At 38.7% G+C, this 144,179-nt stretch overlaps 1 protein-coding gene across 1 annotated transcript; it reads left to right on the top strand.

Moving 5' to 3' along the window:
• The first annotated feature begins 46,364 nt into the window (after positions 1-46,364).
• On the top strand, positions 46,365-114,507 carry EFEMP1 (EGF containing fibulin extracellular matrix protein 1). The gene is made up of 11 exons (XM_075203847.1): positions 46,365-46,573; positions 58,173-58,251; positions 72,561-72,609; positions 74,434-74,721; positions 93,160-93,282; positions 95,135-95,254; positions 96,045-96,164; positions 104,228-104,347; positions 108,480-108,606; positions 110,409-110,604; positions 112,311-114,507. The coding sequence occupies exons 2-11, from the start codon at positions 58,174-58,176 to the stop codon at positions 112,470-112,472; spliced, it is 1,383 nt and encodes a 460-aa protein (XP_075059948.1). The 5' UTR covers positions 46,365-46,573; position 58,173; the 3' UTR covers positions 112,473-114,507.
• The last annotated feature ends 29,672 nt before the right edge of the window (positions 114,508-144,179 follow it).

The raw sequence follows: 144,179 nt of genomic DNA, 5'->3' as shown, positions 1-144,179 counted from the left end.
TGACATCAAGGACAACAGAGAGTGCAAAGACATTAGGATGAGGATTTGCATTCTAGAGGAAGGGGGTAGAGAGACAATATGAGAAAGGGGGACATTGAGTTTAGTTGTCCATGCAGGTAGCAGAGATGATGGAGTCTAAACAGTCGATGTGGTAAGAAGGTGGGTTAAAGTGGTGATAGCGTAGGTTGAAAGGAGTAAGGATTTTAGATAGGGGGTATAGGGAAGAAGGGGGACAGGGGAGGCATGGTAGGATAAGAGAGAGGAGAGGATAATGGGGCCTTGTGGAGAGACATTGAAAGCAGTCAGTGTAATGCAGGTTTAAGTACATGATAAAACAGATTAATAACAAAGGAACATACTGCAAGATGATATAGAACTGTAGGCACAATACAATATACGGTATTAAGCAACAATGGGTACAGTTAATAGACGGGCAGGGGATATGGATGATGCTTACCATAAAAATGCAGATGCTGGAGCATGAACAAGAACCAGGGTAGAGGGTGGGGGAACAGAGATTGAAAGACAGTCCAAAGTGAAGAGCATCAAAGGGTGAATCCAGCAGGTGCGGGAGGGTGGCATAAGCAGTGGCATAAGCAGTAAACACCGCCTAATTGGTAGGCCTCAGGGTGTAGGCCTAAAGTCAGAAGGCCGGTGAATCCAGCAGGTGCGGGAGGGTGGCATAAGCAGTAAACACCGCCTGATTGGTAGGCCTCAGGGTGTAGGCCTAAAGTCAGAAGGCCGGTGAATCCAGCAGGTGCGGGAGGGTGGCATAAGCAGTAAACACCGCCTGATTGGTAGGCCTCAGGGTGTAGGCCTAAAGTCAGAAGGCCACTGATCACAGTTCTTGGAGGAGGGCTGCCACAATCTGCACGTCAATTAAAATAGAATATATACTAATGCTTTTTTTTATATCCTAGATATGTATATTGATAGAGCTGACGAAATCCATTTGAGTTTAATTGATTTGGTCTTTTTTTTTATTTGATTTGCTTGTTTCTTAAAAGGTTAAATATAGTAAATAATCATAACTCACGATGTCATTTTGAGCTAAGTATCCTAATAACATTACTTCATAATTTATAATTTTCTGTTCCATGTTATAGAAAGCAGCCAATTTCCTTATCAGTTAAATAAAAGATAATATTTAGTTTGTTGACAATTATTCATATATTACATATAGGGACATATTAATATAAAAAGTCCCATTTGATAAACCAGTTTACTTAAATTTACACATAAATATGAAGGATTGGAATAAAATTGCTTTAGGTAGAAGTAAAGTAAAACCTAATTGCTGTTATTAATTAGTCATTTGTCTTATAAATATCAATATATTCTATGTTATAGAATTTGTGCAAAATAAGTTAAGATCTCTTTTAACATTTATTTTTTGTTTGTTTAGATACTGTTTGTTTAATATTCAGAGATATTATGGCTAATTTCTGTATATGTCAATGCATCTCAGGTTTGCCAGTCTGGTGAGTTTTGCATGTCTTAATTGGATTTTTCAGTCTGATTCATTTATAATTAAATGATGAGATTTTATAACATAGGTTTTGTGTTTTATTACATGCTTGTTTTATAAAGTGTACTTCAGACTTGTTGTAGCAAGCCATAAAACTTTCATCACAGTTTTCTAAAGAATTTAAAGTATGGTCTTAAACAATTTTATCGTTAACACAACAAGTTCTAAAACATAATTTACAAAACAACTCAGTCACCATGCATGAATTCCTTTGCTATTTAAGTAATGATTAAGATAAATTCAGTTCTACTTCAATATCAGACATGAATAAAGTTTTCAGGGTTATTTCAAGTACTCAGCTGTAAAAGAACATTGACTTTATGGGTGTATGGGTCAATGAGGTCTGTGATTTGTAGCACCGCGCCAGAAAGGGGCGTGAAGACAACCTGCAGGACCGCAATAACATGGATTTTCGTTCGCACCCCATAGGGTTGCGAACAGAAATCTGCGATGTTGCGGTACCGTATTAATATACTTACCTGTGGTGCCGCGAATCCCGGACCTAATTGAATACCCCCCTATAAATCTGTTAGCCCCAGTTTTGTACCCAAAGGGACTTCTTAAATTAATGCCTATAGTATTTAAAGTATAGTCATATTCAATATTCCAAATCCAATATTGTTTTGGTTTGAAATTAAATGATTGCATTGTAAATATCATCACACTATATATAAAATGCTTCTTATTTATAAATGTGAGATATTCCTGTAGGTATGTACCTAAAATTAATGTGCTGCAATTAATCCTCAAGTTATCGAAAATACCCTTGAACATTGAGGAGCTATCAGCAAAAACATTATTTTTCATTACCTTTTCACCATGAATTTCTGTTGAAAATATGTTTTATGTCACAACAGCTAAGCAACTTGACCCATGAATTAAGGCATTGCTTTCTCTACCCCAAAAAAATGTAAGACAACCCCATAAGATGTGCCAGAAATTTTAGGGGGCTGGAAGAGATTAGATAGTATATCAAAGTAATAAGTAACTTTCATTTGCATGCGCACGGTTTAATTTTTCTTGTACTTAGAGTAGAAAGGTTGTGGAATTGGTCCTAAACTGCCTGTCTCACAAAGTCAATGGTTCATTTATTATATTTTTAATATTATCCACAAGCATAATTTGAATATTCTATATTTATGCAAATATTTTGCTGCACATGATGATCTCCAATTGTAACAATGTACAACACCAATCATTAATGCTGTGCATATATATATAAATATATATATATATATATATATATATATATATATATTACACAATATTATTACACATATATATATATATATATATATATATATACACAATATTAATGATTGGTGTGGTACATTGTTACATTGCAGTATATAGTAGTTCATTAACAGTTGTAGCCCTACAGGTTGTGTAGGTATATCCTACACACTTTTTGTGCCACCAAAGTTGTACACTTTCATAATACAACTTTAAAATAATGCTAATTAATACTTTTCTGCTTGCTTTCCTTATATAACTCTTTGCAGTCTAAATATGAATTAATTTAGAAATCTGTGCTGTAGCAAAGTGTTTGAATCTCGATAATATCATGATTAATCTACTCTATTATTTAGAGATGGACACAAACGCACTCAGAATGCTTCTCCATGCGAAGACGCAAGTCATCAATATGCAAAAAGTTATATTTCGATATGTACGCACACGCATTTTTGGTGCACAATCGCAGTATTGAAATGCATATCCAAAAAACAGATATATGTCCAATTTATGTAGAAGCAGTGGGTCCACTGATGTTCATTTTATCTGGCTGAAACAAATATTTTACTTGCTTACATTTTCAGAAATGAGACACATAAATAATGAGGATTTAAAAGGCTTGCATATCATTTCAGTTACCAGGTGTTTTCCGTGTGTGGAATGGAGCCATCCCCAGTAAAGAAGGAATTTAGAAGAGGAACGCATCTGACAAGAACTCACTTGCAGGGCTAACCTACTGTAAATGGCTGTGACTTGGCTTAATCTCAGCTGGCAACTGTGAGCAGTTAATAAATTATCTCACAGTGGTCTCTGGGATTATGCTAAACACTGCAATTTCCTTACTTTTATGGATCAATAGGTCGAAACGGCCACCTCAATCAAAGATTGTGGAGCTGTAAAAGGCTTAATGGCATGCATATTAACAACCGTCTGTAGTAATTGATCAGGTTTATTCACCCACGCGGTTGTTTAGTAAGATTAACACATGCACATTTCTTTTATAGTCATGTTTTTGCTATAACTGAATTACGATGTAAGGTTGTTGTTTTTTAAATATACGGTCAAGAATTTCAATTTTGATGTCGTAGATACTGCATCAGGAACTGATTGGATGATAATCAATTACCATCAGTTCCTAATGCATTGCCTCCAGCATCTAATCAAGCTACACCTTGTTCGATATGTAGCAGCTTTCTCTATGTTTGAAAAATGGCTTAAAAGATGCTTGTTTTGTGTCACACAATAAATAAAAAGGTGGAAATAAGTTTGTGTAATAAGTTTGTGCAGTAAACATTGATGCTACCTGAGCAGTTTATTAAAGTAAAGCAAGGTTACAGCAATATGACAGCATACAACAAGCAACTTTAGAATTATTTTCAATAGAAACAAAGTTCTTCTGACGTTTCTGTAAAAGAGGGATCTAAAGAATTGTCTGTTGCGGTGAGGCAAGTATACAAGATACAAATACACATTCATATTAAAATATAATTCCATACATTTAAAATCAGAAAAAACTTTGAATGCCAATGTTCTAAATCAGTTTGGGTCAAGATTTCATTCTGAATATATATTACATCTGACACAAACCTCCAGAATTATATAAATGCCCAACACTAAGGGCTAGATTTACTAAGCTGCGGGTTTGAAAAATTGGGGATGTTGCCTATAGCAACCAATCAGATTCTAGGTGTCATTTTGTAGTATGTACTAAATAAATGAAAGCTAGAATCTGATTGGTTGCTATAGGCAACATCCCCACTTTTTCAAACCCGCAGCTTAGTAAATCTAACCCTAAGTATGCAACGTCACATATATAACGGCTATGATTTACAATATGCTGTAAGTTTGGATTTAAGGATTTAAGGTTGATGAAATAGTGAAGATGTTTATTGTACAGCACACATGTGACAATAAGATGGTGAACCCTTCAAGGGAGGAGGATGGACACAGCAATGATGGTGCACAACAAAAGCATGGAAGCAATTGATGGCATAGTGTCATGTTCCAGAATGCAGGTGAACATACACTTATAGGAGGAAGTAAAAACCAGTAAGGTATCTGGTATGTAGACGGTGGAAGCTGAAAACTAGGAAAATGTCCAGGCAGCAGGATATCAGGAAATACAGCAGGGGTATATCGCAGGATTGCAGGAATATAGACTGTGATAAATTTAGGCTAGGTCAATGTCCAGATAGCAGTATTGCAGGAATACAGACTGTGGTAACTATAGGCTAGGCAAATGTCCAAATAGCAGACTATGGTCAGGTAACAATGGAATGATCTCCATCTGGCAGAGTGAGATCTATTTATGTAAAATCTGAAAACAGGTGCTGCAATCGTGGTAGGGGGAGGAGATTAACTCCTTACAGGTGTAATACCCCTTTTTCCAGCTTTGGTGTGTATACAGATGTGTGTGCCTTTTCCATACCAACCTGCTCGTTTAGAAGCCACATCGGCACATTTATTATTGAAGACATGGTCTACCAAAGCTTTTGTTAGGTATACTATCATAAATATATTTCTTATATAAACTGACATTTTAGAGGTAGGGGTAGGATAAGAGTAACTCTTCAAACATTAACAAACACTGAACACAATTTGCATATTTACCACTTGGCAAACTACGTACATAGATGCTTCCTATAACATTGTAATGTTATTGCAATCAAACATATCTCAAATAACTAGCATATGTCGTACAATGGCATTTGCACAATAAACAAGTAAATTCACTTATTTAGTTCCAGAGAATAGCACAAATACAGATTTCCACTCTTTGTCCACAGGGCTGATATGCATGAATATAGCAGAATAACTTGACTTAACACACAGGATTCCAAGTAATAGCATTTCTGTTTATCTTGTCGCAACAACACAGGTAATCTCTCCTTAAGACTTTGCAAAAGATGCTTCTTTTCTTGTTTAGACTGATGGATGCCTAAGCACATGTAACACTCGCTGCTCCCTCTGCTTCTCTCTGATGAAACAACTATCAGTTTCTTTTACAATCACTGGTGTCACAGCTGTAATACACCAATCTGGTCTTTGGAAAGCACACCGGCACATTTATTAGTAAAGGCATGGTCTACTAAAGCTTTATTAGTTTTACTATCATAAATATATTTCAACCAATATTTTACAGAGAGGTAGAGGTAGGAAAAGAGTAACAATCTAAACATTAACACTGTACACAATTATCACATTTACCACCTGCTAATCTACGATGTATTTAGAGGTACCCCTCTCACCCACTTAACCTCGTTTGTACAGGCCCATCAAAATCCCTCTAGTACATGTTAATGCATGCAAACTTGTCTCAAATATCTAGCATATATTATACAATGGCTTTTGCACAGTATACATATATATATATATATATATATTCACTTATTTAGTTCCAGTTAATAGCACAGATGCAGATTTCCACTCTTTGTCCATAGGGTTGATATGCATGAATATAGCAGAATGCATAAAACAATAACACAGTCCCCTGTATCTTTTAACTTGACTTAATACACAGGATTCCAAGTAATAGCATGTCTGTTTATCCTTTATCCAAAACACAAGTAATCTCTTATTAAGACTTTATAAAATATGCTCCTTTCCTTATTTAGACTCCAATCCAATTTGGATGTTTAAGCACACGTAACACACTCTGTTCCCTCTTTTCCTCTCTGATGAAACAGCTCTCGGCTCCTTTTAACTCATACTTATAATGCTTTTCACTCAGTAAAGGATTATCTCCCAGAGTTTTGTTTGCACACTTCTTTTCTGGTTTTATCTCAGTTCCAATGTCCTATCTGCCTTTCCCTACACTATACCCTTGTCACTATGACACAGTCCTGCAAAAGGATTTTACAAATCATCTTCAGGCCTCCCAACCTGTTCCCTGACTAATTGATAGCAAATACTCGGTTCATATAAACCAACAATAAAGTAAATATGTGCTACTTATCCATCTGGTCTCCAGCTTCCATTTGCAGGATGACTTCTATCAGGTATGGAGTCTGGTAGCTGCTTCCACTACTCTACTGTAAAGTCTTCTCCACTCTTTCAGGGTGTCTCTCTCTCTCCTCAATCCCTCTGTCTCGCAGACCTCTCAGACTCCTGTTACTCTCTCTCTCTCGAACAGGCTGCAGGGGACTCCTTCAAGATGTTTGCCTCCCAGAGTACCTCCCAGATTCTCTAACTTGGGTATCTTAAGAGGGATATAAGATAGTTCCGTGCTAGTTAAATAGGAAGAGAAAAGTTCAATCTTGTTCATTATTTGAGGGAATGGGGTTATTGCTGTTACTTATATCTTGTCATGGCCATTAGCATATAGTTAGCATGTCTGCATGTCATACCCTCAAGAAAGTAGTATGGGGAGACCCAGAGGTGGAACTAGCCAGCTGTGCGTCCCAGTGCAGGAAAGCGGTAAGGAGGGAACCGGGGCCTACAGCTTGCTAGTTCCGACACTCTGCACCTGTCATGCAGAGGGCCCCATTATCTCCATGGGCCCCGATGCATCGCACCTGCCGCGCCAATGGTAATTCCACCACTGGGAAGATTTTTCAGATGTTAGGCAGCCAGAAAGTTGTAGAGGTGGAGACAGGACCATTCTCCATGCTTTTTTGTATAAGGGAGATGATTTTGCAGATTGTCCTGGAATTCCATCTTTCAAGTTTGTATCAGGTGGTCACAGTTTGGCTTTTGGTGCTTACAACAAAAGATAGAAAGTACACCACAAACTTGCACACTTAAACATCAGAGCCTTCTCCACTGATAACGCGTAAACCATGCACAGTTTTGGTCAAACGAAACCCAGAAGTTTATCAGCCTTTTCTCCACACTTGGAGAGGGTGGCAAATACATTGCACTGGGAAGACACTGGTATTTAGTTATTCACGTTATCCATAGTTCTGTCAGACACCAAACAGCAGGACCTTGCGTGGGCGAACTACTAACTGGAGCATTCTATCAGAGAACAGATCAGCCGCAATAAGCAGTGATACGAAATCTTACAAATTGCACAACCTTTTTAGATGCCTAAATCTTTAAACAATACCATTGCATCAAATAATATTTTCATTGTTATTTTTTATGTCCATTCCCCCTTTATATGACTTATATTGGGGTAACAATCCACTTAATTGCTGTTTATTTTGTGAGGACCCCACTAAAGCTTTAAACCTCAGACCAAAACACAAAAAAAAAGAGAAGTTTTTCTATGCAATGCATCAAAATATAATGTTCATTACATTAAAACGCTCATCTTTTTTTCAATTTGATTAAAATCCATTAATTTCATACTACAATGTTCAATTAAAACCAAAATATAATTAAAAATAAAGTAGTGTATAGCTAAGTAAATATGTGATTTAAAACTTCCAAGTGAATATATTATCTTTATCCTTAATTATCAAATGCACCTTGTTTTAGTGGGTCAAGGTAAGAGAGTTTTATGCACAATTCTTTGTCGTACTGTTATAATAGTCTTGAAGCCAGTGGTGGAACTACTGTGGACAAGCACTTTCCCTGAGTACTCACAGTACTCCCTTAGACACCATCTCTGCTCTGAAAAAAGCAAGTGGAGTTCCCTACTAAGCCCCCTCTCTGCTCTTTTCATAGCAGAAGCAAGGGTCTAGGGGGCTAGGCAAGTGCCTTGGGCAAGTGCCCAAGTTTAGTCATGAGGCATGGCAATGCACTGTTAGACCCCAGATTGTATCACATCTCAGAAGCTATATTGCATAGAGAAATTTCTTTGTTCTTTTGTGTTTTATTCTGTGTTCTCTACCATATAAACATGGGGAGAACACACAAACTTCATAATACCCTGTTCTTGATAGAACCCATGGCTCAGTAACTTGGAGAAAGCTATGCTTAAAACTATGTCACCACACCACCCAGCATTCAGTGGTCGAATTGGGGGTGTATGTAGTGGCATGCAATACTGCCACTTCTCCTACCGCCTTCATTGTAAAGCTATCAAATTCCATTCACTTACATTCCCATTACATTTTTCATACCGCCACTTCTAAATTTCCACTTCGACCACTACCATATTATGGATATGGTAATGTTGATACAGTATGAGAGTGTCTTGTTTTCTTTACTAATTTATCTATGTGTTTTATTTACCTATGTTCAATTTGTGTTCTTTTCTTGAAAAACTAAGGGTAGGTCTCACTACATGGAAATCAACAATTCTAGAGAAACGGGCAAAGTGTAGTTGACATCTAACTGGAATTGTGCTAGTCAAACCTAGCCTCAGTTGGCATTTCCAGCCATTAGAGTGATGCTGATAATTAAACAGTTTCCATCTTCTTTAATGTCAAGATGCTATAGAAAATTCAGGGCTGGCACACTTTAAGTTTAGTCAGTCATAAAAAAAACAAAGCAAACTAAAATGGAATCAGAATTTAGACATCCCCTGGGTGGCTTGAACTAAGTACAATTTGGTTGAGGCCCAAGTTCTGTTGCAGTGTGTTCTATTTAGATGATGGACCATAGATACAGCACACACAATTTAGCTTGGTCAACTGTCTATCATGTGTTGTATAATAATGTATAGGTTGCCCATAGAAACTACAGATTTCTAATAAATTGTGTTTATGCTACGATTTAATTGTCCCCTTACATTTTCTACAAATGCTACAGAGGGGATAGTTCATTGCAGGGAACACTAGATAACGGCTAAGAATTAAGTGGAGAATCTGTGATATTTTGTGACAGAGCTCTAATTAGTTGAGCTGTGAATATCTTGTGATATCCCAGATAATTTAAAAAAAACAACATGTGCCACATTGTGTGATTCAATGCACTAAACTCTGCTCCATCTGTATAGGGTAACCGGGTGCTTAGCTGCTAAGCAAAGCAAACACAGATAATGCATTTGGGTTTCAATACACATATGGCAGAATTTTATCTAAACTTATAGCCACAAATCTACAAACACATGTCAACTTGTTTAAATGACCTAAAACATAATGTTACTTCGTTTGGAAGTTGCTTGCTTACTCATTCTGATTTCTATCCAAAAAACGAATCATTTGGTTTCCAGGGAATTTAGCATAATGCTCTTAGTCCCCATGGCTCAAATGTGTATTATTTCATGTTATGTTGGGAAATTACCACACAGCATCAAATCCTTATTTTTTAAGATTCCAATCTGTGATAAAATTCAGCAGTCGTTTAACACAATTTACAGTTAAAAGCAAAAAAGACAGCCAGAACTATGCTTGACTGGAATATTTTACTAAAGACAAAGATAATCATGTCTTAATGCTTAAAGTGTGTATTTTGGTCAGCTTGTGAATGAAATGGGAGTAAATGTTGCATTCCAGATAGCAGAATAATACAATCCGGAGTTAGAAACAGTATTTAAACATTTTAAGGAAAACACACAGAAAGGGGTTTAATTTCTTCACATTTTAACACAACTGTATTATGAAACAGATATAGCTAATTTAGTATACTTTCCATCAACTATGGAGAACAAAGAGTATAATCTTTAAACATGTCTTCAAAAGACATTGCAATCTATATATTCATAAACGAAGGTATGGAATACCAGTTAATTAGCTCTTCATGCAGCATTCATGCTCCCATTCCACCACATCCCAAAGGTACTCTCTTGTATTGAGATCTGGTTGCTGAGGAGGCCATAAAAGTACACTAAACTCAATGACATGTTTGTTGAACAAGCTTGAGATGACGTGTGCTTTGTGACATGGTGCATTATACAGCTGGAAGTAGCCATTAGAAGATAGGTAGACTGTGGTCATAAAGGGAGGCATATAATCTGCAACAAAACCAGTGCCACTAGCCTGCACCATTTACACAAGACATGGTAGAAACATGGATTCATGTTGTTTAAGCCAAATTCTGACCCTACTATCTGCATGTCGCAGCAGAAATCAAGATTCATCTGACCAGGCAATGTTTTTCAACTGTTTTGGTGATCCTGTCTCCACTGTAGTCTCAAATTCCTGTTCTCAGTTTAGAGCAGTTTATGCTCATATATGTCAGGCTTACAAATTAATGAGTGAGATCCTGCTGTCTCAACTGGTATTGGCTAGACTTCCCTAGTCGCGCGGAGTCTAACAAGGTGGAAGGTATTCACCAGGGATTCCCGTAAGGGAATTTGGGCTTCAGCGGCCTCCACCCTGCAGGTTGCGGACCTCAAGGGAAGTTCCCAGTGAGACAGGTGGAGAACAGATCTAGGCAGTATAAGTAATACTCAATTCAGATGTCAAAAGGTGATAATAGGAATTACCACTTCATTGTGGAGCATAAATACAAGGTTCAATGAAGGTTGAGTATACTGCAGGTGATGGGTCACGGCTGTATACAAGAGAGTAGGAACCATCAGCAAAGTTCAGTAGTGCAGACAGAAAACATAATGAGTGTTGGTCCCAGCAAGTACCACTAAGGAGTGGAACATAGATACAAAGTTCAAATGAAGTGTTGAATATACTACAGCTGATGGGTCACGGCTGCATACAGGAGAGTAGGAACCATCAATCAAGTTCAGTAGTGTAGACAGAATACATAGTGAACATTGGTCACAGCAAGTACCACTAAGGAGTGGAACATAATACTAAGTTCAAATGAAGTGTACTGAAGATGAACAGATCAGTGGAATCCAGATATACAGCAACGATGAGCTACAGCTTACCACAGGAATGTGGAACGAGACAGCAGTAGTCAGCGGTCCAGCCCCGGCAGATACCGGGCATTAATCATAGCGATTACCATTGGTAAGCGGAACAGATGAGCAGAGATTAGTGGAGTCCAGATATACAGCAACGATGAGCCACAACTTACCACAGGGATGTGGAACGAGTCAGCAGTAGTCAGCGGTGCAGACAGAGTAGATAGCGGGAGTTGATCATAACGGAAGAGGCATCTGAATCAAGCCAGGTGTAGACTTGAAGACCCAGCAATGAATAGGTGAAAGGAGAGACCTTATAAAGGAGGGATGACCAATGGCAAAACTGACTAAAACACAGGTGAAGTAATCACAGGTGCAAAGCGTGGCTGACAGTCTGTACTAAGAAGAGAGATTTAAAGTGATAGTCAGTGTTTTGAGGCTCGGGTAGATATACCCGAAGAGCGGAGTGTGACAGTACCCCCCCCCCCCTTTAAAGGTGGTTACCAAACACCTAGGACCAGGCCTCTTGGGAAATTTGGTATGAAATTTCTTCAATGGAAGAGGTGCATTGACATCAGATGCTCGTACCCAAGATCTCTCCTCGGGGACCAAAACCTTTCCAGTCAACAAGGTACTCAATACCCCTCTAGAATACTTGGAATCCAATAACTGCTTGATCTCAAAATCTTCAGTTTGCTGGATCTCCGGATGAACATGAGAGGTAATGGGAGAAGAAAACCAATTTATGACCACAGGTTTTAAAAGAGAGATATGGAAGGTGTTGGTAATCTGAAGAGCTGAAGGAAGCTGAAGTTTAAAAACACACTAGAGAAATAACTCGAGAGATCCTATAGGGGCCAATATAACGAGGAGTGAACTTCATACAGGGTTTTGTGAGACACACAGACAGCATTAATGAAAAGGTGATAACCTGTATGCTGATTCTTGAGCTTAAAACTATCAATGCTTGAATAACTCACTTATACACCCTATTGTGTTTATTTTTTACTAACAAAAGGAGAGTAAAAGTATTATCTCATATGCATGCAATTATTGGAACAGAGCAAATTGTTTCTGAGGAATTGGATTAATCCCTGCTTCACGGGCTGAAGCTCAAAGAGACTGTGATTTAGAAACCAGCTCTGAGATGTTAGATCTTTCCAAAGTGCAAATGTGATTACTGTGGAATCTATTTTCATCAATTAGAGCTGCCTATATTGAGACATCATTTATCTATTGAATATTCATGTTGGCATTTGTGCTTTTACCAGTACGGTAAATATTCCTCTTGCAATACTATATGCAGTTTGGATTTCCGATGTACTGCTTGTTTTAATCTGTAATGTCAAAGGTATTCTTAAACTTATATATGTTATTTTTATTTATGTTTTTATTTGTGTTTAATAAATGTGTTAATGTTATATCAACACCCACTATCTGTTTATTTAGATATGGAAGGTGTTGGTAATCCGAAGAGCTGAAGGAAGCTGAAGTTTAAAACACACTGGAGAAATAACTCGAGAGATCCTATAGGGGCCAATATAACGAGGAGCAAACTTCATACAGGGTACCCTGAGACGAATATTCTTAGTCGACAGCCAGACTTTGTCACCAACCTTCAAAGGAGGCACAGCTCAACGTTTCTTATCTGCAAATAATTTGTACCGAGAGGAAGATTTCTTCAAAACTCTTCGAACTTGTGCCCATGTAGAGAGGAAGTCCTGTCTTAAGGAATTAACTGCTGGAACCTGGGTAGATGGTAAGGCTGAAAACCCACAAATTCAAGGATGTGTACCGTAGACTATGGAAAATGGAGTAGCAGAAGTAGATTTGTAAAAGGCATTGTTATGCATGAATTCGGCCCATGGTAACATATTGACCCAATCTTCTTGATTAGTAGATGAAAAAATCCTAAGGAAGGTTTCCAAGACTTGGCTAACCCTCTCTGTTTGGGAGGTATGAAGAAGAAAATTTTAGCCGGATGTCCAAAAGGTGACATGGAGATCTCCAAAACTTGGATACAAATTGGACCCCTCTATCCGAGACAATTTCTGAAGGGCAACCATGAAGGCGAAAAATCTCTTTCACAAAATGTTGGGCCAAAACAGCAGAAGAAGGCAAACCAACCAGAGGGACAGTCAACTATAACCCAAATGGTATTATAATTTTTTGCTAGCAGGTACATCAGTAATCCATGGTTTAGAATTCACAGGAAGAGGTTGAAGAAGACCCAACGGAAGTTTGGCACAAACTGCACAAACTACAAACTACTTAACTTCAGATTGAAATTTAGGCCACCAGTATTGTCGGAAAATTAACTCAAAGGTCTTTCGAGCTCCTAGATGTCCAGCAAAGCGTGAGGCATGAAACCAAATCAGTAGTTTCTTCCGTAAATTGAGAGAAACAAAAGTTTTCTCTGGAGGAGGAGTAGGATTCTTGGAGATATTGACGGCATTAACACATTTCGGATCCAGAAAATCCTCGGGTTTAATATTGTCAAAAGCTCAAGACAATGCGTCAGCTTTCTTTTTCTTTGGCCCAGGTTTAAATGTAACATGTAAGTTAAAATGTTAGAAGAAAAGCGACCAAAGGGCTTGACAAGGATTTAGGCATTGGGCAGATTGGAGATAAAGGAGATTTTTGTGGTCTGTAAACACTGTAACAATATGTCGGGCCCCTTCCAACAAATAGCGCCATTCGCTCAATGCTAATTTAATGGATAGTAACTCTTTATCGCTTATGGAATAATTCCTTTCTGCTGGTAGAAATTTACAGGAAAAGAATGCACAAGGATGGAGTTTCCCTTGAATGGACTTCTGTGAAAGAACGGCTCCAACAACTTCGAGAAAAAATGGGAGGGAGAGGTAAGGTTGCTTTAGAACAGGAGCAGTAGAAAATGCTACTTTGAGAAAAGAAAATGCCTCAAGTGCTTCTGGAAACCAATGTTGAGTGTCAGCACCTTTTTTGGTGAGAGCCACTAATGGAGCCACATGAATATACAAATCAGAGAAGAGGCAAATTCTGACACTTACAGTGCATCATTGCTGTGGAGGCAATCCACAAGCTGTCATTACCAAGAATCTTCTACTTGGCTAGATGAAAAAAATCCTTGTAATCCTTTTATCAAGTAACAAATTTATTCACTATGTGTCGCACACCTTGGAATGTATTGGATTGTAAATATATTCTACAGCTCTATAAAGTATATATAGAGTAAGTGTCTATAAGTCTGTCATTTCTACAAACTCGTTGCATATAGAAGACTTTTTTCTACTATTGCAGCTTACATCAATATCCTTGGCAGATATTTTTCACAATAGCTTTAAAAGGCTTTACACTGACTAAAGAAGAGACTCATATGTGCCCAGTGCAGGACCTGAATATAGCACTCACCTTGTTGTCTTTTAAGTTATGGTCTGTATGTACCACATTCAATCACACCCAGCAAATACCAGACTTAATCATGTCTATCTAATCAGTGATCTCTTAGGTAAGTAACAAATTAACAAATAAAGTAGCCTAGATATTCTTTTGCATATCATGCTGGCTTGCTGACCTAGACAATGTGGAATAAATATAAATCATAGAAACAAATGGAATACAGCCTTATGCTTCTATAGTATATATAAGGACCTTATCTTTTTTTAAATGCTATGTTTCTATGCTCATGTCACATAAACACTATATTTACTTAAGTGGCTAGCAAACATTTAGCTTGTCCTTTTCAACTTTCTTGTCATATTTTCTACACCCCCATTAACTCCTCATCTTTCTCAATGTTGATTAGCCTCCCTGGTATGCAATGACCTTCTTACATCATCGCTTCAGTGTCATTTACAGGCTCCTTGTGATTCATTGCACTTCAGTGGGTGATCTTAAGGGCTGGTTTGAATAACCTCATACCTTCATAATATTTTCCATTTTCTATTTATCAGCATTTTTAACATGATGAGTTAAATCTGTCACTGGCTGCTTTATTATAAAATAAATACATTGAGAAACAAGGCTTTTTGTCAGAATTTTATTGTTACAAATTACCAGGAAACAAGTATAATCCTATTGTATACTGACTGAATTAGCTCATCTTTGCTGAGAGAGGTAACACTATAAAAGATCTATCCTGAACTAAGCCACTATAAGATATTAGTGGTGCCCCAAATGGTATGGTATACAAGGGGTAGTTTGTAACTGAATCCAAAAACTAAACTATATCAGGTTTTCTCAACAGACAAGTATGAGACAAATAAAAATTGAAGTAAGTTGGATGTGTGAAATTTGTTTGATATAGGTGTGCCCAACAATCTTCCCATATCGATCTTCCTACATCAACTTGACAGGTGCCTCACATCATTAACTCCTTCCCCCTCACTTCATGATGCTGCCCCTGCCCTTTTTAATATATTCATTATATTTAATACAATCATTGATGTGGATAGGTCCTGACTTCCCACAAGATCCACACACTCTTCTCCGGAAACAGTTTGTGCTGCTTTGAACAATCCAATGATTTAATTGGCTACAGGTTATTCTATCAACATTCACTTTAAACACAGATGAACATGAGAAGAAGATTCATAAATGAAAAGTGTTCAGATTGCAGTCAAATGCACTTTTAACATCTATATATTCGTATACTTCTAGTATTTGGAAATGTAAGTTGGGAATTAGGATTGTTTTAGAGAATGAGCTAGGATTACTCATGACTTGGATGGGCAATTTGATACTTTTTTGGCTCCAAATTGCTCTGTGTATTGGCCTACAGCAATCAGCAATCTGATCAATGACTGGTAAGCAGATAACAGCTTTGTGCAAGTGGTATTCCACTGACTACTATATGGGTGCCGTGTAATCCAGCTACTTGGTCTGATTGGCAAGCAACCAAATATGTGTGGCACAGTCAGATTTGCCTAGATATGACTTGTGTTAAGGTTTATGATAAATAGGAACGCCATGTCCAAGCAATGTACTTTGAGGAAGAGATCAAGATCTGGAGGCTTCTATTAAGTGAGAATTGCCAGAGTGGTGTTTATTAGAAACCAGCTACACACCTAGGGGTGTATTTACTAAACTGCAGGTTTTAAAAAGTGGAGATGTTGCCTATAGCAACCAATCAGACTCTAGCTATAATTTTGTATAACATACTAAATAAATATACAACCAGAATCTGATTGTTTGCCATATGCAACATCTCCAGTTTTTCAAACTAGCAGTATGGTAAATCTTGCTTCTAGAGACTATTCAATTTGATATTTCTAGGATGCAACAGTTAATATATATATATATATATATATATATATATATATGGATAGTTCTTTTTTGGTAAGAAAAAAGGTGCCAGAACTCACATCACGTAGTAATCAATCACTGTACACACGCCCACACAAAGTTCATAGTTTCAACTTGTTTTAATCTCTAATTATTTTACTATTATACATGATAAGTAAGACAGTAATTGATAAACCTAATAAGAAACTACACAAGAAACTACACAAGGAAACAAACACAAACAAATCTTAAGAGGCTATAAATATTTGTGTCTCAAGACTTCCAAACCAGCCAAATAAATTCCAGGTTTGAAGCAATTTTCTACTTCTTTTCTAGTGTGTTCAACATGATCAAATATCATGATCTGCACATTAAAGCTAGGTAGGAATTGAAAGATGACAATGGTAATAATGGGTTACAATGTCCTAAGAGACACACAATGGGCAACAATTTTATTATATTGATAAATTTTCTTAACAAATTGTTGCAGATCCTCTTCCAGATTTTAGACGTTAATGTGTTCCCTGTGATATGTGAGGCTGTCTGCATAAATCACTATCTTTTCCTCTTTACCAGCTGCTCATATGTGCTGGTTACAGGTAATGTTTTCCAATTGTTTGACAATGTCCTACATGTCCACAGTGGTGACTGTATTAGAGTCTCTCTGAGGCTGAAATCATCACTCATACCCTTTACATTTGCCTTCATACCACCCCCTAAACTGTGCTCCTCCTCCATTGCCTCCATAAAGATTTTTTAATTGTAATACCATTAATTTATTTTCTGAATAAGCGTATTTTATGAGAGGCCAAACATTGATAAGCTATACTAATTCTGCAAGTGGTTGTGATTGTCTACCAATTGCAATTATGAACAACTGCTGATAGGTAGGAGTCCTTGTAAAGAGGCATTTGTAATTGTTTCTGTGGTGCACGAATCTCTGGTAAAGCATTCAGCAGTTTTTGTGCATTAGACCATCTGATTTTTTTATACAATATTTTTCATGCAATCATAGCTTTTCCAGGTAATACTGCCCTTACGAGTTGAGTAATGTCACCTAATTTTCAGTTTTAATAAGTGATAATGGTCTTTAATTCTTCCCTACGTTTATGAGAGCTCTCTGTAATGTCAGGGATCCTTATTCATTGGGTTAGTAGGAGTCCAGGGGACATGCATAGACTTGAGGACCATCTTTCTCTCTCAGAAACTGATGTAATTGATGCTTCTTTTTTACTTTTTAATGTGCAATGAACTAAAAGAATCAGCATTCTCTGAATGAGAGGGTTCTGATATTCCAGCGTCTCTTGGATCTACAATTGAGGCCAGACAAGAGTGGATAATCCACTTGTTGAGTTATGAGGAATTACTTGCCAGTGCCATTAATCACAGCACCAATGGGCTTTTGTAACACTGGTGAGTTTTGGTTGTAAGGAGGAGGCAGTACCAAATCTAAAAGGTCCTCATTCAGAGTATCCTTGTGGGTTGTGGAGTAGTCAAAAATAATAACACTAGGGTACAGCTGTGAAGGGGGGAATCCATGTATCTTTCTTTGCCATATGAAACGACTCTAGACTGTTTAGTTTTGACCATTTCTTTCTTCTGGTAGCTTGATGTCGCCAATCAAAATAAGCTTTCAATGGACAAACAAAAATTTGGAACCTCTTTTCCTCTGTGGCTCTTCAGATCATTTTTATATATACCCAAAAATGCACATTCCAGAGGAAACTTTAATATTGATTCTCCTTTTGTTAATTTGTTACAGTCTTCTAAATAGTTGCAAGTAACTAAACTATATTGTAAAACCCCTGTGGGAGGCTGGTGTGCCAGATAGCAAACATTTACTATTAATTGTCTTCAAATTATAAATTCTCAGTTCACACATTTGGTCAAATAAAAAATTGCAATTACTGCAATAATCACTGAAAAAAAACCTTTTACTGAAGTTAAGTTCCAGACCTGGTCAGCGCGAGCACTTCTTTCACTCAGCACGTTCAAGGACGTTTCTCAATTCACATAATGACTCATTGCCATCCATCTTCTATAACTATGTAGTACTACACTGCCATGTATTACAACAAAACCAGAATCACAATTACCAGTAAAGTACTAGAATCCATAAATTCTTATCTAAACTGGAATCTGGATAGTCAGGACAAGCAAACATTAGATATAGTTAACTCTGGCTACTAAAAAGAATTGCAGACCAGCCCATAGGTGTTAAACCACAATTACCAATTTCAACTACACCCAGAAATTGTCTAGCTCTACCAATCACTCTTTCTCCAGGCAAATATATCTTGTTCTTGACAATTTGTAATTGTGGAAGAAATCAAGATCTGAAGGCTAGTATAAAGTAAGAATCACAGCATGGAACAGTGAAAATAAAATAAAAAAATTAATACATAGTACATGTACAGAACACAAGAAAGGTCTAAAAGGTCCTCAAAGGTCTAAAAGGTCCTCACTTTTTTCTGAGAAAACAGTTTTATCAGTATACATTCCTTTCTTTCTAATTATACATGTTTCGTATTTCAGGAATCAGAAAAGGAACTTTAACATTTTAAATATTGAGCCCTGTTCTCTTTTTCTACACATGAAATCACAATTCTATTTAAGCACATTAGGCAACAACATAATTTGTTACAGAAATAGGTACTGATGTTGTCAACAGACTTGCCAAATCCTGTTTCTTATCTAAATCTATATATGTAAAAGAACAAGATTGTTTTTTGTTTGTTGGTGAATATCTTCCACAGCTCTCAAGGTAAAGGTGCCAATTTTTACATAGTTATTTAGTATAGAAAAAGTAACCTTTTAGAGTACATAGCAACAACACAACAAAGAGACAGAGTGACAAATTCTGAAAACATAATTTTTGGGTTGTAAACAATTGTTTGACTGCTGGAAGGAAACGACATAACAACAACATGACAAAGCAACAAGCCCTTTTTTTTTAAATAGCATTTTTACCAAATAATTTGCTTATATATAAAAACTGCTACTCATTACAAATCGGACCCATGCAACGGCAGGTGACCCTGTTGGTATGTAATACTTCCATTGCAAAAAACAAATGTGAATTGGAAATAGTTATAATATTATGTTTCAGATATCACTAAGTAATTAATTTTAGCTGGACAAGTCTAAAAAAAATAGTAAAGCATAAGCTGGATAAACCAACCAGAGATGGGCAAATCTTCCAAAAAGTGATTTGGGGCCTGATTCATTAAGGATCTTAACTTGAGAATCTTCTTATTTCAGTCTCCTGGACAAAACCATGTTACAATGCAAGGGGTGCAAATTAGTATCCTGTTTTGCACATAAGTTAAATACTGACTGTTTTTTCAGGTAGCACACAAATATCAACTTTTAATTTCAGTGTCCAAATAAGCTATCAAGTATTTGTGTGCTACATGAAAAAACAAGCAGTATTTAACTTATGTGCAAAACAGAATACTAATTTGCACCCCTTGCATTGTAACCTGGTTTTGTCCAGGAGACTGAAATAAGAAGTTTCTCAAGTTAAGATCCTTAATGAATCAGGCCCCTGCTCATTTTGTTCATCCTATTCGTAAATCCAAGAACCAATTAATTTATCTGTCGGGTAAAATCTTTTTTACAAGTTCTTGACCATCTAGATTCCTCCATCCTCAGGGCCATCTTTCCTTCTGTGTGGTCAGAGCAAGGTAAATGATTGAATAATTTGCTCGGGAGGGACTTTGCAAGCATTGGTTTTCAGTATCCTATTTATATTACTTCTTACACTTGCACTCCATTTGCTCTTTACAATTCACAGATTAGCTTTATTAATTGGATAACTCATTTATAAGTCAACTTGTATTATATTGATTATATTGTTTATAGCAAAAGAAATTCAACCACATCTACTGTGGTATTTAATTGAGTGAAAAATGCATTTGTAAGACAGACAATTATTGGGCGCAGTTGGTAAAAAATTGCTAAACTATATTAAAATAATTTCACCCACATCTACTGTGCCATTAATTTAAGGGGAAAACAGGTGTCTATAATACTAGTAATACTCCGTCACAAATGGAATAAATTAATGTAAAAATATTTAAAACCACACATACTGAAAAATTTGTTTTAGCAAAAAGGGGCGTTTATAAAACAGACAATTTTGTGTCGGATTTAGAATAAATTCTATTAACATAATTTAAGCACATTATGCATGATACATTGATTTATTTAGTGAAATAAATGTGTTTATAAGGTAGACAATTATCTGTCACAGTTGTTATAAGGGCTATTCCAAGTATCTGAACTACAAAAACAAAACAAAAAAAGAGCCATTTATAAAGACTATTTTATGTCTGAAATAGAATATAGTATATTAAGATAATTGAAAACCACACCTATTATAGTATTTGAGTGTAAAAGAAGCATTTATCAGAGACACGTTTTTGCTGCAATGAAAATAGGGGGCCTATAAAATAATTTGAACCACACCATCCTTGGTACTTATATTACTGAAAAAAGTGCATTTAATAGACGTGCAATTTTCTGTCTGTACAAATAAAGTATATTCCCATAATGTGAGCCACACCTACTTTAGTTTTTATTTCAGTGACAACCAAGGTAAGTTGAAAACATGGTTTTGCCCAGGTGCAAAGCTACTCCTTTGCTCTCCTTAATGACTCCGGCCCATCAAGTTACATAAAACATATCTGCAAGGTGTACAGTAGATGACAGGCAAGAGGCCCATCAGTACACAAATCTAACGGCGTCCTGATGGCAAGTTTACCCTGACCAGAGCATCACTTTCGAGGTCAGTCTTTCACAAAATGAACACTCCTCTGGTCTCTCGGCGCACCTTTTTATCCCCCAGACTGGTCCTGAGTTATTCTCTGGCAGTATAAAACATGACTCTGGCCACCTTCTTAGGTGATGGGCCAGCCCCCCTCCCCCAAAACACACACACTGATAGAATTTACATACAGGCTGTTTTGTCATGTAGCACACAAATACTTTATTGTTTATATGCTTTCTTTTTACACTGAAATATACAGTTGATCTCAGACAGACCCTACCTCAACTTTAATTCTGCCATCACATTTAAATTTACATCCCCCTCCAATGCAACGTGGTTTTGTCAAGGTGCAAAGACACACCTTTTATTTTCTTTACTTTTCTTAATGAATCAAGCCCATTATGTTTAATTGTCAAGCCACAATCAAGGACAACATCAAGAGTTTGGCAACTCAGACCCCCATACTTAAAAACAGTTGGTTGTCATTTGGCACTCATCAATTCCTAGAGCTCAGCTAGATAGCCACTGAAGTGATATTGAGTACCCGCAGTAAAGGACAGGTACAGTTGGGAACCATCCAGACCTTCACGTCTGATTATTTCACCAAATTAATGTAGCATGTATACTGTAAATAGCAATGGAGATAGGATAGAGCCCTATGGAAGGAATGTAGTTGATGGCAATAATGAAAATGTCAACAATCAGAATGTCGACATGTTCATTATGTCGCCACAGTTGAAATGCTGAGATTGTGACTGTTGACAGGCTGTAATGTCAACAGTCACAATACTGACAGAAAGTATTCAATTTAAAGTGAAAATGCTGCCGCCACCAGCATTGTCCCCGGTTGTCACTGCCTTAAAAGTAAATTAATAGAGCTGCAGTAAATAACCGCTGCGGCACAACATTAAAAATAAATAAATAGAACCCGCCGACACTATATTACCAATAAAAAAATAAATCAAACCCGCCAGCACTTCATTAAAAATAAATACTTTTTTTTAAAAAAAAAAAAAACAATGTGGCCCCTCCACAAACAGATTCAACAACACTAGTGTTGGCAGCCTAGGCAGGTACTAGCAAAATCAGAGTGTGGGGGGGGAAACATGGGGTTCCCCCGATTTTACCAGCCGGTACTTACCTTCTACTCCGGGGATATAAGCTAAACCCAAATACCAGGACTTACCAAGGAAACTGTCTCCTCACTAGGGGCACTCACACAGTACCAAGGACCGGTTGCAATTGCTGGACCAGAGCCCACTGGAGTAACGCGCCACCTGGCAAGACGCCTCCACCTAGAACCGTCAGTGGCCACTGCCGAAACTCAGACCGGGCACGCCCAACCCTGTGGTAACACCGCCTTCACTGGAACTGCAAGGCGGACCTGCCGGAACTCAGAGTCAGGCACCCAAGTGGAACCAAAAGAACCCCCGGAACTCAAATGAGCCATGCTGCACTGCCAATGGGGTACCCTATCACTGCCTTGGTAACTCTACTTGACCCAGGGAACTACAGGTCAGGAAAACACCTACCGTATGGGATGTCATTTAACTCTCTATTCCTCCAAAGGAATGTATAAACACAAGGGAGAGGACAGTAAACAAGAGCCTACCTTTAGTAGGGCCCTGACGTCTTGTACCTGGAAGAGACTTCTAAACACAATCCAAACACAATACACAATGCTATATCACCACACAAGTTCAATAACACGTTACTACTGTCTAGGATGTCTGAGCATGACAAGCACTTGCCGTGCGCCGGCTAGCTGATAAGCCTAGTGTACAACACCACAACAGGAGCCTTCTGCTAAAACTGATGTCCCAGGCCTAAGGGCTTAGTGCCTTGCCTCAACTTCTCAGCCAAGGGCTCTTATGCCCACTTTACCTATAAGGGCCTTGTGCACTGCCTCTGGCTACTGGGTCCTTGTGTCCCCTCACACTAACTATAGGGCCTTGTGCCCTTTATCTAACTATAGGGCCTTGTGCCCTTCATCTAACTATGGGCTTAAAGCCCAGCTATTTACGGGGCCTAGTGCCCAGATAATCCCTACCTATACCTAACTGCGCCAGGACCTTGTGCCCACTACCTATTGCCATGGGCCTAGAGCCCGAAGTGCCCACGGGCCTTTTGCCTGACCTAACAATCTATTTTAAACTCACCGGCTCTGCGCAGAATTCTCAACTTGCACCTACGTGTTCGTATTCGGGTCTTCCAGACGCTCCAGCCAGCGGCGCCTCTTCTTCTCTTCGGCGCACAGCTCCCTGCTGTCTTCTGGGTGGGGGCGCTCCTAGCCCCTACAAGAGCTTCCCACCATTGACTTTCAAACCATCTTTGCGTGGCAGGGTATCTCCTAGCCTTTACCAGAGTTCCCTGACACTTCTGTCAGCGTCTTTTTCTTCGTTTGCGCTGGACGCCCCACAATGTCCTCTTCCTTCTGCTCCGTCGGCATACTGACTGAAAAATGTCGACGCCCCAGAGACTTAAATAGCCGCCGGCACGTTGATGTCACTCAGCGCTGCCGTAAGCATTGATTGGCTTGCCACGGCGCCAACAATTCAAATGGCCTGAGGTGAGCCAGGATTGGCTCACCTATGTGGCCGCCGATTGGCCAGCAGAGGAAAGTGAGCCGGGGAAGAAAAGAAGTACTCACTGCTGGAATGCAGGACTGGTGAGTAAGTTCCAATCTCGTCTCTCTCTTCGCCCTCTTCACGGGCACCGCAGTCGCAGGGCAGATCTCCACATCTCCACATTAGCAACATCTCCACTTTTTCAAACCCGCAGTTTAGTAAATATACCCCATGTGTGATACAAAAATAATAGTGTGATGTGCAGAATGTGATTTATATAGGTTTTTCCTGTGCCCAGTCTTTTTTTCCCTAAGAATGTATTTTAATCCAGAGAGTATTCAACAAACCAGAGTGAGTTTGAGTGCTGTTATTGACTGAACTATTACATAAAATAATCCACAAGAAAGCAGACTAGGGGAGAGGTGTTAAAGTCCTTCCTCAGAGATGTGTAAGAGGTGTAAATCATTTGGTGGGAAATTGCTGGAGTCCTATGTTTTTAAATGTACAATATTCTTCTATCAAAGATGTTGTATATTGATTAAGATACAAGAAATGGCAGTTATTTGCTGGATAAAGAGCAGAGCTGAATGGTGTATTTAGGGATGTGTTGGATAGAACCAGACAATTTCCTTGTCACAGTATCTTGCAGACAACATGCAAATGTGGAGGAATCTTCAGTGGAGGTAGAGGTAGAATATAATTAAATTTGTGTCTAAATGCTGGAGGGCAATAAGTTAATTTTGGAAAGATGACAGCTTGAAGTAGTAAAATTCAGGAGCATGTAGAAAGTGTGGCTGCCAACTTGGCCATGCACAGTGATTGAAACAGCAATGACAGTTGAATGTTCTGGGTCCAGCAGCTGAACTGAGATGGTTTTCCAGTAGATCTTCAAAACAATCGAGTCCTTGGTGTGCTGGCACTCCTTGCCACCACTGTGTAATTTCTCAGTGCCATCACAAGTCTCCAACTGCTTTACATATGTGGAAAGTTGAGTATGTGGCAGGTTGGACAGAGAACAGATCTAAAGTTCAGCCCTCTCTAACTCCTATCTGCATGCCACCATCACTACTATCATTATCAATACAAGTTTTTCCACCAATTGCCCTCCTATTATCCCAACCTCCAGAAAAAGCCAAAGCACATTTCTCACCATTAGCACTATGCACCAATCAGTGTGCTACTGTGTATGACACTGTCATACCCAATATCTGTGCAGACACACATTTCTTGGCTACACCTGGTGACTGAGAAGAAAGCAGAGGATTGTTAGGACTCTGTGTTAAGTCTCTGCCCTTGTTTGTGTCTGGCTGCAATACTTCTATGCCACCAGAGGTGCTGCTGTTCTACCTTTGAACATATTCCCCTCACTGGCAGGAGATAATATTCTGTTCCTTGTTAATTGCCACACCTGTGTCACTGATTACTTATGCCTGCTTCCCACAAGGCACCTTGCTGGTCATTGTTTGTTTTTCCCTTGGACTACCTGCGTTGTTACATTCTGTGGAATCCTTGCTCTTGCCTGTACCTGCTATTCAGTAACCACTTACTACTCACCAGTATCCAGTCACCAGGGTGTTAACCTGATATCTGTCTTATGCCTGGACATACTGCAAATTCCAGGCTCTCGTTGTTAATCTTAGTTAAGTTAAGTTACCTGTACCTCCTATGTTGTTTTCATTAACATTTACTTGTTCTACTGCAACACCCAGATGTTTGTTTATTTACCAAGCTTTATCTGGTCTGTGTTTACCTTGCATTACCTGGACTGTGTTCGCGCTGCAATAAATAGTTTTTATGTTTTAATCATACTTCTGGCTTCATGGAAGTCATTGATTCTAGTAAACCATTTTGTGGTAATATTTTCTGAATGTATGCCAAGTTGCAAAATCTGAACTATTTTATTGAGCCTAAGATAAATCAGTATAAATTTGCAAGAGATTAGCCTAGCACAGGAAATGATTATTTACAAAAGGAAATAATGTAACCAAGGATCTTTAAATATAGTAACCTGTTCACTTTTCTTCTAAACAAACCAACACAAGTATTGAAATCATATGTGGATCTAATCACAGCAAGTGAAATGTTCCAGAAAATTACAAGTGTAAATGAACTTAAGTGTTTTACGAATAACTGAGTTCAATTAGCTAAACTTTTCAAATGTTACTTATGAACAACACATTCTAAAAAAAAAGCAACATATTGAACAAAGATTCATTATAAGCAACATTTTATAACACTACAATTTTGTGCATGAACCAACAATAAAATATTTGTGAATTGTTTCAACATAAGCAAAACTTTGTCTGAAATTAAAGATATATGTGTCATGTTTAGATAGAGAATTTGGACCCGAGTTGGGTACGATTACCCGGTACTTATAGCAACGACACTTAGTTTACCGACATAAAATGTCCGATGGTGACATGCCTGACAGTAAATAAATTTAGACTCACCTCAATAATGACAAATCAAGTATCCGACACTGTTCTGCTAAATTCCTAAGACAAGTGATCATGGTGTTTTTATGTCATTTAAAATGGCGAAGCCCATATGAGTGTTTTTAAAGTGGCAATGGCGGTTCCCGATCCCTAACCCTAAACCGATCCCTAACCCTAATCCTGACCCTAACCCGATCCCTAACCCTACACCTAACACTTAGCTTAGATAAGACCTGGCAAGCGGTAATATGACGGTCGCTATATTAAATGACGTAAAAATGGCGTGCCGTGATTACTTGTCTTCAGAATTTAGCAGAACAGAGTCGGATACTACACTTATCATTATTAAGGTCAGTATGGATTTATTTAGTGTCGGGCATGTAGCCATCGGACATTTTATGTTATTAAAGTAAGTGTTGGTGTAATAAGGACTGAGAATATGACTACCACCAATGGACCCAAGGTCCCTGAATTGTGGAGGCTGTGCAAGATTACATTACACTAAACTCAGCTCTCTCTCCACTGCAGTATAATGGCAGTGCAGCATGTTTAAAGGTGCAATTGGCATGGCATGTTAAAGGTACTCCATTACGATGTTCTGTAAAAGAATTATGCTCCATATGTATATTAGCAAATATAACAATGAATTTCCTAGTATTTCACTATATCCTGCTAATCACTTATATACGCTTGTAAAAAATGGTCATAAATATGAACTATGTGGATAATAGGCAACAAATAAGTGTATGCTTCCATGCAGAGTCTATGGGACTTGTTAATTTTTGGACATACATGAATATCTTCTCTGAAATAGCTCTATGCATGCCCATAAACAAATGACACTTATGACTGTCTACTACTTAAAGGTGGAACTGTGTAAGGAACTGCTGGACTAATGTAGGTCATGTACAGTATTGGCTTTCTGACCCAAATGCGAATAATTCAAGTCCTGTGTTTCTCACAGGTACGCCTGGTTTCACCCATATCATTTGCACACAAAACAGGGCAGGTGTCACTGCCGACTGATAGTGATAACTGACACAACATAGTCTTTGAATTAAGAAATACATTGTGGGCCTGATTCATTAAGGAACGTAAATGCCGATAAATGCGTATGCACGTAGTCAATGTACAGTAAGGGTGTGCCAAGCTGGAGCGCTCTGAGCAGCGTTAGAGTCAAGCCTTGGACATCTCTCTGGTACTTGTTTTTTAGTTGTATCTCTTGCACCAGAAACAGGGCAAGTGTAAGGGCCAAGTATTAATGATGATGAATGTATATACATGCTATAACATGTGTTTGCAATTAGGAGCAACTGTAAACATGCATTTTATGTACAGTAGACATTAATAACATAATTTAAATGTATTTAATTGTTTAAAAAAAACTTTTATTTTGTACTTTTTTTCATTAATGACTATATTATTAACAGGTGAGAATAATTATTTTTTTTATCTATGCGTTCTACTGAGACTTTCTATTCCACAGATGTATTGGATATATCCTGCAGTGTATTGTGCCTGTCAGAGCAGAGTGTACCTAAACCGGTACTAAACAAGAGACGTCTCTTCAGATCCACCTGTAGTTGAATAGGAACATGCATATGCACAGATTACGTTAGTTTTGCGTACCTTAAAGAATCAGGACCTATAGGTACAATATGCATTGAAGTAATCTTTTTTTATGTAAATAATGTATACAAATTTTTATACAGTCAAATATGAGATTTTTTTGTACTTATGCTTGTGCATATACTGCAGTCTGTTCTGTGTGTCTATGTACGGCAGGTAGTCTTTGGTGCACTTACATTTAGATTCTATTCGAAACATACCTTGAAATATGCTTGGATTTGAATGCAGTCGGAACTATGCACAAGTTTCACACTCTTTTTTTAAAGCGCAACTTACGTGCATATTGTTTTCAGACTTGAATCAAGCTCTATGTGTGTTCCGTAAAGTGCTCAACACAACTAAAACAGGCATAATATACTAAAAGAGCCCTTAATATACTTAAATACCTATTTTAAAATATTTTATAATATGTTTGGTTGCTCTAGTAATATATATGTATACATGTATAAAATAAAGCTTGGATTTTTCCATTAACACATGTGTTTTCACTAACACCACATCACATAGTTTAGACCACTAACAAGATGTGATTAGAACCAGCAATGGACACTTACAGCCCACCTTCATGCATCAAGAGACATCAGGAACACTAGGCACACCCAAGGATTAAAAGTCATGTTTGCATTACATAATAACAATGGGTTATTAATAAAATGAATATATATCTTTAATAGCTGACTAATGACTAATCTACAGTGAGCCCAATCTTCTCTGCACGCCAAAAATAACTCTATTTTGAGATGTGAATAATATGCTGTTGAAAGATCTAAAGTTTATGGTGAGATTTGTAATGGCAACAAAATAACATTAATCTTCACAGAAGAGTGTGTAGGAGGGATACAATGTTGAAGTACCTACCCATTACTGCTGCCTGCCACAAAAGAGCTATCAATAGGCCAAAATTCACATATAATATTATAACAATAAATACTGATTTTAAATGTGACACACTTATAACAGAACCAGTCATCTGAAAGATTCAGTTGGTGGGATTTAGCCTCACTTATGGGTACTTTTTATTACATAGTTTTAAAGAACCACCTAAGCAAAACACTATGTAAGTAGTAGTTAGATACATATCTTTTGTACAATCTATGTAGTATATTGAACCTGTAGACATTTGCTTTTATTCCTTAACTTAAGGTTTTAAATGTTTTCTGATAGCAAAGTGTATTTTTGGTTAATGTACTTTTGAAAGAATGAATGAATACAATGTTGCAAAAAATCCCCCAAACCTTTACAAGCTTCTACAACATCTAAATATACTTGTAATTATCATCATTATTTATTTATATAGCACCACGAATGCCGAAGCACCATACAGCGAATATATGTCATAACTGTTTTTGTACAGAGAGTAATGAATCCTGAATTTAGGCAAATTTATCTCTTGTGTTCAGGAAACATGAAATGCTTTGATGCAATCATCATCAGCTATTTATATAGCGCCACTAATTCCGCAGCGCTGTACAGAGAACTCACTCACATCAGTCCCTGCCCCATTGGAGCTTACAGTCTAAATTCCCTAACATACACACACACAGACTAGGGTCAATTTGACAGCAGCCAATTAACCTACTAGTATGTTTTTGGAGTGTGGGAGGAAACCGGAGAACCCGGGAAAAAACAGGTGCTCCGGTTTTGTGGGAGGAAACCCACACAAACACAGGAAGAACATACAAACTCCACACAGATAAGGCCACGGTCAGTGAATGCTTTGTCATTAATGACTATATTATTAGCAGGTGACAATAATTGATTATTTTTTTGTGGATTGATATTCCACATATGTATTGGACGTATCCTGCAGCTTGTCTGAATAGAGTGCACTAGACCTTTATTCAACAGACATATTCTCCTTAAAAAAAAGGCAAGGTTTACCATGGTAAGAGGTCAAATTAGTATGAAATTCTAAAGTCATATGTTCATTTACCATAGTACATTTTTGGAAATAGGTTGAAGTCGATTTACTCAATTCCCAACATCACAATTGATTACCCATTTGTACTTACATTAAGGCACAGATTTGAGGATGGGATGGCCGCAATTTGTTTGTGTAGATAATCTTTTTTTATGCTTTTTCACACCACTCATAAAATCATAAAATCCATAGCATCTTTATTGTACTCGTTTTCCTTCTAGGTAGAAGACATAACAATGAGCAGATGAATTGTAGCTCCATTTAATATTTTTTTCATAGTGTAATAAACATTTAATACCCATTTCCTGAGTAATGAAAGAATGTTTCATTTCACAATGTCAAAATTTTCATTTGTGCATCGGTGTTGAAGTCATTGGGCCTGATTCATTAAAGATCTTAACTTAAGAAACTTCTTATTTCAGTCTCCTGGACAAAACCATGTTACAATGCAAGGGGTGCAAATTAGTATTCTGTTTTGCACATAAGTTAAATACTGACTGTTTTTTCGTATAGCACACAAATACTTGATAGCTTATTTGTACACTGAAATTTAACGTTGATATTTGTGTGCTACATGAAAAAACAGGCAGTATTTAACTTATGTGCAAAACAGAATACTAATTTGCACCCCTTGCATTGTAACATGGTTGTGTCCAGGAGACTGAAATAAGCAGTTTCTTCAGTTAAGATCCTTAATGAATCAGGCCCTAAGATATTAAATACTTACATTGCACATCTAGCTAGAGGACAAAGTGTCATTTTGTGCAGGTGTTTTTGAAACATGACCAGCCTTAGCACCATGTTGAAAGTTGTTCCTGTTCTCCAAAAAAAACATTTTCTTCATAAATCTCATCCTAGTATTTAACACCCCATCTAAGTGCTATACAGTACATTGGTGGCTGGCAAGGGAGATAGTGGGATGGATCTCCTGCTGACAGAATCAGATTGTGTGACACAGCATATTAAACTTCCCTGATTGCCAGTGTTTGTTTACCAGCGCTTCCACACCTCAGACATACATGACTTATTGCTAGGCATTCCCCATCAAGCTTATTGTCTATCTACAGGGAACTGCAGCAATCATATCATGCCCTTTTAGTATTGCAATTAAAAATTGGCAATTTGTGAGACATGTATATGAATATATAAATGTGCCATTAATCTCATTCTCCCAAGACTAGAACCATTTATTTTTCAAGAGAATTGTTTAAACATCCACTATTCTACCTTCCTTATAATCAGTCACCCATATTGGCATACAAATATGTGCAAATTGGGAATAACATAATAGGAAAAAACAGTTCCTAGCATTCTGGGTTACTGTAAAACTTACGTAGAGCAGACTTGTAACATTTAAAAACTAATCAACATATTCTATCATCCTGCAGTCTGATGGTCATTACCAGGTAGGTTGTTGCATTGTATTAGTATTCAGGTATATGTTGTCATTGTTCTCTTTAACTAAGTTGTTATCATAAAGCAGGTTGTCAATGAATAGTAACCTCATATCAACCTACTGCAAAAAAACCGTATGAAGATTTATGTTCAGTAATTGGAGGCACTTCATTAAACATCAAGAACTTTAAACAAATGTTTACGATACTGGTTGATGACTCAAACACTTGTGCTTAGAGACTTGTTATTCATTTACTCATTACGGAACTGTTTCGCCTCATTGATATTTTAGGAACAACTTTTTTTTTTTAGAATAACATTTTTCTTTGGGGAAAATCATGGCTTTGAACTGGTCATTTCAAAACAGACTTATATTTTAGCTATTCTGAGGTGGGCTTATAATGTGTTTAGGATTATTGTCAATGATGATGATTGTCAAGCTGCTTGACTCAATTTTGTGTGTGTTAGCTCTTGACAACGTACAGGTTTCTACCATAGCATTGCTCTGTAGAATTCGCAAAGATTTCAGTGAGAGATTTCAAACCAGATTTAATTGTTCTACAATACTACCAGGGCCTGATCAACCACTAGGCTGACCAGGCTGCAGCCTGGGGCACTGGGTCCCGGGGGGCGCTGCACTGTGGGTATTTTTTTTTAAAAAAAATTATTTTATTTTTTTTAAAAAAATTTTATTTTTTATTTTATTTATTTATTTTTTTCTTCATTCATTCATTCATCGCCGCTGGGGATCGCCGCAGGGGGGGTGGAGGGCTCGACGATCAAAAGCATTGGTGGTCAGTGGTTAGCAACACACAGCCAATCGCCAGGCTGCCTGTTGCTGTGCAGCAGACAGGAAGCAGGACGTCTTCACTTCCTATCTGCTGATCTGAGGAGAGGAGCGACGCTGGCACAACTACAGGTAAGTGAAGGGGGAACTGCCCTGCATATCTATAGGGAGGGGGGAGAACTGCCCTGCATATCTATAGGGAGGGGGGGGAAACTGCCCTGCATATCTATAGGGAGGGGGGGGGAACTGCCCTGCATATCTATAGGGAGGGGGAACTGCCCTGCATATCTATAGGGAGGGGGGGGGAACTGCCCTGCATATCTATAGGGGGGGGAACTGCCCTGCATATCTATAGGGAGAAGGGGGGAACTGCCCTGCATATCTATAGGGAGGGGGGAACTGCCCTGCATATCTATAGGGAGGGGGGGGAACTGCCCTGCATATCTATAGGGAGGGGGGGGGAACTGCCCTGCATATCTATAGGGAGGGGGGGAACTGCCCTGCATATCTATAGGGAGGGGGGGGGGAACTGCCCTGCATATCTATAGGGAGGGGGGGGGAACTGCCCTGCATATCTATAAGGAGGGGGGGAACTGCCCTGCATATCTATAGGGAGGGGGAGAACTGCCCTGCATATCTATAGGGAGGGGGAACTGCCCTGCATATCTATAGGAAGGGGGGGGAACTACCCTGCATATCTATAGGGAGGGGGGGAACTACCCTGCATATCTATAGGGAGGGGGGGGGACTACCCTGCATATCTATAGGGAGGGAGAGGGGGGACTGTCATGCATATGTATAGGGAGGGAGAGGGGGACTGTCATACAAATCTATAGGGTGGGAGGGGGGGGCTGCCATGAAAATCTATAGGGAGGTAGAGAGGTTGATATGTATGAAGGAGGGCAGAGGAGGGGGGCTGATATATGTGACTGGGGGAGTTTTGATGTGACGGGGGGGATAGCTAGCTAGCAGAGTGGAGGTAAGGAAAATAGCTGCAAGGGGGATGGATGCAGGGTGGGAGGTAAAGAAAATGGCTGCAGCAGGGGTTAAGGAAAATGGCTGTGCGGGGGGGGTTGTGGTTAAGGAAAATGGCTGCAGGGGGTATTTAAAAAATAGAGCAGCTTTGGGGGGCAGAATCTCATGATTGTGTGGTGGTCACATGGGTGGTCTCAGCAATCACTAGAATACTAAATATTAGTGAGATGGGGCTGGTAGAGGTTTGTATTTGATTGACAACAAATCAGATATTGCTTATATATGCCTGTCCAATGGGGTACTTTTAGCTGGCCATAATGGAGTGTTTTGTTTTAACTAAAGGGCCTAATCATTCAGGGTTTGCATTATAATACATTTTTGCATTTTCAAAAAAGGACGCCAACTTTCCAGAAGCCAGCGTTAGGATAACAAAGTTCCAAGAGAGAAGAGCAAGGACAGGTAAGAGACAATGGCACAATCTGTCTAAATTTGAATGCTGGAGAATACACCTGAACATTCATATTCAGGAGTGTTCCTATACACCTATATATTCGGAGGAGGGGGGGGGGGGGGCGCTGCGGCCGTATTAGCCTAGGGCGACCAGAACCCTTAATCAGGCCCTGAATACTACTTAACCTTGATACAGGGGTGTAACAATAGCCATAGCAGGTCATGCCGCTGCTACAGGGCTCTGAGGTACAGGGGCCCGGTGAGATTCAGGCCTCTAAAGCTACCTGCATATAGATGCTTCACATGCCCTTGTATATTTGCCTATAGAACTATGCCTCTTTAGGCTGTGCTTTCCTGCACATAGCATGCAGTATAATTGCCAGGTACCTGACACACAATAAATGATTTGCTCTGTGAATGCAGCTATCAGCATTTATAGAATAAATCAATGTTAGTGTGTTAGGAACTTAGAACATATGCTGTCTACTATGTGCAAGAAAACGACATATAAGAGCAGAGTTGCCTAGGCGAATAAACGTAGGTTCGCAAAGCACCCATGTGCCATTAGCTTACTCACTGAGTGGTGTTTTGTGGGGAGGTTAACAGGATATGATGCAGCCTCAAAATGTTACCATGGGACCCCTTTATACCTAGTTCCGCTTCTGCCGAGATATCTCTATTATATCTCTGCCATACTTAAAACTTTGAAATCATTTCGTAACATCTCCTTTCATTGACTAGGGGGTGTGTACTAGTTTTTGTGTGTCCTTTCTGTCAATTCATTCTTTACCTCATATTCCGTGGCGCACAGTGCCTCCACTTTGGTCTGGGTATCACAGCATCTTCGTTGGGAAGTGTTTTGGCTGTACCAACACCACAGGGAGACAAAGGAACCCTCCGCCCCCCTACTCTGGACCACAGACACACACAAATAATATATTACCACACCAGATTGGTCTTTAGAAGCCACACCGGCACATTTACTGATGAGGCATGAGCATCTAAACGGGTTTTTCTGAACTTTATATCAAAAATAGACTTTTCTAGTTCATACAAAACACTCAAATAAAACTGTCGAACAGTACTATCTAGTGTCTATTCTATTATATATAAACAAGTCTCTCAGGTAAACAATAATACCTCTTTACCCACTAACACAGTTCTACAAAATCTATCTAGCAAAAAAAACTAACCACAACAATATGTATTCGGTTTTATCACAGTCACTTTAATGTAAGCAAACACAAGGCATAGGAAACAATTGAAGTTAAACCAACATAAGTAAAAATGTAATGGGGCAGATGGTTGGCACCCCAAAAGTAGTATAAAGAAGGATTCTACAGGCCTGCTGGTATGGTAGAGAGGCGAAGGTCCCCCCCCAGTAGTGTTGGAATGAAACAAGGAACACGGGGCTAAAACTGCATTAACTTGTGGGTTTATTCTCTTTGCTTGTGGAAAATAAGTAGCAGCAGCAGATAAGGAGCTGCAGTATAGAGAAGTAGTAGCACTATACCATCAACATGCAATGTTATTTAACATGTCACAAAATAAACATTTTAGAAATCTTGGTTCAACAGTATGCAAACATAAATTCACACAATACATAGGTCACTGAATAAATATATCCCACTTTAAACTTAGGCACTGTGCATCAATGAAATGGATTTCATTGGATAGATACTTTAGGCGACAACCGTTTGCTACAAGTTAATTAGACCATCACACTAAATGCTGCGGCAGCAGATAATATAGACCAATCAATCACAATACTTTTAGTGCGATTATACAAATCATACTTATCACACAAAAATCAGTAGAGATGCAACAAGGAGTAATCCAGCTGGTTCAGATTAGATGCTTTCTAGTTCACTTTATGATATACAGAACCCAAGGGGGTAAATTATAATCCACAGGTTTAAGTGAAGTTTCAGCTGACACATGAAGCTTATTTACTTGTGCAAAGTGAAATCAGTAGTCCACTTAGCAATCCATCTAATGGAATAAGCAACTGTCTCCCAGCAACTGTAGGGATAAGCAACTTGCAATTCTCTCATCAGCGACCATTTAAGACAGTTTCACAATAGAATCAAACTTCTGATGCACTATAGACAAACTCTTGTGATAAATTATTGCTCTCTATGTCCCAGTCAGCTTTCAGATAACTGTAAATACAGCAAATTTGGCTGGAATAAACTCTTCCTATAGCCAGTGCTATATTACCTCTCAACAGCAATATTACAGTCCCGGTCAGAGGTTTTCATAAAATAGTTTAATGTCTCACTTAAATAACTTGAACATAGCAAAGCAAAAGAAACTTATCTGTCTTCATATGAGTCCTACTGACATCCCATGAGCAGTGGCAAGTTAGGTTTTTTCCTATACTGCAAAGGTGCTTCTTTCTGGGCTGGCAGCAAACATCCATAAGGACAACAATTCAGCCATAGCATTCAGTGGCTTTTGGTGGGAAGATCCTAGATTAGCTCAGCCAGCAGTCACACATCACTTCTCTCACTAGCCAATCCATTTTGGCTCCTCCCCTTTTCACCAAGAATTACTTGAAGCTTTGTAGTACATTCTTGGGCTCTAGAGAGGGCTGTAGTTTGTAGTCTTTCCACCCAAATATGGCCAACACAATTTGCATTCAACTTCCCAGAGGCATTCTGTGGAACTAGTTTTCTGAATGAGTGCATACAGTAATATACCTGTGATTTGCAGGGTATTACAAATATTTATTTATTTTCTGCCATAAGGCAGTATCCACTCAATCCACTGCACTCCTTCCAATGTTTCCTCAATTGGATTAAACATTTACTAGCTAGTAGTACAAAGCAATGTCCTGGATTTTTCGGCTCCTCATTATGAGCATGTCGCATTCAACACTACTTTAGTATAGTATTCTCTTTAAATAACATGGGATTCATTAGGCTTTCCTTGCTCCACAATAAGGATGGCATACACATTCCCCTTTTGTTAAATCCTTTCTCCCCTTGACATAACCATGTAGTTGCTTCAATAGCAGACTCCTCTCCCAGCAGGTTCATGAACTTCTCTTACATGTGAAAAATAATAGTAAGGCAATTGGTGCAGTTTCTCACAATTAAACTGTCTCTGTCCACTAATTAACTTCCCCCTACACTTAACCCTAGTTATCATATCTCAGTTCAGCAAAAGGGTATAAAACAATATTCTTCGGGCCTCCCCACCTCTTCCTTACCTGACTAACACAATGCACAGTCCAAGTAAATCAGCAGCAAAGAAACTTATCTCCACTAAACGATCAGCATCTGTGTTCAAGATGGTTCCTCTCAGTTCAGGTATCTAACTCTCCACTGTGAAGTCTTATACAATCTCTAAGGGTGTCTCTCTCTCTCTCTTTAATCCTTCTGTCTCTCAGATCTATTAGACTCACGTTTTTTGTCTCTGACTGCAGGGGACTCTCCTAGGATGTCTGTCCCTCTGAGTGCCTCTCAGAATCCAAACTGTCATTTTTAACTGCTGTTTCACAAGCTCCTCTTCCCCACTGCATGCTGGGAAATGTAGTTCTCAGCCTGCAGGGGAGGCATCCAAAACGCATGTGCAGCCCACTTGAGTCGCCGGTGCCACAATTGTTTCTTTTACAATATGGTCTTACTTTTTCGCCAAATAGACCAGGATACATGATTAATTGTTCTGTTTTCTTCATAGATAAGATTAACTAAAGCATCACCTCTCCACAGATCATCACTTCAACAGCCTGTTGTATCATCCTGATAGTCTTTGGAAAACTAGAAACATGCAGTAGTGTTATTTCATGAGATCAGTTATTTCTTCCTTGTTATATTGTAGAGGCATACTATAACTATTGAGTCTATTTAAAAGCATGTTTTCACCGGATTTAAGATCTCTCCCTATTTAACAAAGACTCAGGGCCGGTAAAGCCTTTACCAGGGAACACAGGCAGAGCCTCCCAATGCAAGACATGGGGAAGCCTATTTAACAAGAACAGGGATGGTACTGTACTCCTCTCTTAAGATGTCAGTAGCCGGAGTCTGCAGAGGAAAAAATGCTTTAGTAGTCAATTACATTTTTTAGATTAAAGTTATTTTTCTTTTTATGCTTTACAATTTGTTAACTCAATTCCAGGCTTCCAGTTCCAGTGTTATAAGGCACCTCACAAATTGATTCTGGCAAAGCGTTTAAAGTAATCTTACTGCTGTCAGCCAGTATCATTAGGCAGCAGAGCATTGCTCAGTTGCCCCCGCAATACTTTATTCTTAAATTGGGCGAATGAAGATGCAGTGACAAGCTGCAGGAGAGAGGATGCTGGGTGCCGGCTGCCGCCAAATTGGTAAGAAGACAGGAGAAATAGAAGAAAGAAGGTCAAGTATGGTAAATAAAGAAACGGAGAGGAATGGTGATGGGAAACAGAAATGGAGGGGCAAAAGAATGAAGGAGGGGGCAGAGTGAGGATGCAGAGGGGGCACAGTGAGTGGATGCAGAGGGGCAGAGTGAGTGGATGCAGGGGCACAGAGTGTGTGGATATGAAGGAGGGCACAGAGTGCATGGATATGAAGGGGGGCACAGAGTGTGTGCAGGGCCATCTTAACAACATTATGGGCCTCCGGGCAAAGCAGTGCACTGGGGCCCCTACATATATATATATAGATATATATATAGATATAGATGTATAGAGATACAGACATAGATATAGATATATAGAGATGGAGATAGATAGATGTACTTGCTCAGTGACCCTTGAAGGTTTTTTTTTTTGCAGGTTTTTTCTTTTGCAGGGTTATTTATTCTAATTAAGAGCCCTGCATATGGGGCCCCCTTGCCCGTGGCGCCCCCGGGCACCTGCCCATCGTGCCTAATGGAAAAGATGTCCCTGAGTGTGTGGATATGAAGGAGGGTACAGAGTGTGTGAATATGAAGGAGGGCACAGAGTGTGTGGATATGAAGGAGGGCACAGAGTGTGTGGATGAAGGGAGCACAATGTGTGGATGAAGGAGCAAAGTGTGAGTTAACTGTAAATTATACTATACAACTGTTTCACCCTCTATCAAATACTTTTAAAAAAAATTGCAGTATGCCATGGAGGCCAGGCAATGCAAGTTATGCCAATTTTTACAAGGAATATTGCAGAGTAAGCATAGGAAGCATTCTTCACTCTAAGGGGTTAAGCTGTAGAATTCCTTCCACCGGGATGATAAGTCAAATTTGTTAACTACATTTAAAACTGCTTTCTTAATCAAAATGGTATCAGTAGCTATAATAATAACAGGTCAAAACAGGGATAATTGATCCAGGGAATTAATTCAATTGACATTTATATGATGAATTATTCTTTCTTTTCTTGCTAGGTTAAATTAACAACAGCTTAACTTCCGTTTACCTTCCTCTGGATCAATAGAAAAAGAGGTTATAAAATGTTGAACTTGATGGACCTGTGTCTTTTTACAACTTTCATTTTCAACCAATCGCTGTTACCTAGACCAGTGTTGGCTAACCTGTGACACTCCAGCTGTTGTGAAACTACAAGTCCCAGCATACCCTTCCAGCAATAAGCTGCTATATATTGGCAAAGCATGCTGGGGCTTGTAGTTTCACAACACCTGGAGTGTTACAGGTTAGCCAACACTGACCTAGACAGTAGGGCAAATCTAAAAAGTGATGTCACACAGATACTTTACGCAAATGCACACAGTTTTACAGGTTAGTGTATGGATGTGTAGGCTGAGATGGAAGTATCTGTGGGTATGCAAAATGTTGCATCTTCTGATGTAAATATTTGGGTGGATAAGGGGAGTTTCTTGCTAAGTGTAGATTAGGTTCCAGGATGTGACTAGTTTTTCACTTAAAGGAAAAAATGAGAGGAAGGACGTGATTATATGATTAGTTCTCCATTTAACAGGTAGACACACAACCTTTTACTCCCAATAAAAGGACATACTAGTTAGGGGTGCTGGCAGCCCAACCTTCTCCATACCTAATGGGACACATTTTGCTTCTTCCAATGGGACTTTAGCAGGAAAACACATTTAAGGTGCATTTTAGCAAATGCACCTTAATACATTTCTTAACAATTAGTATACTACCTATAGAAGACAATGTATATTACTCCAACAATAGGAATATGTTGCTGATAAAATACAATATATATGAATCAATTAATATCACCTTAACTAGACAAATAAAAAAACAGTAGCTTCCAGCATGTTTTCTTTGTAATTACTATAAAACCTGAGATATCGCTGATACTTTCAGTTACTGTATACGTCAGTTGTTTCTGTATGAAATTGTGGATCGAGTCCTCCTTTGTACGAGAGAAGTCTGTCACTTTAGGATTAAGAGCACTTAGGTAGCAGTCTGGACTGACCTGTAGTGGGACGAAGTTTGTAGAGTTGACTAGTACACTAGTCACTAGTGGTGACTAATGTACTAGAATTCTTCTGTATGTAATATTCACTTGTTGGCCTCAGTCTTTAGGCTGCATAAGACTACCTGAGTACATCAGCTGGCCAACACTTTTTTGGCATGCAGTAGTGACTGTATGTTATGTAATTTTTTTACAAAATTACTTATATATTCCTGGTTTGGGAGCCCTTGGTAGTGTCTATACAAATAAAGTCCTGGCTGGTCCTTCTTTGATGCTTGTGTGGTTCCAGGTGAGGGTCCCCACTGGGTAGATAGGCTGGCAAATGTCCCAGTTGCTCTGATTTATATCCTCTACTCTACTCTATCTCTCCACTATCTCTAGTTTTCTATAACCACTGTCCTTTAAAACACTTTCTTTACTTCTCTCTACTTCCAATGCTAATCCAAATTAACTCACTATCTGACTGAAATGTCTTTTATTTTATTTATTTTTTCATTGCTGTTGCTTGCAGCTAGTTACTTCCCCCTATACTACTTCTTGTCCCTACTTTATCCTACTCTTATTTACTTCTCCCTCTTACTCATTTTACTGCTTCATTAAAGTCTCTTCTCTGTTCTTTATCCCTCTTTCTTCACCTGAGTCCTATACCCCAGCCTCTCTTGACAGGCCCCTCAAATAATTATAACATTTCTGGATCTGCCACTAATAGCCAAAGGTGAAGGCCTCATTCTCTCTTTGCCACTGCGTGTGTAGAATGGCATGTTGGCAATTTTTTTTTTATCGGCACTTAACTTGTGCTCAGTCACACTTCTTTTTCGCTTCAACAAAGTAAATTTTTTTGGGGTTTTGGTTTTTTGGACTGATTTCGAAACACTGTGTAGTTTGACATCGCCTTGCCCAGATGACGCACTGGGAACACTAATATCAGGACTGGTGACAGAACCTGGTTGCTCATTCTGATCATATGTGGACTGCTTTAAATCCATTCTGAGCGCAAAGCACTTGTAGTGGTAAAAATTATTTGGTAAGATACTGCTGACAGATATGACTTTTGACAGCCAGAAATATTTATGCACAATTATGGGGGACACCCCAAAAGCACTGGGGAGTGCTAAAAATTAGTTGGTAGATACTGCTGACAGATAGTAATTTTGACAGCCAGAAATATTTATGCACAATTATGCGGGACACCCCAAAAGCACTGGGGAGTGCTAAAAATTATTTGGTAGATACTGCTGACAGATATGACTTTTAACAGCCAGAAATATTTATGCACAATTAAGGGGGACACCCTAAAAGCACTGAGGAGTGCTAAAAATTATTTGGTAGATACTGCTGACAGATATGACTTTTGACAGCCAGAAATATTTATGCACAATTATGGGGGACACCCCAAAAGAACTGGGGAGTGCTAAAAATTAGTTGGTAGATACTGCTGACAGATAGTAATTTTGACAGCCAGAAATATTTATGCACAATTATGCGGGACACCCCAAAAGCACTGGGGAGTGCTAAAAATTATTTGGTAGATACTGCTGACAGATATGACTTTTAACAGCCAGAAATATTTATGCACAATTAAGGGGGACACCCTAAAAGCACTGAGGAGTGCTAAAAATTATTTGGTAGATACTGCTGACAGATATGACTTTTGACAGCCAGAAATATTTATGCACAATTATGGGGGACACCCCAAAAGAACTGGGGAGTGCTAAAAATTAGTTGGTAGATACTGCTGACAGATATGACTTTTGACAGCCAAAAATATTTATGCACAATTATGGGGGACACCCCAAAAGCACTGAGTGCCAAATATTACAAAAATAAAATAAACCTCTATCCTCTTCTCTCCTCTAGCGATTTTTGTTACAGCAATTGGAATAAGAATATTGTATTCTCTGTCCCTGCTCTAATCAGCCTGTGACTACACCCTGCTCTCTCCCTCTGTCAAACGGCGATGGATTGCTGGGGAGGCAGGTATTTATAATCTTGAAGTATTGCGAGAACCGAGCCACGAGATCCGACGACGTCACGATGAAGTTCGGCCTCGATTTGGATTTGGAGCGGGCGGGAGAGTACCGAGCTACTCAGCTCGGTACTCGGATACCCAAAGTTCGGGTGGGTTCGGTTCTCGGGGAACCGGACCCGCCCATCTCTACTAAACACTGCAAGCAAGATCTATTGGTTAAAACAGCTGATTCTGTCTGAGCTTGATCAATCTTAGGCTCCAGTACTCTGCTCTTTGGCTGCTGCAGTTGGAGTGGCAGGAAACTCACTCAGGTCAGCTGATTGGCAACCCGGGTCTTAGATGCAAACACTTACTTGTTCTCCAGGAAGCTCAGTGGACTTCTTAGGTGAACCACCCCCTTGGGAGCTGCAAACACAAACTCCCAACTTCTGCTTCTTACCTCTTAGCAGATGGGAGTTCTGGATCAGAATCTTCTGCTCCTCAGGTTGGGAGTATGGCTCTGGTGAGAAATATTAGCACATCTCCAGGCTCCCAGACCATCACTGACATTGAGTAGAAGCACCCGGTTGCTTCACAATTTAAGAAGACTGCTCTCTCTCCATGCTAGTGGCCCACTGCTATGGGCCATGGCTGTTTGATAAGCTTCTAGTAGCAGACTAGTAGAAATCTTCACCTATAACAGCCACGTTTCCTGTAGAACTTGTATGTTCGGAGGTACTTGGATGCCCCCAGAACTTAGCTCTATAGTAGTAGAAACTTATCAGAATAAACCGTAATGCCAGGTAGAGATAACCTGGAATACTGGAGGTGGATACCAGAGACAGTCCAAAGGTCATAGGTCAGATGAGAGCAGGATAGCCGATGGCCAGGCAAAAGGTCAGGGCAAGTAGCAAGCACGGGTAATCCAGAAACATGTCAAGGTCAAAGGTCACAGGAGTTCAAGCAGAGTCCAGGGTCAAGCCAAATGGTCACAACAGAGAATCGATAAATGGTAGAAGAACAGGGGAGCTGGTCCGCAGTGTGTGCAGGCACAGAGAATGCTATAACCAGCAGGGAGGCTAAGCCCTCCCTGCCTTATATACTGACATGCACCAATCAAAAGGTGTGCAATTCCTGTGATCCAAATCAGCCTTAGCAGGCTATTAATAAATTAAGCACTACACCCACACACCCGGCTGTCAAGCTGGATGGGGCGTGGCAGTGAAAACAGTGCTTCCCGGCTGTTGCCATGGTAATGGCCAGGACATGAAGAAGGAAGTAACGCCCTGGCTGTTGCCATACCATACGGGACGCGAACAGAAGAAGTAAGCCACGGAACACCCATGCTCAGTGTAAGGGCACAGTGGGGACATTACAAACACTATTTGAGTAACAGTCACTCATTCATCATTTTAGGTGCCCCCTAAATATTTGCACCCTAAGCGACCACCTAATGGTAGCTCCATCAAAAGCTATATTACAGAAGATCATATTTAATCTCAATGGGACAGATTTAATTAGCTGCAATATTCCCAGGAACATCGTGCCTGTGCATTCTTAGCGTTTATTCAGTAAAAAGTAACACTCACTTTTGCTTGTGTCTCTATAGGGTGAGAGGAAAAGTGAATGGATATTTCACTAAAAAAATCACCACATAGTGTCTCACGGTCATTCTGGGACACTACATGGCAAATTATTTTTTACAATTGAATCTGTCCCAATATGTTCTATTTCTAATGCATATAATCCTTTAAACTCTTATTTATGTACAATCAAGCACTGCATTACAGAAAATCATATTAACTTTCAAACCATACTATTTTTAATCAGGGGCTACCATTATTAAATACAGGCTTAACCTGTAGTGCACTACATATGTATTTCTAGATCCCACAGACATTCCTTTCTTTCTCATCAACATTCCGTTTAAGGGGTTGGACAACCTGCCTTCATTTTAATGCCTTTGCTCCGCTGGAACTTATTGGCTGTAATTTCTGCACTAGTGAAGAGGACTGTAAGGACTCAGTCCTTCTATGATATGAAAATACAGCACAAATCAGCTTCAGTTAACAGGTGGGTCCCCACCTGTTTGGAATGGCAGGTCATAATGATGGGTTGGGGTGGGAGGAATAGTTGTACAAAAGTGGACAATAATAATTTTCTCCCCTTCCAAGTTTGTTACTGACTCAGAAAATCATAATACAGTGTAACTTCAGTATAAATATCAAACATATCAAACATAGAGCAAAATAACTTTCCTTGGGCATGTGACCTTTAAAATATAGATGATGCACAAAAACGTTCACATCCTAGCCAAAAACTGAATATTATTAATAATATTGATGAAAATATAACTTAAGTATATTAAAACTCATCATTCACATTATCTATATATTTTACTTCTTTATGAATATGGATAAAAAGAAACATATTTAAAAGTTATGCTTTCTCCTTTTCTTCTACAATTATGTCCTCTGCATTATCATTTAGTGGACCTGCACTAGCATTTGTTACTGTATATTTTATATTTTTACTGCCAATTTTGCACACATCCATATTGACACATGGCTTCTATCTTGCCCCCCCCCCCCTCCCCTAGCTTCTAGTTTAAAATCTCCTTCAGAATACTGCTCAACTTCTCCCCAGCAAAACTGCATCTGCCCCATTAAGATGCAGCCCATCACCACTGTAAAACCATAAGAGAAATCAACCCATGTCACCAAAAAGCCAAAAGCCTACATCAAACACCAACTTCCCAGCCATTTATTAATCTACTTAAGCTTTCAGATAATACAACCCTGGAGGTAATATTACCTTTAAGCTTACTGCCTAAGTTTAAGTTTACAGCCTAATTCCCTGAAGGTGTTTTTGAGGATTGTGTAACTACCTTTAACTTTGCCATAGATATTGATATGTACCATGACCACTGGGTCCTCTTCAGTCCCTAGCAATAATCTACATACCCAATCCACATATGCCAAACCCAAGCACCCAGGAGACTGCAAACTGTTGCATTCAATGTCCTGGCAACAGATTACCATGTCCTCCTCATTATTCAAGCCCCTATCACCAACAACTTTCTAGCCTTAGAAGCATTTCTGTTGCCATCTCACTGGAGCAGTCATTCCCTTAGTTGTTATGGAACTACACATTTGCAGAATTGCTACTCCTGAACTGACATGCCCATTATAAAAAATTGGCATATTTTTGGTGAGTTAGATCAGTCTTAGGGGCCTATTTATGATCCTGTATTTTCATTTAATATAAGTTTAGTCCAAGTGTATAAACAGAGCATTGCAAGTGTATAAACAGAGATATCGTTGATATCTGCTGCTTTGCATTTCTTATCGAAATCCATAACAGCAGGGCCGGATTTACCATTAGCCAAACTAGGCAATTGCCTAGGGCCCAGTGGTTCTCAGAGGGCCCTCCCAGGGCTAGTGGTGAGACCAACCTTTAAAAATGGGCCGCTACTTATGGGCCAGTGCTATATGCTTGCACCCCCGGGCTAAAGTCTTCCAGCCAGCCCCTGAATAGGGGTATATGTTATGCTAAAAAACTATAGTGCTATGGATTTTTTCAGGGAGGGGGCCCCAAACCAGTATCTTGCATAGGGCCCCATGTGGTCTAAATCCGGCTCTGCATAGCAGTCCCCATAAATGTCAATGGGGCATGCTATTTACAGCAATGTAACAAGTAATGATAAGGCATTTATACATATGGTAATGTACGCCAGCTCAGGCCGGCATACATTACCCTATGTGTGATTTTTCAGGTCTTCTGTATGGGGAGAGAATTGCAGTAGAGGGATCTCCAGATCCCTCACCACATCTCACTGCTCTCCCCTCCAGTCACTATCATAAAGGTGGTCACTTTGCCATAGTGACCATAGTAAAGATAGGAGAGGGGACTTTGCAGGAACAGCAGTTTTTCGTGACTGCTGTTCCTGTTGAAGTTTTTTAATAAATACACACGATCATTCAATCCGTGTCTTTGCGATAAGGTTTGAAAGGGGTCGTGCTAAAAATGTGGTCATTCTTAAATATGCCTCTTAACCTCTCTGACACTCTTTCCTCTACCGCTTCTTATAATTGTGGCCAAGCCAATAACCATTAAATTACTGCTATTTTCAGGTGTTGTACAGTGTGGGGAATGTTTCTTCTACACTGCTGTATGTTTATAGCTAAACTAAAATAAAGAGCTTTGGAAATAAGCTAACGTAAAAAGCTTGATATGTGGCTTATGACTAAGAGCAATAAAAATGCTACATTCTATGGCACGTGAAATGTCAAATAATAAAAATATACACATTTTCTTATAAATGTGGGTCATAATGTTTTCATTGGAAGATTTGGTTTGCATGTGAGCTGGCAGGGTCAGTTAACACATCACATATGCTTAAATAATGGGAGGATATGTGCGAGAGAGAGAAAAGAGGAGTGTCCTTGGAGCAAGGCTGAAATGAATACCTCCTTTCAACACAGTATCCACATGCCTGAAGCAGCAGAGCGTTGATCTGTTCCCTCGCTTCTCAACTCCCTGAGATTTCCTAAATAGTTGCACACCCTCCTGTGCACTGCATGCTTTTATCTCATTCCTGCTTTCATCTTCTCACCTGCAAAAGAAATCACGTTTATGACTTTCAACTGGATCATACACTGACCTATTTTAAAGTAAGAGAACTGTTTACTTTTGTTATGCACAAAGTTTATTTTTGATGTTACATGTAAAAGACTTATGGAGAAATTTACTCTTTATTGTTTTTTAGATGTGCAATATTTTTTTTTCTTAATATCAAGCTTTTTGTTGCAGAGCAGTACATTCCCAGCTGTTCATTATCATATTGTATATACTATGTTTTATTTCTGCATCAAACGGCGATTGTTTCCATAGAAATTTAGCAAAATATAATTTTGTGAGTCATTTTTATTTATTGTTGTGCCAGCAATATACCCAGGCATGCCAAGGTTGTGTTACATACTAAGTAAGGTCAAATATGGGTGACTCTGAGTTATTAGTAAGCCAAGGAGCTGGCAATCTACTAATATGTGATATCTGGGAACAACTTGTGTATTATTAATTTGTTGGTTAAAATGTTAATTATGTTCAAATATTATATATGCATTGGAGATGACTTTTAGATCATTAAATTTTTAGAAATGATTACCTATTATGCTTTAATATATTGTTTGTATAAGTACAGAAGTACTTTAAATTAATGCAACATAGTTGCTGGGAGCTATAGATCATTGTTAATTTATTGAAAGCTACTTTTTACTGAATCTATGACCAATAACATACATATATCTAAAACTTATAAACATACAAATAAAGTTAATGTAACTCTAGCAATATTAGTAACTAAATCTAATCTGAGGTCATTTCATTTAAAATATTCACTGTTTTGGTGGCTTTAATAAGGAAATGCATATAATGACAAGCATTTTATACAAAACCAAATCCATGGGGACTATCACTCCCAAACAACTACATAACTCAGTGATGTGGGAAGAAAATGGCCAATATTTTAAGGGTAAGGTATACCAATCAATCTGCACATTGCAACAGCCATAGATGCCATGCTCAAACCAAATGCCACCTGCCATTAAATCTAGTGGTCAATAAAGGTGTCACATCATATTAAAAGAGATCCCTTCAGGACCACCAAAAAGCCTCCTCCTGCAGATCCACTCCCCTTTCATAGGGTGGCTGCCTTCTATATAAATCTGTTTTCTGTCAGGTATTATATCACTTGGGAAGGTGCTATGTAGAATGTTCCCAAATAGGAGAATATGATATTAACTTAGTGTTCAACTCTTAAATAGATGTATACCCTTGTACCAATAATTAGACAGAAAAAACTTACCTGTTTTTTAATAAAAATTGTTTTATGGTTTTACACTATATATTATTAAACATCTCATGTTGTATTTTGTGGTTTCAAGGATCCATTCCTAGAGGTTTGCACTTCTTGGGAACAAGTTTGAGATTACCAGTTAAAGTGATAAATATCATCATCAGCAGCAGTTATTTATATAGCGCCATTAATTCCACAGCGCTGTACAGAGAACTTACTCACATCGGTCACTGCCCCATTGGAGCTTAAAGTCTACATCCCCTAACATACACACAGACCGAGAGAGAGTAGTGTCAATTTGATAGCAGTCAATTAACTTACTAGTATGTTTTTGCAATGTGGGAGGAAACTGGAGCACCCAATGGAAACCCACACAAACATAGGGAGAACATCCAAACTATATATATAGTTGTTCCTAGCCCTACCCAAGTACAGCTCATAACAGAAAAATCGGTAAGGTGCGAATACCTTCACATCAATGTCAATTAAGAGGAAAGGGAGCTTATATATCTCTAGCAGCAGGAAGTGACACTCCTCCCTGCACTTCACCTGCTATGTACCAACTATCTCTTAGTCATTCCCAAATTTCCTATGCTAATAATCGGAAATGACCGAAAATTCACCTGTCAGACCTGCAAGACTTTCCTAGCAGATATCCGAGGTGAAGTTCTCTACTGTAGTCATGTTGCTATAAAATACAAAATCAGTATAGAATAAACAAAGAAGAACCAACATGTTTTGGTTAGGAGGAAGCTATGATAATTATGCAACTTATTTTAGAAGCTCACCTATCAACAGTAACTATTTTGGCAGGAATGTCCCGATTCATGGATCATGGATCCCGATAAGATCATGGTGGTAATTTATTTGTTTGTGTTCTAGGAGTGGTTTTGGTGGATCTTGGGAGTTGGTTAATTTGTGTCCTGATTTTGTATTTTAGAAATATTGGGAGATATGTAGAAGATGGTAGAAAACTGATCAAAAGTGAACATCACAAATGATGTAATCAATATTTTACTTTTGCTCACATATATAATATGAATATATTTGCACATACAAAAATATTTGGTTATATAACATTTTATCATATACATTGACATGCTGATGATAACTTTCATTATATAAAGAAGTTATTGCTATAGGTAAGTTGTTTAGGATGCATTATGGTATTAATAATTATAAAGTCAGTTAGTTTATGTAAAATGTTCAACACTTTCTCAACACTGTGGATAAATAGATAACATGCTAGAGCTAGACCAAAATGGCAACAGAAAATAATCTTACTGCAATGTCAGGGGTGTGGTTCACTTAGCGGTTATCCATTAAAAATACTTTTTTTGTAATTACATATTATGTACAGTATAACCACTGACATTTTAAGTTGTTTTAAGTTTTGCCTTTACATCTCATAGAATAACGTACCACATGGAAACATTTTTGTTTTTTGGTTTTTATCTTTCAAACTTTTAATTATTAATTGAATATTTTCCCATGGGTTCATCATCATTCAGAACAGACCAGCAGTAAGTAGGTGAGATCCGTTCAGAAGTACCGCTTTGCATGATTTGATTAATAACAGGTTACTGCAATATCACATACAGTTCATTTGTGTAGTGTTACACTCACTTCTTGGCCAGGATCACAAGGTAATTAACATACTAGTAGCATTCTCTTCATCTTAAAGGGACATTGCGCAGAAAAAGCACTAATTTAAAATATAATAATAATAATAATTTGTTTTCGAATGCTTGTTGTTGACTAAAACATGGATACTTTGATCTTTCCGACACTCTAATGATGGAGACACCCCAACAACTTTTTCATGTGATATGACTTTCTAAGGGTTAATCATACAATTATTGCAACATCTGTGAGCAGCCAACGAACCAAAAGGAAATATTGTTTTTCTTAAATCAATTTTTTTTTCTGAATCATTTGAAAACATGTACCAGCATGTTTGTAATTTTCTGTAAATATCTTTCAGGGGTGAGCAAATCTGTGCATGTATATGGTAATTGTTCGTTTTTTTTCTCAGTGCAGCTGTTTACAAATTAGGAAGAAGTGGCCACATGTAGCAAATTATATCCAAATCACCATCATGTATTGACAAATATATATTTTATATGTGTATTATTATAAGTAATTGATCAATAATTTTTGAGTGTAATGTCCTTGTTACTCTTATACAGTCATATGTACAATGGTGGCTCTTTTTATAAATAGTTTGGGGTGTACTCAGCACCAGGCTATGAACCCCTTATGTATCAATTGGTATAATTGTTACCCAATATAGTTCGGGGAGGTGCTCCAGTACTGTTTAGGAACATTAATACATAGAAAAGAAAAGGAGGAATAGTACTGAGAGGAGCACTCTTTTAATCAGATAATAGAGTTTTTTATCATTTGTATATATTAAAATGAACAACCTTTATTGGTAAATTTAAAATTAATCATTAATAATTATAAGCGAAATATTAAAATACGAAATATGGTACAAATTGACCTGAATATTACATCAGTTAAAAAAGGTAGAAAACTACCACGTTGGCCTGTTGCTATGTATATCCCTCTTATTACTTAGTAGAGTGTATTCATGATATATAGTAACTCGGGGTAATTATAAGAAGGGCTGTGGTAAACCTTATTATTCTAAATCCACCAGGAGGCAGGCTTGTGTCCGCCTACTGAATAGACTTAGCTAGTCCACATATATCCTTATTACCACTCTCTAATCGTTATTATTATTATAAGGAGTGAGGTAATAACAAATCTAATGATTCATGAGTGAGGAAAGTGATCCCTATCAGGGTATCACTACTCACTGATTATGAGGGTAAAGACTGATGTACTGTATACATAGTCTAAGGAAGGTCCACTGGTTAAAATGTTCACCAGCTTATAGAGCCCCTTGGTTCTAGACTGCCTGTATAGATTGTTGTAATTCACCCTGATATCTTCTGTTTGGTGTATTATAGCGCTAAATTATCTGGCTAAGTACATCGCTACCTGTTGGCAGTGATTCTTGGACTGCTAAACCCTAAGTTTCATTTCATGAATATAAGAGATTATATTATTATAAAACACAACTACTCTTAATTATTAACTAGTGAGGACATATCACACAGGCTCAGCGTGAACGCCGACGCCTCGGTTGCCTCGTTAAAGCTCATAAGCGAAACGCGCGTCGGCGTTCACGCTGAGCCTGTGTGCTATGTCCTCACTAGTTAATAATTAAGAGTAGTTGTGTTTTATAATAATATAATCTCTTATATTCATGAAATGAAACTTAGGGTTTAGCAGTCCAAGAATCACTGCCAACAGGTAGCGATGTACTTAGCCAGATAATTTAGCGCTATAATACACCAAACAGAAGATATCAGGGTGAATTACAACAATCTATACAGGCAGTCTAGAACCAAGGGGCTCTATAAGCTGGTGAACATTTTAACCAGTGGACCTTCCTTAGACTATGTATACAGTACATCAGTCTTTACCCTCATAATCAGTGAGTAGTGATACCCTGATAGGGATCACTTTCCTCACTCATGAATCATTAGATTTGTTATTACCTCACTCCTTATAATAATAATAACGATTAGAGAGTGGTAATAAGGATATATGTGGACTAGCTAAGTCTATTCAGTAGGCAGACACAAGCCTGCCTCCTGGTGGATTTAGAATAATAAGGTTTACCACAGCCCTTCTTATAATTACCCCGAGTTACTACATATCATGAATACACTCTACTAAGTAATAAGAGGGATATACATAGCAACAGGCCAACGTGGTAGTTTTCTACCTTTTTTAACTGATGTAATATTCAGGTCAATTTGTACCATATTTCGTATTTTAATATTTCGCTTATTAATTTTAAATTTACAAATAAAGGTTGTTCATTTTAATATATACAAATGATAAAAAACTCTATTATCTGATTAAAAGAGTGCTCCTCTCAGTACTATTCCTCCTTTTCTTTTCTTTTTATAAATACTTGATAACAAAAATAATAATATTATACACAGCTTTCAATATGAATGCTCAGGGGCAATTGCAGGATATCTAGAATGGCGTTTCCGCATCACGTCACAGAGTGGAGGGTGGTGTAGCCACTATGGGGCCTAGAGGGGGAGATCAGCAATTCAGTCTCTTCACCTAGGCAGAGCAGAGCAAGGGGCCTCTTCTGAGAGGTACAGCAATTAAAGTGAATGATGATTTTGCCCAGTCCCAGAGGCTGCACGAGAAAGCCATGGTTGGGACAATTTTCATCAAACATGGTCTAATGGATGTTAGAACCCAAAAGCAGGCAGTATTCATAATCATATGCAACAGATCCACTTCACAGTCAACCCATAATGTGGCCTTGGGGAGGAGGGGGGAGCCCATTTGAATGCATTGTTAAATGTGAGCCGTCATATAGTATTTTTTGAAGTCGAAGAGGTCCGTGGCATACAAATGAAGTGTCCTCCTTCTCACCCATAGAAGTTTCCCAGCCCAAATAAATTAAGATGGCATTTTTGTGTAAGGAGGAGTGATAAGTATATAGGAGTGGTAGGGTCTGAAATAATTATAATGTGGAGGACATTCACTTTTATGGATTCTACTCTACCAAACTATGCTGTAAAGAGTGGGTACCGTCTTGATAGATCCTTTAGAATTTTCTTGAGCAGCAGAAAGTTGGTCATATTGTTTAGTCAAATATTTACCTAAATATTTTATCTAAGAGGATTGCCATTTGATTTAAATTTTGATTTTAGCATTTAATTTCCTGGTGGAGTTATGTTTATATATAGAACTTCTGTTGTAGAATAGTTTCCTTTATAGCCAAAAAGAAAGCTATATGTCAGAATATCCTTGCACAAATTTGGATGAGAGCTTTTTGTACAGGTGAGGGTGTATCATCTGCATAAAGCACAATTTTACATTAATTTCTACTGACACGAATACCCGAAATGTCCAGATTTTCTCTCATTTTTGCAGCAAGAGGTTCCAGTACAAGGACAAAGATCAAAGGTGAAAGCTGACACCTCTGTCTTGTGTCATTCGATATCTGAACGGAGTTTAACAGGAAACCATTGATAGAAAGAAATGAGGGATTTTGATTCAATGATAAGATGCCATCAAGGAAGTTGTCTCTAAATCCCATATGGGATAACGTCAATCTCATCAAGCTCCAACTAACTTTATCAAATGCTTTCTCTTCATCTAAGGTCAAATTTAAAGAGGTGGTCTTAGTAACTTGATGGTTATTTAAGCCTAGTAGTTTTCTTATGTTGTCCAAGGCCTGATGACCTGGAACAAAGTCTACCTGGTGTGGATGAACTAGAGAAGAGATAATGCTACTTAATCTGTCTGCTACAATTTTTGCAAATAATTTTAAATCAACATTAAGTAAAGAGACTGGCTGATATCTGGCACAAGAAATTAAAATAGGAGGTACGATGTCTTGTAGTAAGTAGAAGTAAAGCAACCCGGACCATGGGTAGGAGAGAGTTTGAGAGCCTTTATTGTTTCTAAGGATTTCAATTTACTAAGTATGGTTGCTTGAAAAGATGATATTTTTTTTATTCAGAAGGCCAGAGTCTAAGTAGTTCTTAATGGAATTGGCTAAAAACAATACAGTCAGAGAAGTTCAGGCGAATTGCAGAGTGTGGAGAATTCATTAGCTATCTTATCTTGGTTTGGTATATTAAGATAAGTATAAGTATGATGTGTATTTAAACACAGCTTTAACAGATTATATAACTATTATCTGTTTTGGAGAGATATTTTAGCATTCAATTTACGCAGAACTAAAGTTGCATTATTTATCATTGGAATAAATGGTCCTGCATTGTGGAGCTACATTTTTCTTTTGCTTCAATGGCTTCAGTGATCTGCAAAACACCAGTTCATGTATCTCATAAAGTTTTATATCCTGAGGGTAACACATACAGATGATTTCTCTGAACCTGCATCTCGATTCTCTGAAGTATGTTGATCCACCCCAGCCTGTGACTAGAATACAACTCAGAATAGGAAACGTTCCATCACAACAGAGGAATATGGAACCAATAGGTGAGAAGGCCGTCAACACACTCATTGAGGGAAACATAACACAGCAGGAAGTCTATAGTGGAGCTACACACAAAACTTATACCTATAAATATAACAAAAAGAAAACATACTTGAAATGTTCTTTTTGAAACATTAAATATAAAACAAAAGCCTTTTTTTAATAGCATAGAACAGTTTGTGATAAAACAAGTTCACGTCGTGTATGCTGATCATGTGGCTTTGATTGTGAATCTCTCCTGTGTTATAAATATAACAGATTCCTGAGTTATGCAATGAATATTGCCAGCGAGCAGAAACATCACATAGGGGGGAAATTAAATCAATGTGACTGTCGGTATGACCCATTTTTGATGTTTAGATGTCAGAGTGCATTTATTACTAGGGACGATTTCTTTCTTTAGTTTGGCTCATTTTACAAAACGTCATGAATACAAATATAAAGGAACGTTTGGCTTTCAAATGCTATGAAAAACTGTATTTCTATTAAAACAAAGTTATACCTTGATTTGTTCTGAGTTGCTGAAATAATAGCACCAATTTTTATCCAATTTTTTACATTAGTTCTTTCCTGACATTTTCTTATCCAAAAACATACTATGCATTTTTCTGTTACTTTGAAATATGTTTGCTGGAAACATACCATCCTAGATATTATAAAAAGAAAGGTACAGCTGTGGAACAGATTCCAACGTCTTCCATCCCATCTCCGATGCTCAGCAGCTGTAAACCTGTTTTTCAGGCTGTTTTGGAACACAAGGATTAATGCCTATTTTATCATTTGCTCAGTCTACCAATTGTTAATGAGCACTGATATAATATTGGTAAGGGATAAAAAGTGACAGAAATATAATAAATAAATAAGAAAAATGGAATGAAAAGCCAAGCTGCCAGTCAGATGAATAACTAATTGTTGTTCTCATTTGAGTGAAAATAAATCCAAAAATGTAAAGATTTATTCCACACAAAGCAAATAAAATATATTTGGGTGGGATTAACTACGGTCAAAATCATAATTCTATTGACTCCAATAATCCTCCCAATGGGTCCCCTGCACCCCCACAGTCCTCCGAACTTGGTGGGTCCCCTCACTCCCACAGTCTTCCCAACTTGGTGGGTTCCATGCACTCCCACAGTCTTCCCAACTTGGTGGGTCCCCTCACTCCCACAGTCCTCCCAACTTGGTGGGTGCTCTGCACTCCCACAGTCCTCCCAACTTTGGTGGGTCCCCTGCACTCCCACAGTCCTCCGAACTTGGTGGGTCCCCTCACTCCCACAGTCTTCCCAACTTGGTGGGTTCCATGCACTCCCACAGTCTTCCCAACTTTGGTGGGTCCCCTGCACTCCCACAGTCTTCCCAACTTGGTGGGTCCCCTGCACTCCCACAGTCCTCCCAACTTTGGTGGGTCCCCTGCACTCCCACAGTCCTCCCAACTTGGTGGGTCCCCTGCACTCCCACAGTCCTCCCAACTTGGTGGGTCCCCTGCACTCCCACAGTCCTCCCAACTTGGTGGGTCCCCTGCACTCCCACAGTCCTCCCAACTTGGTGGGTCCCCTGTACTCCCACAGTCCTCCCAACTTGGTGGGTTCCCTGCACTCCCAAAGTCCTCCCAACTTGGTGGGTTCCCTGCACTCCCAAAGTCCTCCCAACTTGGTGGGTGCCCTGCACTCCCACAGTCCTCCCAACTTGGTGGGTGCCCTGCACTTCCACAGTCCTCCCAACTTGGTGGGTCCCCTGCACTCCCAAAGTCCTCCCAACTTGGTGGGCCCCCTGCACTCCCAAAGTCCTCCCAACTTGGTGGGTCCCCATGCACTCCCACAGTCCTCCCAACTTGGTGGGTCCCCTGCACTCCCACAGTCCTCCCAACTTGGTGGGTGCCCTGTATTGCTCCAGCTAAGGAGATCCTCTTTTCATCTTGTGCAGGTCTTAAACACGCATTAGACTGCTTTATCCAAGCCCCATTCACAAAAGTGAGGCAGTCAAATCCAAGCTTAAACTAAACAGGAAGCCATCTGATTAGGCACAGACATTTCATCAGATTACATGGGGGTAAAGGATAAAATAAGACTACTTCCCTATATATTTCCCACAAGCAGCAGGTAGTTCATTTTTGTATACCTCTCAGCACCAGCACCATTGAATTTACCCCGGTGGCCACATCCAGAGGGCCTCAGGCATACTGTAGATTCTGAGTCCCTGCAGCTTTTTCCACCCATGCTCCTAATCACAGTCAGGGTCTACCGAATCGTATCCTGGGCACAAAGACATCATATCTTTGAGATTGCTTTGTCTTACACAACTGTAATCTCGCTCAGGAACTGATTAAAGTCCCGGTGATGACCTTGAGGACCAAGAGCAGCTCTCTTACAGTGGTCCAGCATTCAGATGACAGTAGCAATCACAATTTGAGTTCAGTGGGCAGCTGAAAAGATGTTGAAACAGTAATGACAGTTGACATGGTAGTCAAGTAGATCCTAAAACAACTTTGTTTTGGTATGAAGTCGGTCCTGTTATTTCCCAACAGTATTCAGAAATACCCAATGCCTTATTGAATCAAATAGGCTTATGTAGTTTTTAAATTGACAGTTTAACGGCTTAAACAAAAAAAAACAGTAAATATTTAATGCCATTAAATGAAACATTTCTTTGCAATAATAACAAAATAACGTCCTACCTATAAAAATTTCACTTGGATGAAAACTGTTTACAGAGAAAATTAGGATTTCGGTAGCGTAAAAATGTGGAAAATGGTGTGGCCATCTGAGGAGCAAAATGGACATAAATCTTTTGCATTGTTTGGGCTTAAACAAAGACAAGACAGTTTACTTACACTTTGAATTAAATTTCTGCTTTACTTTCAGTGCTACTGTCACAAGAGTTCATATGTGAAATACACACAATGCACTCTGCAAAATGCAGTATATCCCAGCGCACTTGAAGATGCATGCGCACTCTGTGCTCTTGGCAGAGTGCATTGATGTGCATTGGTGTGTCAGAAGACTTAAGAAAAAGTATAAAAATCACATCAAAGGCCAGTCTCCTGCCACTTCACTACCACCTATAGCGCAATGAAAGTCTACCTTATGTGAAGAAGGTATTCTCCAGAAGATCTGGATAGCTTTCCTCACACTGGGGGATCGTATGCTCTTTTAAAAGCCCAACAGGCCAAAATTGAATACATTGCTAAAAAGAGTGTAGTAAGTTGGCTCACTCTGATGGTGTAAATACTATATTTACTGTATATAGTTCCTTCACTCTCATTGTTCTCCTTCCTCATTTATGTTCAGGTGTTTGGTGTTTCTGCACATGGATAAAATAAGACCAATGTTGAACTGGACAAGCTTTCTCTTGAAGGGACTGTGATGAGTCCTAACAGTCAGGACTTAAGTCGATCCCACTTGTTAAATCAACTATGGAATGCAGGGGCAAAGTTGTTATTCTAGAGATAAACATACGGTCCAAGTGTGAAGCAGAGCACAATGAAGCTAAGACAATGTATATGCACTATGCACAGTGCATGAGTGGTGGTATACATATATATGGATAGATAAACATACAGTCCAAGAGTGCAGAAGAGCACAATGAAGCTAAGACAATGTATATGCACTATGCACAGTGCATGAGTGGTGGTATACATATATATGGATAGATAAACATACAGTCCAAGAGTGCAGAAGAGCACAATGAAGCTAAGACAATGTATATGCACTATACACAGTGCATGAGTGGTGGTATACATATATATGGATAGATAAACATACAGTCCAAGAGTGCAGAAGAGCACAATGAAGCTAGGACAATGTATATGCACTATACACAGTGCATGAGTGGTGGTATATATGGATTGATAAACATACTACCATTTATTTTTTCTGTGTATATCTTCATGTGCTGCTTGACCTAACTTTAGTTTGCTGTACTACATCATCTTGCTATATGTTTTTGTTATTTAGCAAAGAATGCCACTATGTTTATTGTACTCATAAGTTGCACTCATATATCTTGAATGCCTGCAAATTCCTGCCCACTATGTATTATAACTCTATGCAGAATCAGGTGGAAACAAGCGTTTTATCCATAATCCAGTTTCCCACTAGGGTATAGCATGGGCATTTATAGAATGTATTGTTGGTTTTATGTAGTGCATTTAAAATAAATATATTGGTAGGCATAGTATTCCTGCTGAATCGATATTTGATAAATGAATACTCAGCTATATTCCTTCTTTAGAAGTCAGCGAGGAAGGCTAGGGTACAAACTCTTTTGGGACTCTATAGTTCAGCAGTCATCAGGGTTGTTGCAGTCTCTGAAATAAGTTTGTTGAAAAATATAAAATACTAATTTGTTTCTCTTAAAATTTCAGCATGTTGGGCATTTTGTTTTTTGCTACGTTGATCCAGTCAATATCAACACAGGAGACTGACGAGACCATAACCTATACGGTAAGAACTTTAGTACAATACTTCTATCATTATTTGCAGAATGAGTATAATGACTTAGATCATCAGTGTCTATCTTGTGCATTAAAGCATGTATACTTCAAACTAAGGGCTAGATTTACTAAGCTGCGGGTTTGAAAAAGTGGGGATGTTGCCTATAGCAACCAATCAGATTCTAGCTTTCATTTATTTAGTACCTTCTACAAAATGACAGCTAGAATCTGATTGGTTGCTATAGGCAACATCCCCACTTTTTCAAACCCGCAGCTTAGTAAATCTAGCCCTAAGACTCTGAAATACTGCTATGTATATGATGGTAGAATGGTTAGTCTAATCTAGTTTTTTATTGACATTATAACAGCTTAAACAAAAAATATATATTTTAGCTTGAATATTAAGAAGCATAGTATATAATGAATGTAAAGTATGCTTGACTCAAAGACTTTTTTTATGTTTACTAGAGAATGGCTTAAAATTTGCTGTAATCGTTTTCATTATTTCAATGAAGCTGTCTCCATAGTATGTCTACTATTGAAAAGAAAATCTACACATTGATGCACAGAAAATAGTAGATATATTGTTTCCAAATCCAAAAAGTAGTCTCTATACCCCTGGGTTTGATATCTCACAGAATGTTTCCAGTTTGATTTGAGCAGGATGCAACTTAGATTGACGCGTTTCTCAGCTGTAAATGCTGTCTCATCAGAGGCATCTCTTTATGGATTTGGAAATCGATATATCCACTATTTTCTGTGCACTCCAGTTTCCTATTGTGAAGGACCACAAGACTCCATTGGATAAGTACCACAAGCTAACTGACACTAATTGCAATTCTCCGGTGCTGTGGAATGTTCCCACACTCTTGAGGGTTCTGTTTTATAACAGCTTATTACACCATCTGGCTGAATTAACAACTATTATTATCAATAAGGAGTCATTATACTTCGCAATCTCATTTGGAAATATTTATTGTAAGAGCACTACATCTATGACCATTGTGCTATATTGTTATTTATAGTACTGTTCAAAATTATATTCATTCTTTTGAGCATTTCTCTATACACTACTCTTTATGAACCTACTGCTGTAGATATTACGGGACATATACTCCACTACTATATGTCTAGATCCCAGATTATTTATATTTCCACTTGAGCCAATGCAACAGAATTAAAGATTTTAATTCTTTTTAAGTGCATTTTATGATAGTAAAATGTGATATTTTGTATGCCAATAGCATTAAATTGCTTTGAATTTTTACATCTGGTTCCAGCGCTTTCCTGGTTATATTCTTTTGTGTCTCAGAAACAGCCTGTATCATGACCTGAATGATTAGTGGAAATGGCATTTCTGAGATCCGGCAGGAGCACTCAAATGTCTTTGCCTCGGCCAGGGCAAGTGCAAAAGTGCCCCATAGAATTAAAAGGTCTAGGTTTTTCAAGTCCGTGTGTGGGAGAAACAGTCTCCATGGACATCCTCTAACCCAGGAACACCCCCTTAAATGCATTTCCTCGAACCCTTCAATCATCATCATCATCATCACCAGTTATTTATATAGCGCCACTAATTCCGCAGAGCTGTACAGGGAACTCATTCACATCGGTCTCTGCCTCATTGGAGCTTACAGTCTAAATTCCTTAACATACACACACAGAGAGAGAGAGACTAGAGTCAATTTTTGCTAGCAACCAATTAACCTACTAGTATGTTTTTGGAGTGTGGGAGGGAACGGAGCACCCGGAGGAAACCCACGCAAACACGGGGAGAACATATAAACGTCTCACAGATAAGGCCATGGATGGGAATTGAACTCATGACCCCAGCGCTGTGTGGCACAAGTGCTAACCACTAAGTCACTGTGCTACCTTAATATCTTGAAACACAAAGCAAAATATAGTTTCTGCATGAGGGCCCAATACAAGACACATTAGTGTTCCTAGTCTCTATTCAGCAAGGAACACCAAGCTTCTAATATCAAAACATGCAAAAAATGTTTTCAGCACAACATTCACCTCTGCCCTGAGCTGCTCGGTCATGTTCTTCCCCATATAAACAAATACAATTGAGTACAAATAAATATATGACATCGCTAAACATCAGCTGCACATTGAGACCGCATTATTTCTGCTCCATAAATTAGCTACATTTAGTAGTGTAAAAATCTATTCTCTCTACAAATAACTTTAATCCGTGAAGCTTTCATTACAAAAAAGAGCAAAACAATCTAGAAAATGAGATTCTACCCATCTATCCCCAGTAATCTCTTAAAGTGCAGAAAACAAAGCTAATACTCTATTTGATAAAGTATGATTTTGGAAACAGTACATGTGGACAGTAACATGAGTCAAACAATTTCATATCACGTACTCTTATAATATACATTAATTCCTGTGAGTGAACTGTAAAAGTTACTGTTGACTCTCTTTCTCAAAAGTAGGAAACACTGGAAATTATATTCACACTGATTCACCTTGTCAAATCATCCAAGCGTATTTGACTGTGCGCCCTTACTCAAAGCAGGGAACGCCCATAAACGTGTACACTGCCTCCCCCCTTTACCTCCTTTTAATAATCTTGCTCTGCAAAACAAAAATATAAATTTTTGCATAAGTCCACAAAACAATGTGCTCTGTGTGCCTAGTCTGCGCTTAGTAAAGAATGTCCTCGGTCCTCTCAACTCCTCCCCAATTGGTTTGTGCAAAAGTCACATTTTGCCCCATAAGCCCAGGCACTTTGACTGGACCACTAGGCACACAGTACAAAAACAAAAACATGACATTAGCAGTTTGCCCATTGTAAATGATCTCTAAAGTATTCAAGCAACATGTCTCAAGAGGGTTCTGATGAAAAATTAAACTAAGGGGACAAAAAATGGAATCTACTTTCTACTTGGTGTGTAATATCTATTTGTTCCAAATAAATGTACTGTTATCTATCGTGGTACAGTACACTTTTTAAATAGTGCACTTGTTGTTCTTGTAACTCTTGAACAGGGGTAATGAATGTAGAGGTTATTCATTATTGACTAATTTTTGGTTACAATTGCTCACTATAAAATGAGCATGAAAGTGTTTAATTGGTAAATATTTATAAATCTGGACTTTGCTCAAGTTTCTTCTGACAATATTCCAGCAGATTATAATCAGGAGGAAGTGCTATAGGGCAATTCAGGTACATGTCCACGATTTGCTGTCAATAATTAGGTGGTTCTTTATTCTCTTTTTCTTTAAAAAAAAATGTATGCATCGTTACCATTCAAATACATTTTTAAATTGTAAATTGTTAATGGTTATTTTTTTTTCCATGGAGGGAGATTTAGTGGTATTGCTGAATTTCATGTTGACATTACCACTGACATGAGATTGTTGTGAACACGCTGACGCATTTTACTCTTGATAATGCACAAGCATTGGTTCCCTTTCAACTGTGGCAAAAAAATGGTTCTTTTCCCCCAATCATTGAATTTCAAACACAAGTGTTGATATATTTATGTATCGCCCGGGAATTTGTACAGGCAGTGGCGCTAATGACAAGTACAGGAATTAGTAAAATAAAGAAAAAAAGGGTTAGTAAATCAGACAATACAACAGCATATTGCATAGCTATGTAGAAAATACATATAGTATATAGTAGTCTGGGCTACTAATAGAGTCAAAGAGAGGATGCGACAGATGTTTTCCCCTAACACAGTCTAGAAATAATGAGGGTCCTTGAACTCTCTTTAAAAGGTTGTAAACATGTGACATTTGTTGATGCTTGGCTGCAAATGTCGATGCACTGAGATTAGCTTTATTTTTCCGTGGGTGCTATTTATTCAACAAGTTTTAGGGGATCAGGATTTATACGCAAAGAATCACTGCCATATCTCTGAAATTCTAGTGAATTGTCATGGTTCAGGAAAATACAAAGCGCTACGAAATTTGTTGGCGCTATATAAATAAATGATGATGATGATGACTATCATAATTATTTCACAGTGAGATATATTACCATTTTACATGGTAAAATTGTAAAGGTACTTTACTTTCAAAAGGAACAATTTTTGATCAGTATACTCACTGTGTTAGTTATTATTGTGAAATTATTAAATGTCATGGTAGAGTATCAAATAAACTTGTAGGAGTTTTCTTGTTCACTGCTATTGTTTTACTCAGATACCTTTGAATTACACAATGATCATGAGGAAAAAGCAGAGGAAAGTTAGATAATATAGAATCGCTATGACCATAAACAGAATCCTGTGACTGGACTCATCCCTCCCAGGGGTCTTGTAGTAAGAAAACATGTTTTCATTTAGAGAGGCTAATTTAACATTCAGCTAAACTTGCCAAAACAGTCCACACATGACTTTTTCTGTGTTTTTTTCCCAAGGGCTTAATCATACTGCATTGAAAGAGTGATTCATTTTCTATAGCTTTCTTTTCGTATTATTGCAGAATAAACACGGTTTGCGAGTTCAGGGAAAATCTAAGAAAACGTAAAACATTTACACTTTGTATGCAGAGCCTAAACTTTATGTATAGTATAGTAATACTGTAGTATAGTATTACATTTCCTGTGCTACGCTGTTTATGTTGAAAAGTTCAGCCTTGTAGCGGCTGCCTCTCCTGTACCCATGGTTATTCCACCGCTGCCAAGAGGGGAAAAAAACATAATAAGTATCATTTGCTAATATTACATTTAGGTGCAAAATTTGCACTAAAACTTAGAAACTAGACATTAGTTTCCATTGCTAAACTTTCACTAGAAGGGTAACACTGTGAGCTGTACTCAATCTTGTGGTTTAATTAGCATACACAACAAGTCATCGACGTCACAACACTGACATCAGTGATGTTGCAACAAAACAATTGGTGTATGCTGTAGGGATGCGCAAATTAGGATCAGGAATCCATACTGACAAGTACGGAAGGCATTCAAAACAAATATACTGTCACTGTAGCATAATCAGTGCTGTGCCCGGAGTTATTCAATAATGTTTAACCACAGAATTAAATAGATTTTTATCCAGCTGAGCCATTAAATGCTGTTATACTTTTAAACAGATTGTTATTATAATGAAAACTGTTGAATCAATTAACAGAGTTTTAAAACACAGATTTGATTCCTGTTTTCTCTATACGATATCAAGGGCAGGGCTGGCAAATTTTGGTCAACAACACAAGCAGAATTAAGTGGTCAATGGTAAGGTAGGCTACATGTTTACATTACTAGACTTTTAAGAGAAGAACTGCAGAAGTAGCTAGCCATGTTGTTTCAAATGCTGCATCCTCTGTCAAGATAGTCATGATCATGATAAACCCTTACTTATTTACATTCATATAGTGCCAGCATGTTCAAATCATTTTACTATTGGGAGCAAACACAGTAATAAAACAAGTCAGGCAAATGCACCAATCAGTCACAGTTTGTGTATTCCCCCCCCCCCCCCCCCCGTACCACCTAAACAGCTCTGACCCGTGAGGCATGACCTCCACAAGACCTCTGAAGGTGTCCTGTGGTATCTGGCACCAAGACACTAGCAGCCAGGGCCCGATTAAGGGTCACAGCCGCCCTAGGCTACTACACTGGTTACCGCCCCCCCCCAGCAATGTGTGGGTAAAAAAATAAAAAAAATATATATATATATATATATATATATAGAGATATATGTAGACAAAATTGTAAAACATTAATTAATACATAAAACACACTTCATTATGCACTTCCTCTCTTACCTGATCTTGCAGCGTAGACTACCTGGTGTTCTCTTTTGCTTGTTCTTGGAGCGTTGTCCGTTGCCTGGCTTCTGAAAACTTGGGAGTCCTGTATTTAAAATGTGCAAAAATTGTATTATAGTGCCAAATTTTAACAAACCCTGAATGATACAAAACAACCCCCTAGTACAGACATAGACAATAAAATATATGAAATTTATTTACACTTATACATATAGTAACATTTACCAGCCCTGTCTATCTAGTATTTAGTATTCTAGTGACCGCTGAAACCACAGTCAGCATCCACATCACCGCCACACAATACAGAGATCCTCCCCCCACAAGCTATTTCATCACCTCCGCCACCAGCTAATTCATCCCCCCTATCTACCCGCAACAGACAGTGTATGACCCCCTATCCAATTCATTAACCCCCCTCTAGCCAGTTCATTACCTCCCTATTGCCATTTCATTAATCCCCTCCCCTAGCCATTTCATTAACCCGTTCCATCCAATTCATAAGCCCCTCCTATCCAATTCATAAGCACCCCCTCTAGCCAGTTCATTAATCCCCATTTGCACTTCATTAATCCCCCCTAGCCATTCCATTAATCCCCCCATCCAATTCATAAGCCCCCCCCTATCCAATTCCTAAGCACCCCCTCTAACCAGTTCATTACCTCCCCATTTTCACTCCATTAATCCCCCCTATCCAATCCATACTAGCCAGTTCATTAATCCCCCCATATCCAATTTATAAGACCCCCCTCGTTAGCCACATTAGCCAGTTCATTAGTCCCCCCAGTAATCTCCCCCCCTCCACATCCGATGTGTCTCCCCCCCTGATATTTAACAAGCTGCACTTACCTTGCTGTCTTCTGTTCCTCCTCTCACCAGCCGGCGCTTCTGTCATCTTCACACGCAGCTAACAGCCTCTGACGTTGTTAGCTGCACTGTCACTGCGGGCGCGCTCTCTGTGATTAGTGTGGTCACGTGAGATGTGAGATCTCACGTGACCACACTAAGCAATACACTGACTAACAGCCGAAGCTAACAGCTAACAGCATGAGATGCTGTTAGCTGCGTGATTGGGTATAGGAATATGCGGGACCGCCCCCTTGTGGACAGGGGCGGCCCCATCAGAGGAGAAAGAAGCCGATCGCCGGCATTTGAAGAAAAAAACAAAAAATAAAAAAAAACAGCTTGCTAGTGTGCCGCGCTGCGCCCCCCAGGACTCAGCGCCCCAGGCTGCAGCCTGGTCAGCCTAGTGGTTGATCAGGCCCTGCTAGCAGCAGATCCTTTAAGTCCTGTAAGTTGTGAGGTGGGACCTCCATGGCTCAGACTTGTATTTCCAGCCCATCCCACAGATCTTCAATCTGACTGAGATCTGGGGATTTTGGACGCTAAGTCAACACCATGAACGATTCCTGAACAATTTTTGCAGTGTGTCAGGAGCGCATTGTCCTGCTAAGAGAGGCCACTGCCATCAGGGAACACTGTTGCCATGAAGGGTTGTTCATGGTCTGCAGCAAAGTTTAGGTAGGTGGTACATGTCAAAGTAACATCCACATGAATGCCAAGACCCAAGATTTCCCAGCAGAACATTGCTCAGGGCATCACACTGCCTCTGCCAGCTTACCTTCTTCCTATATTGCATCCTGGTGCCATCTCTTTCCCAGGCAAACGAGGCACATGCACCCGGCTGTCTACATGATGTAAAAGGAAACGTGATTCTTCAGACCAGGCCACCTTCTTCCATTGCTACAGCAGCTCATCTGTGGGATTGGACCAGACTGGCAAGCCTTCATTCCTCACATGCATAAATGTACCCTCGGACACTGTTGGCAGGTACTAATCACTGCATGCCTGGAACACCCCACAAGACGTGCCATTTTGTAGATGCCCTGACCCAGTCTTCTAGCCATCAGAATTTGGCACTTGTCATAGTCGCTCAGATCCTTACGCTTGACCATTTTTCCTGCTTCCAACACATCAACTTCAACAACTGGCCCAATACAGGTGCCATTGCAATGCGATAATCAAGTTTTAATGCTGTGGCTGATCAGTGTAAGTAAGAGGGCTCTGCTTGCAAGCTTGCAATTTATAGGAAGATAGGACTTTGGTACATGAAATTAGGTGTCACATACTGCATATTGGTCCAGCCCAATTGCAATGGGAAAAGCTTTGTAAGGCTATGTGATACAGTCCCATAGCAATGTTAGTTTGAGAGTCTAAGGGGTATATTTACTAATCTGTGGGTTTGAAAAAGTGGAGATGTTGCCTATAGCAACCAATCAGATTCTAGCTATCATTTTGTAGAATACACTAAATAAATGAAACCTAGAATCTGATTGGTTGCTATAGGCAACATCTCCACTTTTTCAAACCCGCAGTTTAGTAAATCTAGCCCTAAGTGTTGTTTGAGAATAGAATGGGAGTAAATGTAAGTTTAATTGAGACTGTGTATAGGTGTGATAACTGCTTAGAATAGCCTAGGGAGGTTAGTGTGGTTGAAGGGTTTTATAAGTTTGCCTCAGAGTTGAGTTAGAAGATGTTTTTAAACATGTGAATAGATCTATATTGGTGCAGTTTTGGCCTAACTATATGTTAGTAGAATCAGAATATAATGGATTCAGTAAAATAAGGGCAACCAATGTAGGGACTAACAGAGTGGAGCAGCAGTAAAGTAATGTTTTATGATCAAACTTTGTCTAGCTGCTACATTCAAAAAAATATTGTAGGTACAATAGTCCGGTTAGGGGAAGATCATAAGTAGGGAATTGCAGTGGTCAATGCGGGAGACATTGAGTGCACTGAGTAAAGTTTTTGCAGTGTCTTATGTGAGATACATGCATATAACTGACATGTTTCTTAGGACAGTTTCCTGAGGATTTGGAGGGGCATGGGAGTTAAATGATGGGATAATAGAAGAGATTTGGGGTCATAATTATTTTTTTTCAAAATAGGGGTATTCCCTGCATGCATGAATAATGATGGAAAAATACTAGTGGAGAGATATTACAGATATTATTTAAGGACGTGCTGCACACGGGAAACAGGCACTGAATTGTTTGTGACGGTATAGGATCAAGTGGACAGTTAGTAAAGTACGAAGACAAGAAGATCACTACATGATTTCTACCTTGTATCAAACTCTCCACCTGTAGCTTACCACTTGCCTTTATTCCCATCCTAACATCTTCATACTCCCCCTGTCACATTCACTTTTCAAGTGAAATAGCCAAAAATCATCATGCTGTGCATAGCGTCCACAATGAAGGCAGTGTACAGCTCAATGGTGAACCCTTGATTGATTAAAGATGTTTTGTGATGTCAAGCTGGTGATATCGTCAGGGAGCTCCCCCATTGTAGGGAAGCCCATGCTGCTGCAAAGAAGATCTGTCTCAGATCTCTCTTGCCTGATAACACTTATAGATACAGCATAGTCTGCACCCAACTGTGACTAACATGTTTAGGTCACACTAAATACATCAACATTCACAATAGGCTAGACCCAACTAGGCTCCTTGCGTATAAATAACAATAAACTATTAAATAAACTTTAAAAGAGTTAAGCAAAAGTTTGAAATATAAAAAAATAAATGTAACTTTATTTCTAGGACCTATATCTCCATCATTATTATAATTATTGTTATTATTATTATTATTTATTTCTAAAGCGCCACAAGATTTCCGCAGCTCCGCACAGATTGCAAACAAAAAGTAGACCATACAAAGCATAACAGCACAGAACAATAAACAAGTACTGCTAGGGCTTCAAAAGCTCCAATCAAGGCCAGTACCAGTGTAACTGGAGCAGAAGAAATAAGTATTGAGACAGGAGGGAAGAGGGCCCTGCTTGTAAGAGCTTACATCCTAAAGGGAGGGAAACCAGACAACAGGCACAAGGGGGTGTCAGTGGATGGGATCAAGGGCAGGGGGAGCACCTAGGAGGGACTGGGGATGAGTAAGGGAGAGGTGAGAAAGCATAGAGCGATGGTTAGGCAGATGGTTGGTAGGTGTTTAAGAACAGGTGAGTTTTCAGCAGGGGCAGGCTGGGCTTGGGAGCAGGGGGACATCTGCCCCTCGGACCGGTCTCAAAATGGGCTACCTCGGGCTCGTTCACTGGGTCACCTGCATTTTTTTCCTTTAAAATAGGCTGCTGAGTCGAGTCTTGCCCCCCGGGCTGAAAGTTGCCAGTCCTGCCCTGGTTTTCAGTGCCTGTTTAGGTGCACAGACTAAGGGAGAGTCGGATATATGACTCGGGAGGTCATTCCAGTGCATAATATAATGTACCCATATTTGTTATCGATACACTTAGAATATAGCACTATTGCTAGTACAATACTATATTTGTAATTTGGATAATAGTATCCATAGATAAGCACTTTGTTTTGCAAATGTTCCCTGTTTTCTCTCATATAAAGCACTTAAAGTAATTAAGTTGTTTATGTCACCAAGCTTCCAAAGCAAAGCACTTTCTATCATGAATAAAACAATAGAAAGTTTACACAAAGTAGTTTAAAGTTTTGTTCTTTCACTAACACATAGCAAAACTATGAAATGTGGTCTGATCACAAAATATGAAATCCATCTGGTCACAAAGCAGTTACAGAAGCTGCTATTTATAGAGTTAATGGAGGAGAAGCTTTCTGAGTGGACAGGCGTAAGGGTCAAAGGAGAAGTCAAAGCTCCTATCAAAGATGAAAGGTAACAGACAGCAATTACATATATTATATAATGAGTCATACATAATAAGACAAACATATTAATGATGTGAACAAATGATCATAGTAATAAATTAGTATATGAGTTTGGGGTAATTAAGTAATCAATCAAAAGATAGTGGGGTGATTTCATTATCTGTTCTCAGTTTTATGCTCTAGTGTGCATCTATAAACCTATTTTAAACTGGTGTTTCCTCAGACCTCACCCATCTATCCCATAAGAGAGATGAGTAATAGCGAACAGAAATATCATTACCAGATTCTGGAGAACTCCCAAGTGATGGCAAATAGGCTGATTCAGCTGCTTTGCAGATGAACTTATAGAGTGTTCAAAAATTCTATGAACATGTATCATGCAAATCAGTCAGCTGGATGTCAGCATTTTACTTGTATGTTTAAGTCATAAGAACATAAATTCATTAATATTTAAAACAAAACATAAAAACGTTTTAAAGAGATTTGCCCACCTGCAGATCATTTTAAGATTTTCACTTGTACATGCCAGGTGGAGATCTTTATTGAATACATAACTTTTGTTCAAGCTTTCAGCTATACGTTTAGGCCATGTCTTCTAGCATATTATATTATAAGTATATTAGCTGGCAGAGTTGTTCATTTTTCTCTGGCCTATCGCATACCTCTGCTAAGGTTTCTGCATTATACACAATTGTAATCAGAAAGCATCTTTGCTTCATATCCTAGTGCAATGAAAAACATTGCTACCTGTTCATATAAACACATGGCTGAAAAGCACTGTAAGAAGCTAGAGAGAGAGAGAGAGCAATGCCTATAGTTAAATGTTACTTAAAGTTGCATGATGTCATGCACAAACCTATAAAGTAATATGATGATGGAAACCGCTCGCAACGCCTATTCTGTAAAATAACCCATGCCTGGATGAACATTGGGTACTGATGTTTTCATGGTGTAAAGAGAATGGAAACCCCCAGTTACATTGTAATATTTATTACAATTAGCCAATATAACCAGCAGCAGTTGGGTGTACGTGGCAGAAAACGGGGTCCCAGGGTATGATATGAACCTGAGCCAATTAAGTGACATATCCAATCCTGAGTTACCCTCTTTGTCCAGATATATTTAGCTGCTGCCAACTTCACGCAGCCAGTTGAGATAAATATTGCAATACGCCCGGGGTTTCCAGTCTCCTTTAGTGTAGGGATAGTACTCACAGTTCTAGGCACCTCCAGTGTGTATTTTTACTATAAGGTGAATTTAAGGAAACATCATGTGAGACTCATGGGACACAAAAATATAATGTATGCCGCAATAGTGAGTCAGCAAGTAGAGTGTGGTACTATATATATACTGTGTGTATATATATATAAATATATATATATATATATATATATATATATATATATATATCATCATCATCATTTATTTATATAGCGCCACTAATTCCGCAGCGCTGTACAGAGAACTCATTCATATCAGTCCCTGCCCCATTGGAGCTTACAGTCTAAACTCCCTAACACACACACACACACACACACACAGACACAGACACAAAGACTAGGGTCAATTTGTTAGCAGACAACTAACCTACCAGTATGTTTCTGGAGTGTGGGAGGAAATTTTATATCTAATATATAAAAGCCTAGCGGCGTGTGTTAGTGTGTGTGTGTGTGTGTGTGTGTGTGTGTGTGTGTAGAAAAAACTACCGGGTGACAGAGTGCTCAAGCTGTAGTGCCACCTGCTGGGCGGAGTTATATACTACACTGACCTACTAAATTCTTAGCATTATCTAATATATAAAAGCCTAGCGGCGTGTGTTAGTGTGTGTGTGGAAAAAACTATTTTCTCAGAAAGGGCTCATCCAATTGACCTGAAATTTGGCATACTGACATTATTTGACAAAAAAATTATAATAGTGAAGTCAGTTAACTTCCATCATCCCCCTTTTCCCCCGTGGGAGGGGTAGTAAAGGCTAAATTTACGAGTTGAGGGCTCAAACTTATTTTCGTGAGGTAATTTCACCTCATGAACACACATGCTGTGTTAGTGTGTGTGTGTGTGTGTGTGTGTGTGTGTGTGTGTGTAAAAAACTACCGGGTGACAGAGTGCTCAAGCTGCAGCGCCACCTGCTGGGCGGAGTTATATACTACACTGACCTACTAAATTCTTAGCATTATCTAATATATAAAAGCCTAGCGGCGTGTCTGTGTGGCGATGAAGATGACAAGAACCTTTTTAACACCTTAAGTAGCTTGATTTGACTAGAATGCATGAGTATCATGCACTGGTTAACTTGTATGAATATATATATATATATATATATATATATATATATATATATATATCATATAAAAGCCTAGTTAGTCTGTGTGTGGAAAAAAAAACAACAAGCTGCAGCGCCACCTGCTGGGCAGAGTAATTTTACCTCATGAACACACATGTGTAGCGGCGTGTGTTAGTGTGTGTGTGTGTGTGTGTGTGTGTGTGTGTGTGTGGAAAAAACTATTTTCTCAGAAAGGACTCATCCAATTGACCTTAAATTTGGTATACTGACATTATTTGACAAAAAAATTATAATAGTGAAGTCAGTTAACTTCCATCATCCCCCCTTCCCCCCGTGGGAGGGGTGGTAAAGGCTAAATTTACGAGTTGAAGGCTCAAACTCATTTTCGTGAGGTAATTTTACCTCATAAACACACATTAAAAAGGGCGCTTGCGTCGGGAAGTAATGCTCTTCCCCTGAGGAGGCCTGGGCTAGGCCCAAATGCATGACAAGAACCTTTTTAAGACCTTAAGTAGCTTGATTTGACTAGAATGCATGAGTATCATGCACGGGTTAACTTGTGTATATATATATATATATATATATATATATATATATATATATATATATATATATTACACACACACACACAGTGTATCCTTTACTGGATATCATCATGATGAATGATGTCCTTTTTAGATTAGGTTGACTGATACTATTGTCACTAAGGTAGTACCCTTTAGACCTATTTAATTAAAATACACACTACAGCAACTGGGCAATAGTTTTTATATTTTCATTGTCAAATGCGCATTTTGTAAATGTAGTATTTCATGGTATTTTAATGTTTTTCATTGGTTTACCAGAAAAACTATTTTGTATTTAAATAGTAAAGTGTGTGACATATGCAGCAAACATAAGATATAAGGGGCTAGATTTACTAAGCTGCGGGTTTGAAAAAGTGGAGATGTTGCCTATAGCAACCAATCAGATTCTCGCTTTCATTTATTTAGTACCTTCTACAAAATGACAGCTAGAATCTGTTTGGTTGCTATAGGCAACATCTCCACTTTTTCAAACCCGCAGCTTAGTAAATCTAGCCCAAGTTCTTTATTCGGGTTTTAACAATAGGAAACAATTATAAGACAAATCACTCAAAATATATACTTTTTCCAGCTAAAATGTGATTCAAACCGCTCAATGTGTAGAATATACAAGTGAACGTACAGTAATAAAACTGCTGATCTAGTAAACTTTGTTTTACTCCCTTAAGTGCAATGAACCTTTAAACTGATCACTGACCAACATCTGTGTGCCAGATTTGGTGGATATTACTTTTCAACAAGAAAACAATGCAGCTCTACAGAAGTATAAACTTGGACTAAAAATGTGCATGTAGTTTTGAAAATGAAAGCTTGGAAAATAGTTTTAAAAAAATGGAGCAGTAACATAAATCATTGCGCAGCAGAAATATCTACTCTAATAATACTCTAACTTCATAGTGCAGAGAAATGAATTATATTATAGGATCACTTTGATTCAAAAGATTTATATCATAAGATCTATTTTTGACAGTCAATTTTAATGGTTGAAATTGATGACTATAATGCCAGAAAATAATAACTACTTTAATGTGTTCTCATACAGCAATGCACTGACGGTTATGAGTGGGACCCGCTAAGACAGCAATGCAAAGGTAACATTTCCAGTGTTCTATCAATTTTTTGGTTGTCGCTACGATAGATACATTGCAGACATATATATATGTGTGTGTGTGTGTGTGTGTCTGTCTGTGTGTGTGTGTGTGTGTGTGTGTGTGTGTGTGTGTGTGTGTGTCTGTGTCTGTGTGTGTGTGTGTGTGTGTGTGAAAAAAATAAACAGTGAGTAGGGACATCAAAGCTTATGGTTGGTGGGCTGCAAGGGCGTTTTCAGAAATTAGTGGGCCTGAGTGCAAGATTAGTGTACACAAACCCCCCCTGGCCTGCCATCCAACCTCCTGCCTGCTCCGGTTCCCTGTCCCCCACGTAAACAAATATTATTCACAATCAATGCTGGTAGCTGGTGCTTTCCCATTTGATTGCTCCATTCCTTTCTTCCTGGCAGGACTTAATGGGCCTGATTCATTAAGGAGAGCAAAGCAAAAAAAAGAGTATATTTGATACTGGACAAATCTATGTTACAAAGCAAGGGGTGCAAATTAGTTTATTATGTTGCACATAAGGAAAATATTGGCTGTTTTTCCATGTAGCACACAAATATTCAAATATTTGATAGCTTTATTTTTACACTGAAATTTAAAGGTGATCTACCCCAACTGTAAATGTGTCCCCACATTTTAAATTTACCTCCCCCTCCAATGCAACATGGTTTTGCCAAATTCAAAGTTACTCCTTTTTTTTTTTCTTTACTTTCCTTAATGAATCAGGCCCAGTATGTCACCTTGCATATCATCTTGTGCAAATGTGGTGATTGGTTGACATATGGAGCGCCTCATCTGGGAGCAGAAAAATTAATTGTGGTTTTGCAGTACATAGCTCTGAGGGGTTGAGTACGATTTAATTATGACCACTATTCCGACAACTTTAAAGCCTACAAATAAAATCCGAAATGATGAAAAAACGATGTGAAAATAAACAAGCTGACGCTGGACATCTCCGATGAAAGCATCATGATGACAGCAGGTGATTCCGATTCAACAAGTGCTCGGCAGCGCTGGCTGACGTCAGCGCGACATCTGTCAGTAGAAATTTAAAATGGCAATGTGGGGACCCTTAAGGTTTAGTGTTTAAACACTTAAGCCGACATTGCCACTTTAAATTTCTACTGACAGATGTTGCGCTGACGTCAGCTTGCACTGCCGAGCACTAGTTGAATCAGAATCACCTGCTATCATCATGGTGCTTTCATCGGAGGAGTGCAGCGTCGGCTTGAAGGTAAGTTTGTTTATTTTCACATCATTTTTATTTGTAGGCTTTAAGGTTGTCGGAATAGTTTTAATCGTAAAAACGATTTCCACTGGCTCTGGGTGCATACTGGGCATTGCAGGGCCCCCTTCCTTCTTGCACCTGTGTACACTGCACACCCAGCACCTATTATAGATACACCACTTCAGTGTTTAGTATTAGCATTACTGCTTTAAAATAGGTCTCTGCTTTTATTAAATACTTTGCTTTTCTTTCTAGCTATCTTCTGCACCTTTTAGCCATGTCAAAGTTGGTTATTTTTGTTGCTCTGGGATACATTTGAGTTGTTAACTCAACAACTCTGCCTAATGATATAAATACAAGTCTGACAAGCACAAAGGTGCAGAAGGGCACCCATGCCATACAAGCCAATACATTAATGGGATCCAAAGGGGAAACCCCCTTTAACCCATAAATGCCCTAATTTTAATAAGAAGAGTTTCAGATTTCCACATTCTGGGTAAAAGCCTGCAGTGTTGTGCTTACATAAAGAAACAGAACTCCTTTGTGACTTCTGATACCTTCATTTACAATAAAATCACTGTTTCTTATTACAGATATTGATGAATGTGGAATAATGCAAGAACCTTGCAAAGGAGGAATGAAATGTGTTAACCATTATGGAGGATACTTATGTCTACCAAGAACAGCACAAATATTGGTAAATAATGGACAAGAAGACACCGTAGTCTCACAGCCATCTGGATCACAACAAACCAACGGCCAAAATTTGCATGTAGAAAGACCCGTTAGCGCTCCAGATTTGCCACGAAATGTACCTAGCTCAGCTCAGCTCTTGCAGTGTACCGCTGGCTATGAACTAAACGCGCAAAATTTGTGCCAAGGTAAGTAGTAGCCAAAGTAGTTGTTTACATTTTCAAAGTTAAAGTGAATGTTAGACCCCCATCAAATCATGTTGGTTTGTCAAGTTGCCCATGCATTAAAAACAATAAGGCATTTTTGCATGTCTAATTCCTGAGGTAAAAGCTACCAAGAGAGCAGCTAACTTTCTTTGTAAACTAATAAAATACATGATAACTCTTTCTCCCACTTCCTGTGTAGAATGGCCGGAGCGTTATGGAGTTCCCATGTAAGCACAAAAGGACTCACTTACAAATGCAACCACTATGTATATAATGTACAATTATTTATTTATTTTGTTATGTTTCTCCATTAATAAGTAATGTTTCATGCTCAGAGAAAGCAACATTGATTAGCTTGGTTTCTAAGTTACTGCCATCTCGCTGCATCTTGCCTCAAAACTCAATTATCTGCCTTGTTATTCCATCTACTATCAATATTTATCACGCAGTGCAGTAAACATCACACAGAAGATTGAACTGTGCAAAAACTACCTATTAATATTTGGGGTTGTTACGTTAAAACAAAGCAAAGTAGTCTGTCCTTTATATATACCGCTTAGATATTTTTAAGATGTTAAACACTTAATATATCTATAAGTATAATGTAAATAATTGTTAAAATGCATGTAAAGTTATAAGAATGCAAACAGATCTTCCTTAAACCTAATCTGTAAATATAAATGAAAGTTCTGAAACTGAAATCCCAAATGTTTAATATCATTGCATATTCATTTTGTTTCACTCATTTTAATCATTGCATATTATATTTGTTTATTTGTGTTGCTTGTTGGATACAACACAAACTGATCTATGGATACAGTGCACTTAGCTGATCAGATCTGGCCTATATCTAGAAATGAGAGAATTTGTGCAGATTGAGTTCCGCTGCTGAACAGGCCATTTCACAGAGGTGCAAAGTTCTAGTTATACAATGAGCTTTGCCATTCTTCACTGTATTTGTAATTTTGTGGAATTAGTCTATGAACTGAGCTGGGACAATGGCAGTACATTTCACTGTGCGGTTGGGGAAAGACTGCGAAGCGTCTCATTGAGGAAACGTGCAATATTTTCTTGCAATATGAGGAACGAGGATGATACTTCATGGAGCAGTGCTAAAAAGTCTCTGACCTCTAGTTATATCCTAAGGCAAGTAAGCAACCAATTGTATCAAGGCTTTGAATAACTGTTGCAGACAGGCATGTACAAACCAATGAACAACAATGACAGCGCTAGAGTAATGGAGCACTAGTAACCAATAACCGAATCCGTGAAACTGTTGCAATATTCAACACATATTTATTCAAAAACTAAAACATGTAATAAATCTTAAATCAGTGAACTGATGTATACACCACATTAAAAAGAAACTTAAAATAGATAAATTAAAAAAGTTAAAAAAATGAATACAGTTAAATTCTTCTATTGCTAAAAGTATGAATACTCATCAATAATCTCCTCCTCTTGATCGTATCTAAAATACTTTGGATAGAATCTTCAATAGAAATATCACTCAATATTCACCAATACCATAGGTATTCAATCTGATATCATCGGCAGCTTAAAAAATGGCCTTCTTATTAGAAAGTCCCATGACATCAATATTAGTAACGTATGATCTAAAATACAAAGTCTCGCTCTGATAAAAGCAACAATGTATATTAATGTGAACTTCACATTTCCTCTAATGAGATCACCTGTGAGTGAAGAAACGCGTCAAGAAGAAGATTCGGATTCGGTTATTGGTTACTAGTGCTCCATTACTCTAGCGCTGTCATTATGGTCCATTGAATATTTTTTCTTGAGTACAGCTGCAGGTATCAAGGCACCTGTTTAACTGATATTTGGGAATATAGTGTTTCAGCGCCAGGAAACGTTTTGTGGATGTACAAACCAATAACTGGAAAACGTGGAAAACCTATTTAAGGAATTACTCTAGAAGAAAGGATTTAATTTCAGTGCCAACATCAGAGTCTTGGGAAGGGAGGATCATGCGGCTATCTTTGCATTTAACAAAGTGTCATGTGATCGACAGTGTGTTTAAACTCTGCAGTTTAGTGCAATAAGTGGTACACAGTAAAGCTGGGTACACATCTATGCAATTATCGTGCATATCACCTAATTCACGACTGTTTGTTCAGATATTGCATGAATGTGTACGCTTCCACGGTCATGTTTATCCTACCACACATCGCATCTGTTGATTTGGTTTTCTAAGCTTCTTAAAAATCACGATCAACGGCGGAAAGATGTCAGGCACATGTGGAAGTGTGTCTGCACTCATGACCAGCAGTGTAAGCAGAGATCTGTAGAGTGCGTACGGAGTCTCAATCTTTTCAGCAGATGGTTATGAGAGATGTAGATCACAGATCTGAAGGTAAATTGTGTAGGGGTGTACGCATGAATAGGCCCGCTTATTAAGGCTTTCAATCATTGGTGAAATCATTACAAAAATGTCATCTGAAGTAAGATTGCATAGGTGTGTACCCAGCTTTAGTCAGACAGAATACACAAAACAATGCACAAATAACAATTAGTGAGTTACTCAGGCACAATAAGACAGAGCACGATTAAATAGCTAGGGTGTATCATCATTGGCATACTCTAGAATGTCCACTCTCATGTCACAACATGCACCTAAGTAGGGGCAACTATAAGTGAGTATCCAAGTATCACAGAGATGCTTCTAGATGAGTGCAGAAGGAGAGTTCTGCACATTTTTGCACCAATAGCAGCATAACCAGAGAGACAGGTTTGTTGCAAACACCTTGGTTTCATGATGCTGAGATAACAATGAAACCAGCTTCTAGCTTCTGCAGGTACTTTAGGTGATAGAAAATAAAACAGGCCAATTACAGGCAGGGGGTGCAACTGCTATGGGACCCACAGTTGGGAGGGGCTACCTTCTCTGCCAAAGCCCACGTCTATATGTGTTTTTTTTCACCCTTGAGTGGTTCATGGCTGCCATTATAAAATCTAATGTCTATTTATGTCACAGCCTCTTATATCAGGTGTTGGTCAGCTGGACAGTTTATTCACAAGCAACCACCCTCCTCCTGCTGCATCAGGACCATAATTTAATTATTCCTCATTCCCGACTAAAAAGTTATCTGTGAACAGGAAAAGTGCACATACCAGGGACTCATTTATATTGGTCTTGTAGCTTGTGTATACCTTCAGTATTCATGCTGAGTCTAATAGACTCAGACACAAATCATAATTATCGAACTGTACTGGAACTAAAGACTAACATTAATAAATGATCACTGTGCATTTACCATCCTCTCATCTAATGATCTGTGTATCCGGCACTTATGTTATAAACAAGGTTATGCAGAATACTGGTTGAATTAAACGTTGTATTTTAATGTGATATAGGGATGCTTGACGTACATGTGCTGGTACCACGTAGTTTAGGACACTAGCAGAGTCTTTAAAACATCAAGATTATCGTTCCACCCCATTGAAGTGTTACTGTTCCTTATTGCATTTGATAAAGGAATAAACCATGTGGGAAAATAAACAGCACGCATGCATACAGCCAGCGTCACACTTCAAGTTGATTTTATTATAGAGTTAATGAAAACATGATGTGCACCCTCATGTAATTACCCACAGATGTATGACCTTTTTCTTCCACTACAGCGGCACTAAATTATATTTTACGAGCAACGTGATGTTGTGGGACCCATTTTAAAAATAATAGTTGACTCAGGGGAGCTGTAATACTCTTAGTGACATCATGCTGAACACTGAAGGACCTTCTGTTTAGATAGGGTTGTCCACTCCCTTCCGAGCATTACACAGTTTAAATCTGATAATGTAAGCAGTACACTTTTCCTCTGATTTTTGGCACAAAATAAATGGATACTTATACATGAGTCACGCATAAAATGACTTTGAACTTTCTATTTAGGTTTTTTATTTGGAATAGAATATGTCAGTAGCTTTTTTATTGCAGACTGAGCTGAAAAAGTGTATGTTTGTTTAATGGCGTCCAGAGAAGGTCAAGAGTGAATGAACGACGTAGGCTAAAGTTAGTCAGAAAATGAATAAGTATTTCTCTTGTAACTTTAATCATGTTAGTTAAATGTGTAAGTACTGAATGCTCACTTTCTCTGCATATTCATTCTGCATATGGAATGATAGTGATAGTTATTAGCTAAATGACATAATGATTACAACAGTTTTAAGCATTCTGGCTTGTAACTGTCCTACTGCAGATTTTACTGAACGTGTGATAACCTCCTACGCTGGATACACTTTGGAGTATCCTTAATGCATTGCCGATAATGACACCTGTACAAATGAATCAGGGCTGCAACATCTGACAGCTTAAGAGCTGCTCTAGAATGTTGTGTCAGTCAGTGTGAGTAAGGTTCTAGTGAGAGGGTGGAACAGTTGGTCAGTGAGGGAAGTGACAGGTGGAGCTGTGAGGAGAGTGATGGTGGTCAGTTGAGAGGAGGCAGGAGGACAATGAGAGGTCAGTTAGATGGGGGAAGCAAGAAGATCGGTGAGAGAGACATATAACTGGTGACAAAGAAAGAGACCTTGCTCTTATGAAGAAAACAACAGCTTAGGAGGGAAGAGCTGATGAGTAATTGCTGAGGGGAATAATTGCTGATGACAAGGGAGCACATTGGTGACAGATAAGTAAATTCAGTTGCAAAGACAGGTCTTCTATATAGGAATGTGTGACATACTTACATGAAGATTTGAGGAGATAAACTTCCCCCAGGTTAGGTGGAGTCAGGAGTAGGCTGGGCTGGTGGGGCAGAGGGGATCAACCCTCTGGGCCGGTCCCATAGTGGGCTACTTTGGGCTGGGTCTCTGGGCTATCTGCATTTTTTCACCTTGAATGGACTGCAGTAAAACCAAAGAGAGGAACTTTGGAAGATAACCTTATATTTTGTTTCTCGATTTCAGACACTATGCTTGAACATATTTAACTAAGTGAAAGATTAGTGTAAGTTGGAAAGTATTCAGATATAATAGACTGTGTTGGATCGTAGGTACAGAATTGAACACAGTTCATGATAGCTGCAGACGTTTCTTTGAGAAGGATACTGTAATTTATTGACTCCTCAGTAACTACAACAGTCCACTGGGATTGAATTCTAGCAAGTGCAACAATGTGTTAAACTCACATAATATGATCCATAGAAATCATAAAAATCATAATTAATTGTTTGGCGAACATTTGATATCCATCCTCTAACAGTCACCGAAGAGGTACACAGTGGCGCGCATAGGGGCAGATTCAATTAGCTGCAATGTTCTGTTTATACGGTAAAAAGTAACGCTAATTTTTGCTCGCGTATCTTTATTGCGTGAGCAAAAGTGAACTGAAAATAATATAATTATAAATATATATTTATCGTTGGGAAAAAATGTTCTTAGACCTAAATGATAGCTACATTAGTAGATAATCAAGGAACTGAATGAACAGACTCAATGGCTGTTTTAATATTTCTAATGATCTTTAAATGTCTTGTAATATTTATATGTTAAGTAACACAGTAACCCTGAGTAAGTGTTTGATTATTTGATCGCCAGTAAATTGGAAAAAAAGGGAGAGAGCAAACTTATTACTGTATTAGCTTGTAGAAAGAAGTATCCCTACACTGGTACAAACAGAACACCCTCCTGCTCCTTCGGGTGAGCTGAGCTAATTAACAAAGAGCTGTTATTCATTATGTTAAATTCCATTTTGGTCTTCTGTTTTTACCCTGCCTGGGGAAACCTTGCTGTGGGGGAGTACTTCATTTCTGATCCAGAGAAAGAGAGGTCTCCCTTCAGACGAAATGTGATTTTAGTCTTAAGATACTTAACTGTAAGCCAAAAAATTAAGTTTCATTTTAACTTTTAATAAAAACTAATCTAAATCACCTGCATTTACATGATAATGTTTAAATCAAGGTACTCACTTCGCCTCATGGCAAAAAACCTTTCCTCTCCCTCATATGCATTTAATGCACTGTGCAGGCAATACATAGACAATATTCCTATATTACTAGAAACTGTTCTTCATTAAGTGAGCAGAGATGTTCATTGTTGAAAGCATTGACTTATATGATCCGTTTACTCAGTGTGGTGCCATGTTAGCAGCTGGAGCACAAGCTTGATCAACTATGTAGTAGGAAATATTATACATGGAATTACAAGTAATGCTCAATTAGACATTAAAGGGTCACTAAACCTAAAACACAAATTGGTTCAATTATGAAAATGTTTCTTGTAACATTTATATGTAGATGTAAGCTGAAGTGAAAGTACTGAAGATATTCAGCATTTCACGTAATGGATGGAATATGATTATTTTAGATATACACCATCTCAGTAACAGCATGTGTGACTGGTGCTCAGTCACTCCATTAAGCTAAAATAATCATGACTCATCAGTATCTTTAATGACCATTTTAGGCTCTGATTGGTTTTCTTAAATTCAAGTAATACAATTAATACATGTACATAGGGAAATTCTGCAGTATAGAAAAACGTATTTCTCTTCTGATTTCCATGATCACACTGGGTCTGATTCATTAAAAAAAGTTAAGCAAAATATTGAGTAAGTTTTCTTACTCAAGTTTTCTGGACAAAACCATATTGCAATGCAAAGGGTACAAATGAGTTTACTATTTTGCACATAAGATAAATACTGGCGTTTTTTTCATGTAGCACACAAAAACTTGATAGCTTATTTGCACACTGAAATTTAAAGTTGATTTAGGACATGCCCTACCCCAACTATAAATCTGCCATTAAATGTTAAGTTTATCTCCCCTCCAATGCAGCATGGTTTTGCCTTACTTACTTACTTTTGCTTAACTTTCCTTAATGAATCAGGCCCACTATGCTTAAGTCCATTCTTCATTTACTTATTTGTTTGCTAATCTGTGTAGGTTATGTTCAAAAATACTTTGTGAACTGATTTATACAGGGAAAAAAGTATGGAAAAGAAAGAAAGTACGAACATGTACAATGCTACCTTTGTGAGCTCAACTTTCATTAAAGGTGCACAGTCATGTCTCAGCTCTTTCTGTACTCCTTAAGCCGAGGGCTGTTAAGAGTAAGAGAACCCCAGTGCTTCTGCTTCTTTGGCCCCTCGTAGGCTGGACCCTTTTTCCAATGGTTACTACACCACTTAATATATTCCTTAGAATTTGGCATATATTTAAAATGGAATATAACAGGACTATATTCCATTGGTTGTTATTCCGTTCAACCCATATAGTATTCATATCATAGTGCTCTAGAGCTTTACATTTTTATACTCTCTTTGTTTTTTTCGATTCAGGGTAATTCAAGTCATCCATCGTATTAGCTGTCCATGTGTTAGTTTGTTGCAGGCAGAATATATGGGGCAGTTGTGTGCTAAACAGTAGATTTATTTTAATGTTCAATATGTACAATCAATACAGATATCACGGAAGCAGGACAGGAACTTAACAGGTATCAAAACAGACAATGCAATATGATATAATCTGGCACAATGATGTAGGTTACTGATAGGATATTAAACAGCGGAATGTCACTGGCACAAATAATAAATGATACGGTAGATAAATCTATGACACAGATAGTGAATGTTGTAGTATGGCAGAAAACACTTGACACAGTATGAATGACACAGTAAACTGGTATGTGAGTAAGACAGTGATCATACAGAGCCCAACCAACAGGGTCCAGTATGCACAGTATTATACAAGGTAGAAGTCACTCCTGAGATGGGCCCCAAATCCCTGAGTTTGAAGTAGGTGGATCCAGGCACCAATAGTAAGCACACGGTATAGTGAAGGTAAGAGTACTTTTGCGTGCTTCAGAAAAGGAGAAGTCTATACACAAGCCAAGTAATTTGAGCCAGAAATTGTCAATGTCCCATGTCAGTAGTCAGAGCCAGAAGTTATTGATGCCCAAAGCCAGTAGTTAAAGCCAGAAGTCACTGATATTCAAAAGCAGTAAGAAGAGCCAGAAGTCACAGGAATGAAGGAAAGCAGGTCACAGAACCAAGAAGCTAGCATAGGAAACATTATCACCGGCAATCAATGGCTGAAAAATTGTTAATGGCAATAAGGTATGTTATCCTCAACTACCAGACCAACTTCACGAGATAGTCACCTATAGCAGCCCCCTTTCCAAGGAATTAGATGTGTTCCACGATACTCAGTTGCCTCCAGAACTTATGCTCGAGTAATAGTAGCTGTTGACCACACTGTTGAAAATGGGGTGGACAGAACACGGAAGGAGGTAATAAGCAACCTAGATGGTAACAGAAGAATCAATAACAGAGAGCCAGACTCACAAGGGTTAATGCTGATTCATAAAACAAGCCAAGGTCAGGAGCAGGAGAAGACAGCAATTCAGTTTAACAAGCCAGAGGTCAGGGCAGGTATAAATAAATGCAGATCCGTTTAACAAGCTAAGTTCTGGAGTAAGAGAAGAAAGCAAATTCATTTCTGTCTCAAACACTGAGGGACAGAATCAAGTTAGGATACAAAGGCACACTAGGTCAAGGAGGAAATATCACCAACATTGGTGAACAACAAGAAGGGGTTTATAAATCCAGAGTAACTAATGAGTGTTTGCAAGATGATTACCTGCACAAGTGCAGCAAGTGAATAGAAGTAAGTAGACAGCTGACACTGCCTAGCAACTAGCTGAGAGCTGAGAAGACGCTGGTTGTTATTGACATAGCAACCTGCTGGATATTTCCGCAAGGCAAGCAGTCCAGTGTGTAGCAGTGAACATCCTGCAACCATATATGGAACCCGGCTGACAGCAGGGAGCATTCCGCTACCAGTTGACAGGGAGTGGATGCTGGCAAATGATCCAGCGTGCGGCAGTGATCGCCATATCTCTTAACACAGCAGGGAGCAATTGGCTACCGTCTGATAGGGAGAGGACACCAGCTACTGCCGATAAGCAACTGATCCGGCATGCTGTGGTAGTAACCATGAATCTTAACAACAGCTGGGACGTTTAGCGGAGAAATCACTAATCGGTAAGGAAGACAAAATATAGGGTACAGATATAAATAGTGTCTGAACTAATCCACTACAGTTCTTGCTATATGTTCTGTAACATCCAGGAAGACCTGTGTATTAGTTGCCAACAATGTGATGTCTTGACATAGTTATTTTTAAGAGTCTCTTTATTGAGCATTCATACTGACATACAGTACATATATCAACAATATGGTAGTTTCAAGAATAAATACATGCATAGTGAGAACAATCAATGGTATCATCAAATCATATTGTACATAAGAGACAGCTCAAATTAATGTATTTTTAAAGTGGAAGAGTGGTAATATTATATGGGAGGAGGATTATGGTATAGCAGGGGGATGTGAGGCCACCGCTGCCTAACTTTCAAATATGGGTAGTGAAAGCTGCATATGGTCTAAACATAATGAGCCCCCAAAAAATGAGGTTATCTGAGAAAGCCTGCCACATTTGTTTTTAAAGTATGGGGGTAGCATTATAGTGAGCACACAGGAGTCAACTTTTTGTAATGGACTTTGCTATATTGTGAAGATGACTGGTTATATTTTCCATTCTGCAATTTCAAGTTTTATTGATGACTGAGGGAAGCATAGGAGGGCAAGGCTCTCTCCCGGAGGCTACGATCTAGCATAGTTAATTTTTGCAAATAGACATTGTCAGCCTAATCTTATATGAGTTTTTTTGCAATATCATTTGGAGGGTTTATTTCTTCTATGTAATGACTCTACAATTAACATTACAATATTGTACATTGAAGGCAGTACAAATACTGCTTTTTGCAACAAAAAAATAAAATAATAGTAATAATAAAATACGCTTGCATTATTCCATAAAGCAATTACCTAGCATAGACAGAAAATGAATGTAATGGAAATTATGTCATTTCATATATATCTTGCAATAAAAAGTAGATCAATTAGGAACAATCCCAGTGACTGCATAGAATAAGGAACACAGATGCTCTAAACATTTTATTGCAACATTGACCGTGTTATTTTTAGTAGCCTTGTGTCTTAACCTGAATAAAAATGTTGTTTCTAGAGAATAGTAGCAAGTCCATTGCAATTCTGTGAGAGTGCAGAGTTTGAACTTGAATCTTAGAGTAGCAAAGCAATTTTCATATCTACCCAGTACCGGTAACTTGAATTTTCTAGCACACTAGTAGATATGTTAAGCAGTTTCATTATGTGTTTTATATCTATTGAAAGGCTGACGAGTATATAAAAGCAATCATTTGTAAATCACCCTAAATATTAATTGGGGATAAGATTTGTTTACAAGTACCTTTTAATTTTTAATTAAAGCATGGCCCTCATGTGACAATATAAATACATAAAATAAAATTGCTTGTTAATCAGAGATTGCTATTGTCTATATAGGAACATTATTTTTTCAGATATTGCTATAAAATATTTTTTTTATATCCTAAAAGATAACATCTATTTGCTGTTGTTGGCATTCAACAACCACCCCAGCAGCAAACTGCTGCCTCATTTGCATGTTAAATATTTCAATGTTCCATTATATTAGCCAAATGTTTCATCCAACTGTTTATATTTGTATTACTAAGCTGTCCACTATTATGCCAAAGAATAAGGATGGCTAAAAAACCCACAAACAATTGTAATTCTTGTCCTAAGTTATTTATATTTTTCATACAAATATAATTAATTCATTCAATACTCAACACTGCTTTATATCTATAACAAGCACAATTGCATTTAGTCTCCTTTGATCACTGCATTTAATAGAAATAATAAATACATGTCAATAACATGACATAGTGATATAATGGCATAGTGAAAACAATGTTTGTTAGCCAAGGGATGAAAAACATAATTGGAAAACACAAAGACGGTGAGGACAGACAGTCATGGGGGTATATTTACTAAACTGCAGGTTTGCAAAAATGGAGAGGTTGCCTATAGCAACCAATCAGATTCCAGTTATTATTTATTTAGTGCAGTCTACAAAATGACAGCTAGAATCTGATTGGTTGATATAGGCAACATCTCCACTTTTCAAACCCGCAGTTTAGTAAATATACCCCATGGCGTCTGGGTTTGCATATAATAAAAAACATGCACATTTCAAAGAAATATACATTTCAAGTATAGGTATAGAATATATATATACAGGGTGATTCAAAAGTCGAAGTACACCCTTTTATTTCAAAAACTCTAAAGGAATTGGGCCGATTGGCCGATTTCAAGATGGCGCCCATGTTTGGTACATACCGTAAAAGATAGACCACGTCACCCATACCTTACTGGAGTATTCAGGTTTCCCAATTTCCTGTAGAGTTTTTGAAATAAAAGGGTGTACTGCGACTTTTGAATCACCCTGTATATATATATATATATATATATATATATATATATATAATCTCCCTTTTAAAAAATTAAAAATTATAGTAATGACTAATGTATTATAAAAAAAATGCTGGGCACTTGTGCAAGCTGGGGCAAATATAGGAATGTGGGTGGTGTCAATTGTAGCAAAGGCTCCCTAGTTGGCAGTGAGCTGCTTTGTGGTTTTAGAGCTTATCTAAAGATGATATTGCTAATGAGGTGACTGAAATTTTATTTCACAAAATGTTTTTAAATCCAATCAATGGTTTTGTTCACATACAACATAGCAACTGTTACCTAGACAATATTACTATCATAGACACAAACCTGTTTACACCCTAGACACCAGCAACTGAAAAACAGGTGGGCTCAGGTGTGCCTTTACTTTGGCTGGTAGAGTAAAGTGCTTATATTTGTTAATTAGAAATATATAAACACAGCAGCAGGTGTGAAATACCCATGTACTTAAAACCTGATACAAATGTGCACAGACATGAAATAAAAAAAAAACAAGGTCAACAGGATAATGCTGAAAGAATTTTCATTTTTGGAAGTAGCTCAAGAATCTGCTTATTTATATAGGGGGTTGTAGACGATTCAGAACGTTGATGCAGCAAGTGGACAGGGTGATTCTTGCTAAGTTACAAATCATCTTTCAAAAGAAAACACATACCATCTATTTACATCTATTTATATTTTATATCAGGTCTAAATGAGACTTCTACTGTATATTTCATTTTCAGATTAATTTAGTTGCATACTAATGTGAAAGTCATATGTTAGCACCAATAATTGTATACTTCCCCTAAATAAGGGCATTACATTTAAGTTATATACTAAACATTTAAATGGTAGAAATGTACCAAGAATTCAGTTTTTTTTCCCAGTGACAAATGCTGTTTATAAAAAAGGCAATTTCTAAAAATTGCAGTGCCACCAGAATCCCTTTATTTGTACCACTGCTCATAAACATATCTGCAAGAATTCTAAACTGAAAAAGCTTAATATGTAATATTGATGGCAGACAAAAAACAATTGATTTAAGCCGTGTATTAAGTGTTTGTTCTTATTAGGGACTCATGTTTAATTTGGGCATGTATACTTTCTTTGTTGTAGATTTTTACTTACTATATTTGCTGGGAATTTGCTCTAAGCATCTTCTACTGAATCAGTAAAATATTATTACCTCTTGAGCTTTACACCCATCAAACTAAGACTTTGTCCCTTTGTATTAGAATTCAGCTTATTTTCAAAAATACTCCCCCCATAACAGTTATAGTAGCAATGGTTATTCAATCTTACTAAACTTGTCTAAATCATGCATTAAAATTCTGCCTGGTTGTGACACAAAGCACTAATGCTGTAGTCTATGGCTTCTCAATGTTATATATTATCTAAATATAAAAGCAGTCTGACATTTACACTCTTGACAGTGTATTTCCCAGGCTTGTTTCGCAGTATTGCATAACTACCTCTTTTTGCATTCCATGTCCACAAGACCGAACATGCGATTAAAATGATTTTTTTTCTTTTAGTAATTGGAATGCAGTTATTATGAATGGGTCATCTACAGGGAAGATATAAAGTGCCCTTTTTATAGAAAAATAAATAAAAACAACATAACAAATCTACCATAAACTATTACTCTCAAATCAGTCTCCATTTCAATGTTACACAGTAGAGATAACAAAATAAGTGTGGAGGGCCCAACAATAAAGTACCTATTTGATTTATAAAACAATCCCCACAATTGTAACAGTTGTTATAGAGCTTTTCTTTAATACACTTTTGTAAATTGATACAAAGATCACTAAAATACCAGATATGTGCTTAAGGCCATAGACACTGATGGCCAATTTGATCAGAGTTTGTCACTTGGATATATCTCATCATCAGGTTTGTTGTGCTCCACAAAATTAATAATATTGCAAAGAAACCTTGTGACATGTTTTATATAGAAATAATAGAAGTACATAAATGGTGTAAGACTTGTAAATAGACTATGTAGGACATAAATATATGTATACATAGTAAACATAGAAGGAAACTCACATGTCATGTCCAACTAAGAGACATGCAGCCCCCCTTGTGATTGAAGGGAGCATACCACCACACCTCCACAGCCAGACAATCAGAGAGGGCTAGTGATCTAGAAAATGAATGTAAATAATAAAGTTAGAAGGGCAGTTGAGAGAGGAGAATAGAGCAGGAAGATCAAAAGTGGAGGCAGATCCAGTGAGCCATCGGGAAGGGCTCCGACTAGATAAGCCAACCAAGAGACAGCGGGCAACAAACTCAACCATTAATTTTGGACTCGGCAGGAGCAGATGACTGCTACCACTTAATGAATCACTAAGTATATCTACAAAAAGTTGTAGCAAAGTCCTGGTCAGGTGAATGAACTCAATTTTTTTTTAACCATATTAAGCACATAGGTAACTGAGGAGAGAAAGACTAAACTACAACGGTTATAGATAAACCTAATATTGAGGGATATTACCCATTCAGGGCTATAGTGACACTAAATTTGTTTCTCCACTAAGAGCAATAGACATTTATATCCGATCCAAAATCATAATAGTTATAGACAACTTATTAACTCAAGAAGACCTATTACTTTGTATAATATTGAGTATAACATAACTAAATGTATTTATGATTTTGTAATGTAATTTATAGAGCTGATTATAGTTTATCCATATAGATATTCATTCCTTATAGATGGCAACTAAAGTAAGTTAACCATATATAAAATCAATTCCTGATACATTGTCCTGTTTCTTTGGGGTCTTATTATGGATGGGTGTTTCGCTTCTTCCTGCATCATGGTTAATGACACTCCCTCTTCTGAAATAGAAGTGGAACAATTGCCTGGCCAAAAAAAACAAACAGCGCTCCATAGGTTGTACGTGGTATTAAATCTCTTATATATCCCAGTAAATCTACCAATCTTAGTGATCAGGACCTGCATGCCCTGAATTATTTAAAAAGTAGGTGAGATATAGTGATAAAGCCCTACGATTAGTGAATCAATGTTATTATAATTACAGATAACATATTTTGTGAAGCATTGTTGAAAACTTAGTGATAAAGATATTTTAGACCATTAAGATGGGTTTTACCATCCACTATTTAACCAGGGTTCTGAGCTCAGTTATAGGATAGAGGTTTCTATGTATAAGAGAAACAGTTTGTTTCTGAAGTTAAATGTTGCCTCCTTGATTCATAAAGAGCCGGGCCTTATCCAAACACCTGGATACAAGTTTGCACTCTTAACCAATTAGGATGATCTAATACCTCCCAGACATTCCACATGTCCTTATGAATCTGGAAAATGTTGAGTGGTAGTAACAGTTAGGTATACATTAATGTGATGAATTGATATAGCAGGAATCAACATGCGGATGGGTCGTTAGCTGTAGAAATTTTAATATTGAGAGAGAACAAGGATCTGGGGTAAAATTAATTTCCTTATGTAGCGCCTACAATTTCTGCTATAAAAAAAATTGTTTTGTTTTGATGGCTACCATCATTTGCTGGGGACAGCAATAGAAACACTAGGTAACATAAGGTAACACTAATGCAAATTTGTTTCTGTCCAGGTCAAAGAAATACATTTCCAATGTTCATGAATAATTTGTTGCCAGTGTTAAAATCTTGAGCAGATTTTAATACAATATACTCCTGGTGGTATATTTACTAAACTGCGGGTTGAAAAAGTGGAGATGTTGCCTATAGCAACCAATCAGATTCTAGATTTCGTTTACTTAGTGCAATCTACAAAATGACAGCTATATTCTGATTGGTTGCTTTAGGCAACATCTCCATTTTTTCAAAACCGCGGTTTAGTAAATATACCCCCTGATGTGGCATCCAGAAGGAGTTCTGAATTATGAATTTTATAATTGTGGCTATTGTAAATAGATATTTAACTAATAATTTTAAGAAACCCAGAGTGACTTATTCATTGTCGCAGTCAAAAATGTCCCTACACCTCAAGAGCTATAGCATATGGCCAGATTGAGTAAGACCAAGCTAAGTGACTAAAAGGAACTCCTGGAAAGGAACAATTCAGTAGGTCTAGTGGATGAAGTTCTTCAGAAGGCATCTGGGAGAGAATGCTTATCCATTAGGCGTTGATAAGGAATAGAGAATAAATATTTAAACTTTAGGTTTCAATATTCCCATTTCAGAGATCACTAGACGATACTAAAATATTTAAACATTGTCATGTCTAATTTTATTTTAAAAGAGATAGATGAGGAGAAGCTGACTGTGAGATTTAGGAGGTGAAAGTAAACATTTAAGATATGATCTTGAATTATGTGATATTCTCAATGTAATGTTTCACTTATATGTTAAAATATATGACATGGTCGTTAAAAACATTTTTCAACTACTTCCTTCAATGAATGCTTACATTCTTTTGGATTATGCAACATTATTTTTTTCTAACAATGTCAAATCCATTTCCAATGAACCCAAGTATCCAGCTGCCTCTTAAATGTTTCACCCCTAGTAATATAAATGCGTCTCCCACACACATACCTGTTAAAATCAACAAGTCACAGCTGATATTATCTTCACGAGTCATCTTTAATCACATAGCCTGTGGTTGTTTTATGCTAGCAATGCATAGGCAGATAAAATAAATATATATATATATATATATATATATATATATATATATATCAGACAGATCCTTTTTACTTCGATTGGTATTAAGCAGCCTCTGACCAGTAAAAATAGATATTTAAAACAAATGCTGGATTAAACGACCATCCTTTGAACATGATGGTTCATCATTAGTCATTATTGAAATCCTCTCTGGAGGCAGTACCACCTCTGCTTCTACCTCAGATATCTAAGCACTGCATCTTGATCCATCTGCATCCACATCCACATCCATAACTGGAATTTTATTAAACTAACAAGTTCCAATTCTTTACTTCATTGATTGTTATAGAATTTTGTTTTGTTCCTAACTACCCTTTAGATTGTGATTCTGTACATTGTTGAAAAGTTGTTACTGATCATGACTTTTATATATTTACTAAACTGCGGGTTTGAAAATGTGGAGATGTTTCCTATAGCAACTAATCAGATTCTAGCTGTCATTTTGTAGAATGTAATAAATAAATGATAACTAGAATCTGATTGGTTGCTATAGACAACATCTCCACTTTTTTAAACCCGCAGTTTAGTAAATATATACTTTGGTCACTATAAATTGTCAGTATATTGTTTGGATAGTTTCTGTTTTCAGATAAAATGTGAGGAGCATGTGCAACAGCTCCATCTCAGCCATCTTATATGTATTGCGGTCTCTTGAGACTTGCAGCTGCAGATCTTCTTTTTTGCAATCAACACTGCGCCCTTTTAACGGCCCACCTGTGACCCCTCCTTCACCTGGGTGTGTGCACGTCTATTATCAAGTGAACTTTACATTATGGGTGTTGCACCAATCTTTCCAAACTGTAACTGCTAGCTGCAACTGAACTGAGTGCAATTGGATTCCCATAGTGTCAATAAGTTTACCACCACCAAGAAGAACATTAACAATGCACAGTTTGCCACAACCAAGTAGAAAACTAGCAATGCATATATATAGGATATATCATACTTGCCCACTCTCCCGTTTTTTGTGGGAAACTCTCTAATTCTGGTTGGTCTTCTGGACTCCAGGGAGAGTGGGCCATTCTTCTGCATCCTGCCCACTTCCTAGAAAATGTGGATAGGAGCCTTTGTGATGCTCTTCGCTGTAAAATGCGTCATTTTGACCCAGGCCCAGCGGCAAAACGATGATTTCACACGCTTGCATCATGGGAGTTGGGTCAAAATGATGCAATTTGCCGCGCCCCACCCCTCTCTGTCCTCATACTTCACCACCCATCCAGGAGATCTCAGAGGGCAAGAGTAAAAAGGATAGTAGTAATCTGATAGATCTTTTATAGGACAGAGTACTTAATTTGTGATATTATTCAGAAAAATCTTGGAGATGCTAATTAAGGATGTTGTGCTGAGCAATCATATATTGAAAATGTGCCCAGTACTTGGCCAATGGAATTAAAGGTGAACTCTACTTTCAGTAATTTTTATCTTCCAGGTAGTTGTTATGTTGTCTTTAGATACAGCAACAGATAAACTTAGGTCTTTTATGTACTTTGTAAGTTCTGATACATACCAAATATTTTCCCCTTTATATATAGTATGTTCATATTTACATTTGCTTGCATATGTAAAACACAATAAAAAGTTAGTAATAAAAATAAAAAATGTTAATAAAAAAAATCCACTGTATATTTCATATGTAGGCGTGACATAATTTTGAAACTGGTCAAGGGGCCACTCATGTGACCTGAGACTGATTCATTGAAAATCATTGTAAGATTTTGTAAGGGTTTCTGATACTTGGAAAAATGAAATAAGAAACTACTCCCACAAATTCTGTTGCATATTAAATAAAATAATTGTTCAGAGCTACAGATATCCATCAAGGACAGCAGTAACGTCCTGGCGTGAATGGTACATATCGGAGCCCTTTGTATATCTTGAAATTGCTAATTGATAAAGATTTCGGTGAAGGTTCATTAACGTTTATAAACATATAAATATAACAATGTGTGAACCATTTAGCTTTCTTAATATAAAGCAGCATAATCAGTTGCCTTTTGTTCTAGCCATCCACTACAAATGGCTTCTTTGTTACTCTGTAATGACAATAGCAAGCAACACTACCAATAGGAAAATGTGTCTACTGTAGACACTATTAGATTGCCATGGTCTGTAGACCTTCAGAACCTACAGCTTAAATTTTGTATTTTTCAATGTATGCCTAAAGGACAGTTTTGTAATTAGTTTATGGATTTAGATCTTTTATTTAACTTTTATCCATTTTCTTATTTTCTTTGTTGGTGTATGACCAACATGTACTTCTCTTTTATAGGCTTCTAATGGAGGTCTAGCATTTCAATGACAAAATAGCATAATAAGTATAGTTCAGGTCTATCACCTCTCTCACATATTATGGTACCAAATACTTATTTAAGTTTTGATTTATTTGGCAGACATAGATGAGTGTCTCACTGGAGCACACAATTGTAGACAAGATCAAGCGTGTGTCAATGTGAGAGGATCATTCACTTGCACGTGTCCAAGAGGATATCAGAAAAGAGGGGAACAATGTATTGGTGAGTACTACTGTTGTATTATTTCATAACTATTCCTTACTAATATACCAATATTTAGCACTGATAATGGATTTTCTAGGAAAATTAAAAGGTTTAAATTTGTGAACAGTCTGTAAGATGATTGTATGCTCTACTAAAACAGCACTAGTTACAATCCTTGTGTCATAGAAAAGTTTTAATAAAACACTTTTTGACTTGTCTAATAGGAATGTGCCTATAGGTTTCCAGTTTTTCTGAAGCAGAAAATTGGGAATCTAATGTGACATGTTTTTATCAGTCTATAAATCCCAAACACTTTTTGCTTTTAAGTACAAAGTGAAGTAAATCAGATGGATTTGTCTAATCCTGATAATGTAGTTAATCCAAATGCATTAGCAGTCTGGATTCCAACAATTCTGGGTTAAAAATGTCCAACTGTGATTGTTTTGGAAAATCATGAGAGCAGTAACCTACCACTATATACTTGTAAAACACATTTTCTGAGCCAAAATGGCCATACCCACCATATATCTCACTCTCCCAATTTACAGCTAGATTTGTTCATTTCAACTATATTTCCTTTACTAATAATCACTTTTTATACCTCAATATGCATTTTATACGTGTTCTGGTGGTGTTTTATTGAATGTATGCTTATGGAAATGTATAGAGGAATTTATCACAATTCAATGCATTGTAAACGCCCCTCCATGTACAATATCATAGTCATCATTATCAGCTATTTATTTAGCGCCACTAATTCCGCAGCGCTGTACAGAAAACTCACTCACATCAGTCCCTGCCCCTTTGGAGATTACAGTCTATATTCCCTAACATACACCCCCACACACACCCACACACACAGACTAGGGTCAATTTGATAGCAGCCAATTAACCTACCACAATGTTTCTGGAGTGTCTGGAAGTGTCATTTGCACTTGGATATGAATTGCATGCAATTGCGTTCACTGGTGTAATGTCCATTTCTGGCCATGCACAGAGCAATTTCACGCAAGATACAGCATGCAAAGGGACTTACGTCCGAAGATGAATCGGGCCCTCCATGTGCTTCTTGAATGCATGTTCATTTCTTGGTCCTTAGGATTCCAATGTGTATAGCTGTGTAATTGTGTAACTATTTCTCTTCTTTTGCCTGATGATGAATAATTTATAAAACGTCCATGCACTGTACCCACAGCTTTTGCATATCCCATCTTTCCTATTCCCATTCCATTTTACAGGTCTCTCCAGTTCCTTTCTTCTCCATCTTCTCCTCTATGTGTTTTAATGTGTTTTTATGTGTTGTAAACTCTCCTTGCCCTGACCCGCATGTCTTCGAATCCCATGCATGTTCTCTTCTCTACACCATCTCCCCGTGTTTCCCCTCCTCCCAGTTTACAGTGCACACATACATCATCTCCAGTCCACCCGAATATCAGGGGACTGTGCTGGCTTACTCATCTAAAGCACAAAGACCAAATTCTGGACTGTAATGTTTACATTTTAAAAGTCAAATGATCAATTTAAACATCTTATTTTGCCAAACCTTTTCCATGGTAATTTTATCAAAACATTATACTTTTCTCCATATTAACCTAATTAACATATACACATATATCTATCCACATCACAGTAACTCAAATATCAATCACAACCTATTTATTTAAATCACAATACCTTATTATTTCAATTATTAAACCCAAACTAGGAAACACTGTATCAATTGTTACGTATTTATGGACAGAAATGTCTCTTCTTCTTGGAAACCATATTGTTTGCACATGACAGAGATCATTCGATGTACAGCTAATGATTTTATTTTCATGCACAAATAATACTTGTATTCTCTTTACTTCTTTATCCTACAATACAGACATAGATGAATGTTCAGTATCTTCATTTTGTCACCATCACTGTGTCAATACACTGGGTTCGTACTATTGTCAATGCAATCCTGGCTTTCAGCTTGCACCAAATAACTACAGCTGTGTAGGTAAGTTTCACTATATGCTTTAGAGGGACCCTTTCATAAAAAGAAATAACGTAGATATGAATTAATAAATTGCTTCATGTATGCATATTAATTTACCCATCCCCGCAAAGCACAAAGGCTGCACATTCACTTCACTGGGCAGACTGGGGTCTCCTTACTCTAAGTTTTTGTCTAATAAACCACTTCAGTTAGTAAATTAAACGGGTTGCCCACGTTTAGTCAATATCTATGTATGTCCTACCCACGTAGCAAATAGATCCACAATGCTTCACCTGGTTACTTGCACCTGGAAAGAGACCTTGTTGTGTATGTGAGGACAGCCATTATACAAGGGAATTCAATCTTCCCTGTATCATTCAGCAGAGCAGAATATACATGTTCTATTCAGCTGTATTGGATAGAACTGGATAAATTGAGACCTCCTATGCAGAGGTTGCCTTCACATCCATAGCACAGTCCGGATCCCAACAGCATGAAACAGGGTCCCAGTGAAAGGGACTCCCTTATTTACATGGGTGCCAGGTTATACAGTAGAGGTAGAGGGTAACCGTATAGTGGAATCCCCTTTAATGCATCTCTTTTTAAGTTATCAGTAGCAAGTTTCCAATAGTATAGGAATGATGGCATATATTCTAAAATGTATTTGTTTACATTTGAAAGTGTCTATGGTAAAGAATTTCATTCTCATATATATATATATATATATATATATATATATATATATATATATATATGTGTGTGTGTGTGTGTTATTTTTAGAAATACTCATAAAATGTTTGTTTGACTGCAGATATTGACGAATGTAATACCAACAGTCCTTGTGCACAAGAATGCTACAATATGATTGGTTCATATGTCTGTCAGTGTAATCCAGGGTATGAACTGAGCAGGGACAGAATCAATTGTGAAGGTAAATAAATTCACATAAACACTTTATTTTTGTTTTTACTATAAACACGTGTTTTATTTTTTTCATTACATTCATTTTAAGTACAAAAAAACTCCATAAAATGAACATTTCTATTTATATATGTACAAAAAAATAAACAAAACTCATGTTTACCAGATGCTTTTTAAAACTCTGAAACATTTAATAAACAATCTCTCACTAGTTGTATGACTACAATCATGCATGAATATGTTCATTCTGTTTAATGATTTACATATATTAGCGTAAAAGTTGAGGCTGGTAGTTTCTTTATCTCTAGACTAGATATGTGCTAAGTTGCAATGGAGTTCTTCCTGAATCCAGTTTCGAAGTTCTTGTGATACAATGGAGTTACACCTTTGGTTTACCATTCTGCTCAAAGGCAATTCCACAATCTATGTGTAAATTCCTCATTCTACATTTTGCTGAGTTTATAGTCTATAAAAAGATCTGGGTTGACGGTGTTGACAATTCATTCTGCTCTGTGGTGTGGTTAGGGTATAATATGAGAGAAGTCCAAAAGGAACAAAAATGATAGAGGGAATTTCACACAGGATACTTACTTCCAATATCTGGTGGAGAAACGCGTGAAACTCCACTCCCAGATTCAGAATGAGAATTTTTATGTAATTTTTTGTTTTGATAATTTTGTTCATCTCTCCTCTTGAGAATCAACTACAGCTTTTTTATGTTCTTGTAATAGTTTCCCTACCCAAGCTTTTCTTAGTATGTAGTCCAACATGCATGTTCTACTTGAAATTAGCCTTCATACATTTGAACAATACAGTAAAGAGTTAAACTTTCCCTTACGAAAAAATACTGTTGAATTGCTATGATGAAAAATAAATTAGCCTGAAACTACATGGTAATATCATGCCATTTTATCATTAGGGTTTCCTCCAAGTCGCATATGACCCACACATGATCAGAAGAGCAAAATGGCTGCCCCTTCTGAATTTGCACAGGTCAGAGCCAAGGCCTAAAAGGGTAGAGTGGCATTGATATCTGGCCTGGAGATGCCGTGTTTTGCCCATGGATGTAACGGACACAATTATAACAGTATTAGATCTGATACCAAGACAAAAGCTCCTTATACACTTAAATTTACTGCCACTAAAATTGTGCTGTCTCAGGCTGCCTTATAATAGGATCAACCCTATCCGGTGTCCAAACCCCAAATTATGGCCTCCACCCACACTTTCAAAGCTAATTTGCAAAGGTAGAGGTTCCATGCTTTAGAAAACAAGTCAAAATTGATAAATGCATTTATAACTGATATTTTATTTCTCAAAATATGACTATAGACGCTCCATCTTAAACATCTTTAAATATGAAATTTAAAAGCTTTAATATGGGTATTGGAAGACGCAGAGATGTAGAAGCTTATCATCTGTTGAAGGTCTGCCAGTTACTATGATGTTGCAATAAAATATTCTTTTTATAAGCATAAAACACAGTCAATTGGCAAGCTCAAAATCATTTTCTTGATGTGTAAATATTTCCACATTTAAAACAAACTGTGTTGAATCATGCTCATCAAATGTTGAACTGCCGAGGCGTTTCAGCTAATGTTGCATCTGTTTAGGGAATAAACAAAAAATTATTTAGAGATAAACAAATTTGTATTCCCAGTTTATTTTATTTCAACAGATAACACATGTGGCATTTAAAAAACATGCATAGTGACAATAAAAGAAAATAATAATTTCTCTGGAATAAATGTCAGGTTTTGGGAAACATTTTTACAGTGAACTTCATGTCAGGCATATTCACAGGTAGGGATGTTATAATTTATGAATATTTTCAGAAAATTTGGAGCTGTTTCTAGCCCACACCAAGTATGTCCTGAATGTGGGAGTGGGGAGTTTTATTTGTGGCAGACATTGTCTCCGTAGAAGTAGCTCTTTCTGGGTGTAATTACATTTGGACCTCTCCTTTCTCAGTTCTTTGCTGGCTTCCCAACCTACGTGCTCTCTATGGTTTATGTCATGTGCCCTAGGTGGGAACCAGTTTTGCAAAAAATAAAAAAAAAACAATACATGGTTAATTAAAGAGAAGAGAGCTTCTGCTCTGCCTAGTTCTCCAAGGGCTCCCTTGCCAAAGTAGAGGATATCAATAGCCTGTCTGAAGGGGAACCAAATAGTGTCTGGGGCCTTCAAGCAAGACATATAACTATACCATGGACTTCAAACTGGGGGCTAGGGTGGTGCGGTCAGAGTGAACTTTGCCCAGGGCTTACCAGTAGTGGAAACTCTGTTACCCAGTACAGTAGGTCATGGGGTACCACCTGTGCTATGAAGATCCTTGGCTGTTGGTCCCTCTTTGCGTCAGTAAAGACAATAAGTATCATTGATTGAGTCACTTCCTTGCTAGGTAACTTTGGGCAGCACAGTGGCCTAGTGGTTAGCACTTCTGCCTCACAGCACTGGGGTGAGTTCAATTCCCGACCATTGCCTTATTTGTGTGGAGCTTGTATGTTGTTCCCGTGTTTGCTTGGGTTTCCTCCGGGTGCTCCGGTTTCCTCCCACACTCCAAAAACATACTGGTAGGTTAATTGGCTGCTATAAAAATTGACCCTAGTGTCTGTCTGTGTGTGAGTGTGTGTCTATATTAGTAAATTTAGACTCTAAGCTCCAATGGGGCAGGGACTGATGTGAATGAGTTCTCTGTACAGCGCTGCGGAATTAGCGGCGCTATATAAATAAGTGATGATGATGATGGTATGAAATCAAATGAAACAGTTCTGCAACAGATTTGTTATGTGAACATCCTTCCTTCTATCTGCTCAAAAAATAATATATATTGACCCCTACTAGGGCGGCAACCATGGCCTTATTGAGTCCCAGTGTCTAGCACATTAATGCCAGAAGGTGACATTTGCAGGCCCTTGGAGATGCCAATGCTGCAAAAGTATGATCTACCTTATACAGAAGCAAATGATTCAACTAAAATTTTGTGGCATTCAAGAGTCATGAACTTACGGATTTTTTTAGATCCCATGCAATTCTGATATTTTCATTCATGGCACACAGAAAGCATGAATAATTCTCCTTATATTACAAGTTCAACCCATGAGAATTATCCCATTTTTCTGAAAACTCCCCATGGAATTGCAATATTTATTGCAAATGTCTGATGACTCTGCAGCAGAGGAGCGAACATGGGCAAAGAGGGCGTCCCAGGATAGGACATGCTTAAGCCAATTCTTATAAAAATGGCAACACACCATGTCACATTTTCAGTTTACTTTAAGAAACTACCTATCCAGGTCAATGGAATGAGACCACATAACACCTGCAAATTACCTAATAAACATTTTAACATGCTTTTGGTACAAAATGAACACGTAAGAAGTGTGCATATCAGAGTGCACTAGTACCCCTAAAATGGTCTCAGACTAATTGAAAATTGAATATATATATATATATATATATATATATATATATATATATATATATATATATATATAAACAGTGAATAGACCAAATGCCGCTTAGTGAAACAAAGTGTCAAAAAACATGCATAATATAAAATAAACATAAGATAAACATCACATACAGTAAGCAGCTTCAAGTCTTATAGCACCTATTTGCAGATGCAAAACCTAAGAACAAAAACAAAAGACAAAAGTGCCAAACATAGTGTGAATCAATAAACAACCAATGTAAATAAAGATGGTGAGTGAATAGCCGCGTACCGAAGTACAATAAATGTAGAGCTTATCTGGTGTGGAAGGGGATAAATGTCACCGTCTTCCTCAACACTGATCCATCATAGGATATGACCGTACATCAAATAAGAAACAGCTTATATGGAAACAAAGTCTCATAGACTGTAGAATTCCAAAGTGAAGTTTACTGGCCACGGAAGAAGTCTCCACCTCCAGCTAGTAAGAACAAGGATTCCAGTCCCCATGACAAGGATTCCTATCTGAAATCCTTGTCAATGTGTCAATGGGACTATCTGGAATTTCCTTACTAGTTTGAGGTGGAGACTACTTTCCTGGCTCCGTACTCACGTACCTAACATCTGAATGGAGAAAATAATCAGATTGGAATGCTGCTCCTTCAATGATTACTATGGATCAAAAAAAAAGTAGACTAATATACTTTAACGAAGAAGCGTATAAAGTCCCATTATATTTTCCACCTCATACTGATCCAAATACCACCAAGATCATTTATATAAAATCCTTATGATTTATTTTATTCACCATTAAAATATTGCATAGCATACATTCCACATAAAAAGCCTATACAGTCTTATAGAAAAAAACACAGCGAATTACTGATATAATATCACATGTATACATAGTAATAATAACTTTTTTTTACTTGAGCAAAGGAAGGACTATATAATCAGTCAGGCAGTCAAGGATCACAATCTTAAGGGACAATATCTTTATCAAACACAGACCCTCTAAATAGCAGTATCCTATCTCAAACTATGATCTGATCTTATACTCAGAGGTTCATTTCTCGAGGAGTTAGTGGCATATTCATGAAGAAGCTCTACTGCCACTGGACATATTCCTTCCTGGCACCCCCTTATATGGACTCTTTGTAAGCCATATGCTTCATTAATGAAGGCTGACACAGATTACCTTCCAGTTGACATCTGCACAAATGCTCTTCCTCAATATCAAGAGAAAGAAAAAGCCGTTGGATTTATATTGGTGCACTCAAAGTCTCCACATTATTCCACAGGTTTTCTCAGAGATCCAAGAAATAGGATTTAAAACATAACTTTTATTATAGATTTGAGTTAAAAATATCAATTTGTTTATATTTTGTTTTTTGTTTTTTTTTTATTATAAATATAAAAAAATATTTGTGAATATGTGCAATAAAAAAGTGATTATTAAAAGAAACGCTGTGTGTGATTAATCTCTCTGAGTAGTATATATGAGTTTGGTTTACCAGTGGCTATATGGGGATATTATTATATATTGTTATATCCTTATAAATCAGTATTCCCCCAATGTCTATATATAAGGCATAACCTTCCTAAAAACTGAATATTCAATCCTCCTTTTGTTGCTGCTGCAGCTACAATCGTTACAAATATTGACCCTAAAGAGAGTACTATGTCATTAATTCTTATTGGGGTATGTATATGTCGTAAATGCTTTGATTCCATATGCTAATAGTATCGGATATTCTAATTATAGTGCTTTAACTATAGCGACTGATCGTAAGCTCAAAGCTTACAAGCTGATTTTATTATTCACTAAACGTGTTATTTGCCAGTTCTATAGAAATATATCTTGAATCATGTTGCTTAGGTTATCTATATTTCCAATAATATTCAGCTTGGCTCTAAGCAGTGTAACGTACATCTGCCCCGCTGTATCGATCGGTTCTCTGTTGATGTCGTATCAAAATAGGTGACGGGAGTGTATTGCTCTCTTCCTATTATAAATCTAACTCGGACTTGGGTCAATATGAGGATTGGTATTACAGGTTATTTATAAATGAACAGACTGAATCACATACAGTATGAACACCGACCACGTTTCGCTGTAAAGGCTTTTTCTGTGGAATAATCTGGAGACTTTGGGCTAGATTTACTAAGCTGCGGGTTTGAAAAAGTGGGGATGTTGCCTATAGCAACCAATCAGATTCTAGCTTTCATTTATTTAGTACATTCTACAAAATGACAGCTAGAATCTGATTGGTTGCTATAGGCAACATCCCCACTTTTTCAAACCCGCAGCTTAGTAAATCTAGCCCTTTGAGTGCAGCAGTATAAATCCAGCGTCCTTTTTCTTGTTCTTGTATTGGTTGCAATAGACGACATCTTCACTTTTCAAACTCGTCCGGAAACTCGCAGCTTGATACATTTACCCTCTGGAATAATGAGCATAAGATCGGACTATTTTATGGAGTAGGATACCTACAAGTAGAGGGAGTGTGTTTGTTATGGATTCTATCAGCCAGGAGGTTGTGTTTTAAGATTGTGAGCTTTGACTAATTGACTGATTATATAATCCTTCCTTTGTTAAAGTTCAAAATAAAAAAACAGAAAAGTTATTATTACCATATATTCATGTGATATTATATCAGTGATTTCCTGCATTTTGTTCTACAGTATAAGACTGTATAAGTTTATTATGTGGATTGTATGCTGTGCAATATTTTGATGGCAAATTAAATAAATCATAAGGTTTTTCTTTAAACTATCCTGGTGGTATTTGAATCAGTACGAGGTGGAAATTTTTATGGAAATGTATGCATTTCTTCTTTATAGTGTATTACTCCAAATTCTTATAAGTAGCAAGCCCTGCTAAAGCTACTTTAATTAGTAGGGATACATAGTGGCTGGTTGGGGATTATCAATTCATGGGATTTTGCTGACATTGGTCCTTCCTACTGGTGCCACTTTGCCAAACTAGCCACTCACTGGCTGAAAGTGTGCTCTGTGCACCGATATGATGCCCCCAGTTGTAGGAGGATATAATTGCCACCACCTGTCTCTTTCACCGGTACTTGGAAATGCTGGACTCTGGGTAGTCTGTAAAACTACCGGAGCACATCTGGTTACTTTGGATAATTGTTCAGGACTGCTGGATAGCAGGCAAAATGCTGAGGAATGATGTCAGTCTCAATGCAGAGCAGCTGGGAGATGATGATGTTGGTCACATGAGCACAGCAAGATCTTTGCAGTGAATACATATTTATTGCTCAAATAGCTCTTACAGGAGCTGTTACACACACACTGAAAGGTAGTGATGATATACACTTTACAAGGCTTCTAGCCCCTTTATATATAATTTCTACACACATGCTAAAGGGTACATCAGCCACCCCTGTCCCTTTCAATGAACCAAGGTGATCCTTTTATATATTGCAAAAGATCAGCCTGGAATATGATTTTTCTTTTTACATTAAACTCTATTGTGAGGGATGTTCTTCTCCTGGTTCACACTCTGCCAGAGCCAGGGACGCTCAGACCCTCTCAGTCTTTGTGCCATTATTTCTGGGCTGGAAGATTAAATCTTTAAATCTACTGCCCAAAATAACTTCAGGGCTTCTGCCCCGGGGTCTTGTGCCACCTCCAATTCAGCTCCAAAGTCTAGTTACCAGATCCCATGACAAATCTCTGTGAGCTCCAGTCTCCGCTTTGTCTCCTGAGACGCCAAAATCAAATGAATTCCTCCAGTGCTACTGGAATATGGGACTGCAGCAAGGCAGCCAACAACTACTGAGCACACCCCAGGCCACATCCGTGGCACCTGTTCTAGAACGGGATTCCAGAGGCATGGCGCTATACTGCCAGCTTCCCCAGCCCCATCTAGACAACTTGGGTAAGTGCAAATTAAAAGAAATACATTTAAAGCATTTTAAAACACATTTTTACATATTAAACACTGATATATCTAGGTGATATACATAGAAAGAAAACATTTCCCCCATTATGTGTGGGAAGGTGGGTGACAAAACCTAGCTTTGCTGTCCCAAAAATAAATGTGGATGCAACTGCAAATGCCCACCTTTAAGTATGCAAAGAGGGGGTTGCAAATTGAAAATGCAAAATAATCATGGATTTTCTTTGCCATTAGTATCCCATAACCAGGAATAACACTCCCATAGGACTTCATCAACCTTGTCATCAAAGAAACGACAAGTTTATTTCAGCTGTGTTTGACTGTGATGTTCCTCTGATGAACATGATATTTCTGTTATCGGCAGCATCATTGAAAATTATTTTTCATAATGCTATGTCATTAATCTTAATCTCAGCAATATTTCTAAACCACTAGCAGCACTGTTAGTGAGGAAGGGGTTTCAGTGCAAAATAGCAGCAATACCCCTGTTGACACTTTAATAAGAGAACATTGTTATCTAAGATAAAGTATTAAGATGCTGAATGTAAAATTTTACTAAATATTGGCATTGTACAAAATCCTTGCATCATTTGTTATTACTAAAAGTCTGTGAATATGCTTAAGTACTTTGCCAATTTTTGTTACTTACCTGTGAAAAACAAACATACAAAGGCAAATTTATTGTCAATGTTCATATTGTAAATGTCTTGTTTAACAGATATTGATGAATGCAGAACATCCAGTTATTTGTGCCAATACCAATGTGTTAATGAGCCAGGAAGATTCTCCTGTGTATGCCCAGAAGGATATCAACTTGTAGGAACCCGGTCATGTCAAGGTTTGTACGATTATTAAATGACTTCTCATTCAAAACACAGACTATACTCCATAAATTGACATAATGAAGCAAATTGTAAAATCTGCATATAGCGTGCATTGTTCAGTATTCATTTAAAAACCTATTTTCAAAGAGCGGATAAAATGCGTCATATCTAATACATATAGGGCCTGATTCACTATGGAAAGTAAAGCAAAAAAGGAGTAACTTTACACCTGACAAAACCATGTTGCAAAGGTAAAATAAAAAAGTGGGGACAGATTAATAGTAGGGGTAGGGCATATCCTAGATCAACTTTAAATTTTATTGTAAAAATAAAGCTTAAAAGTATTTGTGTGCAGCATGAAAAAACAACCAGTATTTACCTTATATTCAAAATAATAAACTAATTTACACCCCTTGCATTGTAACATGGTTTGTCCAGGACAAAAAGTATTCATTTTTTTGCCTTACTTTTTCTTAATGAATCAGGTGTTTATATCTATATAAAGTGTAAATCTGATGTATTCTTACAAAATATAGAGGGGAATTTTGGTTTCTCCAAATTAGAAAAAGTATTTCTTTTTGTAGTTTAAAGTCTGAGGTGCAGTGATTAATTGTTCCATGTGCTCAAAGCCAGAATGTGTAGTGGTCATCAGAATCGGAACAGTGCATTGCCAGGCCCAGTAGTAAAATTAGCCATACCATCTTCCCAAGGCCCCCCTCTCTGCTCTCAATAGAGAGCACCAGCTGTGGTGTCATGGAGGAGCGGGAGGCGCCATGGTGGAGGGTGACCCAGCATTGTCAGGCTCCCCTCTCATCCGGGCCCCATAGCCGCTACACCCTGGTGCTCATGGAGTCACCAGTCTCTGTTTCTTCTACAAAATAAGGAAGGCCCTTTGACTCCCAACCTCTAGAGCCATAAAGCACCCTAGGTGGCTGATTTTTTCAGGTCCACTTTTGCTACGAGGCTGGGACAGGTGCTTTTATCCTTGATTCAACCAAAGCTTCCCCAGGGATCTGGTACTCTTCTGCTTTCCCCTACGAGTAGCTTTAGAAATTTTCTGGGACATTAACCTCTACAAAAGGAAAATGCACTTCTGAATAGACCAAATTACATAGCAGCCTTTTAAATCACTGCATTAGATTTCTAGAGTCTTTAAAATATAATATAGGTTTGTTCTAACACAGAACAATCACATACAGTCAGCTCTGTTCCAGACTACTTTGACCTCATCAGTATGAGATAAATTGTTTTCTTTGGAGTGTGCAAAGCTGTAAATTTACCATTTCTTTTGGAGAGGATATGTGAATATTGTTCCTTAAAAAAATATGCATACCGGTAGTTGTTTTTGATAATTAAAATAATTAGATGCAAAAAAAAATTATCAGGCTGTATTATGTAGTTTATTTTGAATTATTTATTCCATGGATATATCACCCTTTCTTGAGTCAATGACAGATATTTAAGTTAAAAAGCCTAACAGAGATCCCAGATCATAGGCATGGAGAGTGGCCATGGCTTTAAATGTTTGGTGGCACTATGATTAGGTTTAGTAGTCCTGTATTGCAATGATCACAGCCGTGAGTTACCAACCTCAAGGATGAGCTTAATATCAAGAACCCCAGGTGTAGCCGGACGGTCAAAGGAGTGTAACCTATCATATACTCAGTTACCCCTGAGAACCACTTGGATTTGCAGGAGGACCCACATCAGGTTAGGAGTGAATAAGGAAGAAAAAATGTACCATATTTTTGGCGCTATTAATTTAAAAGGACTTATGTGAAGTTGCTGCTGGCCCAGTGTTCTGAGATTCCCTCAATTAAATACACAGTAATGAAATTCAAATTGGTCAGCGCTGCATATTCACAACCTTATTCACCAAAAGTTATTAAATTAATTTATTCATCAGATGAGTCAGTCTAAAATCAACATTATTTATTATGCAAATAATGAACCTTCATAAAATTCTATAAAAATGTGTTTCAAAAGAATACAAGTCTCAATATAACCTGCACTAAAAACTGCAGATCATCTGAATGAGACCTTAGTATATCTATCCGTGGAGTCACCACTTTATAGTAGCATAGAGTCAGTACATAAAACGGTATCAATTAAACGTTTCATGTAATAATCCAGCACATAAAGGATCCAGTTATATTATGTCCCACATAGTATCACTTGAGCCTTCTTTTTATGAAATTATTTTCCTCCTCATTTAGGAATACAAATCCCCGATATCCAGGGGTCAATTAGAAACAAAGATGTAGCTCACCAGTGTAGGGGCTTGTCAGCCCATCTGTAGTGGAGATCCGGTCCAATCATGTAATGATATAGTCCAGGGTTTCCCAAACCCAGTCCTCAGGGCTCCCCAACAGTGCAGGTTTTCTGGATCACATGTGACATAATTAGGACCACCTGTGGATCTGTTACAATGTGTCAGTCAGTAATGAATACACCTGTGCTCCAGCAAGGAGATATGGAAAACCTGCACTGTTGGGGAGCCCTGAGGACTGGGTTTGGGAAACCCTGTTATAGTCTAATGATCTTATTAATGGCTTATTATTATTATTGTTTTATTATTGTCTTATTATTGCTTTCTGTTTGCAGAAAAATAGTTGGAAATCTCTATATGTGTAATCTCACATTTCTGTATAGTTATGTATTTATTATTTAAATGACACTATTCAACACAGATGAGTCAGTTCGATATGTTCACATATACCTTGAATAATAAACGGCAATAGTACACCTTGTGCCTTATTAACTAATGACAGATACTGATTGGTAGGAAGCTGTTAAAAAAGCAAGAACTTTGGACCGTGAATATGCCTCTTCCAATGAAATCGCTATATGCCTTGAAACGCGTCAACACAAAGACTTTTTTCCTGCACTGTATGAAACACACTAAATAACGGCGACCTTTAATTGTATACTTGTGTACCACAACAAGATAGTCTGTAGACTTGGATCCTTTATGTCTTGATTATTAAATGAAATAACCAAAACATGTAATTGATTTTGTTTTATGTACTGACTCTATGCTGCTATAAAGTCGTGAAGGATAGATATATTAAGGTCCCCTCTGAAGCTTTTGTAGTTTGCAGTGCATGTTATATTAAAACTTTTATTCTTCTGAAACACTTTTTAATAGAATTTTATGAAGGTTCCTTATTCGCATAATAAACAATATTTATTTTTTGACTGACTCATCTGATGCATGAATTAATTTAACAACTGGTGAATAAGGTTGTGAACCTACACTGCTGATCACTTTGATATTGTTTAAGAGTAATTAAGGTTGATGAGACCCAAGGCTGAGACACATCCAGGTCAGACAAAATTCAGGTTGGTGAAAGTGCACTTAAGATATTAGAGAGCAGGGATGAGTGCGGCTATCGTTGGTTCTTCTACCAGGAAGTTCCCAGGATGACTATTCAAAATGTGCAGCCACTCTGGATAATCATTAAGCTCAGATCTTGGGGTCACCTGATCCAGTAAGCAACAAGAGCTGGGGAATGTGTATAGCAGCTGGACTGGCTGTGCTTGGAGGCACTAGAGGAGGTATCCTACATGAATCTGGGGTTGGAAAAGAGCCTGCAATCAGAAGGTACACTGGGTTGTGGATTCCCTGGTGTGGGTGTTTATAGTGCCCTGCAGGGTCTGAAAGCACACAGATCTGTGTGGGGGAAATAGGCTGCAATTCGTCATACCAATTAGGTTCAATAAAAAGTTCATGCAGCAGATGGCGTCAGCATGTCGTCATGGGTCTCTTTTGTTATACTTATAATAGATTAGGCGCAGTGGATCTCAAACTTTTTAAGCTCAAGGCACCCTTAGGGTCTCCATAATTTTTTCAATGCACCCCTAAGCCAAAATAATTACCAAGTATTCCCCTGCCTTCCTTACCACTGGCCCTGGCCGAGGCACCTCTGTGAGATCGCTGAGGCACCCCAGGGAGCCTAGGCGCACAGTTTGGGAACCACTGGATAAGGGTGAATATAATGCCCTATGGATGGGGTTTTAGACATTGTCAATGACAAATATTGTGGTCAGTTATTGAAATTGTTACCATAATGATATTGAATGTATGAAGCAAACTTAGCATCCCGTTAGCACAAATATTGTTTTTTTCATTTAAAACATTTCCAGACATAAATGAATGTGAAAGCAACACTCATGACTGTGGAGAAGAGGGCATGTGTTGGAATTATTTTGGTGGATTCCGATGTTACCCAGCAAACCCCTGCCAAGACCCTTATGTTCGTATGTCAGATAAGTAAGTACATTGCATATAAAATGTTCTGCTTCTAATGTCTTCACAATACTGACCCTAAAACACTTGCTGCTTTATGATTTCGGTGCTCATCAAATTATACCTATATGTATAGGAAAAAAAACCTGCTCTTTTTCCTCACTGCATAGTTTGTTTATTATTTCGCTTCATTTTCATTATATGGAGAGTACCTATAATGACCCTCTTGACTCGTTAGACCGGCGGGCATACTAGATTGGAAGTCTTTGTGTAGAAGACTTTTATACAAAAATGACCCATTTTGACATTCTATCCACGTGGCCACCTACATGCATCTTAAGTGCAATAGACAGAATAAACATTGAGCAAACACGGAGTGCAAAATATATGAATCCCTTATTACATCAATCACCCTCAGTCACTGTATTTGTCAACATATGTGTCTCCAAAGCCTTTAGTAAATAATGAAAAGCAATATGTGTATGTGCCATGTGACCATGATTAGAGAGGATCAAACAGATGTGTTACTTATTCAGGTTCTGCTGATTCAAGCTGATTTAAACACCATGAACCAGTTTACAAATTCTTTGGTTTAGCCTATAAATTCTTCTTAAAGAAGCAGTGGAAAATGCCATGTAAAATAATAATGTAATCTGGGGAACTGGGGGTTGTCGGTCGTCACTGAGCACAAAGGACAAATCCTTTGAGCAGACACACTTTGGGTTTGTAGGTTTGGAATAAAAAGCATTCTGCCTTTGTGTGTGTGTGTGTGTGTGTGTGTGTGTGTGTGTGTGTGTGTGTGTGTGTGTGTGTGTGTGTGTATATGTGTGTGTGTGTGTGTGTTAGAAAATACTGTATGTGGCATAATTTTGGTGGGCTGGGAAGGGATTTGGGGGAGTTGAAGACCATATTTAATTCTATTTTTTATTTCCCCTTTTTTACTTTGGCAATGTATTTTGGAGCAAGGAGGACCTTATCCATGCTCTACACCCATGAAGTAACTTTATTTGTTTTGTTGTTAAATTGACTGCACATTTTCGATCATGACAACAAATAATAGCCCTGTTATAAGGATGCCATTTTCACATATGAAAAGGAATATCTGTAATCCCTACTTGTCTGCTCCATTTTCTCTATAGAACAGATGAAGTCATTATATAGTCACAATTTCTTCTGGAGGGATCATCTGGAAACGTGGCTTCAGTATAAAGATCAGTCTTACCCACGCTGTAAACTAGACACATATTTGAATAAAATAAAGAAAACAGTGAACACATTGCTATAAATAATAAATAATGTATAATGTATAAGCTTAACACAGAGCACGTAACTCATTTTGATGCACAAAGTCTTCAGAGTCAATAGACAATAGACTGGGGCTGGGGAAAGGGCACAGGGCCAGGATAGTATGGGCAAGGCAGACATAGTCCAGGAGCTACATCTAGGCAAGACTGTGGTGGAGGACAATAGGCACTCAGTATACTCAGGATGTGGATAATAACTTGAAGAAGGAGTAGGCAATGCAAGGCCCTGAAGTTCCAGAAGGAAGGGAATATATAGTCAAGAAAACAGATGCCAGGAATGAAAGAGCGATTCGCGTTATCTGGCCAGTATGTTTCCACCTACTGGTCAGCAAGTAGGCGACAGGATCTGTTTGTCAAAGTGCAGCCTAGAGATAGCTACGGAAATAAGGCAGTCTGAGACATATGCAGTATGAGCAAATTACACTTACTTAAGGTTAATTATGGTGGCAAGAATAAAAATTTCAGATTGTGCTTGTACTTGTCATTTATACATCAACAAAACCATATTCTGCTGTTTTTCAGTCGCTGTATCTGCCATGTTACGAATCCACTTTGTCGGGACCAACCATACAGCATTGTCCACAAATACATGAGCATCCGATCAAATCGAGCTGTGCCTTCTGATATCTTTCAGATTCAGGCCACTTTGATCTACTCTAATACAATAAACACGTTTAGGATTAAATCTGGAAATGAAAATGGAGATTTCTACTTACGGGTGAGTTGTTTTTTTTTAAATTGTAAAGCTTTATTGATTGGTTTAAGCCAAGGTTTCTCAAATCCACTTAACTACTGCACCTCCAGAGGGTGTGTTTCCTTAAAATGTATCTGTCATGCATATGTTAAAATTTACTTTGTCACAAAACAACCTAATAGTAGCATAATGCTATACTCTTTGGGCCCCTTGAAATCTAGTGCTTGCTACCAAAGTGCCAGCGTTCGTTAGAGTTATATTGCTTTTTTTGGTGACTGACTGAAGTGAAGGGAGAATGTTCCTTCCTTGTTATATGGGAACCAATATGCTCTAAAGGCACAGCATGCAATATTTTCTGAACGTAATCACTCCTATGCTGCTTTTATAAACCAACACACAAAAGCATCCTATTACAATATAATATAATTTTTGATAATAGGGTGCATTTGTTTATAGGTTTATAGTTAACATTGTTTTATTAAATAAATTTATATTATCTTGTGCAACCCAGGTGTTTGAGAGTTCAATTCTGCCATATTTTGTAATACCTTTCTATAATTGATATTTATATTTAATTTTGGCGCCCCTGATTGTTTATTTAAAGTTTGTCTCTTTATCAGGGGAGGTGGCATATCCCCCCTATTGGGGAGCGGCAACAAATGAACAAATGTAATAATATATAAATATAAAAATAAAAGAGAGATACATTTTAGATTTATTAGAATCCCAGTGCGTTGAGCGCCTAGAAGTATATAGTGTATTTTAAATTTGACTGATGTGAGTGAGTTCTCTGTATGATGATGATGATTATTACATCTCAAAGCTAGTAGAGATTGACACATTGTGGGGCGTATTCAATTGTTCGTCCGGACCTCAGAAAAACTCGCGCTCTAAAACTATTACCGTTAATACGGTAATTACTCGCTGAATTTCAGCTCGCAGCTCCCTGAGCTGCGAGCTGAAATTTAGCGAGTAAATTACCGTATGAACGGTATTCACGCGCAATATTACCGTATTAACGGTAATAGTTTTAGAGCGCGAGTTTTTCTGAGGTCCGGACGAACAATTGAATACCCCCCTTTATGTTTCTATGGGGCATGTGAGAAAAATTGTGAAATAATACAAAAACAATAATACAATAATTCATTGGTTTTATGAATATGGGGTCTATTTATGACTAAGCTTAATGTTAAATTAAATGTCTTATCACAATGATAAGAAATTAATGAATTAACGTGCCAATTTTTTAAAATTGATTAGCTGAGACATCGACTTCGATAGGAGCCTGTCCCAGCGAATAATTTATAGTAAAGTGATTGCAATTGTGATCACTTTAGGTTTCTATGGCATGGCTGAATCTGCGATGGGGAGAGCATGAAGCTTGCAGGGGAAGGAGATCCCTTTCCTGCGATGCTCTCCCCATAGGATATAAGGTTAACACCATTTTCATATGGCGTTAGCTACTTGGATCAAGCTCCTAATTTTGGAGCTTGATAATTAGGGTAAAAATCGCAGTTCCCAAAGACACCTATGGGAACTGGATTTACGACTGAAGAGGCTCCGTAAATAAATAGCCTTATTACTCTTTTTATGCTTTAAGCCCCAGACAACTACAGTTTCTAGGTTGATAAATAGGCACCTAAATATGTACAAAATATGAAAATATCATCATTATTGAACAGTTGATGTAAATACAGAAAAGAGCAATCATTATTTGTCCTGTCTTCCAGCATACAAGTCCAGTAAGTGCAATGCTTGTCATGATCAAACCATTACCTGGACCAAGAGAATACATTGTTGACCTGGAAATGGTGACTGTTAACAGCTTAATGAACTACCGTTCAAGTTCCGTTTTACGACTAACAGTAATAGTTGGGCCATATGCATTTTAGTGCCTTGGCCAAAAATTCATCACTGGAAACAAAACAGTATACTCTACAGTACATAACGCTCTATTTATAGATGATTTTGTTTGGATCACATTTTAAGCATAGCCCATGCACACCTTCTTGTTGTTACATTACAAATACATACTATTTCTTTGTCAAAATATGCTTACATCCTAACATCAGTGGAGACGGCTATTTTATTGGTGAAGCCAATATTCATGAGAATTCCACCTTTCATTTCAACAAAAACGAGTCACATCATTCCATGCATCATGTCTCAGTGATATCACTAGACTCCAGTGAATTTGTAGATTGCAGTTTCATAAATATTGGTCTTGCCAAAATATTGCTGTCTTTTAGCAATACAGGATATGTTTTAAAACACTACAACTAAGACAGTTTTGTTTATATCATGTAAATATCTTGCCAGTAGTTATATGTTAAAAGTATTTCTTTCCTGAAATTGTGTTACTGTTTGCATTTGCCTTAAATACATAACATGTGTTAACAACATTGTTTATTGTATCACATACAGAAACTGAATGAGTTTAGCTAGTAAACTCACAGGATTGTTAGATATGATATTTTATGTTGTACTATCTTTTTTTTCATATAGTGCCTTCAATTACATTCAGTTGAACTTAGCAATCTGTTTGATTAGGAAACGTGCATAGTTCTTGCAGTTATTGTGGTGTTATTACGTGTCTGTTTTGTATTAAAAGTTGCCTTATTTTAACCTGTCCATGACTTACCATCTTCATAGACTGCAATATTAACATCAAAGACCTGTAGACTGTGAAACAAAATAACCAAAATTATTGAGGAGGCAGAACATCAAGACATGCATTTAAGAATCAAACATTTTACTAAATTCAATTTGATGGAAAATAAACTATACTATGAAATAGGTGGTGTGTTAAAAAAATTCCTCATGAGCAAAAACTGCATATTGTTATTTCCATATTAAGACCACTTAGTTGGGTACACACCATGGGCACACACTTTGGGTCTCATTTACAAAGTGCCTTAAATATGCACCGCCAAACATCATGGTTTTGCATTGGCATCCCTGGGTGGTCCAACCAACGCACATTAGGGTGCCTGCTTCCTCCATTCTCAGGAGGCGACTCTGCAAACTTTTTGCACACTGTGCAAACGTTACATAAAAGTCCAAACTTCTACCACGTTAGAACCACAACTTTCATTTACTAAAACATTTCCATTATGCTCCTAAAATACTGTTCTATTTAGCCTCGTTTATGGCTTATATAAACCATGAAAGTCAGGGACAGTTTTTTTTTATGTCACTGTTAAGTGTGAAATGCGCTTATCTGCTGAAGTGCAACAGGGAGGCTTGCATATTACTCTGTAGACTAATGAGCTTGGCAGACATCTAGGCACGCTTGCACAAATCAATGTGCACTGTGAGACTACATATTGGATCTTTTGTATGTTGTAAATGGCCAGTTTAGACAGTACTTTTATGAGATGGACAAATGTTCATGGAAATTCAGTCTTTCAATTTGCTGGAAACGAATGAGATAATTGAGAAACAAAGTTCTTGGTAATTCGAACCCCTGTATTCTCGTGAACATTGGTCCAGCCCAGAAAAGGACAACCTCCAACGTATGTAGGCCATGAGTATAACAGCAAATACTCAATCATTTGAACACATACACTTGTTTAAATGATAATATGCTATGATAATATTTTTGGTAATATTAGCAACAATTATGCACATATGATTATAAGTCAAAATAAATCATAGAAATATAATATATACAAGTGATAAAATGCTAAATCAAATAAGCTTGCCTTAAACAATTTACATTGATACTTTGTTGTTTCATCTCAGATGTCCTAAACATTTTATGTGCCTATCAAATATACTTTCATATATGTGTATTATATCTCTGGTGACTCTTATGATTCCACAATTATTTCATTAGTTGGTATTCATGTATTGTAAGGGCATTGATTAAACTGTTTTTACTATAATGTACAAAGTTTTTAATAAAATAAATATTAAACTAACAAAGTGTTTGTCATCTATAAATTGTATTCCTAAAAAATAATCTTCATCAGAGCTGCTACTATAAACAGTTGGATGGAACTGATGTAATACAATGAGCAGCAGTAGTGCCTATTTTTTAATTTGTTCCTCATTTTTGTCTCATGTAAATACTAAAGGGCCTGTTACTTTCAAGGATTTTTTTTTACATAGTGGACAACTGGAGAGTGTTCAACATCAAGCAAGGAATTACACAGGGGGTAAACACATTCAAATAAAATTCAAATTTGAAAGCATGGATTATATTATTGTCCGATATGTACCTATATGTCCATCAAGTGCACATACATGTTCTACTTTACGAAGTGCTTAAGTGCAGGTACACAAAGTGACAATTTACTATTTATTTAGATTGTAGTTTATCATAGGATTGCATATGTCTGCAACAGTAAGAAAAGTCAGAGAACATGAAAGAAAGACTATATAAAAGGTCTGTGCACTGTCAACAAACCAGGAGCACCAGGGCCTGATCAGCCAATAGGCTGACCAGGCTGCATCCTGGGGCGCTGGAGTCAGGGGGGCACAGCGTCGCTGAGATGTTTTTTTTGTTTGTTTTTGTTTCTAAATGTGGCAGCCGGAGTTATCGGGACCGCCCCTGGTCTAAAGGAGCGGTCCCGACTGTCACTATCACATGACAGGCAGTCTGGCAGCAATCGATGATAGCTGCCTGTTGGTGTGGCCGCGGGCGCTTCTTACTCTGGTCACATGAGATCAGGACTTCCACATCTCACGTGACCAGAGTAAGAAGTGCCCGCAGCCACACTGACAGGCGATCGCTGCCAGACTGCCTGTCATACACAGCGCTGAAGAGAGGTCTCCACAGCAGGTAAGTCCGTTCTAATGTCACATGGGGAGGGGTGGCAGATGGCAGGTGAGGTGGCTAAAGGGGGCAGATGAGGTGGGTAAAGGGGGTAGGCTGAAGGGGGCAAGTGAGCAGGATGAAGGAGGCAGGTGAAGTGGCTGAAGGGGGCAGGTGAGCAGGCTGAAGGGGGCAGGTGAGGTGGCTGAGGGGGGCAAGTGAGCAGGCTGAAGGGGGCAGGTGCAGAGGTTGAAGGGGGCAGGTGAGGTGGCTTGACAAGGTGGGGGGGGGGCTCTACAGCTGAAATAGCCTAGGGCGGCCAGAACTCTTAATCAGGCCCTGAGGAGCACATCGTAGCAGCTAACCCTCATTCATTGAGAGACAACCCAATCTGACCAGCATCTCAGCAGGAGATCCATGAGCTATGGGTGTGCCATAACAAAGAAAAAAAAAATGATAGTTCATGTACTCTGCCACCTTTCCAACCCATTCAGAAACTAAGCTCTTAGTTATGAACTTGGCTTTCCATCTACCCTGTAATATGGTTTACATTTGTCTTTGCTGGCTGTCTTAACAGCCCACAATAAATAAATGTTACATGTAGAGTGAGAGTGGTTCCTTGTTTCTGTCACTAACCTTATACAAAGGGTTATACTTACAACACAAATAATGTCAACATGCATCAAACACTGATATATAAATAGAAACCACCCAACAACCATCCATCTCATGCCAAGACCTCCCAGGAAGGAATTATACAATATTCACTAAGCTGAAGAAAATATGGGGCTAAAATAACCTGATGTCCTGAGATCCTAAGTATATGTACTGCAGGAAAAATATTTGAACATGCTAACATATAAGGTAATTATGTTTTATATAGTTCAGCATAATTTCACAAAACAGCAACATAATGAAGATATTAAATGAGCTAAAAATGACCCAATGAGGAAAAAAAAGATTGCTCTCAGATGCAAAGGATTTTCCAATCTACTATCTTGGATATAGGCCATGAAAGTGTTTGTGTTCTCTGGCTTTATTCATTTGGAACCAAACTTTCACTTTTATTCCTCAGTTTGCTCTCCAATATTGGAAGAAAGTTGACTCAGCATTTAAGCAGATCTGAGGGGATTCAATTGCTATTAATATCTTGTAATGTTCCAGTAACAAATCCATCAAATGGCAACAGAAATCATGGGAAAAATAGGTAATTATACTTTCTTTCACTGATAGTCTTATAAAGATAGCAACAATACAACCTATCCAAAATAGAGCAACACATGTCCTTAGAGGCAGCTATAAAGCAAACTTTTTGGTGATTTGTATAGGTGTGTTCACATAATGCTCTGATTTAAAAGATGTGTTTTAAGTGTATTAGGCTGGGTACCAGGGCCGGTGCTAGGGTCCGTGGCGCCCTAGGCACATTTACAAAATCGGCGCCCCCCCGCCCAGCACATATTCAAAATGGGCGCCCCCACCCTGCACACTTACAAAATAGTGTGTAAGTGTGCAGGGTGGGGGCGCCCATTTTGAAAATGTGCGTCTTTTCTTACCTGCTTCTAACTTGCCTCCTCTCTGCTCCGTCTGCTCCCCTCCACTCACTGACACTGTCGGGCCGTGATGATGATGTCACGCCCGACAGTCAGTCAGTGAGTGGAGGGGAGGAGACAGAGCAGAGAGGTGGCGGTGGTGGTGAGCAATAGTCCCTCCCCCCCTCCCTGTGGATGTATGTGAAGCTGTGCGGCGGCCGTGAAAGGTATGGTCAGCGGTCGCCGCACAGTTTTAAAGAAATTTTTAATTTGTGGCGCCCTCCAGAGCCCGGCGCCCTAGGCAAGTGCCTAACCTTGCCTAATGGGAGCACCGGGCCTGCTGGGTACACACTGGAGGATTTTCCATCCAATAATTGGGCCAATCAGCTGACATACAAGTGTTCTTTCAGATGTCGCGTTAGTGTGTATCCTGACATGATAGTTGAAAATTGCCACAAAGTGCCAATTGTTGGCTCATTAGGTTGGTCATACTGTTTAATAAACTCATTCCAATCACCTTCCGATCATGTAGTGTGTATGTACTCACAATCCCGATCTCCATAGAGTTTACAGAACATGTCCCGGTGAAGAAATGTAGAAAGTGGTGTAGATGGAATAAATAGTTTGTTCATTCTGAGGCTGAATATTTCAATTCAGAGTCACAGAAGCTAACAAAATTTGTTATGACATGTGGATAGCTATAACAAGGCGGTTTTAATCAGTGTGACAGGAAGGAATGAGTGAATGAATATTGTGCTGTCATTCTGTAAATGACTAGAGGACCAGGTGAAGAGCACAGATCTGAAGGTAAATCATGCGTATGCATGAATTGTCCGACTGATCGGACCTTCAGTTGCAGATACAATCGTTGTAGATAACACGTTGGTCGGAAAATTCAGTGTATACCTAGCTTAAAATAATACATGTAGTTGTGGAGAACTAATGAGCACTAGTTGTGGAGCAGTTGGTAATACCTCAGCTAAATGGAGAGGTGAAGTGGCCCACAGACATGTAAAATCACGCCATCATGCAATGGATAATACCAAAATTAAAGTTGGGGTACATCAAGAAGTATTGGGAGTTAGGTTAGAAGTGCTAAACATTCCCCTATACTATAGCCCATGAGTGTCCTTCCCATCACTGAAGTACAGTTTGAAAGAATTACAAACAGAAGAGATTCAGTAGGAAGCCGGATACTCTACTCCCCACCTATAAAAGTGTGCACTGCACTAATTAAATCTGTTCGAGTACTGTATCACCCAATGTGCTACATAGAAGGAAAATTAGCAATATCTGAATACATTCAGCCAAATACAAAAAGAAAACAGAAAATATAGCATTAGAGTCCCTTTCAGAAATATATAGCACAGGTTTAAGAGGCCAAAAGTCGAATTTACAGTCTGGTTGCAAGAAAGACAACATTGATAGTCTTGTTACCTGTTCCCATAGTATAAAGTAAGAGTTTAAGTTTGTAGCAGGGGCAATATGAAATCCTTGAAAATGTTTGAGAGGCTAAGTTCTTCAGCCTGAAAGTAGAAAGGCAGTCCAAATATATAATGTTAACTTGTTTAAAAGCCCTGGAAGGATCACAAGGCCTCAGGTCATTTTGGTACTGTTAGTTCCACAGCAAACGTAGAAACACATGTTGCCTGAGCCTGTTCTATAGAATACATTAGAATCATTTAGAAACCCTATACTGCATAAAAATGTGATTATGTAACTGCAAACACTTGAAGTGACATGTTTGTGATTATTTAAACATGTTTAATCTGATCTTTTGGGAGAATCCACCTACAGAATACAACCATATGAAACTATTTACTGATGTTATAAATTCTATTTTAAATGACAGGAAAATGGTGTGAATCTGGCATGGAGGTCATTTTCATGGGAGACTGAGCGTCTCTTAAGACTGTGTATTCTATTTACTCTGAAAAAGGATTTCAAGAAGTAAACAAAATATCTGTCCAAGTTTGATAAGCTACAAGGATATTGTGTGTCGCTGAGGAATAATTTACTGAGTGAGGGTTCAGAAATAAAAGGATGTTATTCAATTCTGTTTCTTATAACAACAATATGCACTTTTCATTAGTGGTGAATGTTTATTACTCTAAAACAATCATAAAAATATAGAACAGCTGTTGGATTGATGACACAATGCTCTTACTCAGTACACATGGGATAAAATCCTCTGTTAGCACTAGGACTTATTTTTACAACCGTACATTCCTGACTCTCAGCAATATCACTGCTGAATGGTAACTATCCACGAACATTTACAGGTCATACACCTGCCTTAAAGAAAAAAACTCCAATGAATAATAATGAAGGCAACTACTTTTTATTTGTTTATGATCGCATTTTATTAGAAAAACAAAAGAGCAACTAAAGCCTGTTACTGAGATGGATTATGCACGTGTCACTAAAGTCCATCCAACAACCATTTTAGGACCAATTTCAATTGTTCGGCTTTTCTCTTAAAATATAAGCAGAGTCTCACGAAAGCATATATTGATGAACTTGGTTTCATCACTGCATGTCACGCCCTTATTTTAGCTTAGTTTATGTCTTAAATTCAGCATAAGGGTTAGGGGACATGTGGACTTTAATTCACTTCAGAAATGCACTTTCCTGTTTAAAGTTTGTCTCAAAGGTGCAAAAGAAATCCCTTCGAATGTATAGTTGGAGGCCTGACTTCCACCCCTCCAAAGACATATACAGGTCAAGTCATTTTACAGGAAGAAATAAATGCTCTGAGTTACCCACTAAACGGGTAACGCCCCTTTCTCCTATAGGCTACATATAGTGACATTTAGATTGTGTGGTTTAACAATTGCTGCAGAGCTCCAAGTTGAAAACTACACTACATCCTGTTTGTGTCCAATGAAAATATTACAACAGTAATTTATTGTTTTTTGGTGGCATACGCACATTTAAAAAAATGGTAAACTGATGAAAACAAGGAACAGATTGTCCACCCTGCAATTCTACTGCACAACACCAGAGCCCAGAGTCCATAGCCATAACTATTACAGTGCAATAAGTGCCGCTGCACAAGCTGCAAAGATGAGAAGGGCACGGGTGTTGCCATGGGCATCGATATATGGGGGCACCGTTGTTTTACCTCCTAGCTTTCTTAAGTGTCATAGATGTGACAGCCTGGGTCTAAGGTAAAATGAGAACTATAGAAAAGAGGAGGATAAGCGAGAATGGGAAGGTGGTAAGAGATTAGAAATAACCATGGGGCTGGAGGCACTGACTGTAAACCAGGGAGGGGGGACACCCAGGAATAAGGGCAGAAATAGAAAACTCAGGGGTGATGGTGGGGGGTGTCTGCTGATGAGAAGAGAAATTATATGGTGAGAGAGAAGGGGATTGAGGGTTGAATGAGGATGCTAAGGAAGAGGGGAATGAAGAGAGAGAGAGATAGGCAGAATCGAGAATATTCTTGAGAGGGGAAAGAGTAAGATAAAGAAAGAGATTGAGGAAAGGGAAGTAGGGATAAACAGGGATTACTCCAGACATTCCAACACCCAGATTTCTAGTTAGGAAATATTATTGGCATGTATACGGCACTTGGAAATGGCTGCACTTTAGAATATATCTGTTCCTTACCTCCCACATAATTATATGTCCACAAATAAAAACCATAAAATTTTTTGTGAAGGCCGTGAGATAGTATTGACATGGTGCCAAGTCTTGTCATCACACCAAGGTGAAGGCTGTTTAGAAGATCTATTGGAAGACCATCTCCCTTCGGCTCCTGGACCCAATGAGTTCAACTGACATTGCTGTTGCCAGCTCAATTCCTATATGGTGAGCTCCGCTGCTTCCATAGTTTTGGACCATGTTGACTCAAGCACAGATTGATACACATGTTCCCTCTGCTCTCCCTCCCAGTCACAATGTATCCCTAATCTAGAATATAACATCTGAGGGAAAGCATGGTTAGTTTCTAACACGGCAGAATCAATAACATTATCATCAGAGGCATGTTAAGAAAACATTATACCTAAATCAGTACCCAGTAAAATATTTAAAGGAATATTATCCGCTACCCCCACTTCTCACAGCCCTTTCCTAGCATTCCAATTTAGGTATACCCAGGCCATAGGCAGTGCATGGTGGATCCCTCCCACCCTCTTTCACACAAATGGTCTTACCAAGAATAAGGTTCTCTGATCTCACAAACTCTGAATGTACAAGGATAACATCAAACCCCTTTGTCTCATAACCCCAGTTACCTTGTCACCCACAGTGACCAATTGCAGGTTGTTCTTCTGGCTCTCTTGGACTCCATCAACACACAGAACAGTGGGGGGTGCACTTAGGGAAGGTATCCCCGCAATGCAAGGAATAGGCTTTTTCTTCTCCGAACAGGTGCTACTGATGTTCATACTTTGGTGCAAAGAAAACAGAGGAAGGTGTCTCCCAAAACTGGCTTTTCACCTACCATCCCAGAAAAAGAAGAAACATCAAGTGGATTTGCAAGGGGGGGTGGGGGTGCTTGTCCAGGTAGCTCTCCTTTCCATGTAGACTGCCCTGACACATAATTTCCTCTGTTAGATGCTAGTAACCAAGTAAAGGTGTATTCATCAGCCACCCTGCCAGCCACCTCAGATGACGCATGTTCATGATTCATTACCCATTCTTTCACATCTGCTGGGCACAACGTGAGAAACTGTTTCTGGATCATCACATATTTCAGAACTCAAGGTGTCAGAGTCAGTAAATTTTTAAAAATTTTAAGTTTTGTTGATGTTAAAATAACTCAGCAGAACACTTTTGATAGCCTCATAATCCTATTCAGGTGAAATAAATGTAAATGCTTCCACAGCTTTCAAAAAAACACAAACAATATAATAAGCGCAGCCAGCTACTGCGGACGTTTGGATACCTACCATAAATCACACTTTGTAACAATTTCTAATAATGCACATTTATTATATCAATAACAACACAATAATAAAGCACATACAAACCTCCAACTGTTAATAGAACTGATAATGTTTGGAGGTACTCAGATGCCCCCAGGACTTCACTCTAAAGTAGTAAAAGTTTATCTGTGATTACCATAGCGCAACGGTGGAGGGAAACCGGAATACAGGAGGCATATATCAGAGTCAGTCCAAAGGTCGAGGGTCAGTAGCGAACCAGAAAACCAGGAAAACAGGCCAGAGGTCAGGGCAGGTTGCAAAAACAAGTAATCAAAACACAGGCAGAAGTCAGGGGCAATCAGCATTCAAGTAGGGTCCAATAACAAGCCAAAGGTCACATCAAGAATCAGGCCAGAAATACAGAGATTTCACAGGAACAAAGCTGGTCAGCAAAATGTGCAGCATACATGACGCTATAACCGGTAGGGAGGCTAAGCAGTTCATTTCAGCAGATGTACATAATTTACATCCAAGTTTTGGCAAGCTCCATGCAAAATATGGATATTAAGCTCACCTTTAGAACAATGGGCGTAAACCAAAATCTTGAGAAATATCTGAGGCTGTAGGTCTCTGCTCATCAAGATAACTTGGTAGAGTTGTTGCCATTGAGGATACACAACTCCTTTTATGTTTTATTTTTTAATTCACAAACTATTTTTTTTTAAGATTTTACACTTTAAGTCAATTTACATTAACATTTCTAACTAAACTCACACAGGGGCATTGGCAGTATCATGCAATTCATCACAAACAGGTTAAGAATAACGGGCCTGATTCATTAAGGATCTTAACTTAAGAAACTTCTTATTTCAGTCTCCTGGACAAAACCATGTTACAATGCAAAGGGTGCAAATTAGTGTTCTGTTTTGCACATGAGTTAAATACTGTCTGTTTTTCATGTAGCACACAAATATCAACTTTAAATTTCAATGTACAAATAAGCTATCAAGTATTTGTGTTCTAAATGAAAAAAATGGGGGTGCATGTCACAGTGGAGTTAAAAAACAAGGGGGCAGCATGGCACGGAGGGGTTAAAAAATGGGGGAGCAATGGCACAGTGGGGTTAAAAAACAGGGGGGCAGCATGGCACAGTGGGGTTAAAAAACGGGGCAGTATGGAACAGTGGGGTTAAAAACAGGGGGGAGCATGTCACAGTGGGTTTAAAAAACAGGGGGGCAGCATGGCACAGTGGGGTTAAAAAACAGGGGGGCAGCATGGCACAGTGGGGTTAAAAAACAGGGGGGCAGCATGGCACAGCGGAGTTAAAAAACTGGGGGCAGCATGGCACAATGGGGTTAAAAAGGGGGAGGCATGGCACAGTGGGATTGAAAAAGGGGGGGAGCAGCATAGTATAGTGTGATGAAGGAAAGTCAGGTGAAGGGGGCAAAAGCATAATGGAGGGCGCAGTGTGATCATAAGGCATGGCGATGATGAAGGGGCACATTATTGTAATGTTGGAGCTGGAGGAAGGCATAATTATTAATCGAGGGTGGTATTGATTTAACGCCAGGGTTGTTTGGAATTATCTAAATGTAGCCATTTTTTTCCAAATAGGGCACCCAGCATTCCAGGATCCAGACAAGCCGCAACTATAGAAACCTGCAGCCACAGGTGGTGAAAGTGAGAAGAACAGGTAGGAGAGAGCAGGACAGTATGTGAAATGTTGTGATTCTAGTTGGGACAATGCCAATTTTTGGTGAGTGTTCTGCCCAATGTAAGGTGCAGGCCAAGACTGAACTCTTTGTGTACACACTGCATTCTTTCTATACTACACTGTGTAGATGTCCTGAAAGTCAGGAGTGCTTGGACATATGTAACGCTACAGCGAATTCAGAGCCTAGGGATTTTGATGTGTTAGCCACGCCCCAATGGCGCATTTGCCACGCCCCCAGATGCATGACCACACTCCCGAAAAATTTTGCGGCACAAATTTTTTTACCATACTCGACTATAAGGGGGGCCCCATGAATTTGTTGTACCAGGGCCCTGAATTCCTCTTGGCAGCCCTGGTCACCACTCACATCTAGAGTGAAGGACTTTGCGGCCCGGGTACTGCCTAGAAGGACTAGAGAAGCATTGCCAGGGTGCCCGTCCAGGACAGTCAATCACAGTGGATCCACCTCCCGCAACCCCTCCATGACAAAGGGAGAAGTCCTCCACCTATACCATATATACCTCCTATACCATATCTTCTCATACTTGTCAACCAGATTGACCATGGATGAATCAACTTAGATAAAATCCATCAATATCCAGCATTAAAGCACACTATATTAGGCTTAATCAACTCTTATGAGTCTGTTTTATCTCAGACTGACTAACTTACATTTGCTATATAGGGTGCTTTAATGCTGGATATTGATGGATTTTATTCTAAGTTGATTCATCCATGGTCATACAACTAGGAATATATGTGACATACTTAATTCAGGCTTTTTGGAATGTCCTATTTCAAGAACTGTTAATAGAGTGTATGGGTTAATAAAGTGTATGGGTTATTATTTACCATAGCATTACTGGCTCTATATGGTAATTTATATCTCAGACCCTGGTCATTGCTGACATGACCCATACTATATAAACCAATTAGCTAACAGAATCAAGTCTTTAGGCACACCTGATCTTGGCAATAAACTATCAATTCCCATATGCGGTCAGATATGAACTACACAATAGGGGCATCATAGACAGTGGCGCAGATAAGCAGTTATCTGCTATTTTAATCACTCACCTTTATTTTCCTTGGGTTTATTATTTATTTTTTCCTTTTCACTTTAGTTAACTTTTAATATTTTGCTAATGAGATAGAACCTTATTAAGGGCAGATTAAACGATACAATAAAAGTTTCCTTTTTCTTTTAAATAAGATTAATAAAGTTATAATTTTTATAATATCCATGAGAGTCCTGTGAGTGTCTCGTAGCACAGGTTCACTCTTCCTTTCCTTTGTGCTACTTATTATAAATCCTGTGTGAGTGCACCGCCTTTGGTGGCAATGAATAAGCACTTATAATTATATATGACCACTGTTACATAAAACGTGTCACTAATATTTCAGGACTTACCCAGTGCGATTCACATTTGTCTAATATTGCTAGCAGCACAGAGATTCCATAATTTCACTCAATTAGTAACAGTTACTCAGACCTTGGACCCTGCTGAAATTCTGCTGTCTGCTCTAGCTATTCAATATCTCTCTGAATGAGTATGTAACAGTCTAGAGTCTGAATTGGAGTCCAGTGAATGAGAAGGAAGGAAGACCGATAGAGGCTTGCTAGAATCAACAATGGTAAGTTTTGTACACAGTAGAACAGATAATGTAAAAAGATTCAGGCAGAGGTGAAGTCAAGGACAAGCTGGTGTCGGAACACAAGTTGAAGATGTGAAATGGCAGAAACTTAGACACTGAACAAAGACATGGCACTGTCCAACAGTCACAATAGCTTGGCAAACAGAGCAGTAAGGCTGGAGTCCTGAATTCAAATCCTGACAGAGTGGAAACATAGAAAGTCAGGTAAGAATACATCACTCAGTTACTCCAAGATATGCCTATTCATCTCAAGTGCTAAATCAGTTCCTGCATTTGCACTGCCTTTGTTTAATCTGTACATTACTTTGTTGTCTGATTACTAAAGTTATCCACAGGGGGCCTCCTAAAACAGTGTAACATCCAATTTGAGCCGAGTCTGAGCTTATATAAGCCTGGTCTTCACCTTCAAGGGAAAGGAATTTATCTATATTATACAATGCTTCTGCCTTCATTGATGCTTTTGGGAAAGTTGTTCATGAGACTGGCTATGTTTTGTTTGATATGTCTTCGTTAGGGTAATATAACTGTGGGCCCATATGCTATCAAAATTGGAAGCTTCCCATGTAGTGAACGCATATGCTGAGCGTCCATCAGTCAAAAGATTCCTTCGGTGGCTTCTTTTTTTAACCTATCCAGTTCCCTGTTGATTTCATACACCGATGTTGTATTCTGCAGAGATGCAGGCTACTTTACTGATAGTAGAATGGAAATGTAGCAATGGTTTTGTAATTAAAATTTATTAACTAACGTGTTTCGTCTGTAAAACTAGTCAGGCTTCCTCAGGATTAAGTTGAACTCACTGTCTTGGCTGCCTTTTATAGCCTTAAGACCACTTCTTAATAAGTTTAATTGACAGGTGAAAGTAGCATTGTCTATTATGGTGGTAGAAATAGATAAAATAACTTCACCAATTTATTATATTATTAAAAGTCAGTTCATTATTACTTGTGATAATTCTTAAAAACAGAATGTGGGCCGTGCCATATCTCTTCCTCTCATTCATAAACACCTCTTTGTAACTTAGAAACTAGTGTTACCTAATATTAGCATGCTTTGATCTGTAGTCAGTTTAAATGAATACAAAAAGTAATCACATTCCTTATGAACTCAGAACATGCAAAATGACAGGGTGAGTATGCTGATTAAAAGAATTATATGTGTCCCAACCAGTTCTTTTTCGACAGCCAGGTTTAGAAGTGTCCAAATGCTAGATAGGCAGGTATATAACCAAACTCAATGTCAGACTTAATATCTCTACATTCCTGATTCTGACTAAGTGGGTAAAAAGTTCAGAATCAGATATATAGATCCAGAATTAAACATGCAGAACAGATTTCATTTTAGAAGATATTGTCAATTTAAAAGGGAAGTTTTCTAGCTGCAGGGGTGTTGAACAGGGTAAACTTAATAGAGTAATGATGCTCAAGATACAATTGTTGTGGAACTTGGATAGGTGCTTCTGGTTCCTACAATGTTTTGGGAGTCACATGGGTTTAGAAGTTCAACAATGTGCCAAAGTCATAATCTAATTTTAGGGGATGAAGTGTTAAAATTGAAAATCCAGCGAGCCTGTTCTCTGGATATGGAAGTGCTTTAACCACCACCTCTTCAGGTGCTTTCTTGAGGGTACTTTCATCGAGAGTGTAAGTGTCATGAGTCACGGCGGTGCCCGTGCCGCTGTGGCTCATTTTCAGTCTGAACTCATCCCGATTGTCATAGCGACAGGCCAGGATTCGCCCAAACATCCCCCTTCTTTGTCCCAGCCGTCAACAGGGCAATGGCCGGGACACCTTTTTAATCAGCGCCTCTGAGCACCTGGCACCTGACAGCCGGATGCTTGCGTATTCAATGCACTTTAATAGCCTCCTAAGGAGGTAATTAGGCTAGGCTCCTTGCCGGTTATAGCATCCGTTCACTCACTTGCAGCTCTGCTTCATATCCCTTTAGATACTCTGACTGTAATCTGTCTGATACCTGTTGTGACCTCAGCTTGTTCTGCGCCCTGCTGTTTGCTAATTGCCCCTGACCGCTGCCTGTTTATTGGATTCTCCTTGCCTGCAACCTGCCCGGCCTTTGCCCTGTCCCTGCTAATTCTGATTGCTTCGGACCCACATCCCTTGGACTGTCCCTGGTTAGGCTTGTGTATTCTGGTTACTCCTCCTGTCTACTGCACTACAGTTTCTGTACATAAGCTACCACTATGCTGAGTTTAAGACCTGGGGCATCAGAGTACCTGTGAGCATTATGAACTTTACGAGAAAGACAGCTGCTAAATGCGTAGACCTCTACCATCTGATTTAACTTTATTCTGAACTTTTACCATAGAAATGTTGTTAGGAAGAACAGCCACACAGCTAGAACCTAGCTAACTCCTTTCTCATACATAACTTGCTTAAAATGCATTGCTTCTTACATACGATCTATACCTCTACCTTGTTGTTATTACTACTACAGCTTCAGAACATTTGTATCCCCATATAATCTCCTGAGTCTGAGGAAAGATTTATCATTGGTATTAAGACTTTTGGAGGGTCGGAAGTTTCCTTCCAGCTTCCTGAAGGCTGCATTTATTGACAACACAACTAATATACACAATAGGGAGCACAGATAAGGCATTATTTGTCTTTGTTATGCTCCACTTCTGCCTGCACTAACCTTGGCTTCCTGGTCCTTCCCCTATAGCATCTGGACTCTCTTATATCAGATGTATTGCAGAATAATTGGACCATATATCAAGAATTGTGAATCGATCCATCCACTTCTCTAGCATCTCAGAGAACTCATATATCTCTCCCTCCAATGAAACCAAATCAATTACCAGGGATTCGTAAACCAGTACCGGTTCTGGGATATTGGGAGAGCAACAAGAGGATATATTACATGGTCTCTTATACCTCCATACAGGGGTGCCGATGGGGGGAGGGGGATTTCAAAGGGCCTGCCTGGGTGGTCCTGGGTTCCACGGGGAAGCAAGCAGCCAGGTAATTCTTATTTATTTCTTTTTATTCAAATTACATTTCTTTCTAGCAGGTGGTGCATGTATCATCATCGGCAGCAGCAGCTATTTATATAGCGCTACTAATTTTGCAGCGCTGTACAGAGAACTCACTCACATCAGTCCCTGCCCCATTGGAGCATAAAGTCTATATTCCCTATCATACACACACAGACGGACTAGGGTCAATTTGATAGCAGCCAATTAACCTACCAGTATATTTTTGGAGTATGGGAGGCAATCCACGCAAACACAGGGAGAACAAACAAACTCCAGACAGCTAAGGCCATAGTCGGGAATCAAACTCATGAACTCTGTGCTGTGAGGCAGAAATGCTAACCACTACGCCACCGTGCTGCCCCATGTATACGTGCACTTGCACAGGGAGGGGGAGAATATTGGGGGGAGGGATGGAGTTGACAGCTGCTCCCAGTACCTGGACAGTGTGTAACATCACAGTGTCCGACAGCCTGCAGAGCAAGCCGTGGAGCTCTAAATCTCTGGATATTTGGTAAATCGCATGAGACTAAGAGCTTCCCTGCTCACTCTGCAGGATCTTTCCACTCTGTCAGCAGCGCAAGCACAGCATAGGCAAGTACAGTGAGCTGGAGGTGTCATATTGTGTCTGGGGGGTGTTGTGATGTGGCTGGAGGTGTCATTTTGTGGCTGTGGGGTGGCGTGATGTGGCTGGGGGTTTTGTGATATTTCATGATGTGGCTGGGAAAGTGGCATGATGTGGCTGGCGTAAAGTGTCTCTGGGGAGTGTCATAATGTGTTTGGGGTTGAATGTCATAATGTGGCTGGGGTAATGTCATAGTGTGTCTGGGTGGTGTGGTGATGTGGCTGGGGGGTTTCGTGATGTGACTGGGAGGGTAAGTGATTTGGCGTAATGTGTCTGGGTAGTGTGGTGATGTGGCTGGGGGGTTTCGTGATGTGACTGGGAGGGTAAGTGATTTGGCGTGATGTGTCTGGGTGGTGTGGTGTTGTGGCTGGGGGGTTTCGTGATGTGACTGGGAGAGTAAGTGATTTGGCGTGATGTGTCTGGGTGGTGTGGTGATGTGGCTGGGGGGTTTTGTGAAGTGACTGGGAGGGGAAGTGATTTGGCATGATGTGTCTGGGATGTGTCTGGGTGGTGTGGTGATGTGGCTGGGGGGTTTCATGATGTGACTGGGAGTGGAAGTGATTTGGCGTGATGTGTCTGGGTGGTGTGGTGTTGTGGCTGGGGGGTTTCGTGATGTGACTGGGAGGGTAAGTGATTTGGCGTGATGTGTCTGGGTGGTGTGGTGATGTGGCTGGGGGGTTTCGTGATTTGACTGGGAGAGTAAGTGATTTGGCGTAATGTGTCTGGGTGGTGTGGTGATGTGGCTGAGAGGTTTCGTGATGTGACTGGGAGGGGAAGTGATTTGGCATGATGTGTCTGGGTGGTGTGGTGATGTGGCTGGGGGGTTTCGTGATGTGACTGGGAGAGTAAGTGATTTGGCGTAATGTGTCTGGGTGGTGTGGTGATGTGGCTGGGGGGTTTCGTGATGTGACTGGGAGGGGAAGTGATTTGGCGTGATGTAGCTGGGGGTGGTGTGATGTCTTGTAATGTGGCTGGGGTGGTGGCATGATGTGGCTGGGGGTGACGTGATGTGGCTGGGGTTGTGGCGTGATGTGGCTGGGGGGTGGCGTGATGTGGCTGGAAGTAGTATGATTTCTTGTGATGTGGCTGGGGTGGTGGCGTGATGTGGCTGGGGTGGTGGCGTGATGTGGCTGGGGTGGTGGCGTGATGTGGCTGGGGTGGTGGCATGATGTGGCTGGGGTGGTGGCGTGATGTGGCTGGGGTGGTGGCATGATGTAGCTGTGAGTGGCGTGATGTGGCTGGGGAGGGTGTGAAAAATGTAATATTTTAATATAATGTATTATATTCTGCGTGATCTGTGTTATGTACTGTGTTAACTTATTGCTCAGTTTTCCATATTTCATGTACCTATACATTTTCCAAATAGGTTCCAAGATTTCAGGATCCATACAAGAATCCAGTACCAGGTTGAGAAAACAGCAATAACAGGTAGGTGAGAGCAACAGATTTAATACAGAATATGTCATGTGTACACCCCATGTTGACCACACCCCCAACATTATGTGACCATGCCCCTTCTGCTGCAGAACTCTACCCTTTTCCTGCTCATCTGTGGAGGGGGGGGGGGGGCTGCAAAGTTGCTGTCCCCGGGGCTCCAAATTCATCTTGGCGGCCCTACCTCCATATGCTATATGCAGCAATTTTAGTTATCTGGAATTTAAAAGGGACATTTGACATCTTATTTATAAGGTACTTTTATTGCATACCATGCACATTAAATACTAACTTTTTGCCATATATCATTTGTATTCATGTCTGTTCTGCAATATATTTGTAATATATTATACTGTTTTTGCTGTTTTCACATGCTGATGTAAAATTTCAGCAGCCCACTTTGCATGCCATACTACTGTACAGAATTACATGTACTATGTGCAGTTCACTATATATCATTTTTGCCTCTGATGGTGCAAACGTGTTCCTAACATTCTCGCTGTAGGAAAAATGTTCATGTTAACAAGTCTGTATTACATTGCTGTGAACTTACTTACAGCTGTCTTACAATGTATCCTGTTTTATTTCAAAGATGAAAGCAGTGATATAAAAAAAAAAATTAAATTCCCAATACTTGCTGGTAAAAATAGAAATTCACAGATGTGGATTTTGGGTCATCTGTGCGATTTCAAAACAAAGTAAAAGAGACACTTTATTAACTGCTGTGATTGCCGCAGGAAGACATAGTAGTATTGGACGTGACATTTAAGAAGAGAAATAGTTGTGCAATTAATCAGGTTGCAAACAAAAAGTTGAACATCTGATTAATAATTTCCACTACCACTGCCAATTAATCATTTGCTGGAAAATATTTTTTTTTTACAGCTGGGAATTAGTTGACTTTCTGAAAACATTGAGAAAGAATAAATGTTTCTAGAAATGTTATTGTGAAGAATATAGAGGAGGTGTTTATCACATATTAACACTAATATACGTTAAAAACTGTCTGTATAAAGAGTGAGCTCTGATGTCAGTAACCCAGTCTTCATTTGAAAAACGTGTATTATAAGGAATAATGCACCCCCTATTGTTTTTTATACAGATATTAGAAGCAGCCTCGGATTTCTGTGTTTAAAAGCCTACAGTTTCATTTTTTGTGACCGCTGATATCCATATTGTTTACAGTATGTACTGCATTATCACATATATTTCAATTATTGCAAACAATGTAAAAGTTAGAGGTGCAAAATGTCATAGTACAGCGATTCTATTTTTTTTTTAACTGGAATCAAGCAATTTTTAATTCTTATGTGCTTGTACTAAATAGTACTAAAAAAAAATCATACAACATGTGATTAGTCGTGTATTTTCCAGCACAACTATAAAGCAATCAGCTCTAACATTTAAATTGAATTTGAAAAAAAAAATCCATAATCAGTTAAACCATTAATTACAAGCAATGTTTACACTTTATAACTGTGATATTGTGCAACCAGGAAGGTTAATGCCACAGTGGCTCCAGCTGGCCACTGAGCGAGGATTATGTGTTTATAATGCTAAATTTGCAATTCATGTCTGTCACTGTGACCATGTGTGAGATCTCGAAAATCCCCCAAAAGCTGGAGACATTTTAATCACAGATTTTGCAACTATCTGATGCCAAATAAGAAATTAGTGACAAAGTGAATGAAACATGTTATGGACTCTGCAGACTAATGATGAGTCTAAAGATAAACTAATGCTATTATGAGGACACTGAAGAGAGGAGGCGTTGGCCTTGTGTGACCCGGTATCTCAGCGACTCAGAAGTCATGGCATAAAAGGTACACATTATTGCCAGAAATATTTTTAATGCCAATGTAATTTAACATTTGCAAAAAAATTGAGCTACTATAATCAGAATTCACAAATGTTTTAATTTAATATATTATTAGGGAAGCTAGAAAGTGTTTATTACATAGTGCTTTCTATGCCTCAGGTTTGTGCTATAATTTAAGTCTTATTTGGCAGAAAAAAACATTTTACTCCCAGGGTCAGACTGGCCCAATGGGGTACCAGGGAAATCTCAGTGCTCCACCCCTAACCGATCCCTGCTCCTGGCACCTGTTACAGAGCAGGTGGGGTGGTACGTGCACTGTCTGCACTGCCCCTGCACTCAGTAACTACGGGTGCTGAGCTCCTCTAAATGGGGTTCAGCAATTGGAGGAGTGCAGCACACACAGTAAAGTTTAGTTGAACTGTCCTAGCAGCACTGTGATTCAGAAAGAAAGAGGAGGCTGAAGGAGGGCTGTATGTGACAGAGGAGGAAGATGAAGGGCTGTATGTGACAGAGGAGGATTGAGTAGAACAAAAAAGATGAAAGTGAAACAGGATAAAGGAGGAGGATAATGACGCAATAGGAAGAAATAGGAGGAAAATGGAAGAGGGTGGGCGGAGGACTATGAACGAGGAGGAATAAGAGGACTGATTAAGAGTGGGGATGACAGAGGAGGGGGGAAACTGGGCCTTGGGAAGTGCTTTGCATGGTGCACATGGTGGGACCTACAAACTGATTCATTGTAGTGGAGAGAAGAGTGAGGCAATGGTTGTGGTTGAAGCAGAGAGAAAAGGCAGCTGGATTTAGGTACCTTGGACAGGTAAGCAGATATGTTAATAGATAAACTACTCTCGGGTGTTTATTGTGTGTATCCCTTTCATGCCGGAGTGGGTGGAGGAAACCTGTGTAAAGTGCAGCCTGAACATAGGCTGCAGAGCAGAGGTTGCGTATGTGACTGTGTACTAATCTCTGGATTATATGGCCGGTCACTTTGATGCTCTTTGCATTATATTTTGTCAATTGTATGCCCTCTGCATTGTGTGTCGGTCACTAGAACTATCTCTCTATTGCACATAAGTCACTAGAATGCTCTGCATTGTACGGCTTTCACTAGGATGCTCTATGTATTGTATATTGCTCAATAGAATGCTTTTTGGACTGTATGGTGGTCACTGGGATGTTATCTCTATTGTATAACAGTCAGGAGGATGCTATATATTTATATATACACCAGGTGCTTTTATATATATATATATATATATATATATATATATATATATATATATATATATATAAAAGCACCTGCTTTGTCTTCCTTGCATTCCATCTGTTATTTCTCCTTGAGGGTTGCAATGTGCAGTCTCCTGACATCATATACTCCTCACTAATTTGATTGATACTATTATTATATGCAGTCTCCTGTGAATTTTGTTTGCTAACAATATTCATGGTTTCTTAGCAGTTTTTAATAATAAACAGTTCTGCAGCAAAATCAATCAAGAGTCAATGCTGCAGATATATATATAATTTATATATATTTATCTGCAGCGCTGATTCCTTCCAGGGCCTCCTTATGGTTGTTAGCCATGTTAGCCATGTTAGTATATATACACACTTCTCCTCCCTGCTGCCAGTCACCCCATGCTGCTGCTGGCCCCACTTACACCTTTTCCTCCTTTCTGTCAGATATACCCTGCTGCTGCACCTCACCTGTTACCATTTTTCGCTTCCAACTCAAGGTTGATCTCCCTGCACCACTATCATAGCTGCAATGGAGACAACAAAAGAGAGAATAATTTGTCTTGAATGGTCGGTCTCCCAGGGTCAAGTTGGCTCTCCTAAAGAGGCCCACTAAGTGTGGTGGTAGGGTTCCCAGATTTGAAGATTTACTATTGGGCTGCTCACTTGAGCCAGATTGTAGCCTCCTTTGCTCCTCCAGTGGCTCTGTCGTGGGTTGACATTGAATCCACCTACCTTAAAGTTATGTTCCTTGCCTGCATATGGGGCCTCCTAAAACAATCTAGATCGCCCCTTATGGGCCGTTGCTCCACCCTGTCGTTTTCAGCTATGACCACCCAGACCCACATCAACATCCCGCCTTCCTTCCCTCCTAACCTGCCCCTCTGGGGAAATCCTGACTTCCCTCCTGGGCTCTCCTCGACTTTCTCTGGTACCTGGTTGTCTTCTGGTGTCCAATTTGTTGGAGATCTCCTATATCAAGGTGCCTTTATGTCCTGGGATGATCTGCAATCTAAGTATCCAGACCTCCACTCTAAGTTCTACGAGTATTTCCAACTGGGGCACTTTTCAGGGCTCTCTCCTCAGGGGTGCTCCACCCCACACCCCTAATTCACCCTTTGAAACCTTATGTCTCTCCTAACCCTTAAGTAGAGGTATGATTTTCTTATATCTACAGCTTAACTCTTGATGCCCTTTTGCTCCTGGCGGGAGACACGAGAGGGAGAGGGATCCCCACAAGGAGGATTATTAGAAGATTATAAGAGAACAGGTTGCCACCAGCTCCATCTTGGTCAAATAAAACGCATATAATGTATACTATCGATGGTACTTCACCCCTGACAAGCTCGTTAAAATATTTCCCTCTAGCTCTTCATTATGCTGGCCAGATGGGCTCTTTCCTACATATATGGCAGTCCCGCCTTAAAATATCCGCCTTTTGGGACCAAGTTAGGGTCTTCCTTTTCTCCCTCCTTCCGTGTTTGGAAAGGCCTGTGGTCCTTTCTCCTCTGCTATCCCCCGATTATGACAGACAATCCACAAAATTAGCTTCTCACATCCTTGCTGCAGCACAGTGCTTGGTGGTCAAGTCATGGAAACAGACTGAGCCCCCCACTATATTGGCCCTATGCTCCTATATCTAGTTTATTGCCCAGATAGAACATTTCACACACCATTTACACGATAAGGACGATAAATTCCACCAGATTTGGGCTCCCTTGCTTTACTTGTAACACCTTCACCAGCCCCCTCAATTTAAACATGCCCCCATTGTGAGCGGCTCTTTTGTAGTCTGACACTCGGATTTGTTCCCCTCTCTTAAACAATCTGAAGTACATCCCTCTGCACTCTATTCTCCTCTGCCCCACCCCCCTCTCATATTCTTGGAAAATGTTCTACAGTTTGAGCAATTTGTGCAACAATTGTTTTTCTTTGTTTCACCTGTGACAATAGGATTTTTTCTGCTCAAATGTTTCTCAATGCATTGTTATGTACATATGCCTGTTTTTGCAATGTACTAATTGTTGATCCCTGTCTGTATATCAGTACTATTTCTCAAAAAAAGAGGGAATAATTAACAAGTGCCAAAAGAAAAACATAAACTTTATCCTGTGGGATGACCATGCCCCCTGTAGTAGCTGGCTTTGAATCTCTGGTGGCTGGCCACACCTCCTCTGGAGAATGACCATGTCCCTTCCTATTACATGGGCTTCTACCATTTAATTTTTCCAATGGACCTGTCATGCCACTCCACTGGCTTTTTGCTGCGTTTTAATTGCGTGCAGTGTGTTCCTGTGGTCTTGCAGCTGTTCCTGTTTTTGTAAGCTGGATGGAGTCAGTAACAGCTCCTCTTTGTGAATCACAATTCCCTAGTTGTAGGCTAGTTGGAACAGGAGGAAGGTCCCTTATTCCCCAGCGGTGAGCTGTAGACCTGGTGGAATGGCAAAATAATAATATACCCCTTTGTATTCATTCCTATCTAGTTCAGGCAAAGCTGTGTTAAAGTTATGTTGCTGACAACAAGGACATAGCTTTGCATATATTTCAACAACTCTTCAGACTCTGAGCTTTCATATTACATGCGTGTCAAAAAAGAGATTTTCAACTGGTTTTTTGATACAAATAACCCTTACTAAAAGAACACTATCATGCTTGCTTTAAAACAGTTTTTGGAAAGTCACCCTGCTGTTCAGAAATTGGCAGGATGAACTATTAACCCCTAAACAGCTCACAACAGCCATCTGCTGATTGTGAGTCAGCAATTCACTGCACTCCAAGATGTTTGTAATGCTTTTAAAAGCACAGCATTCGGAGTGAGGACATTTACCATCCGGTTAGCGAAATTAACAGGAAGTCATTGTCCACTAAGACTTAGTAAACTCGTTGCAAGTTAACTATAAGATGTGCTTATGATTATAATGTAAACATAGTGAGACACACTTCTTTCAAACCACCAAACTGTAGTATCAGAGGGTCAAAAAAGCTACACTGACCTTTGGGGTAACCCGCAGCCTCCCAGCCCTAATTATATTTGGAAATGACTGGCAGAGAACCCTACCACATACAATAATAGACAAGGAATCCAAAGCTCTGAAACTAGGAAGGGAGCTGTTAGACTTTAATGAGCAGAACCAGACTAAGAAAGTGGATATAAACAAGTCTGTTGAAAAGGTGGTTGAGTCCACTAAGGAATCCAGTTTCTCATACCTCTAACTCTGTTAATCTAGATGCTAAGGTCAAGCAGAAGACTGCATCAGAATCCAAGGTAGAATTTCAAAGGTGAAATAGGTCCAGATGATAGGGCACAAACCCCTGAACTCTCTGTGACCCTATATATACACCAACTTCAGTTCAGGGGAAAGTCTTTTCCAAGAAAGTAGCCTAGCATTAAAAAAACCACATGATGTTAGTGATCCAAAGGTTCCCTCAAGTACTGTGGATCAATCTCTGAAAGGGGGTAGGAGTTTACCTACCACAATCCTTAAAAGTTCACTGTAGTGTGGTTGCCACACATTTCAGTGTTGTTGTTACAGATTCATCTATGTCCCAGCTAGCACATCACCCATTTGACCTCAAAGGTACTGCTACTATGCTGCTACTAATGTCATACTGAAACACCATTAATTTATATTTTGGAAATAAACGAACCCAATTTTTGTCATACAAGTTCCTACTGAATCCAAATTGGATAAGGAGCGCCTCTGAATCATTTTCTATTAGCTTAAAATCAAGAACAGGTGTCTGCAGAATCTAATAAAGAGATACTTGAATCCAATTGTGACGAAATATAGTATATCTAACTGATTGTATTTTCTGTTGAATTTATGTATAACACTCTGAATATTTCATGTAACCTTTCAAAGTGTATTTTGTTAACTGACCCAAGTCTGACCTAGGCAAGTGCTAATGGTCTTGTGAAATAGCCACACCAGGGAGAGATATGATATTGGAGGAGTTTGAAGCCCCAAGTTGTAAACTACTTAAGCAGCAGAGAAGAGGTGAGAATTCAAGGTTCTGTGAAAATTTTAGGTCTCATGACATCCATGATTTACTTCGAAGCCCTGTGGCATTTTGGGCATCGATCTAACTTAGGTGAAAAATGAAATTCCTAAGGTGGGAGTGAAGAGCCTGTAAGAAGGGTTTAAAATATTCTGCCTTAAACAATAATTTTGTTCATTTCTTAGAGGAGGTCTACCACTTCCTGAACTTGTAAGTAAGGACTCTGGTTTTAATTCATATTTTATTTTCTGAAACTCCTTTGTGCAATTTATTGTATGTCTTTTTAATCTAGCATATTCTCCGTGATTCTTTGGGAATTTATATAGATATGTGATTTAAGTGTGAAACATTAATAAGTGGCTCTGGTGAACGTAAGGACAACATAATAAATCCTTTGTGGTGGCAGAAAAGGTGTATTCATTGCTAAGTGCTAAGGTGACACCAGTTACGGCCAACTGTTCAGATTGCTGTATCTGGGACAGGCTGGGTGTTCGTGACACCAGTCATATGCCCTCTGCCTCAGAGCAAGAATAAGCCATGCTAGAAACTGCTTTTAAATCCAGGGGAATCAATTTGGTGTCCATTAACTTTTCTTACCATTCAGACTTATTCTATATTGCAGAATAAGGTAAAACTGCAAAATGCAGCAGTGATGACACAGTGGTTCCCACCACAGAGAGGCCAACATTCAAGATGCATTCTCTATCTGTCTTTAGCTCTGTCTATGCAACATCTCTACATTTTCAAACCCGCGGTTTAGCAAATATACCCTAAGGAGTAAGATCGATGGAGGTGCAGAAGTATCACTAAAATTCCTCTGGACGGCCTTATTCAATAATAATGGTTGTTCCTCCAAACAGTTCAGTTGGTACCATAATTCTCAGCTAGACCAGTCACCTGCATCTCCTCACCACCATAATATTAAGCCCCTCAGGTCCCCATGTGGTTGTGTGCCGAGTACCCGAGTACCTGGCTAAAGGCCGTTAGTAACCGTTATCTTATGTGTCCTAAGACTATAGGTCCTGCCTTCTGTCCTTCCTGCCTCCCTGCTGATGCTTGCTCCCTGAAATTGAGATAAGGAATGCACATAATAGTCAATATCCTGGTTAAAACCTGTTCATTTCTTTTGTGGATATTCAGGGCTCCTGACAGATGGCCCTGGCTTTTAGAAAAGGCGTGACAATTTATGAAACTATGACTGTACATCAAAAACTCCACAAAGCAACATTTAATAGAAGGGACGTGTCATGGACATTGTTCAGGGCGAAATAGTATTCCAGGCAATCTTAAACAGTCAATCAAATGAGGTCTGTTATCCCATTCTGGAGACACTGTGAAATTATGTGGGTACTGTAGCTCTTATAGTATCAACTCTAAGGGGCATATTCAATTCTCTACGTTTTCCGCAGCGTTAAAACTATTACCGTAATTAAGCTGGATTTCAGCTCGCGGCTCAGGGAGCTGCGAGCTGAAATCCAGCGAGAAAACTACCGTAATAATGGTATTTACGGGCACTATTACCGTAATAACAGTAATAGTGCACGGAGTGCGAGATTTTTGGCGTTTCCACCAACAATTGAATATGCCCCTATAAGTATCAATTCACCAATATTTTCTGTCTAATTATGTATCTACCTTGATAAAGCCAGCCAGAGGCACAACAGGGGTAAGTGCAGGATTTAGTGTTCGTTTTAAACAAGAACAGTATATTGTGTTGTACACTTTTTTAATGTTTTGTACAAAAACTGAAACATTTTCGTCTATAAATAGTTGTTTCTTGATCTCTTCAATTTGTATTCCTATGCATCTACCACAAGCCCATTTCAGCTTGAAATATGCAGAATATTTGAGCACAAAAATGGAGAGAAAAAGTACCTTTTACATGTACAAACAACTATATTAGTGCACTGATATTAACGTTTGTAGGCATACAATTTCTATTATTTTGAATAAATTCCATTAAAAACAGAAAAACACATGTTAACTGTATTATGCTGTTGTCAACATAATACATGGAAGATTCCTCAATACTTTTAGTCTGTCCTTACCTTTCCTGAGAAAACCTAATATCTGAAAAATGTAACAATTATAAAATCCTACATTTTAATAATCACTGCAAGAAACTGTCCAAAGATCAGAATATATAGCATGTTCAGAGACCATTGCAAATTGTGTTTACATATGTGTTCTGACATGTAAATTGGCCAATAACTAGTTGTGTATAAAGAAACTGCAGTGGTCTATGGACAATACTTCTTAATCAGATAACTAGTGCCATCTAAAGGCAGCAACATTGAATGAGCTATACCTATTTATATTCAGTATCTTACTGTTTGGCAAATGTAACTAGTGATGGCTGCTAAAGATTTTTGCCAGGAGACCGCACATGAAAGAAACTGTATAACAGGGGCACATTGCACTCAATACACAACAATTGCTCTTTAAACGAGCAAGATTACCTCTAGATAAAGTTTTTTTCACATAATGCAACACAGAGCTGATACCGCAGCAAACCCTACACTCCTATGCAGTGGTCTTTAATTGCACCCTTTATTATGCTCTGACAAACTCAGCATTTCACCAGAACACAATACAATATCTAATGGAATGTGCCTGTCTGCACTTAGCACCACTGCTTCTCAGCAAGAAGTGAGGAATAGCAATACAGGGAACAGATTAAGCCGAGGAGAGCAGGTTGGTACCGGAGTGCTGGAACCAGAACGGACCCAAAATGGAGAATGGAACTGGAATGCTGGAACCCGAACAGAACCAGAATGCTGCAACTGGAATGCTTGGACCGGAATGGGGCAGGAAGAGCGGAACCAGAATGATGGAACCAGAATTAGATAGCTGTGATATAACAGCTCCATATATTGTAAGTGTGTCTATGACCCCGATGTGCGACAATAAGACAAGACCTAAGGGAAGCTGTCACGGGCACTAGGAGGCTTTACCCAGTATCACCCGCTGATGGTCTAATCAGAGCAGTAGAGTTGGTATATGATACTCTGATGGCAGGGTGATAATGGAACTGGAAACAGCAGATGGTTAGAGAATGCTCAGAAAGTCTATGACTAGCAGCACTGGTAAACAATGGGTAACTGAACACGAGGATCTGGATGGACAAGGCACGTGAGGGTAGTCAGTGGTCTGCGCACGGCAAGTTGTACCACTGCTATAGTGAGAAGAATGTCAAGGAGTAATAAGGAGGTGGAAGTCAGCGGTCTGCGTATAGCAAGTTGTACCGCTGTCTGTAGTGAAGGAATGGAATCCAGGTGAAGGTCACGGGGAAGTCAGTGGTCTGCGAGTAGCAAGTTGTACCACTGCTTATGTGAGAGGATATATGCAACTGGTGACACAGGGAAACAGGAATCAGTGGTCTGCCTCTAGCAAGTTGTACCACTGAATATATATGTGAGGAAGGACACGAGGAGATAAATGCTATGCAGAGTCTACACGGGTACACTGAACTAGATCCCACGTTGAACTGCACACAATGATAATAATGAATGAACAGCACTGCACAGATAAACAAAGTCACTCAAATAGTCCAGCAAAAGGAAACACAGTCAATAATAGCAATAGTCTCAGAGGATGGAAACTCCGGAGGAGGACAACTCAGTCCAGATGGATATGCAATACACCAGCACAGTCAATGAGAAGTATGCATACCGTGGTTCAGATGAGCAGGCTGTTAGGGATAGCTGCAGGGATACCTGAGCGGCCGGGATCAGACGAGATGCGAAGTCCTTGCAGAATGGAAGCGGCAGGTAGGTGCAGCGCACTGTAGGTAGGACAGCAAAGATGACAAATACTCAGGAAGCAGTAGTATATTGAATAGAACAGCAGGAGACCACGGAAGAGTTGAAGCGATGTAGCAAAGCTGGAAGCCGAGGAGCGTAGACTCGAAGCAACAGGCGAGTTGACACAAATGGACACACTGTAGAAGCAGTAGGCAGCGGGTCAGCTGACGGCAGGTAGAATGCAGACTGGAGCGCTGAGACGAGCAGACTCTGTAGACACGCTGAAGTAGCGAACAGGAATCAGCTGGAACAGTAGCGATGTAACTGAGGAGAGTTTGCAGTAATCTGTAGCTGTAGATACACGGAGGCAGCGGATAGGAATCAGCTGCTGGAGTCACGATGAAACACAGGAGAGTTTGCAGTAATCTGTAGCTGTAGATACACGGAGGCAGCGGATAGGAATCAGCTGCTGGAGTCACGAAGAAACACAGGAGAGTTTGCAGTAATCTGTAACTGTAGATACACGGAGGCAGCGGATAGGAATCAGCTGCTGAAGTCACTAGGAAACACAAGGAATAGAAGTGGTCTGGAAACCACAAACGGCAAACAGGAATCAGCATTAGCTGAACACACGAGGAGGCACTGGAACACCTTCAGAGACTCATGAGGAATGAGACTCCATGAGACTCCAAGATCAGGCAACGTGGTATTGACCACAGGTGCTTAATATAGGGAGTGTTGCCTGATCAGTCAATTAAGTTAAAGGAACAGAACTGAAGGTTAAAAGGGGCTGCACATGCGCAGTACCTCATAATAATGGACGGACACGGTTCCTAGCTGCCTTAGAAGTAGCACTCACAGTCCGGTGAGTGACAGAAGCTAATTGTGGCTCTTGCCTAGGGGCACTGCAAGGTGCATTTAGCTCTAAAAATGTATTAGGATTCTACTCCTTCTCGCCTGTTTTACTACTGATATTTTAAATAAATGATTGCACAGAGTGTCTTAAGTTGGACTTAAACGGGTTAACGAATGTATGTGTATAATTATGCAAGACAGTAAGGGTAACTTAAAAAGTTGAGGATCAGCAGCACAAATAGTTTTATGTCTATTCTGTTTTGCACTATTATATCCATTTATTGTGCATGACTGAATGATTTGCAAATGTTTGCTCCATCCAATGGTCCCACATACAGCAAACAAATTTTGAGCTTATGGGCAAAATATAAATTACTTTGCCAGTCTACACTTTTCAATGCGATGCCTTTAGGCAGTGTCCAGGTGTGTTTTATGTGTAAACATGCATTTCTTTAAAGAATAAAAACATTAAAAACTACAATCAAGAAACATGAAATGAGCACAGTACCACTGGACATAAACACAGCAGTCCATGCGATTGCTATGAGGTCCTGCAATATAGCGGGCCTTGTCCCAGAGGATAAAAGTGCCTTAAAGTATAAACTTAATATGGTTTCATAATAATTTTATTCAGGCAGTTATAAAATTTAGAAAATAAGGAGAATAAAATTTAATTCTGCCCTCGGCCCTATTGGATACTGCTTGGAGTGAAGCAGACATTGGGGTGTGTGTGACTTTATGATGGTAAGTAGGGGGGTCGCACCACAATTTTGCAACACACCCCTGCATAATGCCATGATTCATTTAAAATATGAATGATGCTTGGAAATATCCAACCAATTGTTGAATGGTCCAAAAGTAGTAGGAAGCATTCACAAGCCACAATCCTAGAAATGGTTATGAAAAGCATTTACACAAGACACTTTCCAAAGCAAAATTGGGCATGGTCCTACATCGGCTGCCAATAGGCAATTTGTTCAAAAAATAAAATGTACTACACATCCATATATATGAACCTTAGTAAATGCTCCCTACAATGGGCCTCATTTGCGAAGTGCAAAACACCAAGGGCTAGATTTACTAAAGGGGGGTTTGCTCAAACCGCCGATTTTCGGCTATTTTTCTGCCGGATTTACTAAAGCCCAAACCGCCGTTCAAACAGCGAGAATTGACATTTTTCAAAACCACAATTTTACAACTCTCCATCCCTATTTTAAGAATGATGAACATACAAACAGCCGGATTTACTCAGCTGGGGTTTGCCAAACCGCCGCAAAGCTGCCATTCAAATGGCAAAAACTAAAGAGGTAGTGAATGGCGAGATTGGTGAAACAGCATACTGTTTTAGCTATTTTGCCATTCAGAACACAAGAGAAAGCACCATTGAATGTTAAATGTTTGGTCCAATATGTTTTCAGATAATAAATGGCCCAAATAAAGTTTGATTCAATGTTTGGGCACATTTTAAGTGTTCATTATATTATGTTGTATTATTTTTTTACAGTTAATTGTTAAGATAATTTGTAATACTATATATATATATATAATATAAATGCCTAGTGGCATGTGTTAGTCTGTCTGTGTGTGGAAAAAAATAAAACCAAGCTGCAGCGCCACCTGCTCGGCGGAGTTATACACTGACCTACTAAATTCTTAGTGTGTGTGGGGGGAAAAAACTCAGAAAGGGCTGAAATTTGGTATACTAAGATGTTTTTAATTTGTTAATTTAATTTGTTAATTGTTAAAAGTGTTTATAAAGATTTTAAAAAATATATATATATATTTCTTGAAGGAGAAGTGACAGTTGGGAGTGGTTGGTGGTTGCCGGGGGTGACAGTGGTGAGTGGTTGGTGGTTGCCGTGGGTGACAGAGCGAGAGGAGTGTGATACTCAGGACCGCTGAGAGAGATCCCTGTGTCTGGATAGACATCTGGATAGATGTGGCGATGAAATGAAGGATGAGGTGATGGAGAAGAATGATGAGGTGGTGACATGTGGACAAAACCACGTTAAAAAAGGGCGCTTGCGTCGGAAAGTAACGCTCTTCCCCTGAGGAGGCCTGGGCTAGGCCCAAATGCATGACAAGAACCTTTTTAACACCTTAAGTAGCTTGATTTGACTAGAATGCATGAGTATCATGCACGGGTTAACTTGTATATATATATATATATATATATTGTGGCAAGAGCCCGCTACTGCAGAAGCACACGCAAATAACTTCTTCCTTTTTATGTAGGTTTATTGTCAGGATGGTAAATGTTTTGACACCGTATACTTCCACAGCAGTTATGGAGACCCTAAACGCTAGCTATACATAGACAAGCTCTCTCTCAGGACCAGCCAGCTTCCCCAGCGTTGGTCT

The sequence above is a fragment of the Mixophyes fleayi genome, chromosome 3, assembly GCF_038048845.1.
Source record: "Mixophyes fleayi isolate aMixFle1 chromosome 3, aMixFle1.hap1, whole genome shotgun sequence".
Lineage (NCBI taxonomy): Eukaryota > Metazoa > Chordata > Amphibia > Anura > Limnodynastidae > Mixophyes > Mixophyes fleayi.
This window is presented reverse-complemented; position numbering and strand designations above follow the sequence as displayed.

What these genes read in the sequence shown, in the direction of transcription:
- EFEMP1 (XM_075203847.1), top strand. Translation starts at nt 58,174, where the DNA reads ATGTTGGGCATTTTGTTTTTTGCTACGTTGATCCAGTCAATATCAACA. An exon ending in CGCGCAAAATTTGTGCCAAG is followed by an intron (nt 74,722 to 93,159) that starts GTAAGTAGTAGC and finishes TTTATTTGGCAG; the next exon opens with ACATAGATGAGTGTCTCACT. An exon ending in AGGAACCCGGTCATGTCAAG is followed by an intron (nt 104,348 to 108,479) that starts GTTTGTACGATT and finishes AAACATTTCCAG; the next exon opens with ACATAAATGAATGTGAAAGC.